Source organism: Empidonax traillii, unplaced genomic scaffold (assembly GCF_003031625.1).
Source record: "Empidonax traillii isolate 1590-97213 ecotype Southwest subspecies unplaced genomic scaffold, ASM303162v1 scaffold9:size3134949, whole genome shotgun sequence".
Classification (NCBI taxonomy): Eukaryota; Metazoa; Chordata; class Aves; order Passeriformes; family Tyrannidae; genus Empidonax; species Empidonax traillii.
This window is the reverse complement of record NW_020955202.1, coordinates 2,888,092-3,032,270: the sequence shown is the minus strand read 5'-3', so window position 1 is coordinate 3,032,270 and position 144,179 is coordinate 2,888,092. Positions and strand designations below refer to the sequence as shown.

Here is a 144,179-nt window from a genome sequence, read left to right as displayed (position 1 = left end):
AAAAAGCAATTGTTGAAGGATGACAAAGAAAGCTTTCTTCAGAAAATGATGGTGCATAAAATGCTTGATGCCAAAATTCTGTCAAATAATTTATGCAGCAGCTGTTTTCAAAAGAAACATTCATACACACAGCTATGGGTCTGAGGTCAGGTGAGGATGGGATAGGAGACAGAAAGCTTGAGCAGGATGCTTGGCTGGTGGAGAAGCAGCACTTAAAAGTAGAGTCCCTATCTGACAGTTTAGGGCCTTCTCTCAGAAGCAGTTCCCCCAGTAGCATCCCTCCTAAACTCAAGCAAGAGGTTCATTATCTGTTTTCCTAAATAGAGACAGGAGGGATCACGGAACTTTAGCCACAGCAATATAACTCACTCATTTACTTACAGGAACTTATTTAAAATTAATACACTTTCTCTTTTCAAAGTCTTTTTACCACTCCATTTTCTGTGGTACCTAAAGGTTTTAGATCTTTGGGGAGGCAGCAACAGGCAACTTAGAGGCCACTGTACCTGACTAACTGGTCTCAGATTTCTACAGAAACACCTCTGCACTCCAAAGCACTCTGTGAATGCCTGCAGGGCAATCATCTTTCACACTAACAGCTCCCTAATGACACACTTGCTGCAGTCCAATAAAGCAGTTCATTTGCCACAGACTTTTCTTCTGCATACATCTTTTTCAGACGGACACAGAGATCGCCCACACAGTTGTCTGCAATATAAGCAAACCACGGGGGAACTAAAACAAGACATTTATCTCATAGAGAGAAAAAAAAAAAAAGAAAAAAAAAGACAATTAAAGAGCTGAATTCTATAGCTAATATGTAATAATTGAGATTTGACCAGTGCTAGATATCACATGCAGAGTTTACATTTCAACTTTTTTTTGAGTACTGTATCTTTTCCTTCCTAAACCCACCATTTCCCCCAATCCTCCCTTCCCTGAAATACCTAAGACAGGCTTACTGTCCCTGAAAAATAACTGCACTATAACTAGTGCAATTGTTACACATTCAATGTATTTATAGGAAAACACATTTCGAAAAGTGAGGTACTACTTCTAAACTGGAGTTCCTGAGAACCTCAGAAGCACAAACAAAAACTTAGCAGTTACCAACACAGTAGTTCAATTAAAAGCAACATGGACCAGTCAAAGAATATTTGTGCAATGCTTGCAGTTAATGAACTGGTACATTTTAGACATGCTATACAGTTTATGTACAGTTAATATTTATTAAGTTTAACCTTATTTATTAAATATTTAATGTTATATATAAATATATGTATTATTTTATCATAATATTATAAAATATTAGGTATTTCATTTATTTAACCCATTCATTAAGTATTAATCTTCACTTCAAGTATCCACAACTCTAAGATTCTGAAGAGTCCTACAACGACAGGATGGCCAATCTTACCACATATATCCCAAGCATCAACAAAAATGGAAATTAAGAATGGAAACTGATGGAAGTACTGTTGTTTCTAAGCGAAATAAGCTTTTCTCTAAAAATACAGGTAGCAAAGAAATATGATGTAACTGAAATGCTGGGTATAATGCCGCCTCAAAGCCAAGTACCATATTTTCTGAATGACACTCTTGAGACTCTTAGAACTAGTTCCATAAAATAAAGGAAACTTAAGAATGTGAACTGACCACTCACATCATTTTCCATATACAGTAACTAGAGTTATTAAATTGAAATATTCTAGCGTAACAATTATTAACTCCCTTTTTGAGCCACTGTAATATTTCTTCTTCCTTGTACCACACGACTTGAATGTTTCATTTCACAGAGTGATTTATAAATGTCTAAAGCAGAAAAAAAAAATTTAATTCAAAGTACACCTAAGAATTAGCCTACTGGTAAAGTTAGTCCACAAATGCCACTCTTCAGTGTTGAAAGGAAAGAGTTCACCTAGGCCTGCCTCAGCTCTGGAGCAAACTCGCTGAGCATGCAAGATACACCAAGTGCTGCTTTAATGGGTCAGTATCTTTCAACAATCAGTACTTTCTTCAGAAGTTTGTATAAAGCTTTGTTTACATTTACAAACTTGAAAATCCTCCCTTTCCTCTACTCCCACGGACTCCTAATGCAATACAAAGTGATAGGACAGCTTTGATGTACTTACTTAGCACGTCCAACAGAAAGACATAATGCCTTAAACAACTTTCCTCTTCACTTCTGCCAACAGAAGTGCCCCTTCTCAAAAAGCAGAGAGACTGCTGAAGAAAGGCCGTATACCTATCCTAGCAAAGGCTAAAGAAATTTTCTTTACAAGAAACTGCCCTCTAATGTCATAACCTCTACACTTCTTACCCCCCTCTAATTTTGTTCCTTGTAGGTGGATCCATATCCTCACTCTCTGTACAGCTTCGCCCAACGTTCTGTGAAAGTTTTCTTCTGGCAGTTCTACTACCATCATCAAGTCCTGCAAAGCTCTCTACTGCAATGGCAGAAACAGTCAGACCAGAACTCTACAAACACTTTTATACTTTTTCTTTCAGTCAGCACTCAAGGAAAACTCTCTGGACAGCTCCTGACAGACATGTCACACCATGTCATTTTCCACGCATTTTCTAAAGTTGTTTGTTATGCTTTCGCTCTCCAGTCTCACAACCTAATAGAAGAGCCGTGCCGCTTCAGGACAAAGCCTGGAAACATGCCACTGCCTTGCAATTCCCCTTTGCTGGGATGTTGCTTATCTGGGAACACTGCACTGACTTGCAGTTTATTTTTCTCACAGTCCCTCTTACGCTAAATCAATAGATCAATAGAGGTGAGTCTTACAATCCAATGAACAGTTACCACTTGCCCCATCCTTAACGATTAAAAAAACCCCTTGATCACAGTAGCCGTCAGGTTCCTGTGCTCCATCCCCAGGTCCTCCCTCGTGGCACACACACGTTGCCCGGCAGCGCGGTGCCAACGCGCTATCTTAGAGCTGACAGCAACAACCGCAGCTCCACAATCTTCCGAGCGCGTCAGACGCATCCCCCAAAACACAAACACGACGGCAGGCATCTCTGATGAAAGCGAAACGAGAGCGAGATGCAGGGGCACGTCTGAAGCCTGACACAAACCAGTCGCAAAGGCAGAATTAATTAAAAACTCAGAACTGCCACTCCCATGACTCAGTTTAAAAAAAAAAATGAATCTTTCTAAAAGCCTGTACCAAAAAGAGGAACATGAAATACTTGTCTAGGGTGTTACATAGACTGGAAAAGACAGCTTAATAGCACCTTACAACTGAAGTGATTAGTTGTGTTGGCACAGAGTCCAAAGAGGGGTTTTTTTTCACGTTCAAATTAAGAAAACTGACAAAAGAGAAGCGAATTCCACCAAGCTGAAACTAAAACCTCTTATCTGCGCTAAACTTTAAGAGACAAAGTTAATTACAAATACCCACGACTTGTACAACACATTAATCCATTCAAAAACAATGCACAAAGGCTCATTCAGGGCCCCTGCGCCCATTACGTCGGTCAGTACTTAAGGACTCTTAAAAACGCACATTTGTCGAAAACAATAGACAGCAACAGATGCTCCACAGCACTTGTTTATGAAGTAATTCCTTATTATTCCCCCGCACCGCCGCAGTCAGCTGGCCCGGCCCGGCTGCCACATGTCTCCTCCGGTGTACCCTCGGCTCCGCGCCGCCGGGGACATCAATAATGCACGGGGGCTGCGCGGGCACGCGAGGCGCGCTCCCGGCACGGCCAAGCCACCCGGGGGTGGCCGCCCGGGCCCCGCTCCCCGGCGGAGGCGGCGGGCACTCCGCACACGGGCGGCGCGGTGCCGCCAACCTGCCGCTGCAACAAGTCGCCTGGTGCTCCTTCGCCCACCCAGGGCTGCTGCGGGCGGGCGGGCTCCCGCCCCCGCTCCCGCCCCCGCGCTGCCTGCCCGCGGCCCCGCCAGCAGCCGCCCGCTCCCCACCTCACCTGGGGCTCCGCTCCCTCGGCGGCGCCGGGCGAAGCGGGGGGACGAGCCCCCCGGTGCGTGTGGCGCGGCGCTGTCCGCTGCTGGCGGGGCGGGGCGGTGTGTCCCCCCCGGCGCCCCCTCGCCGCGGGGCAGGAGGCGCTGCGGGGCCGCCCCGCGCTGCTCGGCGGGGCCGGGGCGCGGAGCGCGGCGGGCGCTGTGACAGCTCCGCAATATGGCGGCAGCCGCCGCCGTTCGGATTTTCCCCCCTATCAGATGTGGCTGCTGCTCCCGCAGTGCGCACGCGCGGCGCGGCCGGGCATGCGCGGCGGGCGACGCGAAGCCGGCTGCCCGGAGGGGCGGCGGCCGTGAGGGGTTCCCGCGCTGGGTGGGGAGGGACGCGGGGAGTGCCTCCTGTGCCGGGCACGGTGAGGGCGGGACACGGGGCTCCCGTGAGGGCACGGCAGCGAGCGCCCGCCCTGCGAGGTGGCAGGCCCTCTGCACCGGGCTCTGCGGCGCTCGGGGACCCCGCGGCACCCGCCCGAGCGCAGCCCTGGGCCGTGTGGTGTGTGTGCCTGTTGCCCGCTGCTCCAGAGGCACAGCTGACCTCTTGAGTGAGGAGGGGGTGAGGAGAAGGGGCTCTCCCGTTAACGCAGCCGGGCGGCGGGAAAGGAAACTTCGGTGAAGCCAGAGCCACGGAAGAGACGGTCGGCAGCGTGGGTGTTTCCCGTCCGAAGCCCGCCAGAAATAGTGCCGCCTTTTTGGCAGCGTGCGCTCAGGGGGCGCGGTGGGAGGACGGGTGTTTCGCCAGATAGAAAGGCACGGAACTGGCGATGTCACCAGTGCTGGGGTGCAGCGGACAGGAGCGGGGCTCGGCGTGTGCTGAGCCAGGGGCTGGGTCGAGCTGTGACGACTCTAGAGGGATACCTTCAGAGTAAGAGCATGGAACGCAGTTTGAATGGAGAGTGCTGACCCTCTTCCCCTCCTCCGTCTCATCGCTCTCTTGTGTGAAACAGTCGTGCTGGGGGATGGGATCACACTTTTTTTTTTTTCATGCACATATTTTCATTTTTTTTGTGTACAGTCCCAATGGGGACAGAGAAGAAGGCAGTAGTGGGGAAAATCATTCTGAAGGACAGAGAGGTTGAGGCAATCCCAGCCCCCACTGTGTTTTCTCAGTTTATTTTTGTTTGCAAGAAATGAAGGTGCTGCTTGAGCTCAGTGGCAACCCACCAAGGGAGGCCAAACAGCAAAGCTCAGTGCAAAGGGATCCACTTGAGCTACCAACTCTGAGTCATGCTGCTGCTATTAATACACCTTGCCCTCTGGCTGTCTGATAAAGAAAGGTTGGGGAAAGAACTATGAGGAATTTTCAATTTAAAACTGCTTCCAAAAAAATTAACATTCTAGGATGAATTTGAGGTGGGGAGAAAGGGAAGAAGAGGAGAGCAGCCTGGCAGACAAGGAATAATCTCCCAGAGAATCTGTGGGAGCCTCATTGACTAATTTTTTTTGATTATTTGGACAAAACAATTCCAATAATTTAGATTACTACATAATACAAACCATGGTGAAATGATATTGGATTATATAAGCTTGAATTTAATTGCTTCTAGAGACATTGAATGCGTTTCAGGTATGATGATTTTATGCATTATATTGTATATTTGCAACAGGCATTTCTCTCACAGTCATCATCACAGAACCTGAACATCTCAGTCTATTAAAGGTATGCTCAATTTCTTGCCATGGACTAAAATTTCATTGCTAACTTTGTTTATGTCGTTTTGTTTCAAGGAAGAAGTGATAATGGATAATTCCTCCTTCTTTCTGTTCTTCATTGTGAAGAACATCCTGGCACGAAATAGAATATTTTGCAGTATGTTACACTTCTAAGTGTAACTTAAGTGTACCTTGCAGCCTCTACACAGTTTCACTGACCAGCCACCATTAGTGTGCAATGTACTGTTCCCTGTTCAGGCAGCCTTTTCCTGCAGGTCAGAATAAGGGAAATAAAAAAACACAAACAAACCCCTGGGAAAACAAACCCTGTTTCACTCAGTCACCTAAATGAATTAACTATGATTCACTGCAGTGCACAGATAAAATGTGTTTGCTTTAGTTGACCGAACTAAAGGCTTGCTTTTCTTCCAAAACAGTCTGTTCAAAACTGGCTCAGATATAGGACTATTCCACTAGGGCCCAGTTTCTTTACTAGTGTTGATAGCGTGAGGAATAAAGTTCCTTTCAGTTCCTGCATTATCACCGCAGGATATGCTTTATCTCTTATCCTGTTACATGAAGAATATTATTGCTCAAAAATGTCAAGATAAATAATAGCCTTATCTTTCTTGTCAACAGTATAATGTGGTTTCCTTCTCACCTTGCTTCCTTAACAAGGTGTAAAATTGCAGTTTGTATGATAAAACGGGCAGTAAAAACAGAAGTATAGTTAGAGATCGTGTTCTTTGTAGCCATGAAAATGAAACTACAGAAAGAGCTACAGGCAATAAAGAGAGCTTTCAGATACCCATATCAGCTTAAATTACACAGTTCTTTAAGAGGCATGTTATAAAGATAAAGGTAATGATAAGAATGCCTTAACTGCAAGACATAAAAGTTTATCTTCCAGCAGTAATGCCAAAACACAGCTCTTCATTAAAAACCAGATTTTAAACTTTCATTGCCCGATATGAGAAATCAATCCTAGAATCCCTTTTGAAAGTAAAGATTTCTGGGTAAATGCTTTTCCACTGCACCTGCGAAAGTGTAAAGCAGTCAGTAAAGACCCGGTCTTCACGATGTGTTAGAATCTACTTTTAATAAAGGGGCATTTACTAGACAAAGCATTTTGGAAAGGAGAACTAAGAAGAAAAATCACCATGGGGACTTTCTGATTTTTTTTTTTTAACTTTAAATGGTATGCTTGACTTTATCCTCCAATTCAATTAAGACTTATGCCATCAGCTAGGATAGAAGTGTAGTTCTGCTCATACCATATCCCTAATATGGAAAGCTATATGTGGACTTAGTCTACCAGCCTGGAACCTAGCCACTCTGGGAATATTTATGTATATGACTCAACACACACGTACTCAGCTATTAATATATTTACAGAAACTGACCTTACATTGTCTAAAATTATTGCAGTGTAATTTTACTGTTACTAATTGTATGGTGTAAAACCAAATTGTTTTTTCTTTTGTTAATATTTGAATAACAATAAAGGGATGTGTTGCCTTAATTGTTAATTTATTTTTCAAAAAAAGTATGTTAAATTGCCTTTTAAAATCTGCAGTAGAAACGAAGGGAATTTAAAGAATTTTGTGGTCATTAGATGAATCCAATTCACAGATATTTTAAATATTTGGTGAAGTTACAAGTCATAGTTTTATGTCTGTTGTTAAATTCGTCTGTCATTTAAAATGTAATGTATCTAATTCCAAAAATTATTTTTCATGCATGGTATTTAAAGACCAGATTTCAATAAAAATAAAAGGCTTCCAGTAGCAACACTGAGCATTCCCAATTGCCTTTATTGCCTGTGTATATACAGTCTCAGCTTTGATCAAGTTCAAAAGGCAAAATATGGTATGACCCTGAAGGATTTGTCTTTTTCCTTACTGAAATACCGCTGGTGTGTGAAGCTTACTTAGGTGTCCTCCAGGGCTGTGATCTTGCATTTTGGCAGCACCTCAACGAGCCTCAGCTCCAGTGAAGAAGTCAGGGAGTCCAAGTCCAGCACTCTTTGGCTGGATGATTGGATAGCACAAGTGTTTTGATGGAAGAGGACAGACCTAGTGTGCAAAAAGAAGGGGGATTCTGCCTCCTCTATGGAGACATGCAGGAAACATAAAAGCACCTGAAAGCCTGACCAAAGCACCTGGCAAACAGCAGTCAGGATCATCTACTGAAATGCAGCGCTGGCAGGTGGCTCCATGTCAGGCCGTTCTACCTGCTCATTTAATAACTCAGCTGGAGAGGCTTAGCCTCTAACATCGACTCTGAAACCTGACTGGCCAGCAGACACGTTTACCCTTGAGAATCTGAAGGGTTGTTTGCAAAAGTCTTTTCCTGCCGCTCAATCAATTCCTACCTGTGGAAGATTAAAGGGGAACATTGTTTCTCTTGATGACCGTGCCCACCAGAAGCCCAGGGCTGGGCTGAATGAGAAGCCCAAAGGCTTTTATCACTGATCATCTCTTACACAGGAAAACTTCTTCCAGTTACACATTTTTGGTTTTCTCTTGGGTGTTTAGTCTCTGGTACTACAGCAAAGATAACACAGTGGTGTCAGCCTCGCTTGGGGCCAAATTTTATTACCTTTTCTGCTCAAAACAGAAAGTAATAGAAGCACTTGTAGAGGAGTGTATTTTTTTAAGTGCCAAATATAGATCTCAGCAGTTCATTCTAAGTGAATCAGTATTTGCATCTCTGTGGTAATAATTTGCTAATTTAATTTTTATACACAAAGTGTGTTTTACGCAGCCCTTATCTTCCATCTATTATTTCTCACAGAATATTCAGAGTTGGAATGGACCCACAAGGATCATCAAGTCTAAATCTAAAGTGAATGACCCATATAGGGGATTGAACATGTGACCCTTGCATTATTAGCACCAGGTTTTAACCAACTGAGCTAATCTCAATGACCATTATAATTTTATGATTTGTTTCTGTAACTTGGTAATTGCAGAAGAGGCAAGTTAACAAATAAAGCTGCTTGCAATTAAAATTGGGGCAAGTTGTCTGATCTTGTGTGTCCGAGATGGGACAAATCAGCTCATGTCACTGCTCTTGTGTCATGTCACCCAAACATGCCTTCTCTGATACATAAGGTTGTCATCTAACAGCTGACATTTAGCTGCAGTTCCTGCTTCTGTCCACTTAATGTTTTTATCTTATTCACAGTTATAATTATTATGACAAGTACAAGTTGTTCCACAGTGACAACATTGCTTTTTTAGTGACAGCGTTTATTTTGGTTGTAATGTGGCTGTTGCTGTAGCACTGGAAATCAAAGCAATTCATAACCATGGAGGTATCCCATCAGCGAAATAATGTAAAGCATTTACAACTAAATAAAATAGTATGTAAGATACTAAGCACAGTAAAAGGCATGAATCCAGACAACAAATTTTTTGATTGAACTATTTCTGTGGGCAAAAAAAGGAATATGGTTACCAAGGAATTGGATGCAAGTGTTTGAAAACTTGAAAAGTGTGTACAACTGTTAGAACCAAAGCAAACACTTTTCGGTGGTTTTGTTGTTGGTTTTGTTTCTCCTAAGGTGCATGTACACTGTTCTGAGATACAGCCATACAACTCTGTGAATAAGTAAAATAATAATAAAGAGTAGAGTTTTTTACTAGGATTCCATCACTGAAGTATTTTTAGGTCCCGAACCCTTCTAATTTTATTGCATTTACTTGCCTCTTTATCAACAAGCAGAAATAAGCACAACTTTAGAAGGAGCGTCTAGAACTTTTCAACTATATTCTTAAGACTTTGTCACCTCCTAGTTCTACCAAAATGGATATGTCAAAACATCAAAACAGAAGTACATATTTTCCCATAATTCTAGACTTTTTTTTAAAGAGGTGAATTTCTTGGAATATTTATATATATGGGGGAGGGGGGAAGAGTGAAAATTGATATAGACTGTTCAGAACTGTATTTTCTGGATTTGGAAATTTTTGATGGTATGCCAGTAGCATCACAAAAGATGAAAAAATGCCTGCAGAACTAAAGGAAACACCTCATCACCTCTTTAAAGTGGATATTCCAAAACAGTCTGCCCAACCCATTTTATGAAGTAAATGTTTTAGTTAGAAGAAAACAGATGGCAATTTTTGCAAAGTTATTTTCAGCTAAACCTTAATCATGAAGCTCTACTTTAAAAAAAAAAATAGGAAAAATTCCAAAATGTCTCATCATAAACCTTATGTAAAGAGGTAGAGACTGAATACAATTCCTTTCTTTTTTTTTTTTTTAATGAAATCACTGACTTATTTCAGAGTTAATCTGTTAGTACTGAGTACAAGGTCTTAAATCCACAGACATTCTAAACTTCTGAAGGAGTTCAGGAACAAAAAGGCTGAGCTGACATTAGCAAAAGCATGTGTCGTTAAAAACAGATACAGCTCTATTGCTGAAGTGGATACCCCCACAAGTTGATTTTTTTTTTCTCATATCACAAGCATAGCAAGTGAGGAATGTATCAAGGCACTTCATTTGCTGAACTAGAATAGTATCAAAGCTTTATCATCAGCACACCTACAAAGATGTAATTTGGAATCTTGAAGGTAATTTAGCCCTACGAGCTCTTGCAGCAGCTATGTTGCAATCAAACCTTATTAGAATAAATCACCTTCCATTGAAGTTCATCAAAGAGAAACAAGGCAGGAAAAGGAGAAAGGCGAGATAAGGATGCTAAGATCTTCAGTGTGCTGTGTCTCCAAGTATATTTTTTAAGACTGTTTTTTTTTTGTTTTCACTGTGTATGAAGGAAGTCTGAAAGATTTAAGAGTATTTATTTGCTTTAGGAAAAAAAAAAACAAACCTTAAAAGATGCAGTCTTTGGCTATCCTTAAGGATACCTCAAAGGCAGTTGAAGAACCAGGCGGGCTACAATATTACAAGTACCAAAACAATGACATATGATTAAATTGAAATGGGAAATTAGTCCCCTTAAGGATCTAAATTCTGCTAGTGGTTTTCTATTACCTGGTGAACAGAGACTGAGAGGATGGTACATAAGGGCAGATTTGATATTTCAGATGCTGCTGAAGTTGAAATTCCAAAATAGTTAAGTTGCTCCATGAAACCATTGGCTGAGGTTGTGCATGCTGGGAAACAGAGCTCTGTGACTGACTGACTTGGCGCAGCTGTAATTCTTTCCTGTGGCTGAGGTAAACTTGAGAGCTCCGCCTGGTGTGGATTCCCTGTGGACCAAGAAGTTACAAGATTGCTCAGTCAATCCTTCCCAGCTGGTGACACCTCAGTCGTCTTTTTCTTCTTTCAGATTGTTATTTACATGAAATTTCTAGGACATTAATTTCTTGCAAGGCTCCTACCTTTGTTGTATTTGGTCGAAGTTGGCTCACAGGTTTTAAAAGTTATCAAGTAAACTTGCAGAGGAACCTAGTTTGATGACAAAATAGTTATAAAACTCAGATCCACTATGAAGGCAGAAGAAATACCAATCGCAGTGATTTATCTTGTTAAACAATGAACAAGGGGTTTTTTTTATATCCTGAACTAATGTTCAGATTAGACTGTCGATAACACATTATTAATTAGGATATTTGGCATTAAATGCTACTTGCAGCCCACATTGAAACCAGCAGGTTTGTTTACTACCTTTTCCATCTGAAAGTTCAAAATTTTGTTACATCCCAAACTTGAATTCTGGCAGTAGGTTGAACACCTGTCTGCTACATTCATCTCTATAGTTCAGTTGTTCATCTTTTGAGTTTAATTACATGAGATGAAGTATCCCTCCTGTGAAGACCTCTGGTTTGCTCACTTTTTACTTCTTTTAAACAAAATATGTTCCTTGTGCCCACTTAACAGATCAAGAGGAGAGTTACTCTGGTTGCCCTGCTGATTGCTCATTATCTTCTATATGGAATTTCTTCTACATGGAGCCAATCACAACCATTGTGGCTTTGCACAAAAATGAAAGTTTGGTAACTTGAAGATCTGCCTTTTCTTGCTTCTGTACATAATTTCCTATCATTTAAGTAGAGCTGAGATTTTTTTTTCCCCCCTCATTGCTTTAGCTGTGCCCAGCAAATTAATTTCTGTTGTCAATCTACAAAAGACTGGGGAAATTTCATCAATGTTTGTGTACAGGGAACACAATGGCAAAGTAAGTTTACACAAGGTAGAGAAGATAAAAAAATTATTCATGTGCATTATATGTTCACAATCTTGTTTCCAGAAAAAGGCAGAGCTATCAATGTAGACAGTACAGTACATGGCTATGATCAACAGAATGTTTAAGAAAACATCTCGTTCTTGCAGTCTAGAAGCCTATAGGATTAGGAGAAATTTGGATACAGAGTTAGAAGATATTTGCAGGAACTGAAGGGGAATGGAAAAAAGGTCTCTAACTGAATTAGAACTTTTTGCTTTAGAAATTAAATAAACTAGAAGAGATTCAATTATGCAGGCCTGAGGCTTAGGAGAGGAAAAAACCCCAAAACACTAACCAAACCAAAACAAACCAAAACCAGCCCTCTTCTGAGCACTGTAGAGAATTGGAAAACCAAGAGGGGGGTGAGTGCTCCATTGGCATGCTGTGCATAGATCAGGAGCTGAACAGAAATGAGCAGGCTTGAAACCTTCTTCTGAAAGGTTATGCTTTGTTAATAAGTTAAGACACTGAGAAAAAACACAGTATAAATTTGAAACTGTGATGTTATTGCATTAATGTGTGAAAAGCCTGGGCAAACTAACTCAGCGTAAATGTGCTCAAGGCTAGCAGTCATCTGAATCTGAAACCTCCCTTCAAGCCTGGGGTTGCAGCAGCTCCTAACAGGGAAAGATCTGTAAAAAAACAATCTTCCTGGGGCAACAAGTATTATTTGTGTCTTTACATGTGATCTCCTATGAAAAAGCACAAAATCACTAACAAGTGACTAACGAAAAGCAACAGCCAGAAGGATGGTCAGTAAGAAAGGGCAGCACAGGACTCAGGTCAACTAACCCAAATTACATAGTAAAGCTTCAACATACAACAGCCTAAATTGAGGCAGATGGTCAACCCATGAGATTTGACACTAAGTGCCAATGGACAAAGTATTACCTAAGGAGGTAGGTAGCTGAAATCAGAGGGCAAGTCTTAAATTATGACTACTGTCTTTTACGGAAAGTGTAATTGCTGTCCCATTTCCCTTCCTTTACTTTCCTCCTTTCTAAGTTCTGTTTTATTAGCCTTTGTAAACGGGAGGTACAGTATTATTTAGGCCCCTTTTTTGTAAATATTCCCTGTAAATTCTGCATCAGGGTCTAGCAAAAGGACTGTGAACATAAAAATAGCATAGAGAATGTGGTTTGTGAGCTTTAATTTTCTTAGTCTTGTAGTACAAGAGGAAGCAGACTCTGTAGCTGACAACTCATATATTTGAAACCAAGTGTTGTCTTTTCATCAAAGAACAAAATAGACTGTGAAACTCACTGCTTTAGGATGTTATTAAAGTCAAAATGCACAGCAGGAGTCTAAGAGGAAGAAAAATTATTCTCTTGTCCTAAATCACTGTATTTCTGGATACTCTTATTATTCATACAAGAGGAATTAAAAAAGCAAACAAACCAGCTTGAAACACAAAGTTTAAACAAATTAGTAATTAGGATGAAATCTCCATCACCCCAATTCTGTCAAAAATATGTTTGGGTTTCTTTTGGGTTTGCATCTTCTCAGAAGCTATGGGAATTGACAACAGTTACAGATACACAACTGGACTAAATGAACCTAATGCTGTATGGCAAGTTATATGCTTCAGTGAAATCAACATTTTCTTCGAAATAAAACTAGGTTTAGCCCACTGAGAGAGCATGTCAGTGATCAAACTGTACATGCCTTGAGGAAAAAACAGGGGAAGGAATCTCTAAGGTTTAATTCTGTAAAGCAAAGTTTCAAAGAGACTGCTGAAAAGCAAGTAATTGCTCCAAACTACCTTTTTCTGAAAGGTCAATTTTTAGTTTCCTTTAGGAGAGTGTATCCTTTAGGAGAATGAAAGAAATACATGTTACACAACTGTTCAGAAAATCCTTAATTACCACAGGAAGTCTGTTCTTTTAGGCAACTCAGGCTTTTGGGAAATTCATGATATTCACTATGAAAATGGTGAGCTGGATTCCTGTTTATCGTTCCACTTAGCAATTAAAATCTCTAACTTAAAAATGCGATCGTCAACTATTAAGATATCTTCGAAAGCACTGCCATTCCCTGTGGAAGGGTCTGCCACGGTTCCTCCCAAAATTCTCTATGGTTCACTATATTTGCAAAGGTTAATTCTGATATTTAATCTCCCATATATCCAAAATTGGATGGCAATAGTCCTGCTATACAAATGTATGGAAGAGGAGAGTCCAGCTCTCACTGTAACCTGCTTATCTTTCAAAGAGTAGCATAGTCACAATATTATTGCCAGTTGTAGCAGAGCAGAACACATTTTTGCTTACGTGTCTTTTTCATTAGTAGTTCAGCGATACCACTGAAACACCACATCCTGGAAAATACAGGGGGGTTATATTATTAAGGTGGTTTTACAAGCAAAATTAAGATATGCCTGAAGGCTGCTTAAGGGCTTTTAATCCAGATATTGTGAATAAAACCAGCAGCAGCACCGCCACCTGCACTGATGTGTAGGTGCATTCTGTACCCACTTCTTCATTTTGTTACATGAGAACTACTGCTGAAACTTCTTCATCAAGACTAGAGCCTTCAGAGCAATGCTTTATAGACGTTTCAGGCTGCCTTCAAGATGCTAGGATAACCAGATGTCATTTGCTTCTCATTACGTTTTCAAAATCCCCGGAAGAGATTTTTAATTGCTAACCTTTTTTCTTCATCAGTTTAAGATTCTCAACCTGCTAATCTGTATCTTAATATATTCAGAAATTGGTTCCAAAAATATCCATGTAGCACCTAATGTAATCTATTACTCAAAAGCTCACTACATTCTATTGCAGTAAATTAAAATACAGAGTAAAGTTAATCTCACAAGGCCTATGAGTCTTATTAGTAGTACTGGTCATTTTAGTGAAGGCGTTGCTATGCATTTTGGTTTGCAGAACTGGTGATCTAAGTTTTTTCAGATTCAGGGAAACCTAAACCACTGGACCAGAATTTTTCCTATGCAGTATGCAAAGCCACAAAGAAATCTGTGGAACAAGAAAGAAAATTCAGCAAACCAAGCAAAGATTGATTACAAAATACTGTTTACCCTAAATTAAGCTGTGACCATTAAATTTCTTTACACAAGATGTCAGAGCTCTAGCAAAAATCTGGGAAAAGAATACAGGATTTTCCCCAGATTTTTTTTCTTGTGAAGCAGAGGAACTTGAGGCAATTCTGGTTCCATATTTGGTCTGAGTGGGTGTATGTCAGCTGCCTTTTGAGGGATGCTCCATACTCTTCCTGCAGAATAGATGCATCCTGTCAGACATAAGCCCAGCCGTGCAGCATTAAGCCACCTGCTAGAGCATGGGGATCTGAGAGTCTCAGAGAACCTCAGAGGATGGTTCACAGTAAGTCGGCTCAGCCTTGGGTACCAGTCTGTATCAGTATAAAGACAGGATGCCCATGGGCTGCCCGTGAGCATTTCTGCAGGTGTCACGTGGGCTGACACCTGCATGAGGGTCAGACACACCTCCAGCGTGGTGCTGGAAGGTGGGTGCTGTTCTAACTGCTAAGTTCTGTTGTACTTCTATTAAAATATCATATACTTAAATAAACCTTGTGTTCGAGTTGAAGTATTTTTGATTCAGCAAAATTTGCATGTTTTGTAATAAAACAGATGTAAAAATCCGAATATTTTTCCTTTAGCTGTTGTGTGACATCTTGGTCTTTCATGCAGTAAAACTAGTCTTTTGAATACAACTATTCATATGTTCGCTGTGCCAGGAACATCTTTCATACACACCCTCTAAACTATTAACCCAAGATGGATAGCTACAAAAGGAAACAAGTTCAGTCTAATTAATTGGATGGCCCAGCTAACAAATGGCAAAGACACAAGGAGGCCTGCAATGACTGCAACAGTGGTGTCCCAGGGAACAGCCCTGCCTTCCCTTAAAAAACGAACAGTAATTTCTGGTAAAGCATTTGCTTCTCCATTATATAACTGAAGAGTTTCAAATTTCTCCTCCCAGAACAAGACAGCAGTCTACATATAAAAGCTGTCAAGTGCAAAAAATGCCAGTCCTGAAATCCCAACTGCAAGCAAGTCAGTGAGATCAAGATGTTACAAGGGAACTTTGAAGGACAGTTACTTTTAAGATTGCTAAAAGAAGTATCATGATTAATCACAGAGGGCATAAAAGCTAGAGATGGACTTTCCTTTACTTGTCTTTGCACAAGTCTCTGAATCGTGACGGTAAGCCCAGCTCTGAGCTGGTGCAACACAGCAGGACTATGCTAACTTCATAGCTATGTGCATTTAAATCACAGAATTCGGCCTGTTTTAAGACTTGAGAGCTGCATGATTCTGTTACCCTTGTTTCTATGTAAAAAACAGAAGTATATAAAAGAGCAAGAGGGTAGAGCACTACCTCAGCAGTTTGGAACGACAGTGGAACCGCTATGGGTTACTAACCCGTGCCCACAGCTTGGCTGAGAGCCCTCGGAGCAATGCAAGATAAACCTACTATATGATACATACACGCCAGCAGAGTGCTCTGCCTTGAAATAAGAGCCGACAGGCGAAGCCAGTGGAATACATTGGGAGCATTGTTTTATTGCTGCTTTACTGCTGAGATTGCTGAACGGTCATGAAAATGCCTGGCGCTGCTGCTGCACAGTTCCAGCAGGACATGACCTGCTGCGGGAGATGGCCGCACACTGCGTCTCTGTGGTGTGCAGCAGCAGCTTATGGAAATGCTGAAGGACTGGAAATATCAGACAAGTTCTCTCTATGCAACTGAGTTTACAGCAGTTACACTATTGCCAGGCAAACTAGCACAATTTAAAAGTAAATCAGAATTTCTACACCAGCATGAGCGTGTCAGCTGCACTAAACCCACATGGAAGCTGGTCCCAGGGAAGCAGAGCGGGCCATTGGCTCCTCACCCCAGCCCTGCTGGCCCACACTGCGACATGGGCCCCATGGCCTTGGGTCGCTTTATTCATTTCCCATGCTTAAAGGTTCTTGACTGCACACAGCAATCTTGGATTACAAAGGAGCAGAGGCTACATCTCAACTGTTTCAAGTGCTGCCAAGAAAAAAGGGGACTTGGGTCAAGCCCAAGCTAGCCAAGCACAGAATTGTCAAACCAAGGCTTTCAACAAATCACTTCCCAGAAAGTCATGAGACTAGCATTAAAAAGTAAAACTCATGAGGACTTAATAATAGTTTGGGGTTGTCTTTATTTCCTTTCCTTGTTCTTCTATTCAGGTTTCTCTTCAAGCCTGGGAAAAGAACTTCTTCCTTGCTTGGGTTTAGATTTTCAATTGCCAGCTGATTGCCAGATTTTGAAATGACATAAGAGAAGGAAATAAGTACAATATTTTAAAAATTACAAAGTTTAGCAACTTTGAAAACTACTGTTCACATTCCTGATGTGCTATATGTGCTCCTGGTGTGTCAGAGAGAAGGATCCTCATTTATAACTCCAGTTACACTGAAGAGCAGCATAACTGATAAGCTTACTACAGCCTGGATTCCCACAAAGTCCCAAATGTGCAACTACTTACTCGTAAACTTCTAGCTGGTTTTGCAATCTCTTTTATATTGTTAAGATATAACAAAATAAATTGTTATAAGTATATAAATTGTTATAAATATAAGATTAAGATCTCTCACATGCATAAATGTTTGCAGCATCACGGTGTGATTTTTGGGGCGGTCCTGTGCCGGGCCTGGAGCTGGACTTCAATGATCCTTGTGGGTCCCTTCCAACACAGGAAGGGTTCTATGGTTCTATGATTCTAACCTTGTCCTTCTCCACATGTACATGGAGGAATCTAATTTGGCCTCTTACAAAACTGCCAGTGTAAACCTTAAGAAGCTGAGTCCCAGCATTGCTTTATACACTGAATAGCATTATTTATCTTTCAGTCATATCACTTATGACTTCCAGTGACTGGGAACAACAGCAGCAAAATTTATTTGAAATTATAGCCTTTGACCAGAGAACATTTTGACTTATATGGATTTTATTCAGTCTCTTGCCAGCTATCCGCATTTTAATTTTTTATTCTAAAAATCTTTCCATTTCCTACTTTTAGATGGAAAAATCTCATGAACATTTTTTCTTCCCTACACTGCTGGGATGTGCAGCACGTTCAGGGCTGTGAGCAAGATGGAAGCCATGCTTGCTATGCCTCTTGGTGGGCACACAAACTTCCTGCCTCAGTACCTTTGCGTGTCACACTTTCTCTAAGAATCTTATACTAAAGCCTTTCTCATGTGTAATTGAGCTGCTTCCCATTACAAACCAATAGTCTACTACTAAGAGTAAATGCATTCTTTTGTAGACAAAATGTATTTTTCAAAGATAGTAAAGACCAGCATGCAGCACCTCGTACATCACTTGTCCACTCACTACTGACAGCACAGCATGTCTTGCAGCACCTCCAGCAATCAACATCCTTGCTCAATGGAGAGATTTTTTACACTTCATTGCATATGTTCTTACAAAACAATCATATGGACTTCTGGGAAGAGAGCAGAAGTGTGTTACTGATAGTTCATACCAGCATTACTCAGAGAAGAGAAGTGAGCACCAGTAGACAAGAAGAGTGGATATCAGGCTGTAATTCATTGTCAGCACCAATCTTGTGCGATTGGAAATGGTTTTTTCTTTCATTGGAGACACTAATTAATGTTGTTCTTTCTCTTTTCCTTTTTTTTTTTTTCCCTGTTAGTTTTTGCGAAAATCACCTCTATGAATCCACACCACACCTGACTCATGGACACTAGAAAAGCAAAAGGGAGAGGCAGAGAGAAGAAGGACTGTGTCAGCTTCACCTTGTATTTCTATAAAGTCATGGTACTTCATGCTATGGCTCAATGATCACAGTTGTTTTGTAAGAACATATGCAATTAAGTGGTTTGGGCTTGAAGGTACCTCAAAGATCATGAAGTTCCAGCCCACCTGCCCTGGGCAGGGACTCCTTTCACTAGACCAGATTTCCCAGGGCCCCATCCAACTTGGCCTTGAACACTCTCAGAGCTGGGGTATCTACAGCTTCTCTGGGAAACCTGTTCCAGTGTTTCACCCACCACTCTCTGACTAAAGAACTTTCTTCCTGACATCCAATCTTAATCTCTCTTTCAGTTTGAAGCCATTCCCCCATGCCCTATCACTTCATTCCCCTGTCAAAAGTCCTCCTCCAGCTCTCTTGTAGCCCCCTTCAAGTACTGGAAGGCTGCAATGAGGTGTCCCTGGAGCCTTCTCCAGGGTGAATAACCCCAACGCTCTCAGTCTCTCTTCATAGGAGAGGTGCTCCATCTTCATGGCCTTCCTCTGGACTTACTCCAACAGGTCCAGCTCATGAAGCTCGACAGAAACAGAATGATGAAGCTGAGGACAGAAGGTCGTGTGAATACCCATGCATTATCTTGCTGAAACTGTTCGCCATCTAGTGGTTTGTTGGCCTCCTACAAATACAAAATTAAAAACAGCAAAGAATTGGAGTATATCATTTCAGAAGGAAAAAAAATGTTTCTATTACACCTCTTCCCCAATGTGCAAGAACCTATTAAAAAAATATGAAAAATATGAAGTACCTCTCGCAAAGTGTTTACCATTAGAACGAACAAGCAACAAAAACCTGCACACGACCAAGGTGAGATTCAGAAAGAGGTTAGGTACACACCATTGGTAATTTTTCTCTCCTTTATTTCACTATTTCCTCTTATTGCGTCAAGATGTCCTGATCTAATTTGCTCCACCATTTTCTTCAAGCTTGCCCACCCAAAAACGTACATTATAAACAAACTACGAGGGAATTAGGATGGCTCTGTGTTTTGGGGTGGGAGGTTCCAGGGAGCAGCATGAGATGGCTACTCTGCAACAGAAGGTGTGCCAGGAGCCAAGCACAACACTGAGGTGGGTAAAAGCAGTCACCTCAACAACAAGGAGCCGGGATGCAGGGCCAATATTAGGTTGAGAGACAGTGGTCAGGGTCAGACACAGCCCAGCGGTCACCCAGCAGGGCCACAGTGGCAGGGCAGGTCCGAGACCAAGCCAGGATGCCAAGTCAGCAAGTCTGGATCAGGGCCAGACTCGTGGAGATGTGAGATGGTGCAAACACAGCTGCTGGCACAGGCGAGGGCCAGCAAAAGCCTCAACTTGAAAGTGGCTCTCAAGGAAAAGGAGAGGCAGGCCCTCACTATGGCTTTTCTCACAACTGCTCTTATCAGTGGAGGAGCTGACCTTGGATTCTGCCAACTAAACTTCTGCAAATCGCTCATGTGCTCGGGGCCATGGCGGTCAGAAGGGTGGAACAGAGCCGTGGAACGTATCCAACACGGGGGTAAATCAGGTTGATGGTGTTCTTCATCAAAACGGTATATGGATGAAAATCCCACTTGAAAGTGGATCGAAGCAAAGTTCAAAGAGCTTATGTTGTTCAGTTCGGGCAAATCAAGAACTCTTGCTGTTAATGATGGCTTCATTAATGAGAAGCATCAAAGGACATCTAAATTATTAACTGATCACACTGATTTAAAGCTCACTGATTTGAGGCTAATTTGTACACGAAAAAAGATCAAATACAATCTTGGGATGTATCAGGGCCATACATTTCTATTAGAGACACTGTACAAGACCTGAATTGAATGTACTAACTAATCACCCATGTTTAACAACGGGGAATTCAAATTAACATATGCACAAAAGGCTCAGTGGGAGAACCAGGAGAACAGTGAGAGTTTCCTGTCTTATGGAAGGAGACTAGAAATAACAGTGGCTAAAATAAAAGGAAGGAGACCAGTAACAACAGAGGTGAAAAAAAAGGGCTAGAGGGGGTACAACAAATGATCAGTTAACTTCAGAAAGAAGAAAAATTAAATTCATAAGCAGCCCTGGTCAGGAAAAATCAGCATAAATAATCCTATATTAAGAACTAAACTAATAAAAGAAATTGTTTGAAAATTGTTAAATAATTTGGCATTCTCCACTTCCAAGGAATGAGATTTTGGGACTGGTTTTCAGTGCAGTTAATACCAGAAAGAAAACTTTAGGAAATAGATAAATATTTAGTTTAATATTTATTTATTTACTTTAGTTGCATGTGACAGCAAAGAGGTCACACGCAACAATAGAAGGTCAAAAGGGTCCCCTTTAGGCTTATTTCCTGCATTAACCAATGATTTGGAGCAAGCAGCCTCCTGGTTGAAGTCAAACTGGATTATCTGATAGGCTCTTTGGGCTTTACAATATTAGAAGTCCAGCTAGAGCTGTATGTATTTAGCTATGGGATTATGTATATATGACCCCGTGCTGTAGTAACAGCATTGAAATAAACTGTATTATTTGTGGCCGCATTCTCTTGTGTTGCAAAAGAAACCGACGAAAAAGAGCTCATTGTGGGTGAGGAGATACCAGTAAAGTAGCTGAGGATATAGCCCTCAGAGTATTTATTTTGGTGACTTCTCTATGATATATTCACATATTTTAACTGCATTTATACTGACATATGATTTAGTAAGCATATTGAGTGCACTTATTTTAGTTATATTTAAAAATATTATTCTGTGAGTGGTATATTGAAAAAATGCAATTATTTTTCTAGTAATCAAAGAATAACTGAAAGCTATTCTTCCTGTATTGTATAGAGTGGCAACCTGTGTAAAGTTACTGCAGCCTCTGTGACACATAAAATTTCTAAGGAAATTACCTAGAAAATGTGGTCAGCCTCATGTCAGCTGAAATGTAGAGATATACTGTGTATGTAGGTAATTGCAATGCTTTTAAAATCCACTGCTAAATCTAGATGGGGAGACACATATATTTGTTTTTGTGGAAAGAATACTGTAATGTAAAGGATAATGACATGAAACAAATTTGGTTTTACAGCGTAGGTGTTGTAAAAGCTACTTTGACATAGCAATAATTGAAATAAAGTGTAAAGGACGAGATGCAGACTATCTAAAATATCACATTGGTCATACCTGCAACGGCTAAAGGGAATCCCTCTAACAGCATTGAGTCTAGCTTCGAGGCTAGCAGCTATATACTTAAGGCAGAGAAGACTGACACATTCAAGCCACTTGGCCAGGCAGTTTGTAGGCTCTTGACATTACCACCAGAACCTTCTCCTCTCCTTAAAGAAAATGCACTGGTTCAAGTTATATAGTATGATGTTATCTCCCTCTTCGATCTTACTCTAATGTAACAAAATCACAAGGCATCAGGAATGATCTTAAGCAACCTCAAGAGCATCAGAGGTAAACACCATCTCCTTTTTTCCCCCTATTTATTTGCACTCCTGTTTAAATTAATTAATTGATTTCAAAGTACAGCCTCCATTTCTTCTCATTCCCCCAGAACACAGTCTGGGTGTGGTAGAGTGAAGGGTTTCTACATAACCATCTAATCAAAACTGGTAGAGAGACAAATTAAGCCTACATGTGCAGTCTGTAATTGCTCAGGATATCTCAAAATTTCCTATTGCACATACTCATCTTTGAGCTATTCACCATGTGCACCTCCTGCTAGATCCTCTGACAGTGCTGCTGTCCCTTTGCCGACACCCGGGGTTTTACGAGTTGGATCTTCTGTCACAAGAAATAGTAATGAGGAACTGGGAATTTCTCTATGGCCCTGCCTGGACAGCCCTGTTGGACAGCTCAGACTCCCCAGCTGCCAGCTCCATCCACTTCCCTGGGAGTTCCATAATACTGTAAGCTGTTTCAATGCGGTTCCCGGTCTCAGCGACCACCTGCCCGGCGTGAAGCTGAAGCCCAATCCCTCGCAGGTCGGGCTCCCCCCCCAGAGGCATTGGGGATGTGGTGAAGGCTCTTTGGGTGACACCCCCACCGTGTGTGCCGCGGACCCCGCAGCGCCCTGTCCCTGACACGACAAGAAAGTCCCCATGGACCCAACCAGGGGGTGGGCCAGCACACGTTGGGTGCCGCGACTCCACCTCCCCGTGCAGACCGGGGCTGAGGTCTGGAGCCGGGAAGCACGGCACACACTGACGGCTCCGCCCCTGCGCGCGCCCGGCGTAACCCCCCGGTCACGAGGGCGGGGCGGGGCGGGCCACGCGCTGCGTGACCGGCCGCGAGAGTCGCCGTAACGCCGCCGCGCGCGTGAGCGGCGGGACTTTGCTCCCGCCCCGCCCTGCCCCGCGCGCCGAGCCCCGCGCTCCCGTCCCGCCGCCATGGCCGCTCCGGGGCCGGCGCTTCTCCTTCGCGCCGCCGCCGCCGCCTCCGCCCGCCGCTGGCTCTTCTCTGCCAGCTCGCCGGCAGCCGCGATGAGGCCGCGCTGCGGCGACGCCGTCGCTGCCGTGAGGGCAGCGCGGCCGTTCAGCCTTTCCGCCCGGGCGGTGCTCAGGTAAGGGGTAGCGGCCGTGAGCCACCTGGCGAGCTCCCCGGAGGAGCTGGACCGGGCCGGGCCTCGGCGCTGAGGTCACGCAGGGCCAGCGGCTGCCCGTGGCCAGCGGCACGGGCCGCCCGAGCCGGGCTGGCGCGGGGTGACCTTCCCGCGGTGCCCCGGGACGGGCCCCGGCCCCGCCACCCCTCACGGCCGCTCCTGCCCTCACCGTCCGCTGCGCCTTCCAGTGCCCCGCAGGGCTGTGCCGGGACTGCTGGTCGGCCCGGGCGAGGCAGGGGTCGGTGTAACCCGGAACGGTTTGTGGTGTTACGGAATAGTAAACCAGGGCTCCTGGTGCTGCTCAGGCCAGTTCTCTAAAAGGTTCTGACCTGAGCAAAGTTGCTCTTTCGTGCAGTGCAGTGCTTGCTTTCCCCCCCCCCCTTTTTTTTTTTTTTTTTTTTTTAATTTCCTGTGGCAGCCTGACTAGGCTAGTGGTAAACATACAGCACATATCAGAGAGCCCAATACTGAAGGTCTCTTCAGTCTTCAGGATAGTTTTCCACTACTGAATAGGGCTTTCTGCATCTTTCTGTAAGGAAAGACTGGATGTGGCACTCAGTGCCATGATCTTGTTGACACTGTGGTGTTCACAGGTTGGACTCGATGATCTCAGAGGCTTTGCGAACCTAATTGATTCTGTGGTCTGACCATGCAGAACCCCTCCTGTCCTCACCAGTATATAAGAGTAGGTGTTTCAAAGCGCGTTTCATCTGTGGGTGTTTAATATTCCAAAGTCCTTAACTGCAGTTTTGTGACATGTAGTCATAGAGTGTTTATGCGCAGCCGCCTTGCTTGTGGTTTGTATGTTTGAAGACAGGTCATAGACTATAGCAAATTTTCAGTATTTGAAATGCAGAAATTTTAAAAGTCTGGTTTGCTTGGTTGCCAGAAAAGTTTCCTTGACTCGGAGCAGGACCCGCAATCACCTGCCCAGCATCAACGGTGTACCCTGGTCTTTTCAGGAGGCTTGGGATAGTATGGTCACCATCAAAACTATTTCAATAGTTTGCTTTTAAACTCTCCTATAGGTGCTCTTTGACTTTGTTCCAGCAGATACTTTTCATATGGAGAGACAAACTTAACGTTTTAGTCTAGGAGTCTCGTATAAGATGAGGGAGTTGTTAGTCACATCTCTTCTCTGAGTGACCCTGCTGATGATCAGTTGAGTTTGAAGTCTCTGATCTGCAATTTTTAATAATTAAAAAAAAAAAAGGCGCCTTTGTAAAATACTGTCAGTTTTTCAAAAGGTATTAGAATTATTGAACAGGATAAAAATGGGGGAAAAGGAATAATAAGAAGGGAAAGCATTTCCTTACTTAATAGTAACATGAGACCTGTAATCCCTCAGGTCTTTCACAAACAGGCTGAATACAGAATGGAAAGTATTCACACACATTGTGCAAGCAAACCAGCTAAAAAAGCTTATGCAAGCAAGTATTTCAAATGTGTTGTTTATATACTCCATGTTATAATCTGGCTGAGTGAGTTGGGAGAAAAGGAAAATCTTTGGATATTATTGTTTTCTCAGTTTATGTGCGAGTTATGTTCTCTAGTCCTGCCATTTCTGGCATTGTATTATTTGAGCCCCAGTTCCTAACCTCTATATAGTCAGCCAGTGTTATTCCAGTAAAAAGATCCATCATTGTTTGTATATGTAAAATAAGCTATATTTGTATCTGGGGAGGGGTAAAACATCATACAAAACATTACCTGAAGTGATTCTTGTGAGCATAGGTTCCCAAGGGTTTCAGTGAAGCATCAGACATTCATTATGCTATGATTTCCATTTTCTCTTTTCTTTTGTTCCATTTTTATCTGTTACCCTTCCTTTTCAGGATGAACAGGAACTATCTCAGAATTCTTTTATACCAGTCTGGATAGCTGTACAATGTTTTTGGTGCACAGCTTAATTATTGAATGCTTTAAAGATTAGTTCAGGTTTATAAATTCATTTGTAATTGAGGCCTCTTAAGTAGTTTATTCATGAAACTCTTTAGGTGTTTAGGGCTGTTGGATTTGCTTTGGATTACGATTTGTTGTTTATTAAAAGATCTGGAAATAACAGAGTTGGTCTTGCCGTGTGCAACACCAGGCTACAGTTGTTACCTTTATGTTTTGTTTGGAAGAATGTAAGAGATGGTTCCTAACTTGGAAGTAATATCTGAGATTTAAAAGAATACTTCTTTTAAAGAGGAAGAGGTAACTGTCAGGATTCTTGCAGTATTTACTCTTTTTTGCACGGGAGAGACAATGAACAGCATTTACAGTTTTCTGGTGCTCTTCTGTGCATTTGCAGTATGCTTTGTATAGGGTATATAGAGAGTATCCTAGTGAAGCTTGACAAAAAAACTGATAGTGCTGTGGCAACCATATTAAGAAATTAATTGTGTTTTTCATCGGTTTAATCTGAGAATGAATTGGAATATTTATGCTTCACACAGGAAACGCAAACTATATTTTGTTCTTCCTGATGATCCTGAGGCTACTCATACTTGCATTGACCTGACACATTTTATATTAACTGCCTGTGACTAGTTCACATCATGTTGGTATTTACTTGGTTCTTTTTTGTCATGCAAACAACGTCTGGGTAGACAAAAGCCATGTTACTTGAAATCTATAAAGCTTAAGAGGTGTGAATTTTATTTTTTTTAATGGTATCCCCCAGTCATTGAAAAGATTTGTTCAGTGTGTTTTGAATGTCTGACTAGTCTTATTATTACATACACACACTTCTGAAAGTATTTTTACCACTCCTTAAAGCCTCATTGATTTTTTTTAAATTAAACATTTTGGCTATGTGAAGAGTGGTAAAGGTGGTAATAGCAGAAAACCAGATCCTACTACAAGACTGTAGAAGGCTGTATCTAATGTTACACAAATAAATGAATTTTAGTTTCAGTTGTAAATCAGGTGGATTTAGGTCCTGTAGAAAGATTAATTGCTGTATCAGTCATCAACAAAAGCCTGTGAGTTTAGAAGAAGTGATACTTCTGTTTATCCCCTTGCTGCATGGCACACCCATCAGGCAAGCATAGCCATGGTGCAGATTCACATCTGGGTGAAGCAAATATAAGATTGTAGGATTGCTCCACTGCTGTTTCCTCATTTTTGCTGTGGGCAGTGGCACTTTTGTCAGTTTTGCTTTCTAGTCCAGCTGGGACTACTTTGTTTTTATGGTTAATTTTCATCCAGATTAGCAAAACAAGTTGACTTGGTTTAATATTGTTGTAGGGATGATGGCAGGGTGACTCGAAGTGGGGATCAGCCAAACCCACATTTTTACACCAGAAAGAGATTGGTTTAATCTGATCGGGAAGCTAAGTTTGTGTCATTGCATCATAAAGTTCCAGTAACACGATTGTTCTAAACCGCTGTAAATTTTGTCAGAGGGTCAGATCTCACTGTGCCAGCTCTGACATCCATGCGGCCATTGACCTATGAGGGTTACTTTCGGCCAGTTTTGTTTCCAAGCTCAGTTTACCATGTGACAGCGTGAGCGCTGGAGAGAGAAGGAACAAAGGAGCAGGGGCAGGACTGTTCTTGTGACACTGTGGTGTTGTACCAGATTAAAGTGTAATCACGAGTGAAGACAGTTTCAAGTGTGTTTTGAAAACTGGGAGTTGGCTTGTCATGTACAAAAGTTCCAGTGGACAGACAGACATCCTGCTGTTTGGTCTGTGTTACTTGCAATCACCTCATCCTATAGAAGAGTAAAGGGTATATTTAGGATATTGGAATAAATACTTAGTACTTGCTATGTATTGAGGATGCCCAGAAATGCAAGTATATCTCTCACTGTATCTCCTGTCAGGGTTGTGTTTGTCACCTTGACAGAAATATTTCATCAAAGGAGAGTGTACTTTGACCTCTGAAAGGGCTTTTTGAAACCATTTTAAATTACACTGTCAGTGGTTTACTTTGGGTCTCAGAATGTGACCCTTTCCAGATGGAGCTAAACCCATGAGTCTTAAACTCCCAGTGGAGGTGGTGAATTTTGTGCTAGTTTATCTAAGTGGGTGCTTGTTTCCTTGGTTCTGCTGTGGGAGGTGTTAGCATAGCAGAGGAACAAAACAAAGAGCCGAGTGTTAACTTAAACCCCCACGGAATGGTTTGCCGGAGGTGGTCCTTGGACCAGGTGACTGTGCAACATTAATTACATTTTGTAAAGATGTATATTTAAGATGTCTGAATTTTATTATAGTGCACGCTTTAATTGCATTGCAGATCAGCAAGGTCAACCCTTCATTATCAATTATAGTTTTGGAATTGATTTCTTGTTAATAGTAGCTTGTGGCTGCCTTCTGGAGGATGGACTGAGGGATGATAGGAGAAGAAGTGAGCATGACATCATAATGAATCATGGCACACACTGCTGCCAACTAATCTTCCAGTTGTGGCAAGTATATAAACTCTACAGCAACAAACATTTGTTGTTTCTCATAACAATTTAGGACTCACGTTGCTAAAAACACATTTACTTTTACAACCAGTTATAAAAGTAATTTGTTGACTGATGTTTCAGCATGGCCACTTTCAAATTTTTGCTTTAATATTCAGCTCTTCAGGTTAGAGTTTTCCAGGTGATGACTTGATTTTCAAGCTTGTGTATTTTGCAAATGATAGATCACTCAAGACCCACAGTTACTAAAAATGAGTACAGGTAATAAGAAGCATGTGGTTTCGAAGTATGGATTTCACATGGAAACATAAATTTCTGTATTACCTTTTGATTGTTCTATTTGTATCTCTTTTCTCTTGGCAGATTGCTTTACTGTCCATCTAATAAGTTTTTCTTGTTTTGCTTACTTACTATAGGAAAGAAAATAGTCTGTTTAAAATCAAACAAACTGTATTTCATTAGTATATTTAAAACCTTCATTTAATTAGCATGTGAAATAATTTAATACAGAATGCAAAAAAAATTTTTTTCATATTAAAAGCTTTAGTTTTAAGACATTTTTATGCAGACTGCAGGAGAGTTTTTTCTTAAATAATTTTCTGAGAAGCGAAGCAGAAAAATACAAACCTTCTTTCTTTGAAAACATGTAAAAACTTTGAACTTCACTAGAATTAATATTTACAAGTTGAACTCCTAAGAAAACCTGTGCTTAAAAACATCAGAATGTTGTTTGAGTATTTCCTGTTTTGGCAGGAGAGGAGAATGAAATTTTGGAACTAATAAAGTAAAATATCTAAAACTCCAAGAAGAAATGGGAAAACTTACAATTTGTCCTCAATGACGATGATGAGAACAATAAAAATGTCATAAATCCAAAGCAAGAGTCCACAGAAAGGTGGAGAGAGAAGCATTTAAAATTACCCCTTTTATTTGTTAAAAATACAAGTATGATGCCTAAAAATAGCTCCGATGCTCTTTGGTGAAAGGCAAAGCATCAGGATCCCATATAGCTTTTAATGACAAAACACAAACTAAGGTTTATTTTGTTGTGGTTTTGTTTGTTTGTTTGTTTTATTTTTCATGGTCTTTGTTCGATTTGCCTGTACCTGTAACACCTTTTAAAAGCCAGTAACTTAAGTTTCTCAGCTCTTAGAGTGGATTGTCATTATTAGTTTAGTAGTATTCAATCCGTGCTAAAGATCTAAAAATTTTTTTAATTCTAGTATATAATTTTCTTTTTCAGCTCAGAAGATAAAATAACCGTTCATTTCATAAATCGCGATGGTGACAAACTAACAGCCAAGGGAAAACCTGGGGATTCACTGCTGGATGTTGTTGTTGATAATAATCTAGACATAGATGGTTTTGGTAAGTAGATTCACTGAATAATATATTCACTGTCTAAAAATTGCTTTCCAGTTTATGTGTAAGCATTTTTAGTATCATTTAGGTTGGAAAAGACCATTAAGATCAACTGTAAATAAATATTTATTAATTTATATATAAAAATCTACCTGTGCTTTACTTGGATTTTCTCCTCTTTTTTTTTCTCCTGCAGGTGCATAGAATATTTTGGTTCAAGTTTTAAAAAAAAAAAAAAGTTCAGGTGATCTTAGCTTGAGTATTAAAGGAGGGGAATGAGAATAGAGTGCTGTCAAGGTGGAATCTGAAAGATGCCATCTGCAGACTCTTCTGAGCTGAAAGGTCCTGGTGTATTTCTAAAAGTGTCTAGTTACTTCTGTGGTGCCATACTGTCTCAATTTATTATTGGGCTTTTTGTAGCACAGTTTGATGTAGTATTTGAGTGCAAAAACAAATAAACAACCAAATCCATGTCAGTTAGCAGGGAAGAGCAAGTACTCCAATTCTTATTAAAGAACAGGAGTAAAAGAGACCAAAGCCCTCATGAAATTCTAACTTGGTACAAGTTCTGTTTAAAATCAAAATAGGAGGAAGCTATAACTTCTCCCTATTTTTCCAAACTTTTGTACTTGGCATCATTAGCATCATAAAATGCTTTGGGTTGGAAGGGACCTTGAAGTTTGTTTAGTTCCAATCCCCCTCCCATGGACACCCTCCTGGTAGACCACATTGCTCAAAGGTAGTTGTAGGATTCTACCCATACAAAGCAGTGGTATTAGGAAATGAGAATTAAGTACCTCGGGAGAGGTATTTATATGAATACGAGCTGAAGAATTAATAGAACTAAGCAGTAAGCAGAAGTACAATTTTCAGGACTGAACGTGTAATAGGAAGCAACCAGAGGGAAAAAAAAGCAGACTGTTATAGCTCAGTTTGAAATCTGAGGTGTGTTTTAGTTAAGTGCAAATAAGTTTTACTGCTAGTAATGAAATCTTTGATACGATTCAAAATCTTGCACCTAATATCTGAGACAACTCATGTCTAGAGCTGCATACATCTGGGGAAGAAGAATTGTCTTTTAAGAGAGATATTTTTAAAAATTTATAATGCACTGATTTAATTAGCTGTATCTGTCACTTAGTAAATTACTCATAGGCTTATGGCTGGTCTGCTTGTATCCTACAGTAAATGTTCTCTGTGTAAATATCAGACATGTTAAGGTTTTGTGGTGTAGTGGGAAAAAAATGTTTCAATAAACAGATGCCAAACTGAAGAAAAGGAGAGGAATACTGTAGCAATCTTTAATTAAACATATGCTAGTCCCATTTCAGTAACCACTTGCTAATGAAACATCATACTAGGGTGGAGAAATAATGCAGTAAAAATATATGGTTTGTGTTTAGAGGAAAAATTGAGGACAAAGTGAAACATAAATCTTACCTATCACTAGGGGGTATCCCATGTGCAGTAATAATAATAGAAATATCTTTGTATAAAGGCTTATAAAACTATTGAGTGATTTGGCTGCACTCAGTTTGTTTGTTACTGCTAGCTTTACAGTTGTGGAAAGACCTTCCACTGTCAAAAGAGACTGGTCAGTGTTCTTTCCTTCCCCTCTTGCTCCTTCCCTCACCTTCCCAACATTCAAGATTCTTAGACTGATGACGAGACAAATTTTGTATTTGGCACTTTATTTGAACTCTACTTTTTCACGTGCCTTTGAAGATGTGATGTATTTTAAAAATCAAATGTTCTAGTACAGTGTCATGCTCACTTTGAATATATGCTGTTGATACTGTTACTGCTTGTAACAGCAGTTCTTATCTGATGATAAATTCCACTGTTTCCATAGCAGTGGTTATGCATACAATGTTGCTTCCCTTATTTCGGTATGAGTACAAAGGTGATGGGGTCACTGGATTCTCGGTTCTGCATTCCCTGGAAATGAGTAAATGAATGAGAATTGGCTAATGTGTTATCTGCTTCTCTCCTATCCATTTAAACTGGAGCCTGGGGGTTTGTGTGCCCCAATCCCGACCTCCACAGTATTCAGCCTTTCCCCCCGTTGAACTTGCGTGTTTCTTTTTCAGCAATGTGGAGAACTTGGTGTCAGCCCAACACAGTGACAAATTTATTAGTGTTCAAACTTTTACTGTCCTGTGGTGACCTCATTGCTGTACCATGTAGGTGTTGTTGATGCTTGTTCTGCTCAACCCTAGCAAATTATTAGATCCTTAACTTGAACTGAATTGCCTCGTAATAATACATGTAGGCCTCTTTAGCACAAATAAAATCATCTCTCTGGCCTAATTACTTTTGTTGCCGTGAATTAGTGTTCTGTTGAGTGAGAAGAAATAGCAAGTAAAAATTCCCTCTTTCGTATACTTCTGAGGAATTTCTTTTGTGTAGCAGGTATCTTCTCTTAAACTTCTGGAGGAAACCTTCTCAAAACCATGGAAAAAAGAGAGATAAGGATCAACCTTGGAAATAAATCAAGTAGTGTTGATTGACAGTGTTGTCTGCTTTTGCATTCTGATAGTAGAAAACCTTTCTTTAAAGACTGGAAAGGGAATTAGTTAAATGCTATAAATTAGTAAAAGTATTTTAGTAAATCTTAATGCTATAGGAACTGTAGAAATACTAATGACAGTTGAATGCAGAGTAGGTATATGAATGTGGGAATACATAAACCATTAATTTTACTAATCAACAGTGACTTCTTGTATGAGACAAACACTTGTATTTGTAGGATTTCTTCTGAAATTCTGCTGCAATTTGAAACTTGGATTTTGTTACCTTGATTTATTTTGTTCCTTAGGTGCATGTGAAGGAACGCTAGCCTGTTCAACTTGTCATTTAATATTTGAAGACCACATATTTGAGAAACTAGATGCAATTACTGACGAAGAGATGGACATGCTGGACCTGGCATATGGCCTCACAGAAACGTAAGGCAACATAACCCTTCACTGCATCAAAGAATGGAGAGAAGGGTTTGCAGATGGGGCAGTCTAATATTCTTGGAGCACCTTAATCAGCTTTTAATGAGTAGCTGGATTCTGTTACACAAAATGGGACTGCCAAGTTCAGATACTGTCTATCTTAGTTCATACTAAAAATATGACGGTATTGCTTTTGTAACTGAGACGTGTCAGTTGCCAGTACTTGTCTTCAGAGGTGTCTGGTGCAGAAATGTTAGATACTAAAGTATGACTGAAAACCCAATTCCTTCAACAAAAGGTCTGCTGCTGCTGTCCTGTATGTGAATTTTCTTGTACTTATTTCTCTTCCCTTCCATTTAGTGTCTCTGTTAGTCTATAGCTAGTTAATGTGTTTTATAAATGTGTTTGCATTAGTATTTTAGGTTTTGGTCAGATCTTCTTTTCACAGAATCACAGAAGGGTTGAGGTTGGAGGGGACCGCTTGAGGTCAACTGGCCCAACCCGCTGCTCAAGCAGGGCCACCTAGATCCGATGCCCAGGACCATGTCCAGACGGCTTTTGAGTATCTCCAAGGATGGAGACTCTACAATCTCTCTGGTATTTATGTACCTTGTTAAGATCCTTCCTTCGAGCCTTCTCTAGCACAAACAGTGTCCCATGTGTCAGTGTACCTGCTTGTCATGCTTTGACACAAGAGCGCTCTTGGTGCACACAGGCCAGATTCCCTTTTGGGAGAAACTGATTCTAAACTGTGCTCTGACTGCTGATAGGCATTAGGATTAGACTAGTGGTAGTCTAAAGTAACCCTCTCTTCTGCATCACCCTCACCATCACACGTCTTGTAATTAGGATGTCACATCCTCATCACAGACCCATTCCAAATGGGCTGTTCCACCTGCTGGTGTACAAGTAGCCTTTATCATAAACCATGCCCCTGTGAACAGTAGGCAGCTGTGCCTTACAAGATTTCATGAACCCTTTTCTTCATCCTTTGATGGAACAGCTCATTGAAGTTTTTCAGAATCTTTCCAGTGATGTCAGAGGCTTTATACCTGGCCTGTATAGCATAGAGTTCTTTTATATCTCTGCAAATTAAGTTAATTCACTCTGAATTAACTTGTCTATCTCCCAGTAATGGGAATCCCATACTCATCATTTCTATATAAGAATACACGTTCTCACTTCAGACAAATCTGAACTTCTGTGGGAGGTTGTAAAGGCTAAGAAGTGAACCTACGAGATACTTGTTGCAGCTGCTTTTGTTTTATTCTTCTTCCTGTCTCACAAAAACCCATTTTTGGTTTTGAGAAGATCACAAGCCTATTAAATGTGAATTTACTTCACCCTTACCATCTACCGTAATTCTGGATTTTTAGGTTCAGGGCCAAAATAATTCCTACATAGCTCTGAAGGCAAATGATATAATAAAAATCTTTGTTCTTTGGCTATCTTTTAAATGTTTAAATCAAGGAGATTTTACTGAAGAACTGAAAAATAGTAGAAAGCCAGAGCTCTTTATTGAAATATTTCTATTTTCTCTCTAAGTTCTTCATACTAAATTAAGTTTTAGACCCTCTGAACACGTTTGGAACTTCTGTTAGGTGTTCCTATGGCAGAGACCTTTCAAATGTGTGAGAGGATGACTCTTATGGAATGTGGAGCTTTAAGTGACTGATATTTACTGCAGGTTACCTGGGCTCCTGTGCTGGTACAAACTTGTGTAGTGGAGAGGCACTTCTATGCTCTGTCTTAGGTTTAAGGATAAAAGCTTGTACTTATTAGTGACTCTGTAGTTGGGGAAGTTTCAGCTAGCAACTGCCATGAAAGTAATGGTTTTTTAAATGAATTAATTAGAAAAGTTAAATAGTTTTGATTAACTGCAGAACAGTCGAGATGGTTAAAAGTAGTAAGATAAGGAGAATGCAAACCCTGGCAAGTTAAATGTGTAAAAAGAATGCTGAAGCAAAAAACAAGCTGAGAAACAGCTCGTAAAAAGTTGAAAAAATATTTTTGTTTCTAACCTATCAGAAGCAGGAAACTTTGTCTACATGAAGAGCTGATGGGTGATGTAGAAGGTGCACTTAAAATAGAAAAAGATAACATAAAAGCAAAATTTCTTTTGAATTGTTGTCTCTAGAGATGTTATGGGATGTCCATGCACTGGAAGGTTTCTTTGCAGAAGGCTTCCTGGAGTATTCTGTGATCTTGTCTCAAACTGACATATCCATGGAAGTATTACCGCAGATAAATGAGTAGTAACAAATGGTAATGGCGAGGTAGCATCTGCCCAGGAGCTCTACAGGAATTCAGTCTGGCATTTCTGAATTGCTATCTGCAAGGCTTAATTCGTAGGATTAAAACTGCTTCCACTGCAAAGGCATGGGAAGGCAGCAACCCAGCTTTTAAACTGAGGTCATTGGAACTGAAGAACATACTGAAGTTCCATACTGGTCATTTTAACCAGATAGTCCATACCATCTACTATGGGTAAGGAAAGAATTCAGCAGAGCTGTTGTAGAGGAATGAAGCAGATATTGGAGTTCTTCAGATAAGTCACTGAGTGTGAAGAAAGATCCTGCAGTTCATGTAATTTATTTAGGTCTAGAAATCCTTTACTAAGTCTTGAGTTGCAACAGGGTAAGAGCAAAGGCCCTGTAAAGGATAAGTAATTGGTTAAGAAAAATCTTTTAACAAGGTAGAAGTATTGGGCTGTCTGGTAATAACATGTGATCAACAGTGTGATCTAAAATTGATAGGTTTTAATTAGCATGTTTGTGGAAGACGTGGGAAAACACAGTGAAGCATAAGGTTTGTGTATAGTGTGTGCTACTCTGTGGTAATATCAAAAACTATTGGTGAAGATGTGTGAAGATCTTGTGCTATTGAGCAATAGGAAGTCATGCTGGGAGTTAAAAGGTGCAGAGAAATGCATATGGAGAGGTGGACAGGAGAGTGGTAACTTTTAGATTCTTTAAATAGGCTGTCTGCTGGCTAGTGTCTTTCCAGGGGCTGGTGCTACAGAACATTGCCCATCCTTGCTGATGTTTTCAGTATTCTATACTTAGGTACCGAGACATGGACATTGAAATAAAGGTATTCCAGCAATAAAAGCAGCTACTGATGTCTGCAGAATTTTGTTGTTGTATTAAATACTTTGATTTTAATTGCTTGCATGCAGCATCTCTTTTTTTTGTTCATAATGAATAGTAGGTAGAAAAAAAAAGGATGGCATCTCCTTGGGTGCTTTGAGTGTTTTATCTTTTTATTCTTCCCCTTCCTACATTTCTTGTCTTTTCACTCCTACTTTTCTGGCTTAATGACCCAGTCTTGAGCTTTTTAGTTTGAAAACATTGGACCTTCGATGGGGAGGTTACACTGTGCTTTTTTCTGAGGCTTTCATTCAGATTTGTTGCCGTCATCTCTTCAGAGATGCCAAATGCACCTGGTCAATCTATTAGTGACCCACTGAAAATGGAAGGGTCACCCTTATTACATGTTATCTCAGTAAGCAGGAAGTACTTGGTGTGTAACTTTGCAGCGTGCTGAGCTCTGATGCTGAACATAAATCATTGTTACTGTCACACAGACCCTTGTGTTGGCGCACGCTGTTCACTACTGGGCTTGATTAAGACCATGCACAAGAGTGGCTGTTTCTGGTTCATGGTGTGTTTGGGATGGCTGAATGTTGGAGGCATAAGGGGGTAAAAATGCTGTCTGGTGGGCTAGAACTAACTACAATGTCGTATTTCCCTACAGATCACGTTTAGGCTGCCAAATCTGCTTGAAGAAATCAATGAATGATATGACTGTTCGAGTACCAGAAGCTGTTGCTGATGCTAGACAATCAGTAGATATGAGTAAAAACTCCTAAAAGAAAATACCTTGGGGGTTTTAAAGAAGCTTAACTATTTTTATAACTTATTTTTAAATGTGTAATTAAATATGGAAACTTACATGATTGTGAGTTATTTTATATGACTATCAATATTAGATTAATGCTATTTTAATTTTCTTTATAGAACCTCTTATATTTTTACGCTTAAAATGCAATAATACTTCTTGTAAGTAATCATTGGATTATAAACATTAGCAAGTGTATTACAGATTTCATATAAAATTATTCTGCCGAAACATTTAATGGCATTTGGAAACTGGACCACTTCTACAAGACTTCTAAGAAAAACTTTTAGTATTTCTTGGTTTCAGACTTGAATGTGTAAGAGAACAAAACTTGTAAGACTGCATGGGGTCTTCTTGAAGTGTTGTCATTAAAGATGGTGTGCTCAGAGTTAATTCACGTTCTCAGTGAACATGATGCTTCCTCTGCATATAATGGACTTTCAGAGTAGGAATTTTCCAAACTTTGGAATCTTGATGTGTCAAATTTTGTCTTGCAAAATACTGCTAAACCCATGAATTCTAGGGGCCATGTTATGGCTTAACCCAGCAAGCACCTAAACACCACTCAACCGTTTGCTTGCACCCCACCGCTGCCTGCCCCCGCCCCAAAGCAGGGTGGGGGATAAACTTGGGGGGGGGGGAAGTAAAATTCATGTGTTGATACAAAGACAGTTTAATAAGACAGAAACAGAAGGGAAGACAACAACAATAATGATAAAAGAGTTACAATGTACAAAACAAGTGATGGACAGTACAATTGCTCAACACCTGCTGACTGATGCCCAACCAGTTCCTGAGCAGTGACCCCTGTTCAGCTTTCCCCACAGCTTAATATTTTGAGCATGACACCATCTGGTCTGGGACAACACTTTAATCAGCTGGGGTCAGTTGTCCTGTCTGTGTCCCCTCCCAACTTCTTATGCACCCCAGCTCACTCACTGGTGGGGTGAGGAGCTAAAAAGTCCGTGATTTAGTTGTTGCTAAGCCATGTTTACACTAAAACACTAGCATGTTATCAACATTATTTTCATTATAAATCTGAAACACAGCACTGTACCAGCTACTGGGAAGAAAATTAATTCTCCCAACTGAAACCAGGATAGGCTGATGTAGAATGTTGGCACCTGCAACTTAACTGTTGCCCAAATCAGATATTAGTAAACCTCAACAGTTTTTACACTTGACTGCACCAGAAATAAAAGGATACACATGGCTTAGAAGAGTGAATTCTTAGAGCTGTATCATGGAAGAACATAACCACTGAGTTTGCAAATTTACCCTTTGTAAATTCTTGCTGTTCTCTGAAGGTGACTGAGTTGCAATTGAAGAGGGCAATGTTTGTCAATGTAAGATTTGTTCTGAAATCATTATCCCTTTCTCAGTTTTGAAACTAAGCAGGAGGCAGTCTGATGTCAGGTAGGGTGCTCAGCTTGAAGAGGTTCCTAGCTTCTGGGCCTTGCTCTCAGGATCATTTCAGTAATGGCTGATGTGAAATGACCGAGTATATTTATTCCATAAGAATGGACTTGGTTCCCCAGAAGGAAGAAGGAGAACCCAGGGTGAGATGACATGTGGACTGATGATGGAGAGCTTTCAGTTGAATATTGTTTTACTCTTTCTAAAGTAGCCCAAAATAAAGTAATGTCTCTAAGACTATTATTCTCTCCAGCTTTGTGTAAATACTTAATTGAACAACCAAGAGTTGCTACCCTTATAAGGTAATTTTGGTATTTTGGGCATATTTATATACATTTATATATATATATAAACAATGTTTATTTACATTTGAATGATCTAATGCATTCATTAATGCTTTTTTTGAACTGATAACAATGATATCTGGACGTCTTTTCTTTCATTATTACATATATATGGGAGAGGGGAGGAAATTATTTTTACAGTGTGGAATATTGGGATTATTTTGAGCTTCATAAAGAGGAAAAAAGTCTCTCTTTTTTTATAAAAATTAATATTTTGTAGAATTGTATTGAAAATAGATGTGGGTCAGATTTTTGATTTCCTCTCTGAGTTACCTTGTTTCCTTGTGTTACCTTTGGGCTTTGCCCTAAAGCAAGACACAGTAATTGTGATCTGTTCAGAACTTAATCAGGTAAGGTTTTCAGAATACACTTGTGATCTCATCTAATTCAGACTGTGACTTCAGAGCTGAAATTTCCAGACTGTTTGAAAGGCAGATCAAGGTCAGGGAGAAGCATGGGCATAAATGGAAGAAATGTTCTGAAGATGCTGCTGTCTTCCTCTTCAGCTGCTGTGACCCTAACTGTAGTTTAGAGGTCACATTCACACAGTCAGGCACTGAGGTAAATCTTACTTTATATTGCCTTTGTACTGAGCTCGTTTGTATACAGTAGTCATTATTAAATCTAGACTTTTTTTTTCTTTTTACATGAGACACAGCTCATTAACTTCCAAGAGAGGGGACCTGGGTCATAACCAGATGCACTGTGTGTTCTTAACATCAGAAATTTGAGGTTTCAGTATAGTTGTGAGTTTTAGGGGGAGGTATTGCTATTTTTTGAGTTTTAGGGTCACCATTAGGGTTTTTTTTTTTGGATTTTTGGAGGAATATTTTGTTGGCTTGTTTGAGGTGTTTTTAATTCAGCACCAGGCACTTGTGGGAATCTTGAAGTGCTTAACACTGTGTAAAACAAATGTGAAACAGGTTTCACGATGGTTTTCTTTCTAAGACAAGGTTGCTTCATTGCGCGTTTCCTGTGATAGCTCCTCATTACAAAGACTTTGACTCTCCTGTAGTGTGCCTGTGGAAGGAATTATTACTCAGCACAGCAAGGCAAAAAAGGACACTTTGAAGTTAATTTTGAATTCTAGAGGTATCCCATATTGCATGCAAATGGAAATCTCAGAGGGCAAAGGAACTGATTTGTAGTCCCCAAAATGCACAGCTCAGAGATACTAGTTTATTGTTAAAATGATTTGCAAATAAATCTTATTTTTGACCTCTTTCTGACACGCCTCGTTTGCATGGATTTTTTTCCTTCTTGTTCAAGCCATTGAATGTATTTCTGGGTGAAAAGTGGAACTTAACAGTTAACGGTGCACATTCCAGTGTAAGTATGAATTCTTGTGCAGTGACACACAATTATACCATCAAAACTAATTGAGTACATACTTATTTCCTTGTCCAAATAAATAGTACAGGTAACTTGCTCTCTAAAACCATTTCCTTTCTCTGTTAGAACATCAAGTTGGTGGGTCTCTTCTGTCTCTCCCCATCAAAAATTATGAGCACATCAAAACCTACTTTGATGCCTTTGCTTCTGTTAGTTCACAACAGATGCTCAAGGTCTGGAGCTGAAACAGACCTTTAATTCAGAAGCAGTGAATTAGGGGAGCAGTGGACTGCACTGTCTTCCATTGCTTGGGGTTAAAAAGGTCCTTTGGATTTGGTTGGGTTTGTGAGGACGCCAGGCCAAAGCCATCCTTCTGCCTTCCCAAGGATGGGGCAGAGCTTGTCTGTGGCTCTAGGTTGTGTCCCTTCCCTCCATCCCCTTAAATCGCTGTCAGGCAGAAGCCAGCAATCCCCACCTCTGTGACATTTGGTGTGTTTGTGTGATGTCTGAAGGGGAAAGAAGGATGTGCCTTGCATTGCCGCATCACTACATCCAGATATGTCAGAAGTTCCCATCGTCTGGACTGCAAGCTGTCATGAGACAGAAAGGCAAGTTCTCCAGGCAGTTTCTGGCTTTTCAGACAGAAAAACTAAATCTTAAAAGTTCACCGTTTTTGGCTACAGGCATCAAAGGATATAAGGCATCTATGTCCAAACTCAAATTACATCCAAGTTAGAGGCAAGCTGAAAATGCTGTGTCCAAAAAAGCTGCGGTGAAAGTGGCAGTGCTTGCCCTGCTCACAGATCTGGGCTAGGGCATGGAGGGATTCTCTACAGCGTGTGTTTCGCCCTCACAGTATACAAAGATAGGGGAGACAAAAGAAAAATCCTCATTCCTCAGGAGAAAAAAAGGAGAAATAAATCTTTAAAGCAGGAGGAGAGATGCTCAAGCTGTCACTGAGATACCAAACAGTAAAAAGCATTGGGAAGAGTCTGCAGCTGCTCTAGATGATTTCTCAAATGATCGGAAAGGATGCACAGGGGGAATGGGAATTTCCTGCATCAGGAGATGGGGGCTGTTGTCTCTGGGTGGCCATTTAGATCGGTGTGCTGCTGTGGGCTGCAGTGCCTTGGTGCTCTTTCTCTCCCTGTTTAGCTGCTGGGAGAGCAACAAGAAGTGTCGTCTGTCCATAAAAGAACAGGCATTAAAAGAAACCCTGAGGTTTACTTTCTAATCCACTTGCTTTTTTATGAAGTTAATTTTTTTTTTTATGTGAACTAACCCAAATTTCAAAATGTTTTTAAAGTCATTTCTAGCCAGCAGTTATTTATCATTTGCAACTGGGGCACACACTTCATCTAAAAGCTGTTGCCTCACTGTGCTTGGCAAAGCATCTTTGGAACCACCCTCCACGGTTCTGGAAGCTCCCTTGACTTCATCCCAACCGTACAAACGTTACTCTGAGCATTTACACTCCCCGTGTGCTCCCGTGTGCCGGGTAACTTTAGTCCAGGCAGCCTGATCCCCTCTGTGCCTACTCCCTTCCCTAGCGCAGGGCCTTCTCCCCCGAGCAGCCACTAGGGCGCATCCCTTGCATCTGCTGGAGATAAGAAAGGATAAAAAGAGATTTGAACAGGCTTGGTGCGACCTTCCTTAGGTCTGCTCAGATACAGCGGAGCTTTCCCATTTCTGGGAAAGAGCACGTCCGTGCCAGAAATTCTCTGGGCTGGTGCTGACCCCAGGCGGTAAATCCCTGCAGCACAGCGCTAGTGGCGATTAAAATTCGCGTCTGGGAGCAGCGCATTCTCTAATTCGTGTATGTTAAAGCAGCCGTGTGTGTGAGCCCAGCTCAGGTACCGCGCTCGATGCAGCTGCTGGCTGTGGAGCCGCCTTGGATGCCTATTGCTGTGAAAGAAACGTGGCCTTTGGTGTTACAGTGGAAAAGAGCTGCGCCAGGCCGGGCTGCCACGGCTCCAGGCACCCGCGCCCAGCCCGCGGCAAGGCTGAGCATGTGGTCCTGCAGACGGACAGATGCACAGACACACGGGCATCGGTGAAATGCAGACAGAAAACACGGCTCCAGCCATCTGTCCCGTAAGCTCCCAGCCCTGCAGGCAACACCCTACGTCTGGGAGCTGACAGGGAACCTCTGTCATTGGCCGTGGGACTGTTGGCGGATCCACGCGACAGTCCTGGGAACAGCCCTGTGAGAGGCCCAGCCGGCTCCGGTGAGGTTATGGGGGTTCCCCTGCCTGTCGTGGTTCCTCTGTTTGTGGCAATGACGTGTCAATGTCCTAACACTGTTCAGTGTGGGACATTTGTGCTCCTGGTTTCTTCAGCATTGCAGCAGGCAAGAGAGGATGCATTACACATGAGAAGCGATAACAACGTGGAATGCTGGTGCTGTGTAAGGACTCCTCCAGGTACTCCAGGGAAGTCTGTGGGCACCTGTGGCTGCTGTACCTAGGTTGCAGCTATGGCTGAATTGGTTGTCTTCTCACTGGCAGCAATCTGCCACTGGCAGCTGGTAGGCTGAAATCTCGGGGTTTGGAGAAGTGTGTGCCATTCTCACCGAAAAAAATGCCAGGACATAGGTGGTGTTCCTCTTTCAGGCTGTGTTTCATCGAAAATGGCTCTCCTTAAGGATCCAGTTTTGGATCAAAGAAATACCCAGATAAGTTGGATGTGCTTACTCCATCCAAATGCTTCAGAGGCGGGTTAGCAGCCTGTTTTCATTTTACCCTTCCTCGAGTAACAACCCCACTTTGCATAGGTAAGCCAGCACTATCTTTTGATCTGGTGAGTGCTCACAGGTTTTACTGGTAATGGTTTGGAAGAACAAGGGCATTGCCTTCCTAGAAAACTCTGACTGGAGGGGAGAAAGAGAGGGAGAGCTGACACAAGGTCACAGTGATGCAGCTGCAGCTTCTCGTATCCAGGAGAGAGGCAGACATATACCACCCAGGGCGCAAGCAATGGGGTTTGGCCGCAGATAAAGGTGGAAGGTGTCATCTCAGAGGAATGTTTAACAACGGATGAAAATAACTGTAAAAGCAAACAAATGGTGTCACAGAGACACGGCATATGGTAGCTCAGAGTGACGGGGAAGCTCGTTCAGGCTGTGGTTCAGTTCCATGGACTGATGACTGTCAGGAGGAAGCACAGCAGGGGATGGCTGGAGCAAGAGAATCTCTGCTTCAGATACCAGCTTTTGTTTTTTTCTTCCAGCCTAATTGTTATGATCATCACAGCCACTGGATTTCTGTCAGAAAATTAGGAACAACACATTCTGTCCTGGTACGGGGAAGAAAAAACAGTGTCTCTTGTCTTGAAGTTTCCTGCCCTTCAAGGGCTGTCCTTCAAGGAGAAGGGCAGCACAGGATTCTCTGAGGCAGAGGTTTGGGGAAGCAGAACAGAGCTGCCCCAAGGGTGAATGTTGTCCTGGCAGGGAAGCTCAAGAGACTGGGATCTCCCTCTGCTGAGTGATGTATACAGAAAATGTATTTCCAACTCGAACAGCCTGTGTCTGAGCATTGAATACGAGCTTCTCATTAAAAATTATCCTAATTAAATATCTAATTGCTGGTCTTTATTCTCCATTATTTTGCATTTTATCAAATATTTGCCTTTGGATAAGAAGGGTGGAAAAGGTCTAGCTTCTGAGTTGCCCATCATAGTACTTACTTTTGGAGATAAAAATGCTAAAGAAGGCGCAAGGCATCAGAGACCTTTTATAGCAGCACACAGAAATGAAGCAGGAAAACCAATTACTGGGGAACAGGAGTTAAATCTTAGAATAAAAGTACAGAGTAACTGCCAGATATTTGCTATGGTATTTCACTGTTTATATAACTGGTTAATCAGTACTGTCAACTGCCCAGCACTGGGCTGCTCCTGTTTTACCATAAAGCCACCATATATAATACATTTAATCCATTTCCACTTCCTTCCAGCCAAAGAGCTTCCATAATGGCTCTTGATCATGGGAATTTTGTAACATTAACCTTCCTCTGAGGGTCATGTGCCAGAAATTCTTACTCCCTGGGAAAATAATTTCCCCAAATGATTTTTTTAATGAGTGAAAAATCAGCTCCAAGCCTGAGGTGAGCATGAGCTGTTGTGTAACCAGTGCAAGTGCAGCTGCCCCAGAAACTGATGTACTGCCTGATGCAGTAGTTCATGGTTTCTGCAATGAGATGTTATTTCCCAGACCACGTTATTTTTTTTACTCCTTTAAATCTGGAGTGCGATCAAAAATACACAGGAAGGTTCTTTTGTGGTAAACTCGTGGTCACCTTCAAGCTTGGAAGGAGACCTGCGTTATTTAAGGAGTTCATTCCTGGCAGCAAATTTGAGTGGATGCTGCTCTGACAGCAGGTCTGAATCTGTAAACAATTGGCCCAAATCCACTGAGGGAAGAAAAAGACCCTTTAGCCAGTCCTTGCCACTTGCTTCTCACCTCTCCAAAACAAACAGACTGGTATGTTTTGGTTTAGCAAAAATGTTGAAACAAATTACATTTGATACAAGCCACAGTGCTATTTCAGAAGTGAAAACCACAATATTCCTTCCAGAGCATGCTGAATATTTAGAAATAAAAATAAACCACCTGGCCAGGCCCCACTGGTGCATGCACTGAGCTTCCAGCCCTCTCTTCTGTTACTTCCTACGCTGCTTCTCCCAGAGAGCTCCTGATTTATTGACTGTTTCTCTCCCACTCCATTGCTTGCAGCTTCTCGTGACTTCCACTCACTCAGTGGGTACATCTGTTCAGGTTTTTTTCTGCTCAGTTTATGTTCTTTTTATGGTGTTTCTTTGTCAGAGAGAAATCAGGTATCCTGCAAAAATTTCGTTTATACCACACAAGTCAATATTACATTGAAAGCACGCTCTGGTCATTTCAATAATGATGAAATTGTTCAGATTTCTCATACTTTTCAAGTAACCATGATGTCTGGAATCCTGGATGGGTAACATTCTGGTAGAATACAAGCCCTCCAGAAGCTACCAAAGGAAACAGGGAAGGGGTGCAGGAGCAGCTCCTGGCTCCAGTGCTGCATCCTTGTGCTTCAGCACTGCCTGTGGCTGCTCTTCCATTCCTCAGGAGCTGCAGGGGGAGCCCAGGGCTTGACCCTGGCATAATGCTGCTTGGTGCATAAGACCATAGAGGAACAACCAGAATGAATTTGTGGATGAGGCATGTTCTCAGAGCCCTGCAATGCCAGAAAACCTCACATTTCTGTTGCACTGGCTTTCAGCAAAGCTCCTGCTGCAAAGCTCTGGAGCCGTGTTGGATGGCTGAGCGCACAGCAAGGGGCAATTTAATTAGTGACTACATACGAAAGTCATGTCTGAACAGCTTCATCCAGGGCTGCATCCTCTGTACACTGCCTCTGCCAGGCATGGCTCTCTTCCAGTGTTATTAACTTTGATGTGCTTCTTAAAAACCTTATCATACTTGCTTCTGAAGAGATGAAGTAGCAGAAATCTGGAGACTGCTTCTCCATTTTACTCCCAGGTAATTCATGGCTCTGATGCCATCTGTAATGTCAAAGTGCTCTTTTTCTAACTTCATAGCCTTGATATTAGGGCTTTTGACAAAAATCCCCATTGCTGAACAACTTCTCAAGATCCTGGCTGGGAGCTTTTTGATCTCCAAACCGAATTTCTGGCTACATTATTTTCACAATTTTCTCATTGAAATGTCAAATAAACTGCTGAATAAAATTAATCTCCTTTTCTTGATAAAAAGTGCGAAATTTGAATATTTTTATTTTTGTATTGCTCTTCATACAGTGAAATCTGTTCATTTAAAAGACGTGCAGAAAATCAATTCAGCTGGTTTACACATGATACCCTTTAATTCTGGTAATCTTGTTCATAATGTTTTCCAAATCTGAATACTGAAATTATCTCACTATAGCACAGGCTCTAAAATATCTTTTCTAGCATTGCATTGTTTTCCAGAATGACAGACAGAGGGTTATAAACCCCAGATATTTGGCTGGGGAGTCACACAATCTCAGAACAGTTTGAGTTGGAAGGCACCTTCAGAGAGCACCCACTCGAACCCCCCTGTGTATTTGTTTAGGCAACTGCATGAACTTTCCTTAATTTCCCAAGACAAATGATAGCATTTGAGTTTTTATGTTCTTTGTGCAGACTTGCAGGAAAACAATAAGACCCATCTATCCCCCAGAGATAACACGTTTCCTCCTCCTTCTGGGTATATCTTGAAAAATGTTGAATAATTACAACCTAATTGAAAGGCCATACCTTAAAATAACTTTTCTTAGAACTGCCTTTTTTCCCCCACAGCCTCGCTGGCCCTCCAGGCGCCTCCCAGACATTCTAATCTCATCAGCAGAAGCAAGATACCTGGTGTCCCACAAACACCTAATGGAGACAGATCTTGCCAAAGCACATGCAAACAAGCTGATACAGCTTTACAATTCGTCCTCATGATAGAAACACCAAAAGCCATGGGTGAAGGTAGGATTAGAGAGATTTATAACTGGCCCTGGCCTTTCATCCAAGGACTTTTTTTTGTGATTCACCTTCATCATGGGCAAGGGAATGTTTTAGTTGTCTGCATGTAGGGAGTTTGGTATGGTGCCCCTCTGCCCCCAAGGCCGTGTACCCCCTCCCTGCCTTCACTGCCCTGCCTTGCCTGGCCCCTTGTGGGAGGCTCCAGCTCAGGGACACCACAAGGACACACTGACAGCTCTGTGACCACCAAGGTACCTACATAAGATAAGTATGTATGTCCCTCCAAAACCTTTTCTCTGACAAAGTCCGTATGACAAAGGATTGGGGGTGATCAGAGGAGCTTTATGGTTCATTTCTTTTCATGTAGTCTCTGGAGGTAGGCATCTTGTGAGTTTTGTTGTTTTTTAGGGGTTTTTTGGGGGGTATTGATCAAGGGTGGCAGTCATCTTAGGTCTGGCCCAGTACCTCACAACAGATCTTTCCTCTCACTGGTCGTTTGCTATGCCTGTGCATGTTTGTTTTAGGGTGGTTTAATATCTTATATTTGATGGAGCTCTATGCTCAAAATATTTACTAATCCCAATTTTATCAGGGACTATAAAACCAAGTGCTTTAATGCATACTCTCTGCTTAATCCTTGTAGTTCAAATGGAATTCGAAGCTCAAATTGACTCATAATCTCTTCTTTTTTAAAGTGTGCATTTTCAATCGATTTGTGAGTTGAGTGTCTGTGTGCTGTTTTCTTGTTTTCCAGGTTAGGACAGTCCCCTGCACAACAGAGAACCTTTCTGTCTTAGGAAATTTGGAAAGTGTCCTGAGAGCGTATACATATAACAGTGTTGGAAATAGAAATGTGGCATTTACTTACTGGGCCAAATATCAAGAAGCAAGGAGGGAGTTAAAAGGATAATACAGCAAGTGTGTTATTTAAATGAATTTAGTTGGTAATGCTGATGAGTGGTGAGGACATTATTGGAAAGCTTTTGTTACAGGGAAGGATAAAAATAGAACTAATATCTCCCACAGGCAATTACTTTTAAAAATCACAGCTTGTTCCCTGTCTCAGAAGCTCAGTGGGACGATGGAGCTCTTGTGTGGGAACAGAAAGGACAAATATGAGAAAACTCAAGCCTTACTTTGCGCCAGGTTTCTACCTGCCCACCCTACCACATTTTGCTCTCACCTCTACAAGACCAAGAGTAGGCCACCCCTAGGCAGCTCGAGGGGTTCAAAGGGCACCTGCACACACAGGAGCCCCCTCAGTACTCCAAAGCAGGGGTTATGTAGTGGGTGACAGCAGCAGGGCTTCTGCCAACAGCACCTCTGGCTTCAGGCAGCCTCTGGGATGTGCAGTGCACAGACCCCCTAAGTTGCTCTCTGGAGGCACCTGTTCTTAGTATATAGTGAACAGAGAGCAGCAATAACTTCACATGCTCTGGATTAGGCTTTGGAAACTTGAGTCCCCTCAGTGTCATAGCACTGCTTGGCTGAACTTGGAAGTAGCTCCATCCACCTGGCAGGCAGGTGTTGGTGCTAAATCAGTGTTCAAGGCTCTTTTTGCGGGGGTGGGGTGTTTTTGAAGAAGGCACTCGTTCATCGTGAAGAACAGCTCAAGGTGGAAGATTACACCTCTGGACAATGCTTCAGCTGTAGAGGAAACCCAGCACCAATCTAACACTAATTCTTGGATAGATTAAACCTCACCCAGGCCTTGGGAGAGTGGGTCATCTCCTTCAGTTAGCAGCATCAAATTCAGGCCCAAATAGGCATAAGGTTGACATGAATCATGACTTCTTGTCCTACATGTAAGCATCATCACTGAAGTCTTTTCCCTTTAGTGAATGACTAGTCCCTATGGACTGTGTTAGAAAAAACTAGATCTCTGCTACATGGGGGAACATCAGCTCTGTCCTGCACATGGCAGCTGACTAGTGTCAGCCTAGGTTTAATTTAAAAAGGGGTTTAAGAAATTCTGACAGCCACAAAATCAGCAGAGCTAGGACAGGGGCACCCAACCTCCCTGCTTGCTGCCCCTGAATCCCTGAGCTGCTTCCCGAGGGTTTAATAAGCACTGAAACAATTTGGGTTACAGAGAGTCCCACAGCCAGCCCTTGGGGGTGAAATGTGCTCTTGGTCTGAAAGAATAGCAGCTCAATTTTTCTTTAGCTTATGACAGAGATTCCGTCAGTGAACTCTCCAGACAAAAGCTAGTGCAGATTTTCTGTAGGAAAGGATCTGAGAAATATAAATCAATTGGTTTGATGCAGTTAGTTAAGGGCATGTTACAGGGGTGTTTGATGCTTTCTCCGGAATTACCTTCTTTTAGAGAACAAGACTTTTGGCAGTAGCAAGGGCTGGCAGGCAAAGTAGTAAGTGGCTGTACCTCCATTGCTGGCTGTTTCCTCTGGCACAGCCATACCGCACTGAGTAAAGTACCAGTTCTTCCTCCTTCCTCTTTCCCTTCTCCAAAAAGCACATAATCCTGTGTGGAAAGCTATGGAGTACACCTTGCAATGGAAATGTCTTTCTTGACATCATTCAACAGCATCTAAGCAAAGGAGCTTTGAAATAGAACAGTGCACCATCTCAAGAAGGGATTATTAAGAAGTAGCATGCCTATTTCTGCAGCATGATAGCATGAGGAAATGTTTATTCCTCACAGCATGAGGAAATGTTTATTTTTGTCACGTCACACTGGAGTCCAAAACTATGTAATAAACTGCTTTAAAGTAAATACAGTTTCAGAGAAAAACACAGGCTGGATCCAGTTGTGCAGATCCTTCAGCTGCAAGGCAGCTTTGCTTTGAGGCAGCTCACAAATCAAGGCCATGGACGTTATTCCTGAGAGCCCCTATGACTCTGTGGGATATGTGTGATGGCTGGCATGGGTGCCTTGTGCCCCCAGCCCCGCATGCTGAGTTCAGTTGAGACCTCTCACATCACTTCCTCTGGAGAAGGAACTTATTGGGAGCTTACAGGGTTGCAGGAACAATGGAGGGACTTGAAAACACCCCAGGAAACAACCATGAGTGCGGTGTACATGTGTGCTCAGTGTGAGATGAGCTACCCCTCCTCCTGAGCTGGGCTATGGTCACTTGTCCCTCATGGTTAATGAGAAAAAACTCCACTAATAATAATTCCTAGAGCAAGATGTTGAATATAGAGCTCTGACCTTTGTGGTTTAGAGCATTACGAGATCAGCTTGCTTTGCTCTCCTTGTCTGAGCTAATTTCTCTGACACAGAGAGATTCTCACTCTTCTTGCTCCATTAGATGCTGTTCAGCATGTCACTGGCTGCTGAGGGTGCACACTAATGGTCATTGTAAAAGCATTTTTTCACTGGTGTAATTAAGTTCATTTGACTAGAGAGAAATAATAAATAAAGCCTGAGCTACTGTTCTGGTGAAAAGTTCCCCATAATGTCTATGAGAGGGAGAGTAATGATGGTTCTGGGTGCAGAGCAGGTCTCCCTGGCTGAGCCCAGTGAGCTCTCCTGCTCTGCAAGCACACACATGCTGGCCAGGATCCATAGCCTCTCCTACTCAAACTTTTCCCAATTCAAACAACAATAGAAATCTGGAAAAAAACCAAAACACTTCATTCAGAAAAATCTATTGTAAAAATACTTCTTGCCTGTCTATTCTCTCTCATTATTATTTTCTTACTCTGAAATTACCTTAATAAAAGGAGGTGAAGGAGGCAGTAGGTTCACTCTATCTTGGGTTTGATGCCAGGCCACATGGCATACTTACAGGGAATAGGGGAAATGCGGCATGGACAAACAGCTACCTTTTTGTTTTGCTGGAGAACTGTCACCAGCAGATGGAAGGCCTCATGGCTGTCTGCACGGGAAGGGGCTCCACAAAGTTCTTTCCTTCCCTGCTTGCCTCTGAATCTCAAGACCATTTAGAGATTGGAACTGAGAAAATGTTTTTATAGACAATGCTAAGATAAAAGTGATGTGAGTCTGGGATTCAGGCTGGGTGTGGGTTCTTTGGGTGCCCACTAGGATTAGGGGTGTACACACAGGTGTCCGTATGTGAGCTAAGTGCTGATTTCCCATGGTAGCTGCTGGGGATACAGTCTCTGTGGTCAGAGGAGTCCAGAGAATGAATCCACACCCTCTAAAGCAAGCAAAGGGAAAGCATCTGGCTACCAAACCATAGATGCCTAGTGCCATATTGGAGACTGTAGACTTTACTTGGTCTCCAGGTGCTGTCCTAGGGGCTCGGGGACCCTGCACATCCACTGTGGCATCTTCCAGCCCTGTGCAGATTCATCTACCATCCTAGGACATTTCAAATAAATTATGCTTGGGCAAGGTATCTCACCTGCCAAACCCCTCTTCACACCAATAGGAAAATCTAAATCCATGAGGACCTGATAACACTGTAGTTATAACGAGACATCAGGAAACTGATGTTTAGCCATGAGGGGCTGTAGGACATTCAGGGCAGGATAGCTGTCTGGATCACAGCACAGGAGGACTATCTATCTGACCATCTCAGACTCAGGTCTTTTTCTCCAGATATATTCTAGCCAGATATTCAGTTAAATATGGCACTTTACATCCCATGTCTCACCCTTTGTCCGGACCTTGTCTCCAGATTCAGACTGAGCTGGTTGGTGTAGCACTGTGTGATTGCTGACAGTTCTCTCCCTTGCTCAACCACCCCCACATCCTCTTCCCAGCAGGTCGCTAGGGCTGCAAAGCCTTAAAGGTTTCTCAACAAAAGAGAAACTGAAGGAAATCACATAAAATCAAATGGAACCTTTAATTCCACTTACGATATTGATTTTCTAACTTTATTCTTGACATTTGTAAAAGTATGTCATAAACTGAAGTGAGATCTGATGTAGAATTTCATTTTTCTTTTTTTCATCTAAAATGTCAGAAGAAAATGTGGATTTTCATGGATAAAGGGAGCAAGGCTTCAGCACTTCTTGAAGAGAAACAATGAAAAAAAATGGGTATGTATTTATGAAATGTTTCAATATAACTAAAACCCTTTTCTTCCAACAGAAAAATATTTTGACCAAAAATCTAAATCTCCACCCTGCTTTTTTTGATCTACAGCATCACCCACAAAGGGCATACTGTAACAGCTGAAGACAAGCTCAGTAACCAGCACAAGCCCCCTGTCTCCCTTTCTGCTTGCAAAGGGCAGCTCTCTAGTCACTACTGCAGCAGTAATGATAATTGCCAAGAATTTGCATTTCTGCTTATCCTAAAGCTTCCTATTTCAAAGCAGAGACTTCAGAGAACTAATTAGCGCAGAGGTTCATTAAATCTAAAAAACACTCTCACTAAGTAGATGGAGCATCCAGACCCTTAACCCATCTCCCAAAGACAAATGCCTTCCTGCCTCCTACGGCTTTGCCAAGAACAATCTGAGTCCCTTAAGCTGCACAAGTATAGGGAAGGCCAGTTTATACCATCTCTCAGCTTTTTGCCTCAGTACTGGGAGGCCTGGGCGCTGCCCCAGGGCCATCATGAGGCTGTGAGGCAGCACCAACCCAGTGCTGCTGTGGGGTGGGGCAGGACCCCCAGCACAGCCTGGCCGCGAGGGCAAGGGGGCAGTGGGTTCAGTTCATCCCTCCCTGCTGTAATAAGCGACCTGCCTATGCTCTGGCACATGATGGTGCTGCCAAAAATGTCGTAGAGAGCCAAGATCAGCCTGCAGCCAATGTGTGTCTGCAGAGAGAGAGAAAACTAAAGGGACGTTATAGCAGCTCTGTGCTCCCATTCTTTCTCAGAACCTAAAGAAATGGCTGTGGCTTTGTGTGGAAGTTAATTAATGATAGTAAATAATATTCCTTTGTGCTGGGAGTGAATAGCGCCCTTTATGCAGGGATCTCAGTGTGCTTAATGCTCTGTATTTAATCCAGCTTCACAGCAAAAGCTAGCTGAATTATTCATTGCAAATAAATTATCTGAAGAATACAGTCCTTTTTTCACTGCCTGTGAGCCCAGCCTGCTTCCTTTGATGCCCTTTTCCATAGCCAGCAGTGTCTTTACAATAATTTGGGCAACCGACCCACAGTGCGCAGCTCGTTGTGCTGTTTGCTAATTGTGAGAGTGTGTGTGCACGTGTCAGGGAGGCAGCAGGAGGAGGGAGACAGCCTCCAGGTCCTGCTAGTGGTCTGAGTAAACCTTTGAATGGGAAAGGAGGCAGTAAGCAATGCTGAGCATGTTCCTCATCTGCCCACATAGATGAATACACACACATGCATATGTATATGGAGCTTTTCATATGCACCATGCTGGTGGTTCACACAGTGCCCAGACTCCAGTTAGGACCAATTGCATGTGGTAAATCCACAAATAAGGAACTGCGATGACATCCTTCTAAACTGATTTTGGTATGAGGCTCAGTGTTACATACAGAACACATCCACTTCCTGATATTCAGGCAAATTAAAACCTCTCCCAAGTACTCTCAACCAGCAAAAAGGTCTGTACTGAAAAGTGGAGAGACGTGATTACTCAAAGCGAGTGTGAACTCCATTGCTTCAGGAAAGCAACAGGCGGGATGTGACTCAGCTGCTTGAGGAGGACAAGGTCCTGCAGTACATAGATTCAGGCCTATCAACATCTGGATGCCAGGGCTTTTTTGATGCCCTGGGCCTGGGGACACTCTGGTTGTGATTTTAGCCAGCCCTTCATCAACACTTTGTTGTAGGTGGCAGGTTTGACACAAAGGCCCAGGATGATTTTTCTCGTGCAGGCAGAGCTCAGCCATGAACTCGCCGCTACCAGCAGGTTTGAGATGCCAAAAGCTGACGTGGGCCCCAAAAGCTTTTTGCCTAATTCACCTACACAGAAGAGTGCAGGCATCACTGTGCAAGGAGGCAGAGATGGCCCTCCTCTCCCATGTCCCCACTGGCTGCCCCCAAGGAGGGAAAAGGGAGGCAGAGCCAGCCCCAAAGCTGCAAGGAAGTTCTTCCCACATGGATGATCCCATCACCAAGCAGATTCCCTGTCCTCACCTTCCCACCTCCAGAAAGAGTTGCTGCTCTGGGTAATTTTGCCGAGAGTATTGGTTACTTTAGTATTTGATGTGTGTTTGTGTTTGTGATCTGAGGAACACTGGGGAGCCTCTCAAGGACAGCCCTCGGTGGGAAATGTTAGGAGCTGAACTGGATACAGATATTCCCCAATAAAGAGGTGAAATGCTGCACACATGGCAACGTGTCATTAAATCTCTAGGTTAAGTCTCATGGTAAATGAATGCATGACTGAAAATTATCTTTTTAACATAAAATTTTTGCTTGATGCTTTTTGTTGTTGTTTTGTCTCTTTATTTCTTTTAAACAGTAAACTCACCTTTATAAGAAGGACTTGGTATTTTGTTTAAAAAGATCATTCTATGCAATTTTTTTACCTTTGGAAATAGCTAAACTGACAGAAAAAGAAATCTTAGGTGCATGTTTTTGTCAGTTCCTTTTCATCAATAACACCCATGTAAAAAAAGCCAAAATCGGCAAGGAAACAGACTGAATCTGTAACAGCTGGGCTGGCATTTTGTAATCACATCTGTCAAGAAGAAAATAAATGAAAGCAATCCAGCCTCCTACCTCAATCCTGATGTGTTATCTGCCCTCCAAGCACCCAGTAGGAAAAGCACATAGACATCTTGGCTGGGTTCACTGAGGATGTGATACTCAAGAGATGACAAGAGCAAGGTTTCTCCATCCCAGGAATAAACTTTCATGGTGGGCTGACCCTGTCTGAGTGCCAGGTGCCCACCAAAGTCCTTCTATCACTCCCCTACACAACTGGACAGAGAAGAGAAAATATAACAAAAGGCTCATGAGCTAAGGATGGGGAGAGATCACAAACCAGTTATTGTCACAGGCAAAACAGATTCAACTTGGGAATAGTATTTGAATTTATTACCAATCAAAATCCCCCACCCTCCCCAAATTCTACCTCCCGGAGATGGGGAATGAGGGTTATGGTCAGTTCATCACAGGTTGTTTCTGAGGCTCCAGTGTGTGGTCCCTCCCACAGGCTGCAGTTCTTCAACAGCTGCAACCTGGGTTCCTTTCCTTCAACAACAGCCTGCTCCAGCACGGGCTCCTCTCTTCATGGGTCTGCAGGTCCCTGACAGGACCCTGCTCCAGCATGGGCCTCCCACAGGGTCACAGCCTGCTCTGGGTACCCACCCATTCCAGCATGGGCTCCTCCTCAGGCTGCAGGTGGATTTCTGCACTCCCGTGGTCCTCCATGGGCAGCAGGGGCACAGCTGCCCCACCATGGTCTGCTCCACGGGCTGCAGGGGAATCTCTGCTCTGGCACCTGGAGCACCTCTTTGCCCTCCACCTCTTTGACCTTGGTGTCTGCAGAGCTGTTCTCTCACATATTCTCACTCCATTCTTCTCTGAGCTCAGTTACATCTATGCAGTAACTTTTTCTTTTCCTTCTTAAATATGTTCTTGCAGAGGTGTTCCTACCATCTCTGATGGGATCAGCCTTGGCCAGCAGGGCATCTGTCTTGGAACTGGTTGGTATTTGCTCTGTTGAACATGGGGAAAGCTCCTGACAACTTCTCATGGAAGCCAACCCTGTAGTCTCCACTTCCAAAACCTGGCCATGCAAATCCAGTATACCTTTTTTTTTTTTTTTAATTAGAAAACCATACGTAAGATATTTTTTAACTGTTTGTCTTGCAAACAAGCAGCAAAAGGTCTCCTGGGATGCTTCAAGGACAGAGAGGCAGATCAATATTAATTCTGGACCTGAATCCATATTCCAAGTGTCCCTGACCACCCCTGTCCCTGTTCTGCTCCAGAGGACTGTCCTTTCCCTGTCCCTCCTCAGAAGGTATTTCATATCCCAGCTGGTGACACAGCCCTGAAGAGCAGAGAGGTGTTGTCCCCTGCATTTGAAAGTTTGGCAGCCAATCCCACCTTCTTCCATTCATTGCAATATACCCCAATAAAATAAATTTGTTTTAAAATAAATAGGTTTTAGGGCCTGATTCTGCATCAATCACAGAAGAAAATCAGATTTGAGAGCACCCATCATTTCATGAGGGCCTAAGCATTCCTAACAGAAAGCTAAGTCTGGGGATTGTATTAAGGCTGTAAATACCTTGTAGTGATGAGCCTGGACTAACAACCTGTTTTACAATGGGACCCACTCTGCATTGTGTGAGTCTCCTCACCCCAAGGCAAGGCTGAAATTTTGTTCACAGAGACGTGTTTTCAGAATTATGGCTTTTATGAGTTTTTTGAATCTGAGAAAAGTGAAGAATTTACATAGTAAAAATTCTTGGCAAAGTTGGAACCTCCAGTTTCTGTGAAATAAACCAATTACTAGGTTGTTGAATTTATACACTTCAGACAAGTGGACTGTAAACTCACATCCCAAGGTAAAAAAAAATGCAAGAAATTCAGACTTTGGCTTTGCCAAACATTTTATTAGGCAAATTCTTTTTTTTTTTTTTAAATTAAATCTAGGCAGAATGCGTAAGTATTGAATACTTTTTATTATTTCTTACACAATGAAAGAGTACTTTTGAAGTCTTTATAAAATAATAGGTCTCTGTAATATAAGTTAAAATTGTAAATGGAAACTTCATAGGAAGCATCTTTTTTTCAGCAATGCAGGAACATCTGGTATAGTTTTTAACTTATTTAGAAAATAGATAAATGAGCTCCTGACCAGGAAGGTATTTAGGTGCAGAAACACTCTTATTTCACTTCTCTGGGACTATTTACACATTTAAGCTAAGACTAAGCCCAGGCACTCTACTGAAGGTGACCTTCCAGACTCCTCATGCTATCTCTGTGTGAAAAGTATGACGTCATTTAGATGCTGCGCATTTCTGCAAGTATTTAGATATTTCGCAGAGGAATAGCAGTGCCACAGAAGTATTCAGGTGGGTCTGAGCAATGAAGAGCATATTTCAGTAACAACCATCTGTGGAAACCAAGTCCTGCCTGGAAAGGTGACTTGGGAGCATTAACTTCCTTGACTGCCTGGTCACCTCAGGTTTCTCAAGTCAAAGGCACTTGTGGGCGTGGTGTCAGATATCCCTTTCCCAATCAGGTGTGCCAATAAAACACCTAAGCACAGCCCTGCCTCCTTCCTGCCACCCCCACTCAGTCAGGCCCCCAGCTCTGCTAGGGGAACTTTCAGTGGTGCTTTCAGTGGTGTTTTAGATAAAACTGGTTTGTTCAGATAAAACATTTAAGTAGTTTTAAGTAGCATTAACCAAGCTGCTGTTGCTTACTGTGAGGTCAGGGTCCACCTGAGCTGCTGCCTGTAGCGACTGAACCCTTGGTGGCTTTGACCGGATCTGGGGAGATCATCACCCTCCTGCACTAAGTCCTTTCAAAGCATTTTATACTATATCCCCTGTGCAAGCTATCCATGGGGCACTTGAATTTTAAAATTTTAAACCCCTCCTTCTTGATCAAAACTGTGCACTGAGTCTGTTGTAAGGCAGTCCCTTGCACACGGTGCTTGCACACAGTGAACAGCACAGGTGACAGGTACTGCTTCTCTCCATCTCGGCGGGATTAGTGTCTGCTAATGAAATCTGTACTCACACATGGAAAATGGGTCTCTTTGCTACCTGGCATTACCCACTCAGTCTGCCCATGAACTGGCCTCCCTCAGGCCCCAGTTTCCCCAGGTGCTGACACTGGCACCCTCCAGACTCTGAGGTTCATGATTCCATTCCAGTTGCTGGCACTTAGCTCAAGTGCTGCTGTCCGCTCATCTGGCTTGAAGGTTACTGGTGGTCTGTCACATGTGCTCAGAATAGAGGGTGTGCCCATACAGAAGGTTAACTGAGAGAATGTAAGAGTAATTACTATTAGTAATAAGTAATTAATTGCATCATTATATACAAATATTTAGTAAGACTGTAGGGCAGGCGGTGGTGATGAGTTACAGGGCTCAGTCAGAGGAGTGTGTACTGAACAGCTGTTACTTGTCACCTAGACCAGCCCCTTTTTATCCCCTTTTTCCTCTATTGTCTCATGCTTGTTCCTCCCCAGTCCACCTTGATCCCTCCTTTCCCCTGCCTTTGATCCTTACCCTAAACATCCCATAACAAGTCCTGCACATTTCTACAGCCCCTTTAAAACACCCCCTAAGAGGTTGTCCAATGTCCTCAAATACTTCCCCCCATAACCCCTTGAGTCTTGTGTCCCTGCAAGCACTGATCCCTGCAGGGTCTTCTGGGGAGGGAGCAGCCCCACTAGTGCCTTGGTGGGGGAACCCCAAGCTGACCACACTCCTCTGACAGTCCAAGGGTTAAGGTTGGGGCTCTCCTGGGGCAGGTGGGGTGACTGGGACCCCACAGCCAGCATTGCCCTCTGATCCCTGGAGAGATCCTCTTCAATCCAGGCTTTAACCACCAACAGGTCCTCTCCACAGGTCCTTCATCAGCACTTACTGTCAGGGCTCATTGTCTAACCTCTGAGCTGGGATGGCGTGCACATTAACAGCACAGTCCTGTCCCTAGCCCCCACTGCTTGTCCCAGTCCTTGGGGCAGCAGGGAATCCTGTGGAATTTCTCCAGAGCCAGGAGGAGGAGAAGGAGGAAGAGGAGGAAAGCCTTGCCTTTAATGGTCACATCAGAATTACTGCTGCGCCTGAGAGCAGATTTGTAGCATGTTGAAGGAAATAGTTTGTGACAGGAGAATCAAGTGCAGAGAAATAATTTCTGTACTGAAAACACCTCTCCAATGTAGGGTCACAGAATGGCTAAATTCTGAAATATTTAACTTAATGCAACTGGCAGCAGCTACCGAGTACTTGTCCTCGAGGAACTGCTGACATTTGCAGCGAAGCCACAATGAAACGGACAAAATAGGGCCTGGAGCAAACCTAGTATCAAGGAAAAATCATAGCAGACTGCATTGTACATATTTGTAAGACACAAATGATGTCCAAAACCTTTAGGCCTTGTGTGGCAACCATGTCCTAACAGAAATATTCAACACCTTTAACCAAAGGGTCTCCCCCTTTGGACACCAGTGGGTCAATTAGTTTAGCTTGACAGTGGCCTCAATACAGAGACATCAGTAACTAATCTCGGGAGTAAGTGAAATCATGCAAGCACGTCTGTGAATGAGAGAGCTGGCTCCCTTCCCACGATGTTTATGTAGGGCTCTGCTTAGCCGGCAGACATCAGGCTCCACTGCCTCTTACACTTGGCGGAAGCGAAGGATCCTTCCATGGGGAAGTGGGCTTGCACAAATGCCAAAGACGAGGCTCAGTGCAGCTGCAGCCGCTTGCTCAGGCTCTTCCCACATTAGGCCTTGTTGAAGGAGAAGCACTTACTGTGGATGATGCCTTGAGTCTCCCTCTAGATGATTCCTCAGAACACTGTGAGTGCACGAGGATGTCCAGTGGTGTCACTGAGCCTAGTTCCTTATGCATACTCAGTTTTTCTGGGCACAGGAGATGGGGAGGTATTAAATACTGAGAAAAAAACATGTATCATAGCGTCTGCTCCTAATATATAAGCTTCTTGGATAACCTGAAGATTGGGTGTAAGACTATAGTTTTTTTTTTGTTTCTCAGACATTTTCTGGGTTATTTAAGAAATTGTCATCATAATCTGTCTCAAAAAATTTTATTTATTTGTCTGACTTAGCTACTTTTAGCAAAATTTCTCTGGTTTGATGAACATTGCTACCCCTCCTCTGGACATGAGCTACATGTCTTTGACACAAGCCTTTGACACTGTCTCCTGAAGCATTGTCCTGGAGCAAACTGGCTTCTCGTGTCTTGGACAGGTGAAATCTTCACAGAATGAAAAACTGGCTGGATGTCTGAGCCAAGATAGTGGAGGGGAAAAAAATCCAACTGGTGGCCAGTCACAAGTGATGTTCCACAGAGGAAGGCAACTGGAAAGCTGCCCAGTGGAAAAGAACCTGGGGGATGCTGGTTGACAGTGTCTGAACTTGAGCCAGCAGCATGCCCAGGTGTCCAAGAAGGCCAATAGCATCCTGGATTGTACCGGCACTGTTGTCCAGTTCCCCCACGTCCAGTACCCAACCCTTTGCTGGGTGCTGTGCAAACTCTAACAACCACCAGCCTGCCCCAGCAAACCACGGTATTTAGAGAAAAGACTAGTGCTGAAAAACAGGGAACAGAGGAGACAAATGACTTTGCCAAATGTCATACAGCAGATCAGAAACAGAGCTGGAAATGAGATGTCGACCACCAGGTCCTGGGACCACATATGTACCTAAAACAAAAAAGGAGCTGGAACAGCAGGTCTTAACAGAAATCCAGTGATTTAGAGTCATGGATAGAAAGACACCTTCAGTTTAAAGGCCATGCTCCATTACCCAGACCTGTAATCTATTTCACTGAAACTCTGCAAACTAGCTTACATAAGAATTAGATGGTACATGTCTATCCTTTTCCTTGATTGAGCTGTTCTGGAGAGATAAAATTTACAGGGATGAAGGAATAGCATTTATGAGCTTGATGAAGAAGAATGGAAAAGCACACAAAAAACCCCTTAATAAACCCAAACAGTGATATTTCAGGCACAGAAGTCCTGTATCAGGGCTAAAAAAAGACAAAGACTTTCAATGCAGGTTGAGAATAAATTGCTCTAAATTTATATTATATTAATCTCTGAAGTTATCAGAAAGGAATGATGGTTAGCACTTGTGAAACAGAGGCAGAATGATCATTAACAATGAGAACATGAACCCCTGTGGGACAGAAAGTCCAAACGAGCAAGGTAATTTTTCACTTTGCTTCATTTTATGTCCTTGACAGCAGCAGATGAGGAGTCACTCTCATGTTTCTTCCTTAACTCAGTCATCTTTTTATTCTATTGTTTTTCTGCAAGATTTTGCTACTTCATGAAAGGAGAAAACATTTGGGAGACATCTCACCTACCATTTGTCACAAAAACTTGGGCACTTCCTCCAAAGCAGCCACCGCAGTTTATGGAGGCAGACGTAAACTGGGCCCATTTGCTGGTAGGACTTGTGACCCTGCAGGGGACCCACCCAGCCTGTGGATTTCCTGAAGGATTGAACCCCGTGGAAGGGACCCACACTGGAGCAATTCATGAAGAACTGGAGCCTGCAGGAAGGACTCACATTGGAGAAGTTTGTGGAGAACTGTCTCCTGTGAGAGGGATCACAGGCTGAAGCAGGGGAAGAGTGTGAGGAGCCTCCTCCTGAGGAGGAAGGAGCAGCAGAGACAACATGTGATGAACTGACGACAGCTCCCATTCCCCATCCCCATGTGCCGCTGACAGGAAACAGGTAGAGAAAATCTGAAGTGAAGTTGAGCCCAGCAAAGAGGGAGGGATGGGAGGAAGGTGTCTTAAGAATTAGATTTTTATTTATCATTACCCTACTCTGATTTGATTGGTAATAAACTTATTTCCTCAAGCTGAGTCTGTTTTGCCCATGGCAGTAATTGGTGAGTGATCTCTCCTTGGTGTTATCTCAACCCATGAGCCTTTTGCTGTAATTTCTCTCCCCTGCCTAGCTGAGGAAGGGAGTGATGGAGCAGCTTTGGTGGGCATCCAGACAGGATAACACACCACAAAGGCCATCAGCAAAGACATAAAAAAACCTTAAAACCCTTTTTTTTTAATATTACTTAGACCCAAGATCCCATTCCAGCCCGCCAGGGTGCCTAGGGGAGGAGAGCAGCTGGGACCCCTGTACATCAAATGTTGGCTTCCCAACAATAACATACCTAAAGCTGCTGCTTCCTGCAGTGTTTAGAGTCGCATCTGATAGTCTGAAAACATTCACTACAATTCATTTTGGATCTTAACAGCATTTAATTCCTCCACTGAGGCATTGCAGACAGTGATCTTCTCCATTAGCACTCTTTTTTGTTCTTGTCACAGAACATGCCTCGTGCAGCAGCAGGGTGTATGTCTTGTGAGACAGAAGTGCATTTTAAATTGTGCTGGGTCTACATCCAACTTGTTCACCATATATTTAAAGCTGAAAGCACTCCAGCATTAGCTACAGCTCAAAAGCAGACACATAATTTGTTTCACGTTGAAGCACACTTGGATATACCCTTACCTCAGACTAGCAGAGATAAATGACTTGCTGGAAGATACCATTTGTAGGACAGAACATTTATTTTGCAGAGACTAGAGAATTTCTAAAGCTTTATTATCGTTGCAATGAATCAGTATTTGCTACTTGATGTAATCTTGGCAGCACAGCAATACACTTTTTACCATTTCAAACAGTAATTCAGAGTTGCTGTTTTATTTCAAAATAGCATCTTTTCGCATTTGTTTTGAAGGAGGTGCATATGTAGGGCCATTAGATGACAGGTCTCAAAACGCATACGAAGTATTTTACCTGTGGAAGGTGACTATCACAGATAAGATTCTGCATAGTACTGTTTTTTTTTTTAAATAACTGAATGTGAAAAAGAAAAAATTGCAGTCAAGTCTTTGAGCCTGCACACAATTATACATGCTGGTACTGTTCTAAGGACATGATGGCTTATTGCATTACGTGGGGCTCCACAAATGCAGCTCTGCTTACAACATTTGCAGGATTAGAGCCCAAAATAATAGCCCTCTGATTCTATATTTTCAAGCAAAGGTATTTTCTAACCTTGTTAACAGACTTTCCTCCTTCTTCTTCATCTGCTGGAGAGTATCCATTCTGCTTCACATAGAGCTAAAAGCCTGTTATGCTGATAACACTTGGAAGCAGCTTAGTGCACTGGACAGTTTACATTTTTCACATCTGTGAGTGACTTAGGAGCATCAGCACCTTTAGGACAGCATAGTTAAGCACAACAGGATATGAAACTCCAGTCCTGGCCAGTATTAACCTTAGCCGGGGAGGGCTTTTGAAAACAGAAAGCTAAGGAAACAATCAGCGCAATTTCAGAAGCACTGTATGCACGCACACACATTCAGATATGTTTGGTTTATCCCTGCCATTCTTGCTTTCTCTATAACGCTGCTAATATTAAAGAATAAATCTTGATTTCATCCCGTGACTTGCTCCCCACCTTTCCTTGCTCCCAACTGTAATATCTATTATGCCAAAAGACCTCTCTTCATCTCCATATTGTTAATTGCATCCCATTAGTTGAAAGCACCCTCCTACCTCCAGATGAAGAAAAAAAGGGTAGGAATTCTTGTTTGAATATTACTACAGTTTACAGAATTCCACAGGATGATGGCATGCAGTATGAATTATACCACCCAAAGCAGAAGAAAAATGCTTCAATCCCTCCTCATGCAAGATTTGCAGTGGCATCACTGGGAACTTTTGCTTCAGCAATACCTTGTGGAACTGACAGATAAAAAAAAAAAATTACGCAGAATATAAATTGAATTTATGACATAACAAATAATATTTAATAGATAGCATTGAATGCATACACATCAATACCAGTGCTGTAACAACAAAACAGAACTTGTAAAATTAGCAGCAGTTTTTTGCAAGTACAAAAATACACATTTTATTCAGAACATATATAATAGCAAAATTTAACAGGATATATTATACAAACTCAAAGCATTTAGATAATGCATCACTTTAATATATTATATGACGTATGACAAAGACAGCGAGATCATCGAGTGCACCCTCAGCAATATTGCAGATGACATGATGCTGAGAGGTGCAGTTGACACAACAGAAGGATGGGATGCCACCCAGAGGGACCTGGACAAGCTCAAGAAGTGGATCCATTGGAATCTCATGAGGTTCAACAAGTCTAAGTGCAAAGTCCTGCACCTTGCCCTGGGTTGGGACAATCCCAGATACGGGTACAGACCAGGAGAAGAACTCCTGGAGAGGAGCCCTATGGAGAAGACCCTGGGGGTGCTGGTGGATGAGAGGCTGGACATGAGCCAGCAATGTGCACTCTCAGCCCAGAAAGCCAATCGTGTCCTAGGCTGCACCAAAAGCAGTGTGGCCAGCAGGGCAAGGGAGGGGATTCTGATCCTCTACTTCACTCTGGTGAGACTCCAGCTGGAGCGCATCCAACTCTGGAGTCCCCAGCACAAGAAAGATGTGGACCAGTTAGTGGGGTCCACAGGAGGGCCACGAAGAACATTAGAGGAAAGGAACACCTCTTCTATGAGGAAATGCTGAGAGAGTTGGGGTTGTCAAGCCTGGAGAACACGTGGCTTCGGAAGACCTCACTTTGGCCTTCCAGTACCTCAAGGGGGCTTATAAAAAGGAGGGAGGTTATTTTTTTTTAAATGGGAAGACAGTGACAGGACAAGGGATAATGGTTTTAAATTGAAAGAGGGCAAGTTTAGATGTTAAGAAAAAATTCTTTCCTGTGAGGGTGGGGAAGCACTGGAACAGGTTGCCCCAAGAAGCTGTGGACGCCCCATCCCTGTAAGTGTTAAAGGCTGGGTTGGATGGGGCTTTGAGAAACCTGACTGAGCGGAAGGTGTTCCTGCCCATGGCAGTGGGGTTGGAACTAGATGATCTTCAAGGTCCCTTCCAATCCAAACCATTCTATGATTCTGTGTTTTAGATGCTGCATAATAAAATTACGTGTGTTCTGCTTGCAATAATACATAATGCCATTTACAGCAACGTTAAGAAAATATCCACAACTTAAACATGAACAGAACAGCCAACAAAGCACAATAAATGAAACACACAGAGTTGCAGGGTGTTAGTTACAAGCTTCTGCATTTCCCTTTACATATTTTTGAGCTTACTTTTGTCTTTCTTTTGCAGTGCGAAAGGAATAACTACACCTATCAAACATACCGCATAAACACACAGAAAACAATACACTTACTCCTTGAAGGACAATGAAGGGAATATTCATCAGTTTCAGAACAGTAGTATAATACCACAGTTATGGAATCTATGCTGACTTCGCACACTACATCAAAAGCACAAAGGACTGAGACTCACATTTGCAAGGCTCAACACTCGAGTGGTCAAGGGGAGAGGCCCAGCAGGCACCCCACTGCCCTAGCAGGGTCAGAGTACAGGGCACTGGCCTTAGTTACCCCCCAGGCCCCTTCCAGACTTTCAGGAGATTTCTGTTTGCTTGCTTTTCAGAAATTTTTATTATTCTTACAATGTTCTTGCAAAGCTTTATGTCAGAACATTACTCAAACAGTTTCCTAAAAAAAGAAAACCTGTGAGTCTGGGGACTGCTCAATTCAATTTGAACAACTTGGATGTTAAACTTAAAATGAACACACGTTAACACCAAAAGCATTTTCTTTATGGTGTTTATTTTATGCATTAATATTCCTCTGCAAAAAAGATTTGGTCAGTCTCTTTAAACTTTGGATTGCTGCAATGTTTTTCTAGACTTCCTCTTTGCTCATGAACACTGTCTCTTCCTGTGACTTTCAGAGGCAATGGCTGAATTTTAGGCTTAATCAAATAGCCATCAACTCCATCAGTAGGTTTCAGGGGGGCTGGCCTGCTGTTGGGCTCCCCCAAGCCCCTCTCAGCCACAGTGTCAGTAGGTTGTGGAGATGGTGGCACCTTCGTGGGTGCAACCAAATAGTCACCAGCCACAGCAGCATCAGCATCCTCGTGTTTCTTTAGCAACTGAAAAGTGCTGTCGAAAGGGCAGGAGATTTCACTTAGGGTAAACAGAGTCTGGTCTGAAAACTGCGAGAAAGCACTGTCCAGAGAGCAAATTGATGACACAGATGGAGATGTTCCCGAAGAAGACTGGCTAGAACAGCTAAATCCTGAGCAAATATTTAATCCCTCAGGCGTCGGAGGCAGGAGACTATGGGATAGGTCTTTCCTTTCAATGTTTTGGTTTGTGTTGTCACTTTTACCAACATGAGTCCCCATAATCAAGCTCTGATTGCTAAGCTTTTGCCTTTCCATCTGCAATGACCGAAGCTGACAGAGATAGTCTTCATCTTCATGAGATAGGACAGCATCACAGCTGGCTTTGCGTGTTGCCTTCTCATGACCATCATCAGTGTGGACAAAACTGGAGGCGAGGAGGGCAACTGCAGGCTCGGAGGAGCGTCTGTGTCTCCTCAAAGTTTTGAGAGCACCCGAGGTAGCTGCTGAGGAGAAACGCAGTGCACTGGAGCACAGAGACTCATTCTGTGAGTTTTCTTGTGATGAAAACTTCAGGTGCATGCCAACAGAGAGTGTCAACTGCTTTGATTTGGTCTTGCTTTGGATTTCATCCACCTCTGTCTGCTCCGAATCACCATCACTCAGGGTGAAGACAGACTCTCTGCTCCTGTTATCTTGATCGCGGATTTTAATCCAGTCACTAGAAGAAGAGTCAGCTTCATCATTTGCCTCATTTTCCAGGCTGTCATAGGAAGAGTCATTCTGATGGAGAGAAGCAACATCTGCAAAGACAAGCCAAGTGTTAACACATCAGTGACTGAACCACCCTATTGACAAGCAGCTTCCTTTTTTTATTTTTTTTTTTGGCAAGTATCCTTTACTTTCAGGACCATTTGCCCTTTAAACATTCTTCAAGAGGAAATACCAATAATTTCAGAAAAAATGACTGTCTAATTTTGAAATGGAAAAGCTCAATTGAGTGCTAAGCTGCAGTTCAGTCGAGAAATATAGGATAATGACACAATTAAGGCTTAGGGGGTTTTTGTTGTTGTTGTTATGGTTTCCTTGGTTTTTTTTTTAAGTGGGGAACTTTAGTAGTAGATAATCTAGCTGTAAACAATTATTTACATACATACATACATACATGTATTTAACTGGTAATTATTGGATTTTTCTTTTCATTATTGAATATTGATAACAACATCTAACCTTTTTTTCCTTCTTTTAGACAACTGAAGAAAACAGAGCATACTTCGTATTTCCATGGTCTTCCACAATACACTTTTCTTCCAGAAAATATATTTTTAAGAGCAACACGGTGAAGTTTTAGCCTCAGTTTAAACAGTCACCTCATTTCCACTGAGCAGGGCACACCTGGGTCCTATCCTGTATCTGCGATAATTGGAATTACATTAAATCTCTTTTGCTCCAGGCCAATCTAAGCTGACTTATCTCACATTTGCAGCAGACACAGTTCACACACGGGCAGTTACCACACCTCAGTGCGTGCCTGAAAACTTGTTCAGCTGCCATAACCTACTGTGGGTCTGAGCAATCAGTCCCAGCACATCCCAGAGCAGCAGATCCCATGAGCTTCACTCCTGGGGGAGGAGGCAAGCCAAATTTCACTGGATTTCATCAAATCTCACATGGAGCATGAGGACTGCAGAACAGCCCCACTGAGACAGTCTGGCTTGCCAATGCAAGTGCAATTACCACTTGCGGTATAGGCCAGCTGTGATAAAATCTATTTTACAAAAAATGCTGCTTTAGAAATACTTTAGGAGAGACACAAAACTCCAGTCAAAATTAATGCTATCACAGAGTTGGAGAGAAAAAGAGCCCTAAGAATAATACGGAATGTTCTGTCAACTAGTCTGTCAGACAATTTCAGTCACCAGTTCCACGATTTTTCTGTGCTAGTAGCAAAATCTGGATGTCCCATCGAAATTATGAAGATCTCTCTTTTTTCATAGTGAAGAATAGACACTTTCAATCCTAATATAATGGTGTGACATGACAGCTGCATTATAACCATTGTTGATCACTGACTTCATGATATTCTGAAGGTTGAGGCAAAAATTCTAGACTTAAGATGAAGCTTTCTGCAGATTTTTTTCCTCTTTTTTAATTCGTTTTCCCTTCCTCCTTTTTTTTACCATAGTGGCTCAGATGACTGGTACAGGAGCAAGAGATTTTATGTGAGAGCATTCTGTGATATGGCTCAGGTCTTTGGTAAGTTGAATCAGTTTTTATGACCAATACTGTGGGCAGAGGAAAGAGAACAGCAGTATCTGGAAACACTGTATGAAAAGGGAACAGAATTCTTCCATACAGTAGACTGACCTTTTGTCTGGATAAATTTAGCTGTCTTAAGGGGATCAAAACATCAATCTGTATTACCTGAGCTGTTCTCCCTATTACATGTCATCAGTATTTCTCCGAAGAGGGAGGTAATTTCATCTCCAAAAATCCTGCAGCAATTCTCAATGAGGAACTGTACCAGACTGGAAATCTGCAACAAAGCAATGGGAGAGAGATGTCTTGTCAGATCTTTTATTACTGCGCTCAGGGCAAGCTCACCATACAGATGAGGAACAGGAGCAAACTGTATTCCCTGATGGTAGCCAGGAACTACTCTCTCAGTCCCCTGGGCCCAGATAAAATGTCCTCGTATGCATCATTATATAAATCTTTTCCATTTCCACTCTGTACTGTTCCGAGGTCACCGCAACCACAGAGCTTCTTGATGAGAGAAGCACTTCACTAATACACTGGGTGTTGATTTATGATCTCCCTCCCCCTCTTCCAGGCAGATTATGAGAATGGATAGATGAATGTTTCTGGAGCCCTGACAAGAGGACAAGTCGTGATCTGAAGAGGTATTCCGTGTTTTCATGTTTGTAACCAACAGCAAGGTTGAACAGGAAGAAGGTTGGTTTGTTTTTTTACTATATTTAAGTGTCTCTTACCTTTTTTATAAATTCACTTTCTATATCTGGAGTGGAGGAAACAGGAGGCCAGAGCAGGCTAGGTGCAATGCAGATAGCCAGATTAAATGCATTCATCTGGTTCTCTTCAGATCTCATTTCTATACCATGCAGCACTCCAAAGATGTAACGTAGGAGAACAACATTAGCTCTGGGGAGCTGCTCTAATAACCTGAAAACATACACAAATGTAATTCTTCAAGTTAGTGACCATTTTCCATAGATACACACAAGTCAAGGCAATGAAATGACAGAAACAGGGTAACATGGTCCACTAATTAAAGCTGGGAGTGTGTCAAAGAGATGTTCTTGCTCAGTTGCTTTCCCTCACTGTGTCTCTGAACAGTTTTCTGGAACAACAGAAAACACTGCAACACACAATTAAAATTATCCTCTGTCAAACTAATGAACCAAGTACAATGTATGCCATGAAACTGTACTTCACCTAAGCTCCCTGATAATTTGCTATTCACTTAACCAAAGTGTTCAGCTGTCTCTCCATGCCATCTAATTGCCTTAAGCATATATGTGTGTAAGTATGTGTGAGGTCAGCTGGTGTACCAAGCTCTGCTTCCCGTGACATAAACTTTGCCTACTTTCTGTTTTATACTATCTGCAAAGGTGGAGGTTTCCCTTGCCACTCTGCTCCAGCATTTACACACAATTCCATCTTGGCTTCAGAATGGTCACTGAAATTTGAGATGAATCAGGGGAAATATATGAGGAACTGATTTCATCTTCCCTTTCATCCAGGACTCCAAAGTTCCCTGCAGGTGGTTTTGGATTTGATATCAGACAGAAATTCAGGTCTTGGACAGTGTATTTACAAATAATATAAGTTGGTTTTGTTTTCTTCATGAAAGGATATTTAATTTATTTACTGGTTTCCATAAAAGGCAAAAAAGTGGGAGAAAAGAGTCAGAAAACTGTCTCATACAGGCAATCATTTAAGTATATATAGTTTGAATTTTCTGTCATAAACACATGATAATTTTAGCATCTATTTTAAAAAAAAAAAACCTAATTGTAAGTTGAATATTTGTGATTCTGCATTCTGGGATATACATTTACAGGAAAAGAATGCAGAGAATATAAAGTAACTCTACCTTTGGATGCCTTTTATCTTCTCTTCATTATTTCCTTGATCCAGCACAGAGACCCACTTATCACACAGCTGGGATGACAAAATGCTGCCTGGGATGTTGCGAAGAAAATCCTTATCAAGAGAAAAGAATAACAAAACACATGAACAGCGGTTCTGGAGCATGTGAGGGAGTAGGAGTAAGACATGCACATAGAAGAGGATGTATCTGTGGGATGGTGCTTGCTGACAAGCATATTGTTACACACAGCAACCAAAACCAGAAGAAAACCATCTGAGATATGGAAGTACTTTAGATTATGCCTAAAGTGATTATTTTCTTGCTCTGTCCTTACCCTTTCTTATCAAAATAGAGGTATTTGGAAGCTTCGTCTGATATTGCTGAACTAAAAAATCTGCAGTGAGACCAGTTACTTTGTCGTTGCATAATGTCTGTCTTCACTTATCCCTTTACTTCATCTGTAGTCCCTATTTCTTCTCCTAAGCTCAAATGCATCCAGACCATAAGCACTCCAAGACATCCCTACCTTCTCTCCCCTAATCAATCTCTTTTGGTAATGGAGTACTTACACTAGTCAAGAATAGTCATGCTACTCCTCTTTCCTAATACCTCAACCACTGAGAGGGAAACTGTTGCAGCTTAGGAAGAAGTCCAAATCCTAGCTTCCCAAACAAGCTAGGGTAAGGGAAGCTATGATGCTTTTTTTGCCCAAGGAGCATTGGTTTTTACATACAAGATTGTAAGAAAAGATAGTGCATAAAAAAATAATCCAAATATTAATGACAACACTATAAACTCACCAGGGTCTGCAGTGTAGGGTATTACTGACATGTAAGGAAACAGGTCTGCAAACGTGCCTTTTTAGTACTTCATATGCAGAGATAAAGAGAGTATCAGAACCAAGTTGTAACAGAGACCTCAGAAAAAAGGGCATGGAAACAAGCTGGCTAGTCCTCTTCCTCATCTTAAGTAAGTGGTAAACCCATTGGGAGATTCTCACAATGTTATTGTGCCAGCCCATTCTTCTTAATTCAGTCCACCAATTCCTCTTTAGGCCTGTCCCTGGAAAAAAGCCCTACTTGCTTGTGCATGGAATCTGTGCTGCTCTCACCCAAAAAGGGAGAAAGGAACATTCTTCACATACCTTAAACAAAGATGCTGTCACAAATATGGATTCACAGGCTAAGTCTACCTCAGAGCCTGAATCAAGCTTCTCCTTGAGCTCTTTGAAGGTTTTTGCACTTCCAGAGCGTCTGAAAATACCCTTGGTGGAAGGGCCTTCTTGGTAAAGGAGAGAAAGCATGTCCTAAAAAAATTAAAAGTAGACAGGATTTCTCATAAATATATTTTATTGTCCAGTGCCATTAAAACGTAGTTTTGCCACTTCTGCCCCAGCTGAAAACCTCTGAGTCCTAAAAAAGCTCAGAAATAAAACATAAGTCAAGGCTAACCCTCCAAACCATGCCAAACTGCACAGTAAAGCTGTGATTTGGGGCTCTCATTTTGGAAAATCTCATATAAATACTGTGCTACCACTGCTGAGCACTAGCTTCCTGCATGATTTTCCAGGACCTGTGCAAGTTTCAGCCAAGCCATTTAAATATATAAACATTGTGGTATGGGAAAAGGAGAGTGCTCTACCTAACTCAAAGCTCTACATCTGACAGTGGCCTCAGACAGACACAACTTTGCATGAAGATACAAGACCTTCCCTGCTCATCATTGTAGTCAGTATCATCACTGACCAGAGATTGACTTCTGTTCCCTTACTGATGTCTGAAAGAAATTAGATTCTTATCTAAGCTGGAAAGCACTTTTTTAATGACTATCTGCACTTCTTCAGCAGATCAGAGTTAGGTTTTTACTCTCTTTGCTGCTTGTGAGTGGTATTGTACTCTGCAGCTCAGAGCTGTCATCTTGCCTCACCTCTGAGCTAAGGTGTTCCCTCTTGGGAGGTCACCCAGAGAGGGCTAAAGCTCAGCCTTACAGCTCTCCTAAAGCCAATGAGGCTGCAAAGGACTAAACAAGTGGGCAGTTTACCACATGAGATACTTAAAAGGAAAGGGAAGGGAAAATAAGCAGTTTCCTGCCTAGCTTTTAAAATAACAGGAGGGACTTATTTCTTCTGCTAAATAAGAGAGGAAAACAAGCAGAAAAGGAAATGCTGAAACTTCTTCTGAGGTAATATGTTCATGATATTTGCCAGATGCTTAGTTCTCTGCAGTCTCCTGTGGGTCATCTCTCTGACATGCCAGCCACCTCTTGCAGGTCTGCTCCAGGCGACACATGTTTATCTCTTCCAAAGGAGAAACACATGCAAACAGTCTCTGGGATTATGTGTATACACACATAATCTGAGTCTGAGGACCAAGTTATCAAAAGAGATGGCAAGAAAAGGGACACTGGGGAGAGCCCATCACCATAAAACTGAATTACTGAACAGTAATGGCTAAGAAGTGGGGTTTGGGGACTTTCCTAGCCTGGGCTGTAAGGCAGATTTCCTGATACCCAGCAGTACAGATAAGTCTAATGAAAACTGTTATTTTTACTTTTCCTCTTTAATGTTTCTTTCTCAACTCTTGCAGATGTTGAAGGCCAAGAATTCATGTAAGTGCAGATGCTTTGGAGAAGCGCTTTCATGGCAGCAGGACTCATGTCAGCATTTTCATTTTCTTTGCAGTAATTTAGAGCTCTGCCATCAAAACAGGCTGAGTCCCACACCACAGGATATTAGCACATGAACAAATGCTTTGAAAATATATTTTGAACACAATATCTATAAGATAAAAATGGGAAGCCCCTGTTAAACTAGCAAACCCAGACAAAATTACATGAATGAAGGTAATGGTGTAAGACAATTCGGCGTGGCCATGGCTGAAAGAGAGCCCTCCAGCAGTGAAAGCAAGCTCTGAAGCAGACATTAAACATGCCTGCAGCATTTGTCCCCAGTATTTTCCTTCTCTTGCAGGTAAATCCCGCACAGTCCCCTAGTATTCCATTCTCCAGAGATGCTGCATGAATTCAGAAGTAAGTTATATTTTGTGACATAAACACAATGCTTAAGATTCAAAGAATGAAGCCTACCAAGTCATGTTTCTATTCTTAGTAACTCTGGGGATTTTTTCAGATCAAAATTTACTAATATTTATGTTGTTGAGAAATTTCTGATATGCAGCATTGGCTCGACTCTTAAACAGAGAGTATGAGGGATCAGGTGATCATATTCATACAGAGTCTATCTCTGAAGGGCTTATTTAAATAATCTAAATGATGAAAATACACATTTCTCCTTCAAAAGAAAATAACAAACCCACACTATTAAAAGACCTGAAAAGTCCCAATATGATTCTCTATTCAGGCAGTGATAAAGCAGCATAACATGCATAAGCTTTGGAGACAAAACATCTCTTCCTGTAAACTGATGTAACCCCACTGATTTCAGTGGGGTTCTAGCATCTTCTTCCAGCCAAAAGTCAGGCTATTAGGATGAAGGGGGCTCACTCCCACTCTGTAAATACTTAAACTGCTGCACAGACAACAGGGCAGCCCTTAGTCCTGGCCAAAAATGTCACGTATCTGCCTTATATATGCCTAGGAATGGGCTCTAGGAAGACCTTTTTCATGTTCCTAGACTGGTTTTGAGAGCACCTACAGCACTGGAGCTCTCTCAAATCAGAATGAAAAGATGCTTCTGCAGCCTCCACATTCCCACCTGTTTTTGCAGTGGTGTTGTTGGTCAAAAACGAGGACTCAGAGTGCTTGCCTGTCCTGGAATGCCTTCAAGAAAGGCTCTGAAACTGTCTAGTTACAGGCAGGTGGCATTTTTATGCATGCGTGGGCTGTCTATATGGGACAGTAGATGACATATTTATGGATTTGGGGATTTTATAGAGATCTTGGGAGTGGTTTAAAAAGTATATGTGAACGTGGCATTTATTTACACTGCGTAAGTGAGGATTAGGGAACCAGCCTTACAGCATGGGCTATAAAGAAGGAATAGCCCAGAGCAGCAGACTGATCACATACATTTCTCAAGCTGTTATTAACTAAGCCTGACCACAGCATATGTTAAAAACTGAAGTTCTTGCTGAGAACCACAAATGAGGTTTCCTTCTGGAAGCCTTTCTGGTTTCTTTGCTTGGGTACTTTTAACTGTCTCATATACAAACACGTTTTCACTTACTACACAAAGAAATTCCACCACTGTAAGACCCAACCCTGAACCTGGGACTCACCAAGAGGGGTTTGGGCAGGTTGTCATCCTCACAGATGGTTGTTAGCAAGAGGCCAAAGAGCTTCCCAGGAGCAGCAGATGTTGTGGAGAGGGGTGCATTGTCCAAATGAGAGCCTGGGCCACGCCAAAAAGCCCAATTTATGATAGATCTTTTCCTTTTAAATGACTTTTGGCTTAAGTCTGGGGAAAGAGAAAGGTGTTTATTAGAAGAAATGCATTTCAATTCTAGTTCCAGTATTTGGTTTTTGGTGGTTGCTATGGTTTCAAAGGAAAAAATGTAATGAACTCAAACAACTCCTTGGCATCCAGCTAAGCTTAATCCACCATGAATATACCTGTGTGCGCATGTGTGTGTGTGTGGAGAATGTGTTGCCTTACTCATGTCCTGAAGAGGATACAGGATCTGCACTGCGCTGCTGGACTACAGCATCAGCACTTCCCACTAAGTGCAGGAGGGCAAACCTCAGCCTGCTAACTTCTATTCACACAGAGCTGGACTCTGCTGTATAACTCATTTTCCACCCACACAAGCAAAACCAAAGACCTTCTTTGGAAAAGAAGGTTTCCTCTGTCCTCATCTTGGCTTGCTGACCAGAGGCATCCTAGTGTCCCTGGCAATGCAGGAGAGCACCCATTCTCCCCACAAGTAACACCAGGGAATCAACTCATGGGTGAGATGTTTTGAGACCATGAAAAGCCACTGCCTTTGCTCTCTTATCTGCAATGCAAGAGTATCATTAGTCTTCTCACTCCAAGCATTTGCTGACTGTGGCCCAGGAACAGTGCCTGACCTTTAATCAACGCCTTCCAGATGGCATTTCAGCATGCTGCCGACACACTGATGGGCTCCATTTGTCCTAATCTCAGTGTATTTCACAAGACCACCACTACTCAAAGCTCTTATTCTCTTATTTGCCATGTACAGAGAAGGAAATATTGGTATTGGGATACAAAAAGCGTTTTTTTTATATGACCTTTCTCAACATCAGACAGTGTAAACTCTTCTTAACAGCATGGGCTACTGCTAAGTGGGGAGGAGGTGGGGACTGCTTATGATACAAATGTTAACTGGGAAAGATTTTTTCTGATATTATTTTTCCTTTTCAAGACATTTTCAAAGCCAATCAGCACTGACTTAGTGGCTTGCCTACCCTATGTACTTTTCTATTAGATGGTTCTTCCACCTGGTCAAACATTTTACTTTCTGCTGTTGTGGAGGGCAGAAGCAAGGCTTGCAGAATTAAGGATTGTAGAATAATACTGGGTTTTTCTCTCCAATACTTTATTCTCTCCTACACTTCACTACAATTGTTTTTTTAGCTCAAAGAGTGATTTTCATTATACGTCATTCCATTCCAGATCATGCTCCTTTTGGGAATGGGTGGAAATCTTTTCATTAGACGCTTACAGGATGAAAAGTTACAGTTTAATTCAAAATGTGAACATATGAATGAGAAAGCCTGATGAAAAATTCTTTTCATAAAAAGTAATGAGGATATACATTTTAAGCAGCCCAAAGCTTCAAGAAATATAAGTCTGGCAGTATCTAAGGCTTTACTTGACACAAATAACCTGTAACTTTCAAAATGACATTTCTTTCTTTCAGATGAGCTGGATATCAGCGCACAAATAAGGTTTGCTTCACTTGGAGTTCTAGTCATAAAACAGCAAATACATACTGGTGTTTTTTTCTGTCAAATCTGTAGGTCTCAGTGGAAGTAAAAATTAAGAAAAGATGCTTTTTTGGAGAACAAGGAATAGCAGGCGTGAATAAATAAGGGGTCTTAAAATTGGGAACTCTTCTTAATCTCTTACTGTTTGCTCCCCTCTTAAAAGCCATGTCTCAAACTGACAGTGGGAGCAAGGGGTAACTGTAACTCAGTGCAGATCTCTCCAGGGACAGGAAGGAAATCTTGACCAGTGCTCTTCAGTATACCAGGGCAGAAACCAAAAACTGATGTACAGCAATGAAATGCCATGTCATTTAAAAAACTAACATTCACTGAACAACAGGAAAACTCATCCCTTTAATATTCCCTTTTTTAAAGGGTTGAAAAGTCTTAAGCTAAAGAGCAGATGAGAAGGGGTGGATGTATACTTTCTTTCCTTGAACCTGTGTAAAGCTGCAATACAAGGAGAAGCCCAGGCTTCTGTCAGCCAAGACAGCACCAATTATTGCTCCGCAGAAGTACTTCCATACAAAAACCTCAGGACCCCGCTCTGGTGGATTATTCTAGGCTGGAATCAGAAAAAAAAGCAACACTACTTTGATGGAAAACTCAGAGCCCACAGCAACCATCTCTTCTGCTTATATGAAGGGAATTTCCACTCATAGGTAGTGTCCCAGTCATGGAAGTGGCATTTCCTCTTCTTGAATAATCAGAAACTTCTAAATAAAACTTAAGATCTTTTTAACAGTGTAGTATCCCTTCTGATCAAACAGTTTTCAAAGACTTCCTTTCTGTATTGAGACTAATTGGTTGAATCTTTACTTTCTAACAGACAATTAAATAATAATTTGGATTACAGAGTAGCCACTGGCAGCAGTTGGTTCTTTCAATACTTTAGACATGTGCTCACGAGCATTACTTAATGGCTATGTTTAACTGGTAGGTGACCATTCCCGTTACATGCTGAAAGGTTACACAGGAGAGGTGACAGAAACACTCCAGTTCTTCCACACATTAAACTCTCTGTACTTTTTTTAACCATCCTTCCAGGACAGCTGATGCAACTACACCACCACACAGCTACTTACTTGACATGACGGCCCGGTGTCAGTCATGTCTGCCTTTCAACACCGACACTGCTGCCTAACCATGGTGCATCCTAGTGCAGCTGGGCAGCCACTCTTTGCTTCCTCCAGAAGGCACAGCATGTCCAGCACAGTGGTATCAATGCAGGGAAGTGATGGGAGGGAGGATAGCACAGCATGTGGCAGTGAAATGTGGGATTACAGATGCCATCCTCTGTAAATTTTCCCTGTATGTGGCATTGTGCCTAGTGGTTAACCAACAACAAATACAGAGATTTTGGCTTGCTGATCTGAAGGTGAGCCCGAAGCCAGATCACAGCCTTGGCTTGCATACAGGTACCTTTTGCCATTTTCCAAAACCCAAATAGGTGAGAAGGAGTTAGGAGGAGCATAAAAAACAGTGCTGTATGTGAGATAGCCTGCTTTGCAAGCAGTCAGACTGTACATCACTTTAAGAGGTTCTGTCTAATGAAAGAAGGAAAGGTGAATGGACTAAAAGCCTTCCTCCCATTTAGAGCAATTCCTGTGCATGACATGCAGTCTGCCCCAGGCTTCTGCTGCCCCAAGCTAGCCTCACCTCCCCTCCTGCAGCTTGCACAGCCCTGATGACAACACATCTGCATTAGAACTCTACAGGCCTGATTTGCATTTCTATTTTCTCTTGCCAGTCAACATCAGCTGCCAAAGCGGGATCTGTAAACCTAATTACACCCCTTTGCTAGATTGCCTCATTCTTGAAACATGCCATGAAGTAATATGTGATACAAATTACTGTGAAGGGGGGGGGAGGGTGAAGGCATGCGGAAAGGAAATTAATATATATAAAATATAATCAATTTTCAGAATAATTTATAATAGACATTAGTATAGTTCACTATATTTAATTTCTAAAAACATTACAAATGGATTCTATTCATATATTGTGGGAGATGTTAGCAATTGGGGAGTGCACAGGGTAACAGCATGCATGTTATTTTTTCATGATACAGTCATTAATGGTGAAGTAGGGCAGAGTTCCTAACTGAGATGAGTACGCCAGTGTGTTAAGCACTATTAAAACACACCATGGGATGTATCCTTGCCCTAGGTCTAATGCCTCAATCCAGTAAAGATCTCCTTATTTCTTTTATTACGAGCAGTGCTCAGTCATTGTGTTGTTGACAACAGAGTGCAAAATAGAGAGCAGGTGCTCATATTTTTGTAGCATCACGGCCAAAGGCAGAAGAAAATGCTACTTTCTTCAATTTGTTCAAACAGTACTGAAATAAAGAAGTTCTATTTGCTCACCTCATCTAAGAACTCAAGGACATGTCTAGACTTTGCCACTTGAGGGTCCCAGTGAGGTAGGTGTATAGTCCTAAGTACCTTATTGAGATAAAGGATGCTGCCAAATGTTACACAGGAATTCTGTGCCGAAGTCAAGCCTTGACTCCTGAACCATAAAACCACTCTGCCTTGCTACAGAGCACAGCAAGGGCTGCAGAGAGAAGCTCGGCTAATAGGCTTACAAAAAATTGCAGGGGAGAGATTTTGTCTTTCTTTGGCTTGTTTTTAGAACAATCATTTGACAGGCAGCTTGTCAAAATGTAACTTACAAGGATGACACATACACAACAGCAGGCTGAAATCAGGGAGAGCTACATTGCAGAATCCCCCGTGCAGCTGGAAGGTACAACTGCATGCTCCTCTTCCCTTTCCACTACCCCCCATGCTGGTACATTTGCTTTCTGTAGCAGAGCCAGGGAGGTAGCCAGGCTGTGGGTGAATGTTGCTGGAGTGAGCAGGGCAACGTACCGTTCAGCTGCTGGCACACGGCCACTTGGCTTGGCTTCAGCACAAACTGGCACTGCAGCTCCTGGGGCAGCTGCTCCGTCAGGAAAGACTCCTGAAGCTGCTTGGGGCAGGCACAGTGCTTTGATCCATGGGGCATAGCGTCGCGAATGTGGCTCATTTTAATTCCAAAGGGATATTCATGTCCTGTTCAAAGAGAAATCATCATAATCTGTGTTGGATTGACTGGAGACTTGCAAAACTCCATCTGCCCTGGATGGAAGCAGATTTTGCTTGCTGGCCTGCAGCACTTTCTCTTTCAGTAATCTAAGAATTGACACTTTTCTCCATATTTACACAGGAACAAATCATACACTGGCAGATAGGGAGTTACTGTGTTTGGTGCAGTTAATCAGATGTAAAAGTAAAATCAGACCTATTACAGCTGTATCACATAAAAGCCCATCAGAAAAATACAGATGTTTACTATTTCTACTGCTTTTCTTGGAGTACTGAAAGTTTAGGTATTGATAGCTTGTATCATTCTGGAGAGAAATGAGATTTGGGGAGCAGTCATTTTTGCTAAGCACGCAAACCCCCAAAAAAATCCAGAGTGAAAGTGATCTTCCCTCCTTCTCCGTGTTAAGTGCAACAGCCATCAACTCAGTCAAACGAGACACAATTATGGTTCTCGTCTGAGGCTGAAACAGGAAGGAAACGTTAATCACAAGGCTAATGCAAATGAGCTACACTTGGCTTTAACCAGCATCTTTGGGGACTACACAGACGCAATTCATTTCTGGAGGAGCTTTCAAAAATGCCACCGGAAAGATGTTTTTCAGACTTCTCTAAAGACCTGGCAGATGAAATATATTAAATATGGATGCAATGCTAAGATGTTTTAGTTAGCTTACAGATAGACTTGAGCACTGAGATTGGAAGAGATGTTATTTGAGATTGCAGGTAGTATGAAGCTTTGGCACAGTCAAAACTCTGCTTCTGATGTCTACCTATCATAAAAGCCGGTCTTATCTAATAAACCTCTGCATAAATATCATGAACAGCATCACTTTCATACTCCAAGGATTCTTCTTTTCCAAGGATTGTAATTTGAATTTGCAGTGAAAATCGGTCAATTAGAAAGGCCTTTACCATTTCTGAATTCTCTGATTCTATGTTTAGAGCTGTGGCTGTGATTTATTCTGAAGAAGATACACAATAATGGTCAGAAAGCCAAAGTCTGGTATTTTTCAAAGGCAAAACAGTTTGCACTGTCTATAAGGTGCGCAAGGAAGACCTTTTATAAATTTAATGTTGTCTGACTCCAGCAAAGCATTTGTAACTAAGGCTGCTTTGAAAAGGAATGCTAAGATTTACTGGGGTTAGATCTGCAAGAGGTAAAACCAGAAAATTCATAAGTTTTTCTTGTTCTAATCATCTGCAAACTCTTATAGCACAAGTAATGCTGGGCTTCTACAGGGAAAGGTTATTAATAATAGGAAGGGATTTGTTCTTAGTGAATTATGGGCCAAAATCAAATCACTCCATCCAATCACTTCTGAACTTTGGGTTGGTTTTGGTGGACAAAATGTTTTGAAAACCATTTTAGAAAGAGAATAAGCACTAATTGGCTCCTAATCAGAGGGGAGCTGCCAGCGAAAAATAGGGGATTAAAAAGGACGTCTTGAATCGGTTAACTTGAGTTAACAACAGAACATTTCTCGAAAGTCTGCTGGGTTTTACTGAGGAGGGAAATAAACAATGCTATGGAGGTGTAGGAAGAAGTATGGTAAAGCTGGACAGCCTCGAGGTTGATGTCCCCAGGAGGGGATGAGTGGAGAGGCCAACTCTGCAGAAAGACTGGGGCTCATGCAGCAAAACTGGGGCAGAAATAAATGACCTTTTCCAACCTCTTCGTGACACAAGCTCTTCAAAGCAAAGGATCAGCATCTGACTAGCTCCCCAAATAAGCAACCTTGTGTGACAGGGAAGTAAGAGAAAAAACAGGAAAAACAAAAGAGGAAACCGCATTTCAGTCTTCCCTATATTTCTTGCTTCCTTCAGCACTAAAAGCTGAGTGAATATTGAAAAAAACAATGTCAAGAACTTACCAATAAGAGGGTAAGGAGCATGTTCTCTTCCTGAAATCACCCACAGCTTGTAATCTTTTTCAGAGCCCTTTAAAAGCAAAATTAAGAAAAAGTTTGCCAGCCATTAAGGACAGGTTCATGTAAGGTTTCTCACAATATAAGGACAATCTGCACCTTGTCAGCAGCGTTTACCTTCCAGCACCAAAGCTTGCCACCAGCAAAGTTTCTGAATTGTGTCTGTCATGTGCAATCTGGTTATGTGACCAGGATTCAGCTCTGAGCATTGAGAGGTGATGGAGCCCATAATTTCTGAGAGTAAAGGGGGAGGTTTCCCCCAATTCTTTCAGTGCTTCTGGAAGCAGGGGGATGGATGTCCCAGCCCACTTTGCCCTGCAGCACTGAGCAGCACCCAGCGCCACAGAGAGAGAGGTCTGATCCCCCGGAGGGATTACAGCTAAGCAGCACAAGGAGGAGGATGTCTGCTGCAGGGCATGGGGCAGACAGCAGGCAGTCCCTGTGAGCTGAGATCACCCTTCAGCTCCATCCTGAGTACCACGGAAATCACACCCTCTGGGATGTACTCTGGCATACAGGGACCCCCAAGCCTCACATCTGAGAACTCTGTTCCACCACTGCTCCAGCTTCTCTACGTCCCCTGCAAGAAGGAGGAGCTCAGGCTTGTGAGCCTGTGACCCATGCTGGAAGGCAGGGCAGGAGCACCTTCACCCAAGACCTGAGCCAACTCTGATGATGCCAAGGCAAAGATGGCACCCATGGGGCTCCTGGCACTCAACACTGCCCCAAAATCTCCTTGTAGGGCTGCTGTCAGCCCTTTTGTGCAGCCCTTTTGTGTGGAAATGCTTGGGAGCACTGGAAGGGGTTTTAGACTGCTGAGCCCTCTATAAAATGTACAGTGGAGAGAATAAATTTACATCAAAGGAGGCAATTTTCAAAGGACTGGAGAATGTGATCATCTCTGCGAAAAGTTGAGTAAAACCTCTGATTTGAAAGCAAATTCAAAATATTGCCTTTAGCATAAATATACAAGTCAATGTTGCAGTTTAATTGAAGAAAGAGAATAATACTGTTTTCAGATATGATGGTGAGACAATAGAAGTAAAAAGAATGACATCTAATATAAACCACACTCAGGACAAAAGGAAATAGCAAGTGGATAAATACACTGCATTAAAAGTGATCTATTTTACCTTAAATTACTTTTCAGTGATACTGCTCAATCAGGATAATTAAAATCTAAAAGTTTTCTGTCTACAAAAGGTGATAAATACCTCACGACAGTATCTATTTATCGCTAAAGTTAAATCCTACCTCTTTTCAAACAATTTGCCTACTCTCCTGCATTGTCTGGACCTTCACCCAGTGTCCCCAAGGCTCTTGAGACTCTTCCTACTTGCTGCACGCACCTGGTGTAATGCTGATACATCCAATAAAGCCTTTGCAGTTTGCTTTCTGACTGACAGAGCTTTTTGGCCCATATTAGCACTGCTGTTAAGTTAGCTAGCAGGGGGCAGAAGGAAAACAAATAGGCTTTGGAGACATCTCATGCCTCAGGGCAAGCAGCCAGGACCAAATAAATACAGCTGAGGAGCACAGGAAAGGGTATTTGCTTTTCCTTTTACACATATATATGAAAGGGTTTGTTGCTGTGAAGGGGAAGCAGGAGAAGGGAAAGAGCTAGTAAATGTGGCTTTCAGGAGGCAAACTGCTCATCTCCTGACTTCAAATGCTGTCCTTTATAGGCCTTAGGAGGCCATTTGTCAGTATAAATATGACTGTCCCAGAAAAGTCAGCAAGTGTAATTACAGAGCTGGGAAACCCAACGCCCTTCTTTCTGCCCCATTTGATAATTTGTAACAGATGATCAATGCCATTTTGCACGAGCTAGTTGTCATTTTACCAGAGAAACCACAGAGGAAAAAACCCTGATGTGTTAAACCAGAGTGAACTCAGCCAAAGTAATAGGGCCATTAATCACACAATATGTGAAATGTAGTTTTTATAATTGCCATTGAAAAGTCATAAAGCTTCTTTCAAGTGGTCCTCTCTAGACATAATAAAAAACCTTGCATAACGAGAAGCTTCCTCACAATCAGAACAACACTATGAGGGGTTTGGGTGTTTGATTGATACCCAGGCTACAGCTTAATTTATTTAGCTTGTTTGAATTTATTGCTAATCTTATGATATCCCTATAATGGAAAAAGGCTTTATGCAATAAAGAAGCAGTGAAAAAATGTAGTATATTACTTGGGCAAATAATTCTGCAGGCAAGATTTTACATCTTTCAGATGGCTTTCCTTCTTTCTCCACTTGAAATAAAAATGTGAAGAGAAGGAAAGGGTTGATTGTAATACATACAAAAGAACACAATGCTGAAACCTAACCAGCTCCTCCTCCTGCTCATCTCAGAGTATTCTCTTTGAATACTACCATTTTCTGTTTTTTCTGTACACAAAATGAGGAAGTGCAAATGACACCTGTAAAATGGGTAAAAATGAAGCACATCGCAATAAAGACCTGCAGTTGTGACATAGCATAGTGCCCTGATTTTTGGTGCCGAAAATCTGCAATTAAAATCCTAATTTTAAGTCACATCTTATCCTTTTCACCTTGCAACACCCTCCATGAACTCCAGAGCTTCCTTAATTGGATAGACTACTGGATTCTGAGTGCAGGCCAGAGCTCCAGCCCTCGTGTAAATGGGATGTCTGAGCCATAACAAGGTGGGTAGACAAAAATTGCTGTGCTTGAGAAATGCCAAGCTAGTAGAATAGACCCCTGCATTAAAAGCCTCTATAAATTAGGGATAAGGGATTATAGGGAATGCTAATTCTGAGGTTACTCCAACTTTTGCTGTGAATATCCAGAAGCCTCAGGGAAGCAGAATAGTGGCATTTTGCTCATATTTAACTCTTCAGACCCAGGGCTGTGGTGAGGAAAGGCTTGTCAAATTCTATGCAATGAGATCAACATACGCACAAAGAGTAAGACATTTAAAAAAATCTTATTACCCAAACAGCAGACTGGCAGGCCAGTTAAAAAGCTGTCATCCAGGAGCTTCTATATGATCACTGGTGTTGGTTTGAGCCACATTGTGAAACAGAATAAGGGAGCCAGAATTCTTGTCCTTGGCACTGATTCATTATTACACCTGAAGCACTACCTGGTCTGGTTTAGAGCAAAGGATGCCAGCTGAGGCAGTACTTGATATTGTAAGGATTGCTGCATCTGTTTGGTACTACCCTGCATTACCATAAGTCCTGTAAAAGCCTTTTTCCAAAACAGGACATTGCTTAAATTGGGTGCATCCAGATCCTGTGCATTCAGATTCAGACTGGGTGCATTCAGACTCTGTGCATTCAGAGTCCCTGCATTATTGTAAGTTCAGCAAAAGCTTTTTTCCGAAACAGTGTCAGGACATTGCTTAAATTGGATGCATTCAGATTCCGTGCAATCACTTAGTTACATTCTTGTCTCACATAACTCTAAAGGTCCATGGATATTTAGAGTACCTGGTTCGGACACTTGAGAGCAGTGCTTGTACTTGCCATCTGGGGACACAGCTGATCATGCATGTTTGCACATTTTGAAACCAACTAACAGACAGGTCAGTAGGTTTCCTGTTCACACTGAAGCATGCAAAAGGAGCTCTATCAAACTCTCAGTTCATGTGTCAGGATGTCTCCTCTTAGGCTTCAGCAAAACAGATTTAAAAGCAACTTGAAACATGACTGATCCCTTATAGGGATGAGAGACGTACTCAAAACTTTTAAGGCACTTATTAATCTCTGGAGGTCTGTATATTAGCAAGGCACTTCTGCTGCACTTCAATAACTCTGAATTGCTATATTAAAGGATTTAATTAATGTTCATATCCTAAAACTTGGAAAAAGTGCAAGGGAAGATCTGATTGTTATAAGTGACTACAAAAAAAGACTCATTAAAACTGGTGCAAGGACTTACATTAATTCCCAGTTGCTGCAGGGCCATCAGAATTACATCGTTTGCTGTATCAACATTGGTTACACTTATGGTTTTTGACTGTGAACAGAAAAAAGGAGAAGGGGAAAGTGGCATTAAAAATTTGGATTTGCAAAGAGTATCTGAAGTGCAGTAGCTCTGCATAATTCATTGTTGGAAAAAATTGAGAATATCCTGTTAAAATTTTACGTGTTAAATAAATTATACTACATAGATAAAGGTCCTGTCTGAGATCAAGGTTTGATTTCCTCTGCTTTGTCACATACTTTCTGTATTTGCTCCATGCTTCCCTAGCAGCTCCATCAGTGCCATGATTACTGAGGACAGGACTTCCACATTAAAATATGCAAAAAGGCAGAACTACTAGCTGCACTTTAGACACTGCACAAGGGAAACACAATGGTTTGATTAATTTAAAAGCACACAAGTTTCCTTTGAAAAAATTGAACATTTCAGTGAGTTTTTTCAGTGAAATATCAATTGTTAATAATTTCTCTCCTTTTCAACTGAAGTGTTCCCTGGCAAGAACATAGTGTGCACAGGCTGTTCACCTCTACCACCTTTGCCACATTCTATATAGATTTCTCAGAGCTGGATCTAGCTTAGTACCAGAAGCACTTCCTCTTGGTAATCTTTCACCCAGTTAAAATGCTACCTCTCTCCAGCAGCCTCCAGAATCTGCTGATTGCCAGTATGGAAAAGCATGGAGCAGCAGAGACACCACTTTCTAAACAATTATGGTGACTGGCATGGAGTGCCAAGCTTTGGCTGGTGAAAGTGCTGCTTTCCACAGGGCAGTCTTTCCAGAGTGAGATTTCAGCATCTGCTGCCTGGAACCAGTACTCCTCCCATACTGCTGTGCAATGCTCTGTGCCTCAGCTCCATGGGTTGCCCTTAGCATCAAACACACTCGGATTGACTCTACCCTCAGCCCTGCTGGAATGTGGCAACACCACTGCCATCACCTTGCAGAGGCAAAAACAGTGGTGGAAGTTTGTCCAGAGTGGTTTTTGCTTGCAGCATTGTAACCATGCTGGTCTCACTCCCAAGCTAACAGGGCAACTCCCACACAAAAAGCACAAGTCACTAAGCCCTCTTTAGAGGCTTGGCTCCACCACCAACACTACACAGTTTTTGGACTGCAGCTGGTTCCTGGCCAGACTAAAGTCTTGGCAGAACAAAGGCATGCCCACTGCAACAAACCACCCAGGCGTATCTGATGGCCCAAACAAGGAGAGGTGGCAGAGCTGGGATGTAGAAGTTCATTGCCAGTCCCAAGACAGTTTGCAATACCCTGATACCTTCTGTAGCATATCAATTTTATGCCGGCCATAAGGTGTTCAGGTGAAACAACCCCCTGACATTTTGCATTTAGAAAAGATCTGAGCTGTACATTTGTGTAAGTTCCTGACGGTAACAAGCTGCCATGGCAATGAAAGGAAAGTTGTGAGAATACGGTATATCTTGCTTTAGGACATATCTGAACGCTCATACCATAAAAAATTTAACATTTGCCTGTAGCAATGACATCTGGCTCTCAGGAGTAGGTCAGAACATTTGCATAAGTTTTGCTCTTGGCAAGAATACAATAAAATGGTTTGTGCCTCGTGTTCAGCCTCCCTTACTGTCCAAAATCAAAATAATTCTTGGGCATCTCCAGCCGCTATAGCAGGAACCACGCTGCAATAAGAACTATTCGCATCACAGAATTTCTATCTGTTCCTCCTCTGTTTTATTACTGATAAAATCCAGACTATAGGGTGTCATTTCTAGGACTGTCAGGATCCAGAAACCATATCTGGCACATGAGCTAATTACTGCTAAGGAGAAAAGGCATTTAAAAAAACCCCAACAAACTCTGGTACAAGACTGCAACCGCCGAGAGCATGTATGATTTACAGACTTTTACACCTGATCAGACCTTGATCTGTAGTCTTGCATTTGAACTATCACAATTTTTGGTATTGTTTATTAATTTTTGTCTTAGCAACCTGGCAATTATATTATTCTTTAATTATTATTTTCTGAAAAAAAAAAGGCAGACTCCTTTATGCTTTCATCTATGCAAATACAGAATTCTAAGTGGTGATTCACCGCTGGGCAAAGATCTTCAGTGAAATTTGACTTCTGTCAAAATTTCTCATTCCCTTGCACATGCTTCTTGGGGTTCTGAGCTTGAAATAAAGATGTTACAAGAAAGAAAAGACAAATGTAGAAGAAACAAAGGAAGAATGAGTGGATTATCACTGAATGCTAGGGTATCCCTATGGAACTGGCTACATATAAGAACTTAGTTTAAATTGGTTAAAACTTACTTAGTCAAAAAAGTGCAAATCACCCTGTGGATGACTTTTTTTTACTATTTATACTTTGCCTATAAATTTACCAGCATCAATTAGTTGATGAAAAACACGCTTAATGCAATTTCAGGGTGTTTTTACACACTGCTTTCCTGACTTAAGATCACTATAAACCACAAAACACACTGCAGCTTTGCAGAATTGAATGAAGGCAGTTGGGGGTTTAGATAAGTTTTATAAGCAAAAAAAAGGGTACATTGTGCTGGCATTTCTGAAGATGCTTATGCGTAAGTTCCGCTGGAGGTGTTTCTTGGGACTTCACACTGTACAGTCTTTAGTTTGTATGCCAGAAGCAGTATTTCTTACCATTCACACTGTCTTTAAAACGGAAGTCATGTATTAAACACAGGGAACAAACATGTCAGGGCTGCGTACGCCAAGTCTTTTCAAGGGGCTGAATCCCTAAAGTAGATTGCAAATCAAAGGAATCCTTTCAATATCCAAAGGATTTGCAGGTCACTAGCACTCACAGGTGATATGGATTTGGACACCTGTTTAACTCAAGAGCACTTACATATGCACAAGTTCCCACGTCTTTTGCAATTATCGTCACAGGAATCCTTTTAGGATTGTCTTTTTCCTTCTCTTCTCTTATTTGTCTGACAAAGAAAGTACAAAACAGGTAAATTTTTAATATTGCAAATACAAATAGCAAGACATATATTTAAATAGCAATCAAGCAGTAACTGGATAAGAAGCAGACTGTTTGCAGATGTACTGCACTAGAAAGATCTCCAAAGAAAAGAGAGCATCCAGCAGCAGTATCTGGAAGGGATGCCAATTGTGGTCCCCAGTAATGCCTTTGTTGCATTGAAGTTCATTGTAGAAATCAGAGTAATCAGCAGAGAAAGTGAATAGAAAAAATCAAGCTAAAACTACCCATCATTGTGATGCCTCAGTCTGCACTAAAAGCTCCTACTGGAATCAGTTACATCAGTACAGATTAGTTCAAAGGACTGAACAGGAGAAGAGTGAACTGGAAAACATCCCAGCAAGAACGATTTAAAAAATCCAGGAACTCTGAAGAATCAGATCAAGACAGAAACCTCAACCAGAAGAACTGGTGACCAGAAAGCAGAACTATCACTGTCTGTCCAAACACTGAACGAAATAAAACAGCTCTATTTACACAAACCCTCCCACCATACCCTCCAACTTGCGGTATGTTCTGTAAGACCAAAATATAGCTGGCCACGAGCAGCAGACAGGTTAGAGCAGAGGTCCTGAGCTGGGCTTACTTAGATGCCGTCAAAATGGAAAGAGCTCCAGTCTCAACCAGAGCAACAGTGGCAGAGGCTTCTGATGCTGCATGGGGAAGGAATAATGTGTATGAGGAATTGCTCTGATTTTGTGCTGAGCACAGGGAAGCGATTCCCTCCTTGCACAATGATTGTTGCATAAAAGGCATATACCATTTTCTGCAGGAAGAAGAGAAGGTATTTTTTTCCTTAATATCACTTTGAAAGAGCTTATCTATCATGATGGCATAGGCACCACAGCTTGGGGATCACTGGTCTAGACTAGGACTCTTTTCAATGTCTTTAAAGACCACATAAAAAAGTACCTCTGCAAATAAGAGAGCCATGTTTCCTTTTGTTCTGCAGACCTGAAAATTAAAACAAAGCAGGGACAAATCAGCCATCATTTTAATACTAATATAGTCCTCGTACAAACCTCAGCGGAATGGACTGTTTCTTGGTTGCAATTTTATAAATACCTGCAAAAACTAAAAGATTTATCCAGATTTGAATGAAAAGTCTGCTTCCTTGCAAAGTCAACTGAATAGCCTGCTCAAGGAGACCAAAGGCCCCAGTTAACAGTTTTTGTCACAGAATTCAAAGTTTTTCCAATTAATTCAGTAGGAAAAGTATTGATTTCTTAAACTAGTGTCCAAATAGAAGAGGAGGGCACTTTAAAATAAGAGTTTAATTCAAAAGTTTAAAGGTATTTCATCAGGTATACAGACTTCTTTCCACTTTCACTATTCTAATTATCTTCTTGTTTATTAGTTGTTTTATCAGCACATCACAAAGTACACATACGCCCATTGTGCTTAGTACAGTTAAACTTTGGACATTCTAAGGCTTATCTCATTTATCTTTCTCTCATTTATACACTTTCAATGATACAAAGCTGTCCAGTTAAATGTAGCTAATAATAGGACTGTTCAAGGAGACTAACCTAATTTTGCTTCAACTTTCTTCATTTAAATCCTGTCCCAGATGGAGTAACTGCTATTCCCACTGCTGCTTTTGTAAATCAAGTTTCTTCAAATTTTCAGAGAAGGCATTTAGGGAACAACAAACCTTCTGAATGATGCTGTGAGGGGAATGCTACAAATGTAAATGCTATAAATATGACTGCTTTGGCTCTTTCAGTTATATTGGCATCTTTGGACTCACCCATGGCATTTTAGATTTTTCGGTGTACCTCCAGACATAAAACAATTTCACTGCTATAAAATCTCTGACTCTTTTTTTATTTAAGCTATTGCTTTCCTATTCAACTACCTTGTGATATCTATAAAGGATCACATACTGTATCTAGATCAAAGCTCATGTTTATTGGCAAGAGTTCAACTGAAAATCAATAGAAAATTTCATCTCTGTTTCAGGGCTACTAACGTGTAAAAACCATAAACAGCACAACCAACTCAAGAGAGTGCAGTTTGTACACAGCATTCTCTTTGGGTAAGGACAATGTGATACAGAAATTAAACTGGATACTTCAGCTTTTGCTCTATGTTGATAAAGAAGAAAATGCATTTTCCAAGACTCAGGCAAATTACCATGGCTAAGCAGCTGGGATTTCAGGGGGATGTGCCCTCCCTCCTCCAAAGTGACGACAGAGCCCTCCTGCTGAGACTAAAATTAGCCTAATCACTGAAATTACCTCTACAGCCCTTATGTGTGCTACAGTCAATGCTGCGAAGACAGTCCAAAAATCTTTCTATTAAAATTCAGAGATTCTGCCTTAAGAGGAATTTTGACATTTTCTCTGGCACAATTAAATAGAACAGAGAAATAGGACAAGGTCAGTATTTCACTGTATGTTTTTTGCTATTTCCAATACCTGCTCTTCTGTTTAAAACTGTCTCTTTGATTCTTTCATTAGCTTGTCTGTTTAATATTTGTAGCTCATCTTATTAATTAACCAAGGTGTTCATCAAGTTACACCAAAGAAAAAAAAAGGAAAATTTCCACTGAGCAAGTGCTATGCCAAGTTACATATTTTCTTAATTTTTAAAATGATAAGCAAGTACCCCTGCTCAATTTGGAGGGATAAAGAAGATGAGGTGTGGAGGGTGACTTGCTCACAGGAGTAGAAGGAATTGGTTTAACAATCAGCAAATTGCTGCTCCCCACATTCACTGGTGCTGAAATGAATTTGTGATAGTCTCGTTACCTGCCAGCCTAAAAACATTTAAGTAACTTGAAATAAAACATATCTCAATTCTTACCTGAAATTTGCCACACAGTTTGTGGTGGGCCAGCCCAAAACAAAGGATCTCTCTGGGTCTGTGCTGCCTTCACAGACTTCTTCTGTACAAAATGCTGTCCACATCTCACAGAGACGGGCTTGGCACTTTAGTTTGAAATGAGAGTGTGACCTGCAGGCAGAAAATCATAGGTAAGTCACACAGATGAAAACATACCAAGGCAGATTAAACAACTAGAGATTTTTCTTCCTTCAGGCACACGTGAAGCTTGCACTGGAGCTGATAGAAGAAGCTCTTCTGCTTCAGTTAAAGAAAACAATGTTTTGTTGGGTTACATATAAAAACGTATCAATTTCTCATTTGAATGGGATCAACAGATCTCTTATTTGTGGAATAAACAGATTGCTTGTGGCATCCCTGGGAATCGCCCTTCTTAGGGGAAAACTTCTGTTCATGCCTAGAGTTCTCCAAATCTCGCCATGAGGCAAAGATTGCCACTTGTACTTGAGTCTTCTTTCAGTGACTTTAATGCTATTGAGGAGTTTATAATACAGTTCTATTGCTTAGCCCCAGGGTCAAAAACTATGATGAGTTTAAGTAGTGACAACTAGGTCAGGACAAATGAAGCAATCCTGAAGACAGAACAAGCAGAAACTGCCATTTGTGTTAACTACAGAACAGGTCACCATACAGTCTCCACGAACTGGCTGCATGGTAGTTTTAGGTCCACATCACTTGGAGAATGAGCCAGAACTTTGTGCATTCTCAAAATATTCACTCATCTCTAAGGAAGATATACAATTTCCCCACTTTTTAAAAATTTGGCCCTTCCTGTGTTTTATCCTACTAAACAATAAAGGTCAATATTACACAATTTCACATTTTAATTTCAACTCTTTTCTTCCACCTATTTTCTCATTATAAGTCTCCTTCCTTTGTAGGACTGGTGGGTGCTAGTGTTATGTGAGAAACAAGTAAAAACTCAGAGTCAGTGCAGCTCTGTAGCACTGCAACAGCCACTCACTTTAAGCCTTGCAGTTGGAACTACCTGAACTATGGTTGTCCTGAGCCATCAGGGAAGGGCTGGAGCAAAAGTGTTCCCTTCCTGAAACCAAGAGGACATGCAAGCAAGAGCATGTCAGGTCACCACTGTGTTGCAAACATGATGGGAACAGTGCCGGGCACTGTGGTGATTAGTTAGGGCTCTATAAATAAATATGCCAAGTAAGCAGTTTCCTATGGCTTTGATACATGTGGGCCACCTTCTCTGAGATTAGTCTCATTTACAAGGTATTTGACTTAGAACAGACTGAACTAATGCAGTTGGAATCACGAAAGTACTTGAACCTTGTGGCTTTCAAGAGGACATAGGTGAACTTGCAGTACCCTGACTGGTTTCCAGCTGACATTGTACTAACACGTGTGGTGAGATGGTGTGCAGCAACGCTCGCGGTGTTGGGCAAGAAAGGACTATCAGTGTATATCAAACCCGGTAAAAAGATGCACTGCCATTTGATTATCATAAAATACTGTAAAATACCATCTCAAGTTCCTGTAAACACCATGTTCAGCTAAACTAAGACCATGGTGTTTCCTGATCAGTTGAACACTTCACCTCTCTTCACTCTATTATGTTCTGCGGCCCAATCAAAGAGAAACTTAAAGTACAGGAGAACATTTCAGCATGCTTGTTCTAAATTAGTTTATGATGCAACAAGTAAGGTCTATCAAGAATACAAAAATAACTGTATTCTGACTGACCACAGAATGAACTGTAAAAATGTAGATTTACAAAAAAATACAGCTGTGAATTCTAATGTAGATGTTAATAAATGGAGATCTGGTCTTACTCCACCGAATCAACCTGTTGACCCTCCCTTTCTCCTTAACTTTTTTTCCCATTACCCAGTACAGTGAACACTCTACATGCTGTTTCACTTTTTTAACATTTACAGTTCATAAAGCCAGATCCCTAAAGTGCCAGTAGCAGGTGTCAGCAGGGTGTTGGCAGAAGCACAAGGATGTTCTCCAATCATGCTTGATGTATATTCTTGCCCTGTTTGCCATGCGTAGTCACAGCTTTCAGCTATTATCAGTATTCAAGTGGCCTGGTTTCCAGAGGCACTGAAACAGTAGCCTCCATTAACATCTAAAGAGCCTGAAGTATATTTTTATCCCTATCTGCCATGTCCTTTATGCAATCCATGGGTTCTCAGCATTTGTGAAATGTGGGCCTTCTACTGAAGTGCCAAAAGCATTACCTCTAGAAATGGATGTATCATTGCTAAGAAAGCAGCATGACTGAACGTTTTAAAAATGGCCAGAGTAAAATCTAACGAATATTATATACATTTTTAAGGAAGTCCCCTAGCAAATGTTACCGTAAACATCAGGCAGATCCCAAGTCCACTGAAATCAAGAGAAAAATCATGAATATCAATGGTGCAGGTACTGATTCACTCCATGCAGGGCACTTGCAATTCCTCTTGCTTGCAATTGGATACTTTGCAACCGATAACAGATGGAAGATTAACTTCTCACTGGATTTGCTAATCTCCTTAATAGGACCCTCTGACAAAAGCATTAATGGACCTACTGTGAGATTGCTACCATAATTTCATGTATGCACTTAACCATTACTTTCTATGTCCAGACATGTTGGGAAAATAACCTTAAAAGGCATGTTTATGTACATGGGTGCACATTACACAGGAGAAAGAGGAAATCATTTCTCTGTGCCTTCCACATAAAAATTTACGTGAGAAACCTTCATCATTTAATTGACAGATCCTTGAAGTCTCTACTCTGCCAAATAAAAAGACGTGCTCTCTGTAAGAAATCTAATCAATATATAGAAAAGAGTATATAATATTTTACATACTTAACTTTGGTTTAGTGAGAAAAACTCTTTCAATCAATTCATTTGTGACTTAATCCCCACATGAAGGCAGTGAAGGACAGGGCAGCAGAGGGCCACAGCATGTGAGTATTATTCTTATTTTTAATAAGCTAGTATAATGCACAATCAGAAAACATAACAGTCTACATTTCAGAAACTATTAGAAAGTAGCAAAAAATGAACCTAGAGGCCCCTTGTCCAAAGTCATACATGGACCAGTTGTATAGAGGACTTACCCCTCACAAATTTCCGTGGGAGCAATGCCAACTGGCTGCCTTTAAGCAGGAATTCAGTGCTATACAGTAGTTTACTTAGCAAGCTCAAAAGACACAAGACACTTGTTGCTCTCTTTAGGAAAAACTTGTACCTGTTTGCTGATCATACGAAGCCTCATTATACATGAGCTCCCTTTGTACAGTGACTGGATACCTGCAGCAGAGCTGACACCAGCACAGCACCGAGCTGTACCAAAGATACCGTAGGGGTTCATTTGCCTTAAGCCAAAAAACTACTGAAGACAAGGGAGTATTACAAATTTTTAGCACCTTCACAAGGAATAATTCTGAAGTTAAGTCATATTCAACCATATCAATAACTCTGTCCTGGTCTGACTGCTTCGACTCTGCACCAGGCTATTAAAAAGTCAATAGCAATCAACAGTCACAGCCACACAGCAATACACACACTCAGGTCTTCCTTCTAGGAACCAGCACTGGTAAGACAGCTTTAAAAATGCTGATTTTTAAGTAGCATTCATTAGTGACAGCTCTGATGCTTTAATTGCTGACAGGGCAGCTGTAAAGAGAACATCCCAATTAGATCTTCAAAACACATGAAGTAATATCACTCAAAATACTCTTTTTACCATTTCTAGCAAAGACTTGCCCCCCCTCCCATTTCACATGCAAAAGCACAATTTGTTCTCTTCTACCTTTTTCAAACATTGCAGTCTCTGCTCCACATTAAATCACATGCTGTAAGAGCTGTGATTACTCCCTGGGGACCAGGTTTTTGTGTGGTTACACCAAGTAGTGCTTTCCTATGCAAATAGTCCCACTGGGACCCAGTCAAACCTTCAGTAATGTGCAGCTCAGCCTGGGGCTGTAACATAGCTTCTGCTCAGCATGCTGACCAGGGTGTGAGGGATTTACCCCTTCTGACTTCAGTCTTCTACAATTTAGGAGCTAAGCTAGTGGACAAAGACCACTGGATAGCCAGTGTACAGAGTGAGAGACCCCCAAGAACCTGACTCCCCTAATCTACTATCAACACTCTTTCAGCTCCAGGCGAGTTTGCTGCAGTAAGGTGCAGCTTCAGTGACTGTAAGACTGTAAGAGAAGCCTAGAAACCTGGGTAAGTTGCAAATAATTCACATTTTAAAGCTGAAATTAGGTGAGGTGAATTCCACTCTAAACAAGTAACAAACATAAATCAATACATTAACAATGTTGTTATTGCTACTGCTGGTAGAATAGCAAGGTTTCCCCTAAATATCCTTACGTTCACCACCCACCCATAGTGGAATATGTTTTGTGGAAAACATCCTCTGTGTTGTCACACCACATCAAGTGAGGGAGTTCAGCTGGGGGGGTTATGTTTACCATGTGTGATTCAAACAGACACGGCTCAGATTTCTACAGAAAACACAGATTTCTTTTGGCTTTTCCCAGAAGCCCCTGAAACTATTGCTTAAGCGAAATGACACATTGCAAAAGCCCAGGATTCACATTGAGACTGCCCACCCTGTGAAACCACAACACAGTGCCTAACAGAGAGTGAGGCTACATCAGGATTTTTTATTATTATTTCCCTATAACCCATAACAACAAGTGAAAGCACCCTCTAAAATTGCCTTAAACCACAAATGCCGCATGAAGCTGGCATGCTAGACACAGCTTGTAAATGTGATTTAATTGTGAATGGTAGAGTGAATAATCAGAGCTCAGCAGTAAGCCTGATTACACATGAACACTACCCAGACTGCCCAGCATCGCTTCCCCTTCCCCACACTCCTTCTGGCACAGGACAAACTGCAGAGACATACACTGTAATGCCATCTACAATCTCTATTTTTATACAGCTGCTCATCACTGGTGTGTATCCAAAGCAGCTTCCAGGTAAGGGTTAAGACCTCTAACCCCTCTGCAACCCACCACTGAGGTTACACACACCCCACAGGACTGAGGATGCCCTGTCTGAAACATGACAAGTTGAAGGTAGCACAGTAGACACAGCCGAGCACTCCCAGAGCGGAGAAGATTGCACAATGCAAGCAATACATCAAAGAACATCTGATACTTCCTTAAAATGTTGCATCCTGGAATTCCTCTATGGCTACAGGCCATACTCACTTGGACTTGGCAACAACCAGAATGTCTGTGAAGAGAAAAAGGTGTCGCTCCTGGGTCTGCAGACTTGTCTTCAGCTGCACATGGCCATCCAGGATGAACGTTCGGTTGTCGCCTATGAAAGACTGCACAAGAGGCCATGCCTCTGGGCTGACGGGGGACAAGCAGCCTTCCCTGAAAGAGGAAATAAAATAAATGGGATAAAGAAAAGCAAATCAGCCAGTTGCCTGTAAATTGAGAACCAGGCAATGAATCCCCATATCTGCTGCCAAAAGGCAGTTTATTCACATTTATTTCACATTTCAGTGAAAGGTGAAAGGGACGGAGAGGATAACTCAGCAGTCAGATTCTGACACAAAATCTATTAGGGACTGTCTTCACAGAATCTTTTACAGCCTAACCACATGTCTAGCATTTAGCAAAGGACAATAATTTAGACATTTTATCTTTTTGTATTTGCTTCCCTTCGTACTGAAGTCTTAGACAAAATACTTCACCTTCTCTGGGCTCTCCAAAAAGAGAGGAGACATATGCACGATGAACAAGTAACTGCACAACCACCTTGGTCAGAATAGGACTCATACTCAGGGTTAAAAGTGATTTATAGAGAGTGTTCAGAACCAAGGACAAACATAAGGTGTAACTGCACCTTGCAAGAGACAGACCATGTACTAGATGCAATATGAGACAAGGCTACTCAGCCTTTCTCTCTCCCAGCACACAACCCACAAACTCTGAAGTAAGCTCCTGCTGCAGGTTTTGGTTGTGTGACCAGAGCTACGCTCATCTGAGGTTGCTGGGTAATCCAAACCCAGGTCTATGGGGAAAAAATCAGACTCTCTCCTGGAAGACACTGATCTTTTCTAAGGAGGTATCGCAGAGTTTATAGGCCAAGGGGGAACCATGAGTTTCTCAACCCCTCCTATTCTGCATAAAGCAGTGGAATAGTTACTGAAGCAGAAATAGAGTTTCCCCAGCACAATGGTCAGCTCACTCATCCAGACAGGATATCCCTCATTTCTGAGTCTGGCTCTAACAAATGACTATTTATATGGAGCTGAACCTAACACACATGTGAGGGTTTGAGAGGATGACACTCCTTCTCTAGGGCTCACTAGATGCTTTTTGCAGGTCAGGCTCTCCCTTTGAAAGCCAGAGGCATGGCTTCCATTTCTCACAGGAAAGTGAGAGAACTAAACCTGGGTCTCCTACATTCTGGTGTACCTTAAATAATCAATTTCTGGATTAAAACCAAGACTTATCAGTATCTTTACTCATGATTTTAAAATCCAGCTTTCCAATTATTTGCTTTCCCTACAGATGCCTCCAAGTGAACCATTTCCCTCTGGTAGAATGGATCAGTTCAATTTTTATTCAAATGTATTATTTTTTCTTGTTAAAAAAAAATTAAGCTAACACTTGGCAGGATCAACTTGGCAAGGACAGGCTAAAGTGAACAGCTTTGCAATTCTAGTTTATTCCTGGCCCAAATGGAATGGATGACAAACACTTAATGACTTTGCTGGGAGAAGAAATGGAGCTCATGCAGTGAAAGTCACAAAATGAAACAGGAGGGAAATGAAAGAAAAGAAGAGTGAGCAGAGAAAACCTTCAAAGAAGGTCATAAACCTTCTTGTACCTCTCTTAGAGCCTATTTGACTCATGACCCTCCTCTCCTTGATACCTGTGGCTGGATTATGCAGGAAATTATTTAGGAAATCCTGACAGCTGGGGGAGAAAGGATAAGCTCTGAGATTGGCCTACATTAGCAGGACACACTTTCACTGATGTGCAAGGAGCTGATGAGGATCTCTGCCTGCTGGGGAGAGCTTTGCTTGGCCTTGGATTCCTCTTTCTGGCTGGGAATCTGAATTTTTAAAAAATTCCTCAACTTATTTTGTCTTAAACTATGTCTTAATCATGTCTTTCATTACCTACCCCTTCAGGGGAGAGAGAAAGAAGCAGAAGGGGTGTCCAGGAGTGTGGAGGTTAAAGCAGAGAGAGGAGTTTTGGTCCAGCACAACAGTGATACATGCTGTGTAGCCAGCAACAGGAATTAGGGGAACAACAAGCATCTCTTCTACTCTTCCACTTCCATAGGACGGGAATTTGCCAATTCACCAGTTCACTGGTGAGTGTTGGGTAACTGGGACTCCATTTCATTAACTCCCTAGCAGCACTTGGCACAGAAACTTAAGCAGAAATCAGGAATGATGATGAATCGACCTGTGTGAAAGCCATCCATGGTCCTTACCTCAAAGATTAAGCAGGAACATACTCACTTGTATTTGAACCCCATATCAACAACAGTTAGGAAAAACCCCTCCGTGTTACACTGCTGTAACCACATTAGCAGAAGCATTCTTAAAATCATAGGGTCATGCTTTTATATCTCCATATAGGTGACTCTGTTTGATTATTCCTGTTTGTGCATTTTCTGCACCCTGATTTGGAAGGCCAGGAACCTCTCAAATTAAACTAAGCAAAATCTTTGTCGTATAGATATGCAAATGAAAGTGTAGTAGGTTTAGTAATGCCAGTAGGGTCACGTAAATTGAACTGCATTTTGACCCAGTGCCTTTCAAGCACATCTGTCATCTGAATTCTAATAAGCACTCTTACATACTCTAATATTAGGGTTTACCTGATAAGCCTTATTTAAAAAAAAAAAAAAAAAAAAAAAAAAAAAAAAAAAAAAAAAAAAAAAAAAAAAAAAAAAAGGAAAAAATTTCTTCCCTAGAAACAAATTAGAAATAAAAAATCAAAGCCATTAATTCATTCAGAATCTTTTAAGGCCTCGGGAACAAGAAACACGGAGGAAATTCATGTCAGCAGTGCCAAAAATGTCATTTGGAAAGCATGCTTTTGATCCTTTCAATTAATGTTACATAGTTACAAGACATGAATGAAACCAAGTGTTGTTACATGGAAGAAAATGCAGATCAGCAATATCCTTGGGCATAGGGATTCATGTGAGAGAGATATTTCTGCAGTTCAGTTTTTAATGGCTCAATGATTTTTCTGGCCACTAAATGGGTCTAGGTCTGAAAAAGTGCTAAGTATACAAATGCCGATTCTTTGAAAATTCCTTTTAATAGAGTTAGGCAAACCACTGTACTTAAGCCAATGTGATTTCTGATATAATTAAAAAATAAGTCAGTGATGTAGGGCTCTCTCTGCCTTCGCTGTATTTCCCTAAAAGTCACTTTATGATTAACACACGTAAAAAATCCCACAAAGTAACATCTTTCCAGTTTGGCAGGAAAAAAAAGCCATCACCCAAGTTTTTTAAGGAGGAACTGTGAACTGATTCCTGAATAACGGCGATAGATGGGGATCCTGCAGAGTCAGCAATCAGTCATGTTCCATTTTGTGTAGAAGCAAGGCTGACACTGATGTTCTGATGGCATTGCCATTGTAAAACGCTAGTCTTAAGTGGACATTTTTTCCTAAAATACTATTTTGGAAGTGTGAAATTTCTATGCGGGATTTTAACGAAGGAGAAACTTTTGTAATTTGAGGATATCTACAAGATATTCATGACTTATTAAGAAAAAAATTAAAATCACTGTACTGGCTGAAATTAGCTGAAAGATAATTGAAGATTTCTCTCTTGGCATTTCCAGACCATAATTTTTTTTGCCTGTTACTTTTCAAATTAATAAAAATAGGCATTTTGTGCCTATTCAAAAGAACTGATTTAAAAGAACTCTTCAGTTTTGTAGGTGAAATATATGAAACTGAATTCCACACGAGTCAGCCAAACACTGAAAAATACATTCCAGCTGCATTCTGAGTGAAAGCAAACACATCAATGCTCACTTCATCGATCCTGTATTTACCAGAAGCTATAAAGCACAAAAAATACTTCTTTTTCCCCCTGCAGAGATTCCTTGGGGTTTCCAATAAAACTGATACCTGAATGGCATGACCTAGAAAATGTTTATTCTTGGTGTTAATGGAGATGTCAGCTTTATTATCTGTTTGTAGTGAAAACAATGAAAGAAATTATACTTTCCTAGGGAGAGTTTAACAGCCTGTGTTAAGTGGTTACTAAATCCATGATCCAAATGTCATTTATGCCAATGGGAAGCTTCCCCTGATTTCAGCTGATGACTACTTCAGCCTATCTATGATTTAGATTAAGCTATAAGATGCCTCAGGGGAACAATCTGTTCCAAGGTGGCTAAGCTGGAATGAGCTATTGCAGGTATCTCAGCTGTAAGACATCCCTCTCAGAGACTGCTCCATGCTCCATTCTAAACCTCACTCCGTTGTTTTATTTATTGTTCTCTGCTAGAACTTCTCTCTGCTGATGATATCACTGCAGTCACAGAAGTTGATTTCCTCTTATGATGCAGCACCGACACTCTCCACACAACTGATACCTATTGAAATAAAATGCCGTTTTGCTTTTTAACCTCTGAAGTCCTTCACAAGAGGTAGGTGAAAAATGTAGTAAAATGGCAGCTATTAAAAGGCTGAAACCTGAGTCAGCCCAACCACATGAGAGGCTGCCCTTGGTCTGTCAAACACATACACATAATAACTTTCCAAATTCCTCTTCCAGTGAACAACTTAGCCTTTATTAATTTCACACCTATGTTCTGTAAGCAAAACTAATGCATGCCTCCAGCAGTGCTAAACCCTGAGTAAGGACCAGAAGCTCTTTCCAATTTTCATAGAATCAATCATGTAATCATAGAACATACTGAGTTGAAAGGGACTCATGAGGATAATCAAATCATAGAGTCATAGAATAGTTTGGGTTGGAATTGACATTTAAAGGCCATCTAGTCCCATTCCTCTACAATGAGCAGGGACATCTTCAAATGCATCAGATTGCTCAGAGCACTGACCAAACTGACCTTGAATCTTTCCAGGCATGGGGCTCTTAACACCTCTCAAGGCAACCTTCCTTACAGGCCACCTTTAGGTACTGGACAGCTGCTCTAAGGTCTTCCTGGAGCCTTCTCTTCTCCACTCTGAACAGTTCCAATTCTCTCAGCCTTTCCTCACAGGAGAGGTGTTTCAGTCTAATCATCTTCATGGCTCTCCTTTGGACCCAGTCCAACAGGTTCATGTCCCTTCCGTGCAGAGGACCCCGGAGCTGCACACAGAACTTCATATGGAGTCTCACCGGAGCAGAGCAGAGGGGCAGAATCACCTCTCTTAACTTGCTGGCCACATGGCCATACTTTTGATGGCCCCAGCATACAGTTGGTCCTCCTGGCTGCCAGGGCACTGCTGACTCATGTTCAACTTGCCATCGATCAAGACCTCCAGGTCCCTTTCCACAGTTCTGCTCCCCAGCCTCTCATTCCCCAGTCTGTACATACATCTGCGGTTGCCTCATCCCAGGTGCAGAATCCGGCACTTTCCCTCATTGAACTTCATATGGTTGGTGATTGCCCAGTCCTCTAATTTGTTGAGGTCTCTCTGCAGGGCCTCCCTGCCTTTGAGGGAGTCAACAGCTTCTCCTAATTTAGTGTCATCGGCAAACTTACTCAGCGTACCTTTGAGTCCTGCATCCAATTCCTTTATGATGATGTTGAAGAGAATGTGCCTACACACACAGACCTTGCAGCATAAATCTAACCTTGTCTTGGCTACAGGCTAGAGAGGCCACCAAGCAGAACCCCTGCCAATCCTCCTCACTGTATTCAGAGACAACAGAACTTATTTTCTATATCTCAAAGGCCAGTTTAGTTTTGGATGGCCCTAAAAAATGTGCAATGTGCCTTTTAGGAATAATAAAGTCAATGAATTGTCAGCCCCAGTGTCTCTCAGTAGAGCATTTACTTTACCATCACTGAGTCACAGCTTTGGGCTAGCGCAACCCACTGAGAGAGGCAGGAGCTATTCACATCCTTTCAAGGCTAATGAAAACAGCAGCTATCTGCACAATAAGAAACATCTACAGTTAAGCCCACGTTACAGATTTTTGCCAAAATGGATTATCAATCAGAGACAACGTGTGATTTATGACCATTAAAGACATCCCCAAAAGCAAGCCTGATCTAGAAGGTAAATTCCTCCATTTTCTTAATAGAGCTTATATTGGAAAACAGGTAACAATATTTGCACTTTTTTTCTGTGCCTCCTACTCAGACCCTTAAGCTCCTAGAAGTCCTATAGGAAGGAACTTCAATAACAGCTTAATAGATGCTTGCTTCATATATTTGCTAATGAGGCAGGCCCTGCTAACTGGAGCTTGGAAGCCAAGATGGTTTACAGCTGAAAATCCTTTAACACATAAGACACATTACCCCTATCGTGTGGCTAGAGGGTGTTTTGCATTCAAGATACTTAACTAAATAAAGTATTGAGAACAATTCTTTAACTAACCAAAAGCAAAGAGCTCCAATTTGGTGTGCAAGAGCCCACCAAATAAGATGAGATAAGATGAAAAAAAAAAAAAAAAACACAACCCCCTAACACAGCAGTGAATACTGATTTGCCTTGAAGGGCAACTTACAGTGCACCTAAGTGCAATGTTAAGATTGTCAGGACTTTGACACACTCATCATAAATGATAATTTGGATGTGACTTGCACTATAGTCTAGCCAACTTGACAAAATCATCATAGATTTTGACTAAATCATCGAACAAAACAGATCATCACGTTCTGTACACAAAAAGAGAAGAGTGAAAAACAAAATGAAAGGAGAGCTTTCCTTGTTCACTGAAAACAACTGCCCATGCTTGGGACTGAACACAAGGCAATGGAGATGGTCCTGTTCATTCTCCCAATTAATTTAGCCTCTACCATGCTATCGGCTTCTTAAAGCATATGGCTAAAAGAGTCACTCCCCATGCTAGAAGGGCTGTGAAGAGAAAGGAGGCTACAACTGCATTACACATAGCAGATCTACCTCCAAAATTTATCAGCAAGGGACTTCATCTTTGAAAAACAGCTGAGGAACAAGCAAAGCCCTGTGCAGGTTCTTAATCATTTGCTCAGACCAGCTGTGGATGGAAAAGGGCAGAAATGGAGATACTACATGGTTCTGCACATTAATGCTATCTAGCTGGAGATATTCTTGTGACATGGCTTGGCACAGACTCACAAACCATCTATAGATGGAGTAAGGAGCTTAAAACATGGATGCCAACAGTCGTGCCTGTTTCCCGTGTCTTGCTCAGTCCAGCCTGGTCCATCCCCACTACCCGTTCAGCATGGCCATGCAAAGCTCCATTGGCTTCAGGGATGGGCATTCACAGCTCCTTTCACCATAAACAAGGCAACATGCAGACAAGGCTCACCCACACAGAGCAATCTGCAGCTCAGAGCCCTACTTAGACCGGCAGATATTTATATATACATATATATAAAGATCCTCTGCATTTTTAAAGGTGCTAACTACTCCTGTCACTGCCTCCCAGTTATGGCCAGTGAGTGCCCTCAGCAAGTCACCCACATACTCAGGATCTGCCCATTTCAAATCCTCTTCATCCAGAATATGCATTTCATCTAAGTTTATATGGCACTTTATTGTAATAAATAATAATTATACCTGGAGGGTGGAAGTAAGCAAAAAAAAGTATGAGCTTGGAGTGTAGGAGTGTGTTCCAGGAAGGTGGTAGGTAAGATATGGGCCAACACAAAGTTAGTATGCAACTGTAAACTTATACTGACTATTTATAGAGGAGACTTGAATAGACAAGCATAAAACTCTCTTAATCACATGGGCTGCCAACCCATTTCTGAAAACCTGCTGTCAATTGATCCCTGCTATGCCAAGGGAGCTCCGTTCTGAGGATGCTAGGCATGTTTGCTTGCTGTTATCTATGGTAAATCTTATGCAGTTGAAGCAGCACTTCGTGAAAACAGTGCAGCATTCCAGAAATAGAAAGTCTATTTTCTGCAGCACTCTGCTAAAGTCCCCTAGGCCATCACTGTTGTGCGTACAGTAGCTTTTGTACCATGAAGTAAGTGAGATATGCTCGGTTTTTCAAAGAGCATTACTTACTAACTTTTAAAATGCTTCTACTTTATAAGTGTTCTTTACTGGTTGCAACTTCTTATTTCCAAGTAACATATTTGAACAACTGTGAGGCAGTCACCCCCTACACCTACGTTTTTCCTTATGGTCTGTGGATCTCACAGAGACCCCTCTGCCCTGGAGCATGAGTCAGCCTCAGTTCACAGCCTCTAGTGCAGGGCTATCCTCACTCTGTGCAAGTAGCTCAACCTCAGAAAGCTGCAGCAGAAAATACTGCACCAAAGACCAAGCAGTGAGTCCCAGCAGGGTCACAGAGACTGCGGACCGAAATGTGTTGCAACCCTCTCTCCAGCACTGGCAGGGCAAGCACAAGCCTGGACAAGGGAAGGAAGATGAATATTAATTAGGAGTGAGTTTTACTCAGGTAAATAGACAAATTTACATTTAAGGGCAGAAATCAGTTTATATATATTTTATATATCACTTATATTTAGGAAATTGGATACCACTCCTCTGTTTCTAAAACCCAATGTACTCATTCTAATATAATATATGTTGAAAAAAATATTCGAACTTAGATTATAATAGGATTCTAAAAATTGTTTCGTATAATCTCTTCATGATGTCAAACTCTTATTAAACATAATAAAAATTATTATGATGTTATGAATAACATGATTAACACTAAATGTTCCAGGTGTTGAGGTACGTCACTGTATTACTTTTCTGTCGTCTGGCAGTAAAACCACATAGCTGTAGAGTAAAATGCATCGTTAAAACAAAATCCTCACACATTTCAGGATGGAAGCTTGGCAGCCTAACTGAAAACAAGCTCCACTTAAATAATTTTTACATAGCCAAAAGGACAATATTCTCTGCAGAGCAAATATGCACTACAGCGTGGAGGCTGGAGACAGGAAACACGCTTGTGGTTTGGTTTGATTCCAAGGCTTTTTGTTTTATTTTAACAAACAGCTGCAAGGTGTTTACTCTGAAAATTTAGCACAAGGCAAAATTCTCTATTGGTATAAATTAGCGCCACACATTTTGGTCATATTTTGCCTGTTCCCACCAGAAAATAAATTAGTGCAAGTTATTTAAATCCTATTGGAAAACTCTTGCAGTGTGGGTGTCCTCCACTCCTGTTATACAACTCTGACAGCAATCAACAAGTTCAAGGGGTTTTGGCTCAAGTCCTCCTGAGCAGGAGGGAGGTTCAGGAGAGGACATATGAACATGCAGAAGTCAGTAAAAGTTTTTTTGCCTTTGGAATAATTGATCCTCTGTTCACCATTGCAGCTCCCCCTCGTTTTTACTGACTGACATAGCAGCACCACCTTGAGTTACTCAGTTTCCCAGTTGCACCAGAGAAATTCATTCCAGGCACTGTCTACCCAAACAGAGATTTCATTGTTCAAGCAAACAAAAAAAACTAAAAAAAACTAAAAAAAACTAAAAAAAAAAAAAAAAAAAATTCACCGAAAAAGTGACTGGGGGGATGGGGGGACGGAAGAAAAATAATAAAGAAAAAAAAAAAGGAAAAAAGTAGGATAAACAAAGGGCAAAGAAAAGGCCCAAACTTAACACTCCAGCCCTGCAGTTCTGCACTATGGTCGTCTGGGCTTTTTGGAGCTTCTCATGCCTACAAGAAGTCTGGAGGCACAGGCTACTTTTGCTACTTTCAACACAGCTTCTTCCTACCCATTCTGTGGAGGGATACAGGGGAGCACTCTGGGATCTCAGGTTCACTAATGTCCCAGTAGAAGGATCAAGTATTATTTTGGTAGACTGAAAGCATAAGGTTTCTGTCCTACCTTAATTTTTTTGAGAAGCAGTAATTGCAAATGGGACATTTAATCCCACTTGATTAAAATCGAGTCATTTAAAAGCCTATCTCAACTCCATTGATTTTGACTTACCACATGAATGAAGCTAACCTTTTATTCAAAAGGGGTTTTCATATATCTTCTTGCAAACCGTATTACAAGAGTTCAGCATAGGTCATATAATAGGCCAAGAACTCTGGGCTACCAAAAATAGCTAGGATGTGCTGCAGATCTCTACAGAAACAAGTAATTTCAAGCTGATGTGCACAAGAGCTGAAAAGACTGGTGTGGGCATCCTTAGAAATCCCTTCAGGACCATTGTATTTGGCTGTTAATGAGCCTGCATATATCTGCCTGCCCTATCATCTGCAGCTACCTGTCACACAGGCTATAGATGGGCAAGAAGAAGGCACTTGTGTGAATACATCCTTTAAACCAGGAAATGGCATTTTCTAGGTGACTGCCTGGGTTTACTGCCTGTCAGTCACCTCGTTCATCTATCAGATAATACCACTACCAGTCTCTCCAAGTCTCACTGCTCAGTTGTCCTGCCCCTTTAGACTCTGATTTTCCCATTCCTCAAGCAGTAATTTAGCCAGGCTCTTCTTCTCCTTGGCTTGTGTCATCTGGGTAGTCAGCAGTTAGGCAACAAATTTTAATCAAAAATACATTCAAAACAGTGCCAGACTTCAAATCTATGGCCAGGTAAAGCAAACCTGGAATCCACTAGCTGCTGTTTCTTAACTGCCCTTTTTCAGGAGAAAACTTGCTGCTTATAAACAAAGTAATCACACACACAGTGACCTAGAAATATCTGCATGTACTGCCTTTAAAAGATAAGCTCCTTCACCATGCTTTATCCTTCCACAAACTACAGCTGTCATTGGAGCCACTGCTGACCGGTATTGCCTATATTCCCAAAACGTAACAGCAGCTTGGGAAGAGTATAAAGAGGAAGTTGAGTTGTGTAGGAATGGTGTGAGGAAGGCCAAGGCGAAGCTGGAACAATAAACAATGCTGATAAACTGGTAACAGCAGATGAGGAGAAGGTTGAAGTACTTAACAAACCTTTTGCCTCAGTCTTTGATGGTGGTCTTCGATGGTTCTCTTCCCACACCTCTCACGTGGATGGACAGCAGGATGGGAACTGGGGGAGAAAATAGATTCTCACTCTAAGAGAAAATCAGGCTCATGACCACCTGAGGAACCTGGATGTCCATAAATCTGTGGAACCTGATAAGATGCACTCCAGATTCCTGAGGGAATTGACTGATGTAGTTTCCCAGCTATTCACCATGACATTCAAAAAGTCATGACAGTCAGGTGAAGTCCCAGGTGAGTGGAAGAAGGGAAGTATTGCACCCATCTTTAAAAAGGGTAGAAAAGAGGGACTCTGGGAACTAACAACCTGTCAGACTGGGGAGATCATGGAACAGATCCTCCTCCTAGAAGTTATTCTAAGGTACATTGAGAACATGGAGGTGATTTGAGACAGCCAACATGGCTTCACCAAGGGCAAGCCCTGCCTGACCAACCTAGCGGCCTTCTGTGATGGAGTGATTGCAGCAGTGGTCAAGGGAAGAGCTATGGATATAATCTAACTGAAAGGACAGACCGCAGAATACTCTGAGTTGGAAGGAATCCACAAGGATCATCGAGTCCAACTCTTAAGTGAATGGCCCAAATGGAGATCAACCCACAACCTTGCTGTCATTGGCACTGTGCTCTAACCAGCTGGGCTAATCTCAGGGTCAGTGGACTTTTATAAAGCCTTTGACATGGTCCTCTACAGCATCCTTCTCTGTAAATTGAAGTGATGGATTTGATGGATGGACTGTCAGATGGATTAGAAATTCCTTTGTCTATGTCATTATTGAAGATATAAAATAACAGTACCTTCAATACCTGAAGGGAGCCTACAAGAAAGATGGAGAGAGACTATGTACAAGGGCATGTAGTGACAGGACAAAGGAGAATGGCTTCCAACTGGCAGAGGATAGGTTTTAATTAGATGTTAGGAAGAAATTATTTCCTATGAGCGTGGTAAGGCACCGGAATAGGTTGCCCAGAGAAGTTGTGGATGCCCTATCCCTGGAAGCATTCAAGGCTGAGTTGGATTGAGGCCCTGAGCAAGCTGGTCTAGTGGAAGGTGTCCCTGTCCATGGCAGGAAGGTTGGAACTAAATGATCATCAAGGGCCCTTCCAACACAAGCCATCCTATGATTCTGTGATTCTATGAACTGTGGGATGAACTTCACAAAGCCCCATCACAGACATGAAGACAGGATCTGCCCAGTCCTTGTACTGGATTAAGTTTTTATGGATCACTTCTTTAAGAGGGATGACCAATACGGGTGCCATATGGAAGACAGGACTGTCACTTCATCTGTCCCAGCTGTAACAGGAACAAATCTGGCTTTGGTTTGCCTCAAGGGCTTTAAACTATATTTTAATACTAATACTACAGCACAGGAATTATCCTATTACAGAGAAGAGATTACTTGATACACCTGCTGTTGCCAGCTATTGCAAGCATAATGACCCCTATTCCTTATGAATAGCCATGCAGCCACATGCACCTGTTTCGCTCTCTGTTAACTATCTGCCTTACCTATTCAACAAGTTTTTCACACAGTTACTCGGGCATGTTAGTCAGAGGTTCCTATTCCACCAGTGATCTGAGCTGGGGGAAAAAAGCTATTAGAGGATTCCCCATATCCCTACACCTTATGATGGTAGTTACCTGTTCAGTGCTGCCAGCAGTCATGCTGTACTGGGATGTGCGAAAGCACAACTCCAGGTGTTTGGGGAGCTCTCTGGTCAGCAGGAGAGTGTCCAAAGAACAGAGGCACTTGAGAGGTCAGGAAGCCTCTGAAACAGTGTTCGTTAAATCATGGTTTTAGATTCAGGTACTGAAATTATTACCATGTCTTGCCCTTGAGGCTTATTATCCTTTATTGGATCTAGCCTCTGGTACTTAAACACTTTAGACATGGGCACAGAAGAAATCTTAAGACAGACTGTTACTCCCGCGATATGATTACAACTCTTCAGCAGCAGCTTGGTACACAAGGAAGCAGCTGGATCAAGGGAAGCAATATGTATCAGCCCAGGGAGAGTGTTCAATGCCTATTTAATGCTGACCCTTGTCAGAGGTGAGAGCACCAGAGGCTGCACATCAGCCTTCACATCATTAGAGCCTTTCTGCTTGTTTACACAAGATAAATGATCAGAGCAGTCTGAACAAGTTGGTCTGTGATTTCCTCAGGTATGTCGCTGCCCAAACTGCTTGGCCAGACTGTCATTTGGCAGAGATTTTGTTGTCTAAAATCAGGGATACACAATGGTTGGACAACAGCTGCATTCTGCCAGACCTCAAGGCCTAATCCAGAAAGTCCTTAAAACAGTCTGCAGCCAAAAGCACATGTGGACACTGAGACATCTGGACAAGCAGAGCCCTGCACTCATCCTGATGAGCAGTGCCTCTCACTGTCTTCATCTTAAAACTGTCACAAACTCTATCCAAACGGAATCAGTTTAAAGCACTAGTGTTAAACTGTTAGTCGCTAACTGAAAAATTAATCCCTTATTTAAACTTCAGTACCCTGCTTCCAAGGCTTCCTTCTGTTTACTTCTAGTCCTTTCCTTTTAATAAAAAAAGCAGCATATCTCTGGGAGTTGCAACTCATTTCCATCTCCAGATGTACAAACATTGTTATAAGCCAGTTTCTATGTCATAAATGAAGAACTGAGGGGTTTTGTCAAAAACAAACATATACACACATACACACACTCAAAACAAAACAGAAAAAACACAGCAGAGGGACAGGAATGCCAATTTCTAAGTTAAAAGGCCATTTGAGGCCTCAGAAAGTTCACTTTGTTCCCTGTTAACAGTTAATAAAATTTTATCCCAGTTATTATTATGTAAAAATAAGTTTTGTGTTCAAGCACATGTCTTAGGAAAATAACACTACAGTGTCATAATTAGATTAAATCAAGCATGAATTAGAAATACTATAAAAAATGACAACTTGTACAATATCATCACAAATTTTTTTAAATTATGTACAATTCCATAAAAAGGAGGGGCAAATTGATACAGAATAACAATTTTAAAAAAACTCCACATAATTTTTCTACAAATTCATATATCCTTACCTTAGGCAGGGAAACGACATACTGAGGGGAGAAATCCAGGAAATTTCTCATGCAGAGATTTCTGCCTATTCTAAGCATAAAGTGTTAAAACATCAAAACATTTTATGAAATGAAAAAATTCATTAAAAATCCTGATCAACTGTTTTGAGGGTGAATTAAATCTAAACTCAGACACAGAAGCAAAGAACTTTTCACTTGCTTTGTTGAGTGAGTCTTTAGGAACAGGATTTCCCCTCCTTATTGATGACTAGCTGGAGCTTTGTGGAAAAAGCTATGAAGTACCACAAATCAAGATAAAATGAGTAGTGACTGTATTTAATCCCTCACACTGGGAAACTCTATTTTGTGGGATTTTGTCCTTTTTCTTACTTTGATTCATAAAACAGCTCCTCTGGATTTTTGAGTGTACTGATTCTCTCTGACAAAAGACTCTAAGATGAGGGGTGGAGGACACAGGGTTGTCCCAGAGGTGCTGCCACTTTGATTTTCACCTTGGGGGGGCCACTCTGACAACAGTGACGGCCCTTGTGTTTCCCAAAAACCTCAAGCCCTGCGGCTTCAGGAAGACTTGTCTTGCAAGGACTTCCTTCCATGACATGCCTCTTCGTAAGGGTGAATGAAGGTGCCGTAGAGGCCTCATCCCTTGCGAACACACCTTTTGGGTGGCTGAGGGCACAGGAGGTGGCTTTAGAGATGCCATTTCAATTGTGCAGGTGAGTGCCCAGCATTACCCTTGCTATCCCAGTCACCCTCTCACAATCCTTGGTGTGGAAGATGAGGTCCACACCCGGGAACAGCACCCCAGGCAGGGCATGGCCTTGACTGCTCCAAACAGTGGGAATCTGCCCCTGCTGCCCAAGGCACCAGTGTAAAGTGAACGTTTTATCCCATTGGCTTCTCCGCTCACCTCTCTTCTGCAGCTTCAAGGGAACCCCCTCCCACCCAAACTGTGGCCTCTGCATTTGGAATGGGAGCAGGCTGGGATGGCACCTGTCCATGCTAACTCCCACTCTTGGTTCTGAGCCCACCCCTTGCTGCTGCTGGCTGCTCCGGAGGCAAACCCCCACTGATCACACCTGTACGGCACACACGGAAACTGCCACACAGGGACACCGGCACACACACAGCGCCTTTGTCCCTCAGAGCCCCTCCAAATCAGCCACGAGGCGTCACCCGTCCCGCACCATCCCAGGGCTGTGCCCAGCAGCAGGGTGACCCTAAGCCATGCCCTTTGAGCCACCAGCAGTGGCTCCATCGGCTGGCCCAGCTGTGGCAGCCCTGGCCAAGGGTGTCACTCCTCCGCCTGGCGGGCAGGTGGGGCCCCTGGCAGAGAGCGAGGCGGCCTCAGCCATTCATGCTGATTCTGATCTCGCTCCGACAAACTCTGCCATGGTGCCTGTGGGGCTGCGGGAGAGCAACACCCACCTCAGCATGGACAGACAAGGGAACTGGGGGGTGAGCCTCTTCCTCATGAAGGCCTGGTCCTGGCCGGGCCGGTAAAAACGGTTGTGGCGCGAGGCACAGAGGGGTGCGCTCCTTGTCCGCCCCTCCGTGCCGCACTGCGCCGGTGCTCAGCTTCACCAAACAAACACACCCCGCGGAGATTGCACCGTGAGGCAAAATTACTCACTGTCGCGGACGTGACCGAAGAACGAGCAAAAGAGTTACAACTGAAATACCTACTTAACAAGCTAGCTGTTTGCAATGAGCTTTTATTCCCTTCCTCCCTGCAATCAGTTTTGCCTGAAATACCAAATAGCCATCTTCCCTGTAAAAAAGAGACAGTTAAAGCCCTCTGGCAATTTACATTTATTAAAAGTCTCTATTTTTGTCTTCTTCTAGTCACATAGCTTGGATCATCCACGTATCTTCTGACTAAAACCCTGAAAACACAATGTCCGAGACTCTGGGAACACTCTGTATTTGACTAGCGCCAAGTGGAATGTATTACTAGATTACACATATGATCTTCGTTATCTGGGATATTTAGCCTTTGGCACAGGATCCCTGGAAGACAACATGCCAGAATCACTTACTGTGCACTGGGAGAAGGAAGAGCAGTGTCTCCGTGAATGGCATAACACCGCTTCTATGTAGCAAAGGGCAGAAAACACCTTGGAAACTTTTGAAATCTTCAGTTTGTACCTTCTACTTTTTCAACCATAAAAGCCACACAATAAAATTGGGTAGGGATGACATTTTAGGACCTTCGTTTTAGGGTTCTTTAGAAATTTGTTCATAAAACCTTTTAAAAAATATACTTCAGTGTTTTTTTTTAACAGCCCCTGCTTCCAGCTTACACCAAATTGACATCATAAACATGCTTCATGGTGCAAAAAAAGAGTTGTTTCATTTTTAGTATTTTAACACCTTTACTGTGTGGAGACACAGATCTCTAAATGGTCATGCAGATTCAGAAATTGTGAAATTATATTAATAAGTTTCAGCATGTAAAAATATCACTTTCAATGATCTGGTCAAGTGTGCAATAGGAAAGGGGAAGCTGCCAGTGACTGCAGCACATAGTTTGGCTATCCCTGTGAAATATCTGAGATGCAAGCAGAAGTCGGACAATACAGCCCAAAAACTTGGGTTTTGTCACAAGTGAAAATTGTTTTGAGGGACAGCAGAACAAAGGCTGAAAATCTGACTTGAAACAAGTCTTTATTATTCTGTATCAACTACTTTATTATCCTGTATCAGCGAGATGACAATACCTGATGCTTTAAATGGAGGCCTCAGACATTTCTATTTCAAGCCTGTCATTTGTTTTGCACTGAACCATATCATTAAGTTGTGCAGGTTTCATTAAAGGACACCAAGAAAAAGTAAGAGGAAAATTACAACTGCAGAACAGGTCTAGGGCCAAGTATAACTAACCCAAATCCTTTGCTGATTTCATACACATTAATGGAGTTAACAATCAAATTAATTTTTCCTGTATCTGAGTATCAGCCAAAAAAAATAACAAAAGCTTACTTTTCCAGTGTATTTCTACAATAACTTTGCTCAGAGTGCTTCCAAAGAGGACATCTGATGATGTGGAACAGTCCTTACGTGCCTATTCATCACTATTTTGTGATGAAAAAGAAGCTGTGCAGAAAAAAAGGAAGAGAAACAAGAACAGGAAGCAATGGAATAGTCTCTGTATTTTCACCTCTTGGTGAAAATATATATCCACTATAATATCTGTACTATTTACTATGTTCCTCTGCTGCCTGCAGGTACAAGTCAAGTGATGTAGGAATTACAACATGATTGGACACCTGTGCATCAATGTGCCGCACAGCCACACCCACAATTCTTCTGCAGGCCAAATATCTTCTATCTCTCTTGATACGGCTGACATTGCAAGGCCAAGATTTGTAAGGAAGGCTGAACTTTCACTAAACCAAATGCTATAGCTGGAGAAAAAAAATACAAGATTTTAAGCACAGTTCTCTTTCAGAACTGGATAAGAGGACAAAGGCACAAAACAAGCATCTGCTATTTCCAGCTAGATCATCTTGCCTTGGTCACATCCTCATTGACAGCTACGACGGCATCACCACTAAAAAACCTTAATCCTCTGAAAGCTAAATAGCCATCTCCAGATGTCACAATGGTTTCTTTGAATAAACAGCATTAATAAACTTTAAAACGCCCCAAAGTAAGTCTGTCCAAAGTAGGTGCCAATACATTTTATGAAAATGCTCTGTATATAAACTAGGGACACCTGACATATAAAGTGGTATAAAAATACAAACTGACTTGGCTTCTAAGTATTTCCTGCCCTTTTAAACTTTGCACTTGTTCATTAATTTCAACAAATATTGAGGTGAGCCAGCTGCTGAGGTGAGAGCATTCAAATAAATCCCTCACAGATGTTTGTTAACTTCAGATAGGAGCTTTATTATCTACAAGTCATTAATCAACCATTAACAAGTAAGTGTTATGGAGTCCCAGTATTAAGGTTCACTGCCAGAGAAGAATAATGGATTTTGCAGACTGGCTGTGTCTACCAGAAGGAGAACTAAGAGCTGAGACAGGTCTGAGGTAAAACATTTGGAGGAGATTAGAAAACATGAGACGTCATTTTGTTGCTCTTCAGCTCTCCTTCAGAGAAAGCACTTCACAAGAGTTAAGCATTTACACAACAAACTGAGTGGAAAGATCAAACTCATCCATCAGTTCAGTGATGAAGAGGAATGTGCTTTGTAGAGCCAAAGAGGGAAGTCAGGCACAGGTGAGAATTGCTGCTCCTGTGAACAATAATAAACACCATCCAAAGTGTCACCCTTTAACTCAAAGACTCTGAAGCTACAAAATCACCTGCTCTGATTTCAGGATCCTCAGACTTCACCCCATACCTCTCACAAAGGCCACAGACTTCAATTCAAAGCAGCAGGAGCAGCTAAATGGTTGCATGTCACAGACAGAGGACAGACATGATTGAGGCAGGATCCATCAGTTGTTAAAACAGCAGGGTCGGTCAGGTAGGCAAAGCATTGCTCTTACTGCAGAACAAGGCAACGTGTCCCCCTCTTCAGTCCTCTTCACCACAAAGTTTTTGCCAACTGGCCTTACAAAAAAAGTCCTTTCACAAGCCAGAAATAATTTTGATCGGGGCTATACATGCAAGACATATTTACACTTCAGAAAGCATAAAGTTCTTAGGTGAAAACATACATATTAGGTGTGTGTCACACTCGATGTCTCTCCAGATATTTCCAATTTCTGATACTTATGGAGCAGGCAATAAAACAAATTAAAAAGCAGAACTGAAGAAAAATGTTAATGTCTGAACCCCAGCAGGCAAATGAAATTTGCCTCTCCTATTTTGCAACCCTTATTTTTTTCACAGAGTACTTTCACAGGTTTCTGAAATACTGTGGAGTCCTACATGATATCAAACCAGGTACTAGTTAGATCAAACACAAAAAACTTTCCAAAGCTCTGACTTCTTCCATACTGACTACTTAACACACCACAGAGTAGGAAAAAATATTCCTTACAAAGCCATACTCTAATTTCCCTCAATATCATTTCTTCATAAAGAGCAATACACAGCTGGAAGCATTAACAGCCCGCCAGATGGTTCACTTCTCGATAAACACATTTTGTAAGTTGAAAGTCTAATGAACTGTAGTGCAGGGAGACAAAAGTTATGTGTGCAGAGTGGTTCAAATGGCAGGTCAGGGCTGGGGCTGGACAGGGGACTTGCTCCATAGAAACTCCCATTTCTATGGCAGCTTTACATTGGTGGAGGTAGGAGGAATAGCTGATTCTGGCAGAGGACAAGGACAAAAAATGCTGAATGGTTAACACCCACATACTCAGCCCCACAACTGCTAATACTGGACAGGAGAAGGCTTGATCGCCAGATCCTTGCCCACAACATTGTCCTGAGTCAGCAGGTGCTTCCAGAGCCCTGGAGAGCCTGTACCATGAAGGAGGCAATGACAGAAGAAATTTAGCTCAAATTAAACTGCACAACTCCACAATAAACAATCTTGAGTTATGCCTGGCACTGCATAAGCGTACAAGGTAAAAAGCAGGGAACATCTTCTGCCCGTGCCACCTCCCCAGGAGGCAGTCACAGCCAGTCACTAACTATTTACAGCTGAACAGCCCAAATGTCACATGCCCAGTTGCAAATTGCAGAGCAGCTTTGCCCACCCAACGGGGCACAAACAGCTTAGTGTGGCAGCACTGCGGAAACCCAGGAGAGCTCTGTCACATCTTTCAGCAGGCTTTAAGGTTGTGCAGCTACCGAGCAGCACGAATTGTGTTCGACAGCCTGGTGTGGCCAATAACTCAAAAACATCTCAAGTTTGGGGCTGAGAAAGTACAAAACAGTACAGCAAGCAAAACTCACTGACTTACCTTGAGGCTGATCGAGATCTGCTAAGTGCTTTGACAAAGATCAAAGATGGTGCAGACTGGCGTCTCTGGGCCAAACTCTTCATTTTCTGATTGGAAAGAGAAACAAAATGAAACCACAGGTGAGATTTGAAACAGTGACTGCATGCATACTGCCTGGTCACAGCCAGTCTCCCATTTCAGAGCATGGGAAAAAGGCTGAGTTATTGCCATCAGCAACCCTAGAGGGGGGAAATGGCTGTAAAATATCACCTTTTGGGAAAAACAGGAGCATGACAACAAAGATACAGAAAAGCTGATGATTGGTGTCTATAAACAGATACCCGTGGTACACTGCGCACATGAAATAAACACCTAGAGCTGGTCCTCAACCACTTTTTGTCCCTTAATAATTTATTGTACTTTAAATTTATCAGTTTTCCAGAGAGGGGCTTAAATTTCAAGTGTTTCATACGTTTCTGTGTAAGATCTGACATCTACCATAAATTAAGGTTTGGAGTCTATCTATCTAACCTTATGTGCTGTACTGGGCTACCTTTTTTCTTTCCAAATCTTCACAGGTGGGTGCATTTTCCTTCCCTGATAATCTAGCTGAAGCATTATATCTTGCCTCTCAGTAGTCAGTCCTGACGTTTTTTTCATTCCTGAGTATGTATGGGAAAAATAGGATAGTGGGAGGCAATTGTTAGCACAGAACTAGGAAGGGACTGAGAAAAATGAGACACTCAAAGACAGGGAAAGCAGCATGGAAAAAAAGACAAAGCACAAGGAAGAGATGCAAATGTCAGTAGCTAACAAGGGAGCATGGATTTCCATTCAGTTAAGTTGAACACTACAATAAAAATACTGATCAAACAAACAATACTGCTTTCCCCAGAGGTAAAAAATTTCAAAAGCACCCACAGGAGACAATACCACACATTTCCCTGAACACAAATGTATTCACTGCTTCGCATTCGCTCTCCCTCCTGCAGACAGAAGCAGGACTGAGTAGTCCTGGCCCTGACCCTGGAGCTGCTCTCTTGAACGGGTTGTGCAGCCGGCTGCCAAGGTGCCTGACCTGTCCCCTCACTGACCCTCCACCAGAAGGGTGATTGTTACCTTATGTAGCTCAAATACTTTTCAGAATAAACTGCTGAACAAAAGAACTGGGGTCAAACTCCTCCTGAGATGCCAACAGGGCAGTATTCAATGCTGCAGTGGTCCCTTACTCTGGCCAGCTCTGCAAACCAGGTGAACCTTTGACAGTCATGAAGTCTCTGTTCTCAGCTAACCACAAAGCATGACTTTCTTCCTTTGTACTAAAAATAACCACTGACTATCAGGACAAATATGTCAGAACAACTGATTCTCCTGCCAATGTATGTGCTGGATGTGGCACACATTTTGTTTGGGCAGGTGCACAGCGTGCTCCCCTTGGAGAAATCGAACTCTACAGTACTAAGTATTTTACTTACTTTTGACAAGGACATTTCTTTCATTCACTGCAGTGCATCTGTTATTGTGTCATTTTTTTTTGGTTCTCCCTTTATTTATGTAGAGCATGCTTGTTTGTTTTGTCAGATACTCAGTTATAGCTATTGTGTAGCAATTGTTATAAATTCAACCATGTAATTTCAATTCACCTTTAAAAATTATCCCCTTCTCCCTGTTTTATCAAAGATTAACCTTCTCAAGACAGATAAATTAAGTCTGGAAATATTTAGCTGTATCAGATCAGACTATAACTGCATAACAGCAGATTACTAACAAAAGAGATGCCCATTTTTGATAGATTTGAAATAAACAAACAAATAAATAAGCTATTTTTTTTCTAGTGAATGAAATCAGTTTGTCTTAGTGCTAGCAAATCTGAAAAGCTGTTAGCAGTTTTAAAAGTAGCATAGCTGCAAATATGAAGGCAAAAAGAAACGTGTGTAACAATGCAGTCTAACATCCAACAGAAGATAAGACACATATCTCACACAACCAGTAGATTTTAGGAGTTTATATAAAGCATCAACCCCCAGTGGGAAATGTAATTTACTTATTATTGGGCAGGTGGCTCTTAGGGGGATAAAAACATGGAACATGTCAGGTCCTGCAAATGCAATGAAAGTTTGTATATTTTCAAAGAGATCTTAATTCCTTAGACTTCTTAAGTCTGAAAAGAAAGCAGCATTTTAAAATCTATGGCAATTATGGCAATTCTTTTCATGCTTGGGTTAGCAGTGCTGAATAGTGCCTGTGGCAAACAGATTCTAGTCTTGACTTAAATGTCTGAAGACGAAGGTAAAGTCTAGGACTACAGCAAGTTTAATAAGAGCTCAAATAACTGGCAGAGATAAATCTGTTGGAAGGGATTTCAGGCGGTCTGTGATCAGCCTCTCTCAATTTGCTGAGTGCAAGACCCATTTGAGCAGGCTGCTCTGGGCCACATCTAGTCCAGGTCTGTACTACCTCCAAGGATGAGATTCCACAGGCTCTTTCAAAAAAATCTTAGTACAGTTATTAAGCAAATCTTAGGATGGAAAAAAAAAAAAAAAAAAAAAAAAAAAAAAAAAAAAAAAAAAAAAAAAAGAAAAAAAAAAAAGAGCCTCAAAATAATAAAGGGATCACTGATGAGAAAAAAAAAAATTCACCGCAAAACTGAAGTGAGTCAAATGCAAATAAATACATTACACAATGCAAATAAAAACTTTACACAAAGACATTGACTACAGACAGAAAGGGGTGATTTGTTTTTATTTTGCTATGCACAGAGTTTGGGAGAGAAAATAAGTGACCATCATGACGATATGATTTACTTTGAGAAGAAAGAGGATAAATTCATAATTGGCTAAGCTGGACCAAGACACCTGCTCTCCTCGATTTCATTGCCTCTACATGTGCAAGGATGGCAATGTGGAGAAGAGGAGATACAACCTGAACAGCTGTAGCAAGTGCAGATGTTTGGGAGCAAAAGGAGATGCAATGACCAATTATCTAAGTATGGGACACAGAAGCATTTCTCAACGTATGTCGCACATCATTACCTCTCATTTTTTCATGTAAATATTAGAAAGGTCAACACCAAGAGAACTCCTCATACTTGCTGGCTGAGTCACACCCATGTGAAATGTATCATAAAATCAGTATCTATAATGAATGTTTACAGTGTGCTAAACGCAAAGATGATAATCTTGTATCAGACAGGACAAACTAGAGTTATTTTTGTCTTCCTCACATTCAAAAGCTTGAGTTCCTGCCCCCTCCCCTCTGATTCAGGTTTAACTTCATACTTTCTGCATTTTTGGTGGTGGTTGTCCTGACTGCTTTTTAACAGAAACAAAAACATTTTGCACTTTCAGTTGTTGGACTGGCAGTAGTATTTGGGTAATTTCTGGTATAAACAGACACAGGCCAATAGATTTCAAAAGAATGAATTTACACCAGATATTGATCACACCTACACTCTGAAACACTGTTTCATAAATTGTGATGAGCAGATCAGCCCACCATGCTGAGGACAATAAGCTTGCAAACCGTCACTGAAAATATGCTCGCTCTCCTCAAGAATCAGAACACCCTAGGGATTACAGTAAAACTTGCATAAGTATCTCACAAGTCATCAGATGGAAGAAAAATCTATTCCTGACTGCCAGTATTCTGCCTTGCAGGTGAAGTGGATAATGGTGCTATACGGAATTTACATAAAATAATATGTTGCCAAGTTATGATATTGATTTCTATTCTGTGAAAACGGTAGCAGAGAGCAGCCTCTGCATGGGGAGATCAAAAGAACTGGAACTGTCTTGCATGTTACATGTATCACTATATTATATCACGCTTATAAAGAGAACTGCAGAGAGTGAATTAAAAAACGCATTAAAAAAATTAATGGTACTTACTATGAATTTTGTGGTGGCAAGTAACTGAAATAAAACATATACAGTGTATGTAATATTTTCAAGCATCTAGAGGAGTTAAAATCTACGCAATAAGCGGATACCCTGCAGCAGCTACTGCAACCATAGAGGAGATCGGAGCAGGCAGGCTAAGGCAGGGATTGTGTGCTGTGATTCCCCAGGTGCATACTGCCCACACTGCCAGGTTTAGATGCCTGACCCATACAATGGTCAGACATGTGCGGGAGGATTCCTCTCTCTCAGCCTCTGACTCACACACCTGAGCTATTTGTCCTGTGCTCCTTTTATAGACAAGAGAGAGAAAAAGACATTTAGGATGCAGTTCATCTTGTCTGAGAACTTTTCCTTCACTGACTGTAAAAGAAAACTAAGGTGACCAAGAAAATTGAGCTAATCATCTCAATTCTCTTCTAGCTATCTGAGCAAAGGACAGGGAACAAGCAAACTCGTGAGCTCAGTAACACAGGGAACAATTGCCTTCTTGTATTGAGCTTCTTCATTGAGCTTACAATGAGAAAATGATGTTACCTGATGTCTATTTAGGAGACTCATACAAAATAGTTGAAAAAATTATTTAGTTCCTGACTGACAGGTAAACATTGCAGAAATGCCTCTTCAGCAATGTGCAGATAACCTTATTAAAGACTCCTCAGACACTAAAGGATTTCAGGCCCCTGATTTACAGGCTCACTCCAGAAGTGGGTCAAGGCTGGGACATCTGCCTGGGTCATTTAACTGGGTGACAGAGACAACCCTCAAATGTGCCAGTGTCTTGAGCTGAGGCTCAAATGGCTAAGCTCTCCCTTTCACTGATTTATTTTTCTAATGAAAGGAAGTCTGATTTTAACAAAGCCCACTCTTTAAAAAAAGTATCTGACTGAGCAATTTCATCCATGCAAACTCTGCTCCTGTTGTCTGAGCAACAAACCATATCTGTGGCATGCATTTCTGGTTTCGCTAGACATGAACCAAAACACAGAACACAAATCCTTACCAAAAACTGTCAAGCAAAGTTCAGCTAACAGCCTCACAATCAAAAAAATCAAAACAACCCTCAGCATATATTCCAGGACAACTGGGCATCACTCTTTCCCCTGTATCATGAGGTCACTTATGAGAGGCAATAAATAATTTTTTTCCTACATACTATAATCCAGTATTTGTTAGACTTACAGAGTAGGGTCATCCAAAAGTACCAAAAATAATAAGAATGTCTTATAATTTGGTAAAGCAAGAAATAGACCTATACTGACCTATAACACTCTTGGGCCATCATAAACAGGGTGAGAAGATGACTGCATTTGAACTGCTGGCTCAGGCAGCTGAGATGTAGGTCCCACAGAGAGACCATTTACCATAAAGCCAGAGCAGGTGACAAAACTATGTGCTTTTGTTTATGCTGGCAGAATAGTTTTACTTACAAGGACTTTCCTAAAAAGAAAGCCATTTTTGGATGGATGATTGAGGAAAAAATAATTGCAGGGTCACAGGAGGAAAAAGCTATCAACACAGTGGAAGCAAAAGCACATTGTCATGGAACAGCAGCTGCTAGAGAGCAAAGCAAAGATGAAGACGGGAGGCCATCTCACAGTAGAAAGAAAAATGGATGAAAGAAACTAAGAGCAAGACATGTTCTGCAACTACTTCCCAAAGGACACACATCTTTGGAAGCACTGATACGCATGTCTTCAAAAGATCTCATCCATCTACATCGCAAGATGGAGATGGGGAAGACCAGTAAAAATGTAGACGAGGAAAGCATTGAACGTTTTGCTTGTGGGTCCTATGGTCAGCTCACTGGGCTCACAGTGCTCAGATCACTGACTCTGTGGCGGTTTTGATGAACCCCAAAGTTTCCTTTCAACCCTGACACAAAGCAGGGAGGCTAACACATGGACACAATTCTACCCCAGTTTCTGTACAGCAAGGCTTTCTCAGGAGCAGTTTACAGATGACAGGGAGAGGAGATTTCCCCCATTCCATATGGGTACTTCAAGAAAAAATTAGGTAAACAGGTAATAATTTGATAAAAAAATTGATAACAAATAAATTTGATATCTGCAGTTCTTGAGTATTAGATCCCACATCACCTGTCAAGCCCCTCTCTTTCCTACTGCCACCTTGAGGGACAAAAAACCCCCAAGGCTTGGAAAATCAAGAACGAGAACACATTGTTTTATGCATAATTTTCATTTCTCTCATGGACAGACAGGAGAAGGAGTACTAACACTAGTTCATAATTAAAGCAGTATCAGGAGGCACATCACAACAGTAAGTTACTGTAATCCAGCACAGCCCACAAAGGTGATTTTAACCTAAGGACCAACTAGGCGCATGATTTCATTAAATTAGGGTTCCTTTCGGTCCTCATCAGAGATAAAACTGCTGCAGGATATATCTGCGGGATGACAGGAATTCTCCATCACTTCACTAAAGAGTGTCAGAAGTGTTCCTGGACATCTGAGATTTCCAACACTACCAGGTGTGATTTTGGAAGCAACCCACCAGATCCTTAGCCAGGATCATAGTAAACAGGATAGTGTCTTGCAGGAAGAAGAAACCTCTGCTTAACAAGCTTTATGTTAAAAAACCTATATATATGGGCATAAGATCAGCTAACATGAGATCAAGGTATCATCAAATACAGTGGGAAAGACATAAGTGAGATAAGTAAAGTGAAGATTATGTCTGACTAGCATTACCCTTACAATGCCAAGAATTTGCCTGAATTTTATCCATTTAGCACCCTGTTGGGGGACACTATAACTCTCCTTTCCCTGCCGGTAAACTGTTGCTGTATTTGTGATCAGAATCACAAAGAAACATACTCTTATGGTGATGGAAAACCTTATTTCAAGTCCCAATCCATAAATACTAATTTGCTAGGTGTGCAAAATCGTTATTTTTTGCTCATATTGTAGGAGCAAATATTAAAAATTGCTGAGCCCCCAAAACATGTTAAGCAGTTACTTGAAAACATCAAGGAGGCAGCAAAAATCCTAAGAGTGACTCCTTCTGTTGCCAGATACTGTTTTGTGTAAAGCGTTGGTTGGAATCTAGCCCTTCTAAGAAGAGAGAAGTGAAACACCAGGAACTTATAAATATGGTTAAATGACCACAGCTGCTACTGCTGACATGGCTACACTGGCATAAAAGACATCTCTGCTGCATAGTTTGTTTTGATAAATTTGTAGAAATAAGCTCTATCTGTATGATCACTTTTTCTCATGTTACTTCAATCCACTTCAGAGTTGTATCGGTTTACTGGTATTGGTTACTAAGTTAAACAGTCAGTACAAAACTTCTCTAGAGGTCAATCACACATAGTCCAGAATTTTCCGAAAGCATTAACTAAAACACTGCACTTCAACGTCACCTTTTAGCAGGGTGCCTTGAGTGCATTGTAAGCATTTAATAGAGAGAACCTTCCACTGCCTGTGAGGTAGGTTAGCAGTGCAAACCATTTCGCATGCCAAGAAAAGGAAAAGAAATGGCTCCAGGAAATTAGTTTAAATAGTAATACAAAATACATGAAAAAAACCCTAGACATTTTCTATGGTGTGATCAAGCATGTGATTTTTCAGCTTCATTTTGACAACCAAGCAGCAGATGAAGTAGGAGTTCAAAAACCAGAGAACAATGTAGCAAATCTCAGCTAACTTGAGAAAGGTGTACTCAGGATAATAAAAAGGCAGAAAGGTTCAGTAGTTGCTTAGTGTCACATATTTGGGGATATTTTTTGCCAGAAGGTAAAATAATTGATGTTAAATACATATTTGCAACCAAATTGCTGTATTACCAGTATCAAAACTGATTTCTTGCCATCACATTCTTCCATTTAACTGTATGCAACCAATACAAACAATGTAAGTTCCCTGATAGCAAGAAAGACTTTCTGTATTGTAAAAACACTTGATGCAGAAGACAAAAGAGAGGTATACATAGAGTCCAGAGTCCAGGGGACCCAAGTAGTAAAAGAAATATTTGAACTGTCTCTGAGATCCAGCTTCAGGCAAAATTAGGAATAGCCTACTGCTGTACATGCATGAAGGCAGGAATCTTTGTCCACAGAGAGGCACAAAGAGATGGTGTGCTAGTAGTCTCAAGGGAGCACCACGGCCATGGACAAGCGGCTGAGCAGTTGGCTGGATGTTGGTGGCTGCCTGTGTCGGCTGTGCATGGTGTGCAAAGCTGCCATATGCTGCATGGCCCAGCCAGGGTCTCAAGCTGCTTCTCCACAGGAGGATCTCCATCTGTACCCCTGTTGCATGTGCCTCCAAGCTGAGGAATTCCAAAAGGGCTGCCAAGATCCGTAAAAAGTAATATCCCCGCTCTCTTGTCAGCGCTGGCAAAAACAAGGTCTGCATTCCTTTGACTGTGGGCTCTTTGGAGCAGGAATAGGAAACACAAGTGCTACCATTAATGTTTGTCCTCAGAATGCTGAATTATGAAGCAGAACTTGTAAGAAAAAAGTGTTCATCTTCACAGTACTTGAACATAACTTCTCATTTCAGGTGGGTGCCTAGCATCAGGGCTCTGCCAGGTTGGAAGGTACATGGTACTCTGTCTTCAGCAAAAACGAAAGAAATGGTTGATAAAATCAAAGCCGTTAATTTAACCATCTAAAATTAGATCACAGTACTTGCAGAGGGTGAGTATCTACTGTACCATTTTGCCCACCTGGGCAGCAGAAGGTACTCCAACACTCTGTGTAGGTGTATCACACACCCACTTCAAAAACCAATCAGGTATTAACTGCAGTGTAGTAGAAGTCTTGGCCAAACTCTCTCCAGGCAACCATCTCACCACTGACAGCAGCTGTCATAAGAAGAGGTCCCCAGGGCTGCAGTCAGGCTGCAGCGCTATGTGTCTTGGTGGGACATGGCACACATGGACACAACCCATGGAAACACAGCATCACTTCCCAACCTTAAGAGTCACATCAGCAGGAGAGGGATCAGGATTCCTTCCTGCACCACTGTGCCATAGCCAGCAAAGTCCCAAAGACTGCTTAGCCACAGGACTGGACACAACCTCAGTCTCTAATACCACGCATCCTAAATTCACCAGGTAGACAGATTTAGTAAAGGACACTGTAGCCTGGCCAGTCATTCTAATCCTACCAGCCTATTTGGCAGTCCTCTGAAGTGTACCTCTAAAGACAAGGCAGTGCTTAGATTTAAATGCCATTGTGAGGCAAAATTGGTATGGCAGGAAAGTACCAGCTCTTCTTTGGGTAGAAAAACACTACAGTACTTGCTAAATCAAAGAGAAAAAAAAAAAGAATTCATGTTTTATACAGTGGGAAGAATGTGGTTATTACAGCTTGGTCATTACAGCTAAGTATAAGGCAGAAACAAGTGCTTGGCTGTACACAGAAGGGAGCATTTTGCACTCCATTGTGTCAGATGCTGAAAAGTGACATCAAACAGATTTTGCAACCAGTTTTGAAGATGGGATGAAGCTCTTCTGCCATCATTTATGTTATACTTAGCGCAAGGCGCTTCTTCAGGAAGCCTCTTATACGTCTCTTGCACAAAGCACGTGTGAGAGCAGCCAGCAAACATCCTCATCTCTAGCAAACCCTTCCCTTGCTCTCCCCAGGCACACACGCAGCAGATCCCTCTTAGATCGCCTGGATAACCATTCTGCAAACCTTTCCCCAGCAAAACCTCCAGACATCCACCCAGCAAAGCTCCCTATAGGTCTCCCCAGGACATCCATGTAGCAAATACCCTTATCGCCCCAGCACATCCATGCAGCAACATCCCCCGCATCCGATCACCGGGAAATCCATGCAGCAAAGCCCCCTGGCTCCACCGAACACCATCCAGCAAACCCTTCCCGAGCTCCCCGGGACAGCTGTGCAGCGGCGCTCCTCACCTACCCCGGACATCCAGGCAGCAGCCGCCCTTTGCCGCCGGGACATGCATGCAGCAACCCCGCTGAGGTCCTGGAGGTTATCGACCCGGGAGAGCCCGCAAGCCCCACCGGGCAGCACCGCACCTCCAGTTCCCCGGGGCACCCGTGCACAAGCCCTTCCCGCCGACAGCCCCGGCTCCCCCGGCGGCTCCCCCGGCAGTCCCGGTCCCGCCGGTGGCGTGCAGGACCCGGGGGCGACGGCGCGGCGATGGAGCGCCCGATGGGGCCGCGCTGCCACGCAGTGTCCCCCGCGGGGGGCTCCGGGGCCGTGGTGAGGGCCGGGCAGCGCTTTCCCGTGCGGTCTCCGGGGGCGGCCTCACCTTCTTGCTGTCGGTGGCGGCGGCGAAGCCCCTGCCCTCGCCGCTCACCGAGGACGAGCGGCCCGGGCCGAGGTGCTCCTGTTGCGGGGACATCACGTCCATGCAGCCCCGAGCCGCCGCGCTCCCGGGAGCCGCGGGGACACCCGCACCATGGACAGGGCGCGCCGCGCCGGGACACGCCCCCAAGGGCGGGACACGCCCCCTTCGGGACACGCCCCCGTGGGAAACGCCCTCACAGACCACGCCCCCCCGCGGGCCCCGCTCTGCACAGGCGGGGTCTGCAGGCGGCGGGGGGGGAGTACGGCGCATGCGCGGCCGGCGGGCTCGGGGGGTCGCGAGCGAACGGCGCTGCGGTGGGGGAGCTCGCGCTGGTGCCGCGCCTGCGCTTGGCGCTGAGGCGGGAGGCGCGAGGGGGTCGCGGGAGCTGCGGGGTCCCGGGAATGGGGCGGTGCAGGGTCAGGGCACCGGGGAGCTGCTGCAGGGCCCCGGGGTACTGAGGGCGTTGCACTGTCCCAGGGCTGTCGACCCCTCCCCGCAAGTCACCACACCGCTCTCCCTAGAGCCCTCCCGCGGGGGGGTCCCCACCTGAGGGCAGGCAGCGGATTACTGCGGGTGTGCATGTGGGTGTCCCACGGCAGCACAGGCTCACAGCCCACTGGGACAGCCCAGGGCATGCCGTCGTGCTCCAGAAAGCCGTGAGCAACAAGGAGGAACCACTAATTACACTAATGGACGGCGCTGGCTCAAGAACAAATGGGTGCAAATAGGCTATAAATAAACCTGAGCTGGAGAAGGAGAGAAAGCGTACTGATCGTACTGATCCTGAGAGGAGGAGGTTGTGGAGGATCCCTGCCAGGCAGGAGCAGAAGGTGTACGTGCATGAATGGTGGTGGTTTGATACAGCTGTCGTGTTCGTATATCCCCATTAAGTATGGTGTCCTTAACAGCAAGGGGCTACTCCTGGTCACTCAGGAGGTTCCTTCTAACCCTGTCTTTCTACACTTTGTGAGCGATAGTTTTATCTCCAGCCTTTCCAGCTGTTACAGACTCTATGTGCATTTTCTCCCACACTGATCACAAAAAAAAAAAAGGCATAAAAAAGAGATCCTACCATCTCGTGTGCAGCTTTTCATAACTACCGCTTTTCTTCTCTGAGAAGAGTTTTTGCATCCCTGTGATGAATTGGAGTGGGAGTTGTTTCAGCTTTAACAAGGTTTCACTTTTCATCTGGAGAACCCAGGCTGGTTTTCCTCCTGGAGGCAGAAACTGATGTGCTGCTTCCATAACTTGGTGGTAGTGGCTCTTGCCACATATGACTGAAATAGCAGTAAATGATGAATTTGGTTCCATGCTATGTAGCCACCTTGAACAGATTATTTAGGCTCAGCATATCCATGTGATAGTGCTTCAGTGATCTCTTTGTTGAGATTGATGTGGGCATCTGCCCTCTGTTTGCACCATCATTTCTGCAAATCAGTAGAATCATGTAAGTAAGGGAAAGATGAAATATTAAAAGCAGGGATGCAGTGTGAGTAGTTCTGCCTCCTCAGAGGGATTTTGTGGATCTGTCTTGGCTTTTCCTCCTTACTCTGTCTGACCAATTAAAAAGTCAGAGATATCTCTGACCACCAGTAGATAGCTCCCTTGTGTCTGATCTTAGAAAACCCAGCAGTCTGCCCCTAATATCCTTGGGAAAGAGCAATGGATGGTTAGGGTAGAGGTTTGTATGCACTGTGTATGTTAACATGTCATGAATTTCACTATTTCCTCTTTGTTGCATTTTTACAGTCTTTCAGCTGAAGTGTAAAACCTTGAAATGATACATTCTTGGTAACTGCCCCCCTAATTTACAGACAGATGGTCATTCATCACTGAGGCAAAACAGCATATAAAAAAACCTTCTGAATTTTTAAAGAACAAGTCTCTGAAAAACCACTATGTCAGCTGATTTTTGCACCTCTGGGCCTTGGCACAGGCTGGGTGTCAGGCTGGCCCCAGGCGCCCATCCCTACATGTGGTGCAGACCTTATCTTAGTGCTCTCACAGCTCCTCCCATCCCCTTAGTTGTGCCCCTGTTTCTCTTTCTTCCCCTCCTTCCACCACAGTGCAAGTTCCTCGTGGGGTTAGCAGCAAGTAAAGAGCAAGCAGCATCATAGGCTTCCCCTGGCACGGCACCCAGCTCTGTAAAATGGGGAGGCAAGTCCAATTACTGCTGCAAGCACCGAAGCCAGTGGGATGCTATCCTCAGGTCTTCAAATTTCTGTGAGAGGGCTAAGAAAAGATCCATTAGGGTAGAAAGGAAATAGTATGAAATGTCTATTCAAAGCCCAGAATATATTTAGCAATTTGGCAGCCTCTTTTCCAAAAGCATTTGCAAGTGATAATATTCTCAGTGACATTTTGGAAACAGGGCTGTATGTATATGTTTATTTTGCAAAGGAAATGTTACATAAGCTTTCCGAAATACTCGCACGTGCTTAGGAGTGTTCTTTTATCTACTACCTTAAGCACATTTGCTACATTCTTCATTAAATACTGACGCTTTTACCTACTCGAAGAGACAGGTAGATTAAAGTCTTGCCATTTGGTGATCAAGACTGGAGAAGCTGCTTCTCTCTGAAGCAAAAATATGTTTACATATGCAAACATACAGCCAGCATGGTTTTGTTAGCTTCTGTTCTCCCCTGGTAACAATGTTTCCATACCTTTCCTTAACCTGCTCTGCCGGAAAAATGGATGGGAATTTTAGCACCAGAGATGTGAACTGGCAGGAGTGACTGGGAGAGAGCAGGGTTTTACAAGCCTTGCTTCCCCTTGCTGCAGGACAAATGGCAAGGAGGGAGCATGCAGAGTACAGTAGCAATGTACAGGCAGCCTGGAGCACCTTGCCTGTAAAGAGGCCTCTGGTGTGACATAAGCAGTGAGTGCCTTATGGTGATTAATCTCAAAGGGTAAAAACAAGTAAACCCAAACAGGAAACAGGAAAAATAGGTTTTCCCAAAAGACAGATTAGAGCTGAACCAACAATTTCTTTGTCACAGACCAGGACTTTGTTAATTGATTTCTGTCTGAATTTTGAGAGATCCTTGAAAATTGGGGAAGTGATCACGACTGGGGACAGGATGTCATTGCAGCCTGTGCAGAATCCCCAGAACTGCCTCTGCCTGACATTTAACCTTCCTCTGTGCAGAGATTCCCAATGGGATAACCACCTGCTCTCCCTCACTGCTTGTCCAGGGATGCAGAAATTCCCACATAGGCTGGTGTGGGGCCAGGCCAGCCACGTGGCTGCTGCTGCTGCCCAAGCTGCCCCGGGTCCTACCACCCCACAGCACACAGCAAGTACACTGTGACATTGGCCAGGCTATAGGGCAACTACTGGGTGCTGCCTCTCATATCACCAATGCTATCAGGGTTTTGACATCTGCTTGGGCACTTCCAACCCATGTTGGTCTGAACAATGAAAAGGTGAGGTATATAATTGCACCAAATCAACCTTCAACTGCACCATCATCACCACTAGCTAAAATCCTGCTTGAGCCCTGCCCCCAAGAAAAGACATACAAGGCTTAGGAAGTAACATGCATGTTCATAGAAAGATTTTCTCTCTGTTGCCTTGGCCACAGTGTTGTGTGAAGAAAAATACCAGAGAGACAGGAGGGAACTGGGACAGAGAAATATATGGGTGTTGTAGCAAAATCATGCTTGTACACAAGACAGAGGAGAATTATTCATGGGCAAACTCATCCAGGTGGAAATGTGACCCCTGTAAATCTGCCATATTAGGGAAACCCAGAGTGAACTGTTAGCAAATGCAAGATACACAGGCTGCCTCTAACCCAGTTTTTATGGGCTTTCCAAGCACGTTAGCACTAGCAGACATTCCCTTCCAAGACAATTATACCTGTGAGGCTATAAATGAGTGAACAGTACTTAACTTGAACTAAAAAAATATGATTCTACCAAATCTGCCCCAAAAGGGTACATTTGCCTGAACACTGATTTTATGAACCTCACAGATGCCCCATGCAATTAAAGACATGAAGTTGATCTGAATTAGAAACTCCAGAGGCAGTTGTATTTCAATGAGATCTGATGCAACAAATCTCTAATATCTCAGTGCCTAGAATCTCATGCTTCTTGTGCGTTGTGGACAGCTAAAAATAGGACCATATCCTGGACAGATTGGAGCTACTCACATGGAAAAAAGCTGAGCTGAAAGGAAAGCTTGGAGAAGGAAAACGGGATGGATGGAATGGATGATGGAACTCAACACAGGAGCTCTTAGTGGTAGGCATTTATCCTGCGGTGTGAATGCTTCATTGCTCTTCTTCACAGTGTTTACTACTTCTCCTTTCCAAAAAAGTTGTGGTAAGCTGACAGCATCCTCCGTGCTCTCTGATTTCAGAGAGTCTGGGCAGAAGGTGGTCCAGCTACCAAGTCCTACCCCTCTGTTTTGATAGCAACCTGCTAATAGAGCTGTTTAACGCTATGTGAGTAACTGCTAAGTGGAACTCATGAATGTCCTGGGATTCAGGCTACAGCACTTATTAATGCTTTGCGCAGATAGGTTCACATTAACAGGAATTGCCTCCTTCAGTCCCTTCCCATGCTATAAAGTTTGCAAGGCCTTTGGAGCCAGATGCTCTGCCTCAGAGACTTCATAAGCACTGAGAAACACCTCACTTGGGTAGTTCTGCCAAAGTTCATCAAATGAACAAAGATCTACCCACTCTCTCTATCCCAGAAATACAGATGGTCCCTTGTGAATGTGGAGTCCAAGTTTGCAGCAGGTGACTTGTTTCCAGTGGCAGGGACAAGTGTGCACATTGAATGAGCACCCCAACTGACAGCTCTGCTGTAGAAACAGGCACAGCACAAGTACTGGAAGAGTCTGAGTGCTGTGTGCTCTACGTGGGATCACCACTGTGGCCATCTAGAGCCATCCTGCCATGGCTACACCTGCTGCCCAATTATGAGGGAAGACCTTTATGTCTCAGGCTTACGGATGAACCTACCAATGATCCTACCAATTCTTAACATCCCCTTCAGCCTTATTACATATGCTCTGTGAAATTCCGTCCAGTGCATCAAAGGGAAGTTTGCCTTTGAAGGGCTGCATGCTTCCTGCATGCAAACATTGCTCTGATTTAATTAAGTTTGATTTTATAATCAGTGTAGTTAAACCAGTACCATGCTTGTGAGCAAATATGGCTGGTGCAAGCATCTCAGTGTCTAAATGGCCCAATATCAACACCTCCCATAAGCAAGTGACATTTGAATTTTTCTTACATTCACATTTTTGCTGCTTTTCCTATATCTTGCTTCTTATTTTTATGCATTATTTCTTTTGTTCACATTAATAGTCTCATAAGATTGTTTATTTTTGGTTTCTCTGCACTGAAGATTTTCTTACAGTCCTTGTCCAGCATTCAGTCTTTCAATTGCAAATTGTAAGGCAAAGTTGAAAGTCAGTAACTGGATATTCATCCATGAGGCACCTCACATAGGAGCTAAGTATTAGACATGAAAGGATAGCATTTCATTTAAGATAAGGCCTAATCTCTTCCCCTTGTGAGCAACATTTCTGAACTTAATGTGAGCACCTGTGCCTGGAGTGGTTTTACTTTGCTCTCAGTTAGGTGGGTAGTGGTGGGAATACTCGGAACTGAAGCTACAGCATATCCTGAGTACAAAAGGCAGGCGCCTTTAAGAGAAGGGAGGTGGACTTCAGGAAACATCTACTAAGTGTTCAAATATGTGCAGAACACACATATCTGCAGGATAAGCTTGAGTCTTATAGGATCTCACTGTACCCATCATACTTCTTGACTCCTGGAAAACCCATGGTCCACAGCACTCATAGTGATGCTCAGCATCAGGGTTGGTTTCTATTCTTATTCAACATATTCTTGAGAAAAGACATTCTATAACCTAAAGTTTGGTGAGGGAGTGTTTTCAGATGCTTGTCCCAAAATTAGAGTTGAGAAGCATGGTTATCAGCATACAGATCATAAATAACCTGCTCTCGTTTTTGTGTTAGAGCCAGGTGTTGCCAACAGACTCCCTGGAGCTCCACAAACCATTGGCCACATTCACAGCCAAATTCCCACTTCAGTGGTTTGAGGCACAGAGTGATAAATTAGGTAACATGAGTCAGGCTGGCATATAAGTGACCAGTGAGAATTATACATTCATAACAGGAACGTTCATAATAACTAGAATGGGAAGTTACTGAGGTAGTACTAAGAATAGAGCATCTTTGTTTTATGGCTGATGGGACTTTAATTTAGTGGAAGGAGAAAGTGGACTGTTGACATTGGCTCTTTAGGAAACATGAAGGAAACTCCCATGAACAGGAGACCCTTTCGACTGTAATATACACTCATCCATAAAAGTTATCACATTATCATCCTTGCTCTGGATTCAGTTCAGGCATCACTTTATCTGTCTCTCTAATTCATAACCTAGACAGCTTTTACTGTGAGTGTGTTTAAGAACCCTGAGGGCTGTATTTTTTTGTCAGTTTGTGTTTTTAACATAATGATGGATTGTACTGTACTTCTGATCCCACCCTAGATTTGCTATTTTCCATTCACCATAGATAACTCCCTTTTCCTAATAGCTGTGGGTCTGTCAACTGTGAATGATAGACATTAGAAAAATGATGGGCAATCTTTTTAGTTGTCCTTTCATAACACTGCAAAATTTTTCACCAAAAGACTAGGATGTTTTCAAAAGTGACTCAGATGAATAAAAAATGAGCTAGACATCCTCCCACTGACTGGGGATACAAGAGGAAATAGCTTTCTTTTTCTTGTACAACATTGAATTACTCCATATAAACTGATATATATATCTTCAGCTTCTGTAAGCCAAGGTAGAAGCCCAGATTTCACTGCATTCCATGGAGCAAGGACTTGGCCCTCCTGCCTGCCTCAGCCATGACAGCACTGCTTGCATTTTACAGATTAAATGGTCTGTTATATGAGTGTGGTGGGTTGACCCTGGTTGGATGCCAAGTGCCCACCAAAGCTGCTCCATTACTCTCCTCCATCGCTGATGGGCTCATCCTCGGCCAGTGGCAGGTCCATCTTGGAGCCAGCTGGCATTGGCTCTGTCAGACATGGGGGAAGCTTCTGGCAGCCACCCCTGTAGCACCTACCCGTCCCCTCCAAAAAAAAACCCCTTGACAGAGAAACCAAATACAATGAGGGCTGAAATTCCTGGATCTTCTGTCTGATATGGACAGTGAGGACTGTCAGCCTCCAAATGGAGTTTGACTTTCACTGCAGTTTAAGGGGATGTAATATCTGGAAAGGGGCAGCCAGCAGAACAAGGCAGTGGACTGCTCGAGGTCCCTGCCAGGTTCTTACCACAATCACTCTGCCCTCAAGTGCTACTTCCAGAATCCTAACATCTTAGGGACAAAAGCAATGGTTTTGGAGTGTTCCTGACTCCAACACGGTAATTGAAAGAGGCACATTTAGGAAGGACCTCAGAAGACCATCTAACCTCATCATCAAGCAGCTTTACCTGGGTCTTTCCTCAAGGCCTTTTGGATAACTTGTTCTTAGAAATGAGGGGTGATGGGGATGTGTGGCCTCCCTTGTGAGCCTGTCTTTGCATTGTCCCCACAACTGGGAACTATTTTTCCTGATAGCTGACTGAAACCATCTCCTCCTCAGTAAATCTTATGCCAACTTGTCCTAAGTCCAGGGGATATGAACAGAGTTTATTTTTTCCTCCTTAGAGCTACCTTCTACATATTTGGACACTATGTCCCCACAACCTTTATTTCCAGACTAAACAATACCAAATCCTTCAGCTTTCCTTGCAGTCAATGATTCCTGGTCCTCTGACCCATCTTGTTTTCTGAATTCTTTCCATCTGGTACATTTCCTTTCTAAATCATGATTTCTAAAGCAGGATATGTTTTGTTTGTAAGGATGATGTGCACATGTTTCTCTTCCTTTCACACCCCACTTTCAACCCAAATGTTTCTCTGCTTTTTTATTAACTGAAGAAAGGTGTGACTGTGGAGAGAGGTATGGAGAGGTTGGCAGTACAACCTTAATATTTTACAAAAACATTTTATATTTACAGAAAGGTTATCGCTACTGAGGTGCATACATTTGGATGAGAAGCTAAGCTGTAGGGAAATTCTGGGTTGAATTATTTTAGGATTTGAACTTGAGAGGAAAAAAAAGGGTCCTTACTGTTATCATAGAATGGTTTGGGTTGGAAAGGACTTTAAAGGTCATCTAGTTTCAACATTTCTGACTAAATCCCAGATCTTTCAAAACAAAAACTGTTTCATAAACCTTGTTAAAAATTAAATTTCTTAGATCACAAAGAAGGGAAAAAATTAGTTTGGGGGGGAGGGAAAAAAATTCCTTCAAAATGCTGGAAGACTGAAAAAGTTCATTATCATGAATGCCAAGGATTTGGGGCAGAGGAGCAGCAGAGAGGACTGGAAGGGTTGGAAGAGGGGCAGAGCTGGCAGCTGCGGAGCTGTTGAGTTAAGAAATGCCACATGGAGCAAAAGTGGACAAGGAGGTGAAAGGGCTACAGCCCTTTGTGGGCATAGCTCTTTGTGTCTGACCATCAGCAGCATGGGCTTTGCTGGGCTGGTGTCACGGAGATCATCACACGTGCACAGCTCATCAGGAAGCTGCACAGAGAGGACAAGACGCCGAAGGGCTGCTTTGCTAGGCCACCAAACCCTGATGAGCAGGGCAGGGAGCAACATCACCTTGGCAAAGGAATAACTAGATCTTTCCTCAGCCTAAAAATAGCAATTAAATACTGTGTACACATTAATTATAACTGCTACAAGGATAGAGTGGGGGGAAAAAAAAAAAAATTATTGTGAGACATGTTCAAATTCCTTCACTGAAAGCCATTATTTTTCTTAAAGAAGCGTGACTTTTTCCCCAAGGTGCTTTTAAATGTTGCACTTAGATGATCTAGTTCTCATGGGGGGTTTCCTCTCAAGTGAACTGTCAGGCATGGGGTTGGAATGTAGCAGTGCCACAGATCACAATATTTTGCCCCCAACCTGAATACAAGAACACCTTATAATTATTTTAAAGTAATTGGGATATAAGCTAATGGCAGGCCTGAGGAGAAAATAAAACATATGGCATGGATAATCACTGTTAGATGCTACTGGACTATCTTCTTGGGACATGAGACAGTATGCAAGCCTACCAGCTTCACATTTTATGTATTTGCAGTTAGCAAAACGTCATTGGCTGTGAGGATGTGTACTTGGTCATGAAAACAAAACAAAACAAAACAAAACAAACATAAAAAAACAATAACCCACCCCCACCAAACAGCCTCAAATAATGTCAAGAAGAGCCCTGGTATTTATTAAAAAGAAACCTGAAATTGTTATCACAGGACTATCATGTTGATTCTGCTGCTGTTCAAGGTTCACAGATTAATTCTGTACTAAAGAGATTTGCTCTTACAGGTCAGTGGAAACTGTTGATCCTGAGAGGCCTGTCAAGAAAAATGAGTGAATTATGTGGTTTGGCCAAGTCATGTGCTTACCAGGCCAATTTCAGTAACCAAGGCAGCAAAAAACCCATTTCAATGAACTGGAATTAAAATGTGTAAAAATGTACAGTCTAGGTTTTACAGGATTTTCAGTGTTCTGCAGTATGACATAACGACACATATTTTTTATGTCCCCGGGACAATTCTTCTGGTTTCAAAAGGTTGAGCTGACACTGATGTCACATGATCCACTTATTCTACAATATATTCTGGCTTTGCTCTTTATTTAATGCTTTGCAATTTTCTTTGGATATTATAATTTTACAGTTACCTCACTGGATCCATGAGGAAAAGAAAAAGCTGCCAGAGGAAGGTTATTTCACACACAAAGTTTCAGCAGCCCAGGCCTTTCCTAGCTTACCTTTCTTTCTTCTCCACCTGAATGCAAATCCATCAAAAATGGTCCAGGAAACCTCCGCCTCTGCATTCATATGCAAGGTACTTGTAAATCATATTTCTTTAGCAGGGGTTTATAATCTGATGTTAATGAAGCTTCGATGTCTGAGAAGGAACTGGTAACAGAAAAGAGGTTGATGAATCGTTGCAAACCTCCAGTGTCATCAGTGGAAACCCTTGAAATTACATCAGTACAAGAGCTCTCACATTCTCTTTAGTTCAAAAGTTTCTATTGGCAGAATAATAAAAATCCCCCACTGCATCTTATGAATAGTTTACACTGCAAATTCCAGAGCCCTGGCTGCTCCGCAGCATGGGTCCCAAATCACCACAGCCGTGCTGCTTCTCGCCTGCCGCTAGCCCCTTCAGACCACTCCAGCAGTGTGAAGGGCTCCATACTCCACGTGAAAGACACCATTCCTTTAAGACCCCTTTCCAGAGCTGTGTGAGTGGGAGGAGACCGGGGCACAGTTGCAAAGCTGTGCTGCAGTTTTGCAGGACTTCACGGGGGCATGTGGTGGGTGCTTTGCTAAGTGATGTGGTGGCTTGCAGGGCATAGGAGCTGCTTCTGTGCCTCCTAGGTCTGGACTTGAAGGATTAATGTCAACTCTTTAAGTTGCATCATAAAAGCCCATCTCTTAAACCCCAGCTCCTCATAATGTCCAGTAGATTTGCAGACTCATTAACTTGCTAAATAACCAGGATATGCCACAATATTGCAGGCCCCACCTGCCTCTCCCCCTTTCAAACCCTCTGAAAGCAGAGAGCTGCTGATGGTGTTTCACCCCAATATTTGGGGATAACAAATTATTTGCTTTTCCAGAGAGTCACACCAGAAAGCTAATGGTCATTACTGAAAGCTCCTTCTTTTACTCAGGGCTTTGAATAGTGTAAAGTCTGACAGTAAAATAAATACTGTGTTAGGGAATGATAGTACTCTGCTGCTAAATTAATATCTAAATGTCACTGTGAAAAGATTTCTATTATTAAAATTATTTTTTTTTTCTGGCCTATATATTGATCAGTGTGGATTGGGTATCATTTTGTCTACTAGCTGTTGGTGTTATCAAGTGGAAATGATCCCAAGCTGTAGCTTTCTTGGCTCTCATGCCACTCAGCTCTCTGCATAAAGCACTGTAATTTTACACATCCCAGATTGTAGCATTTTATCGGCTGCAGTGAGCATTTTCGTATTGACCAGTAATGTTCATTTATGAGTGGGACCAGAGAGTTACTGGAATAAAATTGTCCCACAACACTGTAGAAAATTTCATAGGATGGCTGTAAATGTAAAATGACAAATGAAGTGCATCTCAGTAGAATTATTTGTGGCTGATCCGAAGTCACTGGTGTTTTAGCTGCCCTGCTAGAGGGATGAAAAGGATGGTGGTGCCCAAAAACCTCTGAGGACTTTGCTTTTGCTTGATCTCAAAGTCAAAATTTTCTTGCCTCATAATCTTTCTACAGTTACCTACAGCAAGGAATATTTTCCCAGGCACAAAAAAAAAAAAATAAAAATTGTTTTTCCCTATTTCAACCCTGTTTGTTGCTTGTTCATCTTTCTGAATAACTGCTAGCATTAGTCATTTGTTCTCCGTGGTGCTCACGTCCTGCCTGTGCCAGGAGGACTTTGAGGATAGCTGGCAGCAGAAAGCAGGCTGTAAGCCAGATACTTCATTCTGAGCAGTATATTGCCCCAATCTGCAGGTTGGCTACCATCGATCCTGGCTGTTAGACCCTGCTTTTCTGTAGGAATGAATTGAAGGCCGGTCACCCATGAGACTGTTCTACTAGATGTTTTGTTATGCTTCATAGCTCTGTGTTTGTAGCTCTCCAGCCAGTTTTCAATCCACGTGACAGTGTTCATTTCCAGGCCAGTTTTGATTATTTTTCTTTGGTGTGAGATACCCTATCATTTACTTTGCTGAAATCCCAGAATATTTCCTTTGCGTCATTGCTTTTGTCCAGTAATGGTAAAACTCCATCATACAGTGTAATCAAGACTGTCTGGCAAGATCTTTTATTTAGGAACACATGTGGCTTACAGCACATAGTTCCACTACCCTCTTGATGTTTCATGATTATATTTTCAATCTTAACGTTGTATTAATGTGGAGGGAAGGGGGACACACACACAGATTTGTTTCTTACCTGGCCAATCATTTTTTACACATTTACACATATCCTATAATGCAGAGCATATATGCAAGGGAGATATGTTATTTTTCCATGTGGTTTAGGCTGTTTGTTTATTTTGTCATTAGTTCTCAGTGAGAAGGTCATCCTTTCCCCCAGATGTTTATTACTTTCCAAAGCAAGAAAGATTTCTCTCATAACTTGCATTGCAGACCTAATACTTGTAAAATGCATGAGCCATGCCAACACAGTAATGGTTTCAAGAACTTTCTATACACAGAGCCGTGGTTTACCACCACACCATGTCTTATCACAGTTTAGCAGAGAGCCATAGCTTTTGATTAGTAAACCAAGTCTTGGCCAATTTGAAAACACAGTGCATGGGTAGCGAGAAGCAGGAATGTGTGTGTGTGTGTGTGTGTGTGTGTGTGTGTGTGTATTTGGGAGAGATTGAAGCACTGGTTTCTTTCAGGCTTTCAATTTACTTCCATTTTTTACATTATTATCACATATTCCCAATAAGGAGAAAAAAGGGTGATAAGCAGGAAACATTTGGTTGTTGAAAAATTGGAAAAAACTAGTCCCAGTTTGTCAATTCTATTTTCAACCTTAACCTTTACACCTCTCTGTTTCTTTCTCAGGTATATATATGTTTCTGATATATGTATGCAAAGTGCATAAGCATGGAGGTTCCTGGGGTTTAAATATGTTATCTCTACTCAATAATTTTCTTTTTTCAGAATTTTTGATTACTGTGGGGGTACGCAGATACTTCTGCATAGGTTACTACTGACTGCTAGGAGAGAAGGCTTCCAGATAAACTCATATATACATTATATAGAACTGACAAGGGACAAGTAAATACATTATAGTTTCACATCTCTATGAGCCAGGAGGTCTATGTATGTATACATGTTTTGCCTTTGCAAATTTTACAAATATGTTTCCATGAGGAGATTAAATATATATATTCAGTATACAATGTAAAAATTAGCTGGTTGTTTGGAAGGAGGTGGCTCATATTTCTGATATATCTGAAGTTGAATTTCTTCAAATAGAGTCTCTATTTTTGCCTTGATAGCATGAAAATGCTGTTGGGGATTGCTAGTGAGATTTATTTTGCTAGCTGAAAGCTGAGTAGGCATCTCTGAGCAGCAGGTGGTAAGGACAAGAGATAGGTTGAATTAAATCACCATAATGAACAGAGTTTGATTTAAGGAGAAAGAAGTTTTTTTAATGACATCAAATTCCACTTGTGACTTTGTCCTCCGCACAGACAAGCTGTAACTACTTTATACTGAGCAAAATATAAATCTTTTGGTCTGGTACTACAATAACTAAGATGTCAGGGGTAATGTTACTTGATTTAGAGTTTGTGGCATCCACTTGACAAGGAGAGGTGAGAGCCACACTGTAGAGCACTGCAGCAATAATCCCACCAAATTTTGGGACAGAAGCTGTTTCTTTCTTTTCCTCATTGTGGGATTTTCACTACAGACAAGTCCCAAACAAGTATTTTACGTCAGTTGTCCTGAGGGCAAGGTCAGCAGCTATCTGAAATTCAGCATTTTTGTAAGTTTGGCCTACAAGTATCTTCAGCTGAGTCTGCTGCACTTTTAAAGAGGCCAAATGTTACGCTGATCAACAGCCCAAGTGCCCGGACAGGCAGCCTTTGGGTTTGGCTGAGATGTGCAGTGAAGCACCTGTGAGAGGGCTGTGACTTTTCAATATCTCGGAAATGGGGAATTCAGACCCTATCTCTAAATTAGTAATCCTCTGGGAAATTGCTGAGTCAGCCTCTAAATTAACTCAGAACTGTTTTCTGTTCTGAAATCATAGCACTCATTTAAATTAATTCAGCTCACAGTGGTACAGTCAGAAGCAGCAGAATGGGAAACAGTGGTACCCAGATGAAAATGAAGGGGCAATTACTAGGGGAGGGAAGTAATTGGGGAGAATCAGGCTCAATTCTGATGAAAACCTATCTTACTAAAATTAGGGAAAACATTAAAAAACTAGCTCAAAATGTCAAGGTTTAATAGGTTTTGGATTTTGAACATACTTTAGTTAAAAAACTTACTAAAATACTGTTTAACTAATAAAATTCAGCTGCATGGGTAGAAGCTATGAAAATCCATGCGCTTTCTGATGCATTGTCTTGGTTAGTATTGAGAAAGAACCAAAACATCAAGTATTCTGATAAAGTATCTCACAAGCACTGCAATAGAACAGAGTCTCATCTGTCCTTTGCACCCTCACAACAACACAGTGGTCACCACTCTCAGAGACCTCCAGGAACAGTCTGAACAAGGAATGTTGTGGGTCAGCTCCTTCCCACCTTAAGGATGGCTACTGGGGGAAATAATCTCACAAAGAAACAATCAGAATATATTTCTACAAATCTGATACTCAAGAAATTTGCTTTTATTAGATAAGACTGTGACTCAAACAAAAAAGAAAAAACAAGCTGTAAATTTCACCTCCTTTCACAAGCTTTCTGCTGATAAAACTAGCTTTGAAGAAGGTGATTATTATTGACTGTCTAGCTTCTCATGTAAAACGAAAGAATTCTAAGGGAGAGTTTCCTTCCTATCTGTTGAAATTGTGAATGAAAGAATATGGAATGAATACGCAAATGCAGAAAAGAAAATAGACAGTATTCGTGTGTAAGACTAAAACATATTCTCCAGTTGCTTATGATTGCTGTCATCCACAGGCAAGATGATTGCAAACGGCATCTCTGACTGTGCGTGTCTGTAGTGAGCTTCCCACTTCCCATCATCAGAAAAGACACTTCCCTTGTCCTGTCTAGCTATGACTGCTCCCTAGCATGGTGTGTTCATATATTTATCATCTTCTCTCCATCAGTCAAAACTCAGTATCACACTATAGCAACTCAGGCTTTCTGTACCAAAATAGTGGCAAATCAACAAGTTTTTACCTTGATCACCATAAAACAGTAGCAACATGTTTCTTTTCCCCCATGACATAACTGGGAAATCTCCCTTAGAGTAAATCAAAGGCACTATAATCTGTTCAGCGTGTCCTGGAGGCCTTGCTTCTATGGATTTCTGGTTTTGCATGTTCCTCAGCCCCTCACATATACACACAGTCATATGCACAGAAACTTCCCTGGTTGGATTCATTATTTTCCTGCCCACTGCCTGCTCCAGTTTCCTCCTGCAGTTTTCAGCCAAAGGCTTTAGCCACTTGTGGAGCAGCTTGGCCCCAGTGTGCAAGCCCCTGACCCACTCTCTCAGCAAGCCCTCACATGTTCCCCCTGCTGAACTTCTCCACAGGCAGCTGCAACAGGAGCCAAGCAGGTAGTCTCTGCTTCCAGACAGAAAAAGAGCATGCATTCCACCCTCCTACAGCTGCAGAGACGGGAGATGTCTGCAGTCATAAAATCCAAACTGTGATCTTCATAAACCCATGCAGCTCTGTCTCCACAGGACAGATGAGTGCTCTCTGGCACAAGCAGGAGAGCAGCTCCACCAGGAAACAGCTACTGCAGTCCCCAGGTAAGGCTGAGCATCTTGAAAATCAAACCTCAGACACTGTGCTTTTTGTGCTGGACTCGTGGGCTGGATGGGCATTATTATTTACTGCATTATTCGTGGTCAGAAAGGATCCCTGGCAGTAATGACCGTGATCTCTGCTTTGAAACTGAGGGTGAGTGCCATTTGCTTACAGCACCCACGGCATTGTACCGCAGTCGTAGCAGCTCCAGGGAGTCAGCAAGTCCACATTGCTTGCCAAGAAATCATTTCAGTCCTGTTGCCCAGGGCTCAGCTTTGCATAGCCCGTCCAGGCAACTGGTTTGCATGAAGACCCCATCAGCTGATGGTGTGTTGAAATCCCTCGAATGCCTGTCCCTGAGCTTGGAGGATAACCAGGAGGAGACCTCCTCCTCTCACTGCACCTTTGCTGGCTATGGCAACAGCAGAGGACCAGCCGCTGTTTCCCGAGTCTGTTGCATTCGAGGTCACTGCTGGCATGGGATTTTGTGGCTTGGCCTCTGAATTCAGGGTTTATCTGGAGATGTTTCTGAATTATGTGGAGAAGATTGAAGCAATAAACTACTGTTAAGTGAAGACACTTGCAAAAGAGGCCAGATAACGCAAATCGGTCCTTTTTTTTGTCTCCACTAAAATCCATCCCTGCGTTGGCGTGTCAAGCAGAGATGAACATTTCCTAAGAAATCATACGTTGATCTGGCTAACAAATTCCCAGAGCCATTCTGTGAAGTGGCTCAGATTCTAAATCTGATATCAATTCTCTTTTCTCGCCCTACATCCTGCTTTTTTTATATCCACAGTAAATCATTCCTACCTTTCACACAATGTGTAGTGGCATGAGCCCCCACCTTGGAAGCATAACGAGGTTGCCCCTCACCATTTCAATTCCCTTGGGCATCTCTTATTACCTACGTCTGGTAAGAGGCTATCCAAGTAATTACCACATATTTCTTGATAAAGCCATCTGCTGACTCAAAAGGGTATCACTTACTGCATGCAGTTACTTCTCCATGCAAAGGGTCCAGTTCCTCTGTTGTGCAATCTGTCCATTTGACCTTTTGGCGGCAGAAAGGAGACACTTGCAATTTCCTCATCATGCAAGAGGCAATCAGCTCTTATGTGGGGTAATGACTTGGCAGAAATAATGTACAGTCTTTTCCTATTCTTAGAACAAAACAGTAGCATGTAACTCCACTCTGAAAACATTAAAGATTGTCACAGCATTGTCTGCACATGTACTCCCTGTAGCCTTTTGAGAAGCCTACAGTTATAAAAAAAGGTGAGAATTACAGGTTCATTCTGGAATTGTACTGCTGGACATCAGTTAATGATGATAAAACAGAGCAACTACCTGCATGCTGGATTACATGAGTAATATGTAAAGTTAGGCAACTGGTTTGAAACTGTTCCCAGTTAACTTCCAGCAAGAGTCACCTCTGCTGTTTCCTTAAGTTATTCATACTTTGCCCCTTAAAGTGGCTTCCAATGCTGCCTTTCCAGTTTGTCCTGCCAGGCTGGGCTGGATGGACTGCAGATGGAGAGCCTCTGATGCAGCATCACCATGGCTCACACTCTCTGTCCTATAGGTTTCATGTCCATAGCCAGATACAGCACCACAGGGCATGAGATTCGGAGTGCCCAGCCCATGGTCCCACCAGCCCCTGTGGTATCTCCCAGACAGCCCTCGCACACTTTCTCCCCGGTACTTTTCCACTTGCTCACTGATGTATCTAACTTTATTTCTGAGGTTTGCTAAATATAAAGCCAGCCATAGGCTTCAGCAAGCAAACCACAGAACCCAAACAAAAGAAAACTCATTCCTCATTTCCCTGGCCAGACACAAACAATATCTACAACACTTCCCCAATTTAAACATGTGAGATTTTCCTGCCAGCCACTAAAAAAAAAAAAAAAAAAAAAAAAAAAAAAAAAAAAAAAAAAAAAAAAAAAAAAAAAAAAAAAAAAAAAAAAAAAAAAAAAAAAAAAAAAAAAAAAAAAAAAAAAAAAAAAACAACACAAAAAACACAAAACAAAACCTGCCCAAATCATCCTGTCTGGGACATGGTAGTCAAGCTGAGATGCATCAATGCACATCTCTCTGACCTTGTGCCCCTGTAATCCATCATGGGCACCCAGACGCTAGACATCAGCCCCTTGCTATCTCAGTTGTCCAAGGAGTTGCTACTAAAATCTTTTTGAGCTGTTCAGTATGGGTTTTAGCACTGTGCTCTGGATTTACTACTGATGTGAGGGCAGAGCTGTTTCTGGTTGGTCCTGTGGCACTGTGCCATCTTCTTGATCTGCACCCACTGCCCTGGTGCACCTGCACAGGCCCCAGGCAGCTTCTGCCAGAGAGTTCTTGTCATTTGGGTTCAAAAGAATAAGCCCAGTGTATCCTTTGATTACCTTAGAAGAGTAAAATTTCCTTGCTTTTAGGTAGCATATTTTTTTGCAATATGATTTTCTGCAAATAGATTTGCTACTCGCAGTATGGAAAGACTCGGACCAGCAACCCCAAAAAACCACTTATAAAAGTGAAGTGACTCTGAAAGATTGTGCATGAGTTCATTTTTAAAAACAAGTTTTAGATTTCTGTGGAAATCCACTCCTTTTATGCAATTTCCTTTTTGCTACAGCCCTCAGGATAAGATGGAGTGACAAACCATAGGCTGTTTCTATTCTAGGGTAGCCTGTAAGAAATAACTGTTAGGTTCAGCAAAACAGCAGCAGCCTTTGGAGACAGAGAACATCAGCAGTACTACTCTTCTGTTCTCTTTGCCCTTTCCGTGGGCACTCAGCCCCACAGAAGCCAATGGCTTCTTTCCTCTTCTTTCATGCAAAACTTTTTTCCTCCTTCTTTCTTCGCCCTCACATATTTACCTTTCACCAATCTGTTTCCCTCCTTGCTGTGGGGCTTTTGCACTGATCAACATGTCTGGTTTTATTCACCCATCCTTCCCTCAGGACACTGCTGCTCCAGCAGCTCAGCATTTCTGGCTGTTCCAGAAAGCTGCCCCTTCCTTGTCTGACCCTCTCGTTACTTTTCCGCTTGCCTTGGAAAGTGCTCACATCCTGCCCAGATGCTGAGGGTTCCTCAACCATATTCCACCGTATGGTACCACATCCCTCCGCTTTATCTCATGGAAAATATCGAGATAATCAGACCTGCCTTGCTGTGATTCATGTAACCATCTGTCTGGGCTTCCCACTATTCGATTGCTCTAATACCCAGTCTGCTAGCTAGCCAGAATATAAGTGGGCTTTTACTTTCCAAATTTCTTAATCTAAACAAACATTAAAGGCCAAATTCTGCTCTGGCCTCCATTTGCACAAATCCCATTTGTGACATTAAATGGAGCTGTTTGAATCAGTGAGAGCATGGAGTTTGGCCCAGAGTTTTCCAGCTGATTTATGGTGTCCATCTGGCTCCGCTTAATCAAGGAGAGCCTGGCCTGAGCACAGTTTTTAAACAACACTGATATACACAATACTCAACTACGGCCACAGTCGTGTTCAGCACCAGGGCTGATGACCCAGCTCTGTCCCTCCTGCCTCACTTTTACATGCCTCTTGAGCTTTCAGACACTGCCTGTCTGGTGAAGTGGGACCCTGCCTTAAGTAAACTCTCTGAAATGGGGATGATGAACTTTTAAAGAAAGCTTGGCTGTGGCCAATTTAACTGCTACCAGGACTGCTTCTGTAAAGCACTTTTCACCAAGGACTATCACATGTGTCTTCAGCCATAGAGAGAAAGGTGGAAGGTAGACTGGTCACCTCCCAGTTCTGCTTAATACCCAAGGTATTGTTTGCAGTTAAGTTGGCCACAACCAATTTGACCACAGGATCTTGGGCAGACCTAGTCTCTAGAAATGTATGCTACGGCATCAGTGCTCCTGAAATCCCTTTTCCCAAAGGCATCAGCCGTGCAGAGCTTGAATCCTCTGCTCCAGGAACCGGTGCTGCAATGGGGGCCCAGCTCTCACAATGTAGCTCTGCCAGCACCATAGCGTGTCATCTTCCCTAGGGACCCCAGAAATCCCCGGGGTCCCATCTGGATAGCCACTGAGGGAGTTCAAAACAGGTTTGCAGGAAGTGTTCAAAGGAGACACAGGTAGGGATGCAGGTGGCAATGCCCCTTGAGTACCTAAAAGTCCATTGAAAAGAAACGGGGCACCTTCCCGGTATGTATGACCAGCACTGACAGGTGTACTTGAATCAGGAAAGGGCAATGAGATCTTTTCCAGTGATTTTAAATCCTCCAGGATGTAGCCCTCAAAAGATCATGTTGTGTTTTTCTGACCAGTCTCTGTCTGCTTCATACCACTGGCCAAGGGAAAGCCCAACAGCACCCAGTCAGTCCAATTCCTAGTGGAAATATGTAACACTGAAAAGAGGCGTGTTTGAAACTGAAATATGTGTATTTTCTTCATTTTGAAAACAAATTACTCCTACAGTTCCTTATAGATTTTGTGACATGCCCAACATCTGCAAGATTTTAAGGTCACAGTTCTTGAAACCCACAGAACATCAGGGAATCTCAGCTTGCTTTTAAGAATTTAGAAAAGCTCCTTTTCCTCGAGTTTTCAGAAAAAAAATCCTTATTTTGAAACAAAGGAACCTGTAGTGTAGAGGTTCCAAAATCAGTCAAAAAGCAAATAAAAGTCATCTGAACCTGTTAATTTTAAAATCTCAGGATTTCTGAATGCCAGGAATTGGTGACACAAAATTTCCACATAGACAATGA

At 42.2% G+C, this 144,179-nt stretch overlaps 3 protein-coding genes and 1 long non-coding RNA gene across 7 annotated transcripts in view; 2 read left to right on the top strand and 2 right to left on the bottom strand.

Annotated features, from left to right (window-relative positions):
• The window catches only part of RDX (radixin), a 45,110-nt gene extending 41,048 nt beyond the window's left edge, over positions 1 to 4,062 (bottom strand). For all 4 annotated transcript variants that reach the window (XR_003571362.1, XM_027884957.1, XM_027884966.1 and 1 more), the window contains exon 1: positions 3,943 to 4,062. The gene's annotated coding sequence lies outside the window, so the exon portion shown is untranslated. The remainder of the gene's footprint in view (positions 1 to 3,942) is intronic.
• A 447-nt stretch (positions 4,063 to 4,509) lies between these two features.
• On the top strand, positions 4,510 to 15,796 carry LOC114058010. The gene is made up of 3 exons (XR_003571359.1): positions 4,510 to 4,853; positions 5,596 to 5,648; positions 15,508 to 15,796. It is a non-coding gene; the product is annotated as an uncharacterized LOC114058010 (long non-coding RNA).
• A 7,183-nt stretch (positions 15,797 to 22,979) lies between these two features.
• On the top strand, positions 22,980 to 38,786 carry FDX1 (ferredoxin 1). Its single transcript, XM_027884935.1, has 4 exons — positions 22,980 to 23,152; positions 28,837 to 28,961; positions 31,774 to 31,903; positions 35,654 to 38,786. Exons 1-4 carry the CDS (start codon positions 22,980 to 22,982, stop codon positions 35,766 to 35,768), a joined length of 543 nt encoding a protein of 180 aa, XP_027740736.1. The 3' UTR covers positions 35,769 to 38,786.
• Positions 38,787 to 63,564: 24,778 nt separating this feature from the next.
• Positions 63,565 to 123,933, bottom strand: ARHGAP20 (Rho GTPase activating protein 20). Its single transcript, XM_027884927.1, is given in 16 exon segments — positions 63,565 to 63,675; positions 63,678 to 64,685; positions 66,307 to 66,418; positions 66,876 to 67,065; positions 68,000 to 68,109; positions 69,141 to 69,302; positions 72,232 to 72,410; positions 76,780 to 76,962; positions 78,867 to 78,933; positions 82,830 to 82,907; positions 85,722 to 85,806; positions 86,772 to 86,813; positions 88,668 to 88,817; positions 93,897 to 94,067; positions 113,693 to 113,778; positions 123,819 to 123,933. Coding segments are annotated over 16 exon segments (2,769 nt in total). The 5' UTR covers positions 123,921 to 123,933; the 3' UTR covers positions 63,565 to 63,631.
• Positions 123,934 to 144,179: the final 20,246 nt, after the last annotated feature.

Bases quoted from the DNA above. Each gene is read 5' to 3' on its own strand.
- FDX1 (XM_027884935.1), top strand. From the start codon at position 22,980: ATGGCCGCTCCGGGGCCGGCGCTTCTCCTTCGCGCCGCCGCCGCCGCC. The intron at 23,153-28,836 runs GTAAGGGGTAGC...TTTCTTTTTCAG, and splicing joins TCCGCCCGGGCGGTGCTCAG to CTCAGAAGATAAAATAACCG. The intron at 28,962-31,773 runs GTAAGTAGATTC...TTTGTTCCTTAG, and splicing joins TCTAGACATAGATGGTTTTG to GTGCATGTGAAGGAACGCTA.